This window comes from Petaurus breviceps, unplaced genomic scaffold (assembly GCF_028583685.1).
Source record: "Petaurus breviceps papuanus isolate PSGF00001 unplaced genomic scaffold, PetGlider_PUasm1.0 90865, whole genome shotgun sequence".
In the NCBI taxonomy this organism is placed as follows: Eukaryota; Metazoa; Chordata; class Mammalia; order Diprotodontia; family Petauridae; genus Petaurus; species Petaurus breviceps.
The window spans coordinates 10,345,369-10,489,547 of NW_027187367.1; the positions used below are offsets into that span (position 1 = coordinate 10,345,369).

General features: G+C 38.1%; 2 protein-coding genes across 6 annotated transcripts in view; both read right to left on the minus strand.

The window, feature by feature from the left end:
- Positions 1–7,275: 7,275 nt before the first annotated feature.
- On the minus strand, positions 7,276–88,492 carry SRPK1 (SRSF protein kinase 1). 5 transcript variants are annotated; one of them, XM_069073531.1, is made up of 17 exons: positions 88,342–88,492; positions 87,708–87,768; positions 55,223–55,341; positions 53,566–53,674; positions 51,901–51,988; positions 38,222–38,309; positions 36,038–36,144; positions 33,436–33,601; positions 32,259–32,284; positions 31,638–31,851; positions 30,606–31,037; positions 30,021–30,121; positions 27,495–27,602; positions 16,253–16,322; positions 13,335–13,427; positions 12,901–12,993; positions 7,276–9,959 (listed from the first exon to the last, which is right to left on the minus strand). In XM_069073531.1, exons 1-17 carry the CDS (start codon positions 88,352–88,354, stop codon positions 9,775–9,777), a joined length of 2,073 nt encoding a protein of 690 aa, XP_068929632.1. In that variant the 5' UTR covers positions 88,355–88,492; the 3' UTR covers positions 7,276–9,774. The 5 variants fall into 5 exon arrangements, 4 of the variants coding, with proteins under 4 accessions (XP_068929632.1, XP_068929630.1, XP_068929634.1 ...); XM_069073529.1 differs by having other exon boundaries at positions 30,606–31,040; XM_069073533.1 differs by lacking the exon at positions 13,335–13,427.
- A 31,913-nt stretch (positions 88,493–120,405) lies between these two features.
- The window catches only part of SLC26A8 (solute carrier family 26 member 8), a 157,451-nt gene continuing 133,677 nt past the window's right edge, over positions 120,406–144,179 (minus strand). The window contains exon 20 of the mRNA XM_069073715.1: positions 120,406–121,190. Within this exon, the coding sequence (XP_068929816.1) occupies positions 120,774–121,190 (417 nt within the window). The 3' untranslated portion in view covers positions 120,406–120,773. The remainder of the gene's footprint in view (positions 121,191–144,179) is intronic.

Consider the following 144,179-nt stretch of genomic DNA (forward strand, 5'->3'; position numbering starts at 1 on the left):
CTCCATTTGCCAACCTTGAGAGAGTCAAGCCTTAACAGCTACTCATGTACTACTCAGCAGGTGGCTGTGACAGCTCAGACAGCTGCCTGTCATGACCTCCTCCCAGTGCCTTAGTCTCCCAAAGTGGAAGGTATGTAGCGAGAGTAGGCCTTGGGGCAAGGGAGAACTTTATACTTGAGATAATGAACACTGATGCAAATTGCTGGTAGTTTAGTAGTGCTGAGAAGTAGGGGGCGAGGAAGGAGAAAATTAGCTAATTCTTAGCTATTTTTTTTAAGCTAGTTAACATTTGATTTAGGAAACCCTTCCAAAGTCAGCTAGGTGGTGAAGTGGTTGGTGTTGGACTTAGAAATCAGGAAGACTCAAATTCAAATTCCACCTCAGACACTTCCTATCCAAGTTTGCTCATCTGCCAAATGGGAATCAGAATAGCATCTTTCTCACAGGGTTGTTGTCAGGATCAAATGAGAACATCCATATATCACTGCAAACCTTAGAGCTATTATTATTAAAAGCTGGGTCCCTTGATGTTCGAGGAGCTATGTAATTAGAAATGTAAACAACTTGAGTAACTAGTGTTAAGTTGTGTCCAACTTCCCATGGCCGCATTTGGGGCTTCTTGGCAAAGATCCTGTAGTGGTCTGCCATTTCCTTCTTCAGCTCATTCTATAGATGAAGAAACTGCTGAGGCAAACGGGGTGAACTGACTTGCCCAGGGTCACACAGCTAGTATTTGAGGCCAAATTTGAACTCAGGAAGATGTCTTCTACTGCACCACTTAGCTGTACCAGAGCAAACCTAGTACCCTTTCCTAGGTATCAGGTTTTGATTTTCCCTCTGTATTATTTAGGCTGAAAAGGACACAGAGAGGATATTCTGTCCAGTTCTCTTGCCTTCCATCTCAAACCATTCCAGATGAGAATTAGAATTTTTCAAAATGACCTGTAGAGAGCCAGCCTGGTGGAATGCCGAGTACTGGTATTTAGGAATTATGGGACTGGAACCCCAGAGCCCTGGGTTCCAATCCCTTAAGTTGCTTCATCTTTTGAGACCAATTTACTCCTCTGATGAGACTGGTATAGATGACCTATAAAGGAGTCTTCCACCTTTAAATCCTCTGATTCTGGATCTCTGGACTTCGGGCAAATTGCTTCATCTCAAATGCTCATCTCTAAGCATTTTTTGTACTCCTGTTTCATTTTTTTCCACTGTCCCACAGAGTTTATATCTCTATCATATATAAATTAGAGTGGCTTGCTTTGTCCTCCCCTTTCTGGAAGCCCCATAACTCTAATGGGCTTAATAATTTCCCTAGTATCCATGCATTTTGCCAAGTAAACTTCATGTTCTTTCATAAGTGTAACTGGAAATCTGCTGCTCCTTTTTCAAATCTCTTTAATCTACCCCCCACCCCCACCCCCAAGGCTCTTCCCTCAATTCTATAAGAAAATGACTTTATAAGATGGGTAGAGTATCGAAAAAAACAATGGCCTGGAAGGGAAGAAATCTTTATTACTATTTGCCACCCATGTGACCTGGGCCAAGTAATTTACCCACTTTGGCCTTCAGTTTCTGTTAACTAAGGGGGTTAGATTAAATGACCTATTAAGGTACAAAGGTACATTTTAACCCTGACTCTAAAGCTTTATGGTAAAGTTTTTTTTTCTTTCTTTTCCCTTACAGAGGAAGTTTGAAACAGTCCAACATCAGGGTAAGTAAATTGTTGGCCAATCTACATTTTTAAACGATACTTTTTTTTTTTTTACTAAATCACCAAGAGCAGAACATCACATTTCATTCTACTCCCAAGAGTTTCCACTGCAAAAGATGGAAATGGCTCAAACATAACCACCAATAATCCTAATTTGAGGAAATGATGAACTAGTCTTTAGTTAAGCTTGTATCCCAAATAACCAAGTCTGGAGAAAAAGATAATACTCAAAACCAAAAAAAAAAAAACAAAAACCAGGCATATAATTTGTTGCCTTTGTACCTGTTATATATAGGGTGCTCAGTCTTAAATTACTAATATTCTTGAAATATCCTGTTTGTTATGTTGGGGGAAGGGCATGGAGAATTAAAGGTTTGTGTCTGCCTTGTGGCACAGGAAAGGAGGTGGGTGGCATGTGTGGGGCTGGGACAGAAAGAGGAATCTATATTTCAGCTTCAGCTTCTCCTTTCTCTCCTATTACAGGACACCAGCTTCTTGTAAAGAACCCACACACTTCAATATAAAGTTACAGAATCTGATTCCTCAGACAGAACTTTATGCCTTCCCAACTCCCCCATCCTCTACTTCAGTCTTTAAGTCGTGATGCAACATGAAATTAGAACTTGGGATTTCACCATGGTTGGAGAAGACACAGACCAATGATGGTGCTGCTTTTTCAGGTGCTACAGAAGAACTAAGGAAGGGTGGCCACCAGCTGATGTAAAGAGTACAGGGCTGGGAGTTGGGAAGACTTGGTTCTATCTTGGTTCACCTCCACTACTAATCAGCTGAGTGCCCTGGAAGACGTCATTTCACTTCAATAGATGGTGTTTTCTCACCTGTAAAAGAAGGGGTTGAATTCAATCTCTAAGGTCCCTTTTCAGTTCTTATGGTCCTTGAAAGCCTAAAGGACTAAAGTTTTGAGATTAGAGCTAACTTTTATCTAGGCTTGCTCCAGTGGAGTTTTTAGAAGTGACTATTTCTGGATTATTCAAGGGCTGACTATCAAATTTGTGGGATTTGCGTGACCTTTGACACTCAAACATCTTTACTTTTCCTTCTCTGGCTCATTTTATTGCTTTAGAATGCAGAACTGATATAGGGATATACAAGTAGGCTGAGAAAACTCAAATTAACCTAATATTTGTAGAAATTGTAAAAATCTTAGAGTGTTATAAAAGGTTAATTTTTACTTTTCTTAACTTAAACTTTTTTTGTCTCTCCCCCCCCCCCCCGCCCCTCCAATTAGCAGGAACATTTGAGTTGGCTATTCTTGCTAAACTGGTAGAATTTATATTGTTCTTGTAACAGATAAATCACATGGCATCAATACCCGCTATATTAATGCAACCAGGAGCTGTAATTGGCTACCAGTTCTGGAAATCAGCCACCTTCTAAGTCTGGACAAATTCATTTCCATGTACAAAAATAAAATGCATTCAGAATGGAATGCCTCACGAAAGTCTCCAGGTCAGAATGCAGGTGAAAACTCATTGCTTTGTTTGGTAGTTATTTCTGGGTCTGGGGAAGTGGCTCAGAGTTAATAGTGCTCAAATGATCTGGTTACAAAGAATTCTTTGAGATCAACAATCCTGGTTATTTTCTCCAGCTGTTGTCCAGGTAGCAGGCACTGACTAAACTCTTCCCAACTCTTTTGTTCAAACACTGATCGCTTTGTCCCAATCCTTCAAAACATTTGGGCTCACACACATACAACTGATACGCCCCTACATCCCTCTGTACCCCTTTCTGGCCTAATGAAGTCTAAGAACTTCCCTCTTGCTACAGAATGACCTCATCTCCTGGTCAAGTAAACTGAATGTAATTCCCAATATTTTACATACCAGAAATTTCACTAGTCAATTAACAAGTATTTGTCAGACACCTATTATATGCCAGGTGTGAGTACACAAAGAAAACAAAGTTTCTGCCCCAAAGAATTTCCATTCTATGGGGGAGATGCACATATATACAGGATCGAAGATTATCTTGGGGCAGGGCACTAATAGCTGGGGAGATTAGTAAAGGATTCATGTAGAAGACTGAAAAGGAAGTTGATCTTATAAAAAAACTGAGGATCTTAAGAAAATGGAAATATCCATTCTCTAACATAAAGACTATTAATTTATATTACTATCATATTTTCCTAATTAATTTGTGCTTGTGGCATTCCACCTATTCTTCCCCCATCCCCTACTTGAACAAAACCAAAAAACCTTAAGATGTTATTTCCAGAATTCAACAAATAATCTTAGCAGGGTGATCTTTTCTGGAGCAACCATATTTATTTCCTTTTTCTCATTTTAAGATTCAGGAAATTCTTGGAAATCTTAATTATGGCCTTACTTAAAGAACAATCAGAATATACTATTAAGCAGTTACATAATTTGGGTCACTTTCCCCTCTATGGGCCTCAGTTACAAAATAAAGGCATGGAGTTATGTCAGGGGATTTACCTTTTTTGTATATGGTCCCTTTCTCAGGTTTTTAAATGCCTAAAATACACAGAATCACAAAAGTAACCAAATATATTAAAATACAGTTAGCAAAATACTAAAAATTCACAAACCCCAGGTTCTCTTCCCCAGGCCACTTTTAAGGTCTTTTAGTTCAGATGTTCCAGGATTTTAGCTAGAACAAAGGACTAAATCAATGGTACCAGTTAAACTTTCCACTGACTGCCACCTCGTTTAGACCTTTTCTTCTCTATGGGGCTGGGTCTATAGGACTACAGGTATCATTTGATTAAGAGATGAGGGCATCTGAGATCCAAACCCAACCTTACAGAAACACAGATGTTGGAGGAATTGAATTGGGGCTGTATCAGATACCTGGTCTATCTCCTTCACACTGAACTTGAAAGGAAAACTTACCCAAAATGACATTTTCATAACTTTGCAAAATTTTATCCCTCTCCTGTCCTCTGCAAACCATTAACATACCTTGTCCTACTTCCCAGACCATATCCTTATTTAAATGGGCTTTTAAAAACCATGTCTGGCAGAAAGTAAAATTAAGATTCCAATTCACTTAGCCACTAATTACCTTGCAACTCTCTCTGGGAGCCAGATAGCAACATTCTTTCATAAATCAGATTAGAATTGGGGCTGCTGAGAAGTGGACTAAAATCTGGAGGTCCACAGAATTTGTGTAACACCTCCTCCAGAACAGAAGTTCCTCATGCTCTCTGCTTCTTCGGTAAGCCAATCATACCCCTTATTTAATACAAAAGTAAAAAAATTCTAGTGTTTACTGTGTATTTTCACATGAAAAATCAATTAATTTCGACAGGATAAAAACATTATCAAATATTTCCCATACCTCCTAGATAATCTTTCCACACTCCCTGGGTGGGGTATGTGTAGTGCCAGTTTGAGAATCTCTGCTGTAGAATTAAGATATCAAGGAGCATGACAAAGTTATTCAATACCGTACGTACTTCCCATTAAATTGGCAGACAACTAGAATCCACTTCCTAACCTAAAACCAAATCAGCAAATATAATCCTCAATGTAGCCAAATCAAGTCCTTTCAATTTAAATCATGATAGCACCATTTTTTTTTTTTTTTAAAGCAATAGGGGTTAAGTAACTTGCTCAAGGTTACAGGGCCAGTTATTTCTGGGTGTGGTGCTGAGTATCTGGGCCCAGATTTGATCCAGGTCATCCCGACACTGGAGCTGGTGCTCTTACTCACTGAGCCACCTGGCCGCCCCTAAGCAATTGGGGTTAAGTAACTTGCTCAAGGTTACATGGCCAGGTGTTTCTGGGTGGGTGCTAAGTGTCTGAGCCCGGGATTCGATCTCCAGGTCTTCTCAACACTGGGGCCGGTGCTCTTACTCGCTATGCTACCTGGCCGCCCCTGATAGCACCATTTTAAAAAAGCATATTGATAAAAAAAAAAAATCAAAGCTACATTTTCCACACCTAATAATTCTAGTCTGTCATTCATATTAAGTTATAAGGGGGGGGGGGAAGTTGAATTGGAAATCCTCTCATTAAAGCTTTGATGTAATCACACAGACCAAAAACAAAAAATCAAGTTTATTGAGTGCTAAATAGCTGCAGCTAGGTGGTGCAGTGGACAGAGTGCCAGGCCTGGAGCCAGGAAGACATCTTCCTGAGTTCAAATTTGGCCTCCCATACTTACCAGCTGGGTGACCCTGGGCAAGTCACTTAACGCTGTTTGCCTCAGGATGCTGGAGAAGGAAATGGCAAATCAATCTAGTATCTTTGCCAAGAAAACCCCAAACGGGGTTACAAAGAGTCAGACATAACTGAACAGCAAATGTCTACAACACTTTCTCAACTCTTGCTCCAATGCCAAACCCCTCAAGGTGATGCAAGCTAAAGGCAGAAGCTGGAATGAAATCATTGTCACTATCAGCAGCTTTACCCTGTAGTTTAATATGGCTGCAAATCCCTTCTTGGCGTCCATTTCCTCATTTGTAATATGGGATTCTTTCCTTGTTCTCCTAAGGATGTGAATTTTAATGATGTGATAAATGAACTTGGTTGTGGTATTTTCTGAAAGTAGCAAATATCTACACACCTACAGCACCCATTTTCTCTCCCAGGACCAAAACATTGCCTGAAGGTTCTATGGGTTTATAAACCAGTGTTTTGTCAACAAGGTTAGGAATACTGGTTATCACTCCCCAAGACACCAAATAACAGGGTTTATTTAGTGGGTTCCCCAACACTAACAAAAATGCCATGTTTCCCAACAGGCCAGTATCTGAAGAACAATTCTAAGAATTTTAACTTCCAAGTTTTTTTTTTTTTAAAGAAAGTTAAGTTCTATGGATCAGCTGGAAGACTTTATATTTCCAAGACAGAAGGAAAAGTTCGTTTGCACTCACCAGATTCTGGTGACATTCTAGCCAAGAGCTATAAGAAATTTTGATCCAGGAATTTTTGTTGCTGCTGTATAATGGTATCATCTTTTCCCTGGGAAGCTGGATGGGAGATTAGTGCCGGGATTCTTAACCTTTTTTGTCATGAACATCTGGTAAAACCCATGGACACGTTTGCAGTTTTAGATACACAGGATTACAAAGGAAACAAATATTGAAATAGCTACCAAAATATTTTTAAAAGTTAGTTTGTGAACCCTAGGCTAAAAACCACTGGAAAATAGGGTTCTCAGGCTGAAGAAGAATCAAGATCCTCATGACCAGTCTGAGATTTCAGCACTCAAAACTTAAGTTACAATTTATGTTTCTATCTCAGTGTTTTGGAGACAGATCAGGGGAATGGGTAGATCTTGGCCCAGTGGTACTGAATGAAGCTCATGCTACTGCATGTATCGATCAAATTAATTTCTCCATTTCGACATAACTTTTTTTGGGGTGGGGTGGTGGTGTGGTATCACTGTTTAGACATCACATTCACTATTGTACAGGCCAGGGGCAGGGAATACAAAATACATTATCACCCAAGTCCTGAAGTTTCCTTTAGATTCTTTCACTTCAAAACTGATTCCTCCTACTTTTCCTCCCCATTCCATTATTCAGTAGGAGCAGCTCTTGTAACAAATAAACAAAAGCTTCCTAGAAACATATAGATTATTAAATAATTTGTTTATTGTATTGCATTTACAAAGAAAACAGACAGTGCACCCAAGTAGAAAGAATAAAAATGTATTTTCCTTCAGGGTTGTTGTATTGTTGCTTTTTACTGACAGCGAGTACAAATCCTTTATGAGCATTTTATGGCAATTTCAATGTAGGATGAAAGCTCAAGAGAGCAAGCATGGGGGCACCTGGAAGACTGGATTCTACAGCTGCCTCTTGTCTTCTAATCCATCTGGTTCCCTAAGTGAGTCAGGGAAAAAAGCCCTTATTTGGTAGGGAAACATTTAAAAAATTAAGTTACAGGACTTATCGTATTACCACCATGATAATGAGAAGTTATTCCTTTAGCATCAGAATTATTCTTTTCATATCAGATTATCTGTTGAAAAGGAATGACTATAGTTTTTCTCCCTCGATGCCACCACCAGAAATGCCTTTAACCCTAATATTATGGCTTAATGGCATTTAAAGAAATATAACTCAAGAGTTCTAGTTTATCATCACTAAAAATACAGATAAACCTGGCAACCCAGGGAAAAATTAAATTGCTGAAGGATTTCCCTGCCATTATGAATGCTTGGTGAGCTTTATTATTCTCTTTATTCTTCACAGATATACATGGGTAGCCTGGCCCAGAAACCCCCTAGAGAAATAACACCATCTGATTTCATTAGTATCACCATATCAAGAATCTGATGAATAGGCTAGTCAGACAAGGACATGCAGGAACAGTGCTTACATCTTACACGGATCACATAGTGGCATCACCGGCTTCCTTGCCATTAGATTCCAAACTCAAGGAAAACTGCGTATGTAACAGTCTAACAGTTCTAAAAACATTTTCTCTCAAGTTACACTCGTTTGGCATTCTCTAAATTCCATACTGCTGAAGCAGAATCCATTCTCTATGAGAGCACTGATTGCCAAAGCCCTTTGGTCCATAATAAGGAAGAACTGCTGTGATCCCAATCCTGCTGAACTTCGGCTTTTGGTTATGCCTCGTAATATGAGGGGGAATAATCTGGGAGACCCATCTTTAAACCAGCAAATTCTACGAAGGTTTTAACTTTTCCTTGTAAAAAAAAAATTTTTTTAAAAACCCACCCCACCCCCCCACAAGCCTTAAGTACATCCCAACCTTCCTGAAGTTATTGAAGTTAAAAGCTTACATTATACTCTAATGAGCAACCACCTATATGCTGATACTATAAAATAGCAGCAGAGAATGGCTATCCTTTTTTTAGGGGGAAAGGGGAATAAAGCCACCCCCCCCCTTGTTCTTGTATATTTGGATTATGCCTAGGCATAATGCCAAACTTCTAAAGAAAAAGAAAAAAGCAATGCCAAATGGGGAAATGGACTTCAAGGTCAGAACCTCGGGTAAATTAATATTGATGAAAGACTGAAAATACCTCTAAGGAATTGTTCGCAAAAGAATCAGAAGCTCTGGTGACATCTTTTTATCTTCTCAGAATCAAAGGACCTAAAACCCAGAGCTCTTTCATAGTCATCCTGTATTCTTTAATGATGGGGTGGGGGGTTTTCAACTCAAGCAGAACGAGTAAAGTGCCAGCCAGGGTTTTAAAAAGCGATCAAACCAATACCCCTACCCCGCCCTTAAAAAAACACACCCCAAACTAAAACCCTCTGCGCTCAGGAAAGCAGATGTGTGAGGAAACACTGCTTACTAAAACCACCACCTGTCTGGAGCCAAAGGGCACACCTGCCTTTGCAAAGGATTTCTAGTCAGTTTCGGCTTCCATTTCCACTGTTTCTATTACAGTCATACTGAAGATTCGGGCATAGGAGAGTTTAAAGTTACACCAGTAAATAAGGAAACTGAACAGTGGCAAAACAGTACTAAAACCTGGTCTTAACTGATAGCCCATTTCAAAGACAGAAGCCAAAAAAGTTGCAGGAAAAAATGTGACTGTAAATAACACAAACCATCCAGGAACAAGATGCACTCAATACAGCATGTTCAGTGTCTTTGCTGCACATTAAATTAACACTTTTTTCTCATCCTTCTGCTGGCAATAGAATATGCACTAGAAAATTTGACTCTTAGAGTCAGTGAGTTAAGGATGGGCTCACACATCTTCATTGCGTGCTCTTAAAAAAAGGGATGCTTATAATTTGGAGAAGGATGTTCTAATGGAAGTGAGAAGATGACAGGCAGTTTCACATTCCAGTCCATTAGTCTTTGGCAGAGCCCAACCAAGGCAAAACTCACTCAGGATGCCCAATGGCTGTGGGGATTCCCACAGGGTCACGTAAGCAAACCCAAATGAACATATCAGATTAAAAAATAACAATAATCTAGGAAGCCTTGAAGGAAGAGCTTCACCCTGAAAAGGGAAAGGGACAGGAAGAGGATTAAGGATGTCAAGGAAAGGGAAGGAAGGAGAGAATCTGGAACAGCTGGGTCAGTGTATAATCTCTGCTGCAAACCAGAGTCCAGAGGATTATTGATGTTGCACCAGTGACTTTAGGAGTTAAGCCAGGGGTGCCTGAGACACTCTGCTGCTGTAGCTCGTTTCTCAGGAATCAGCTCCAACATTGGCAATAAGAAATCTGTGAAACCTGCTGCTTCTTCTTGAGACCACTCATACTTCTCCACTAGAACTTCAAAAAGACCCCAAGGCTTCAGTTTAGTGATGTGTTTCAGGTCACCTGCGGGGGGAGGGAGGGAAGGGGAGAGAATAAAGAAAAATGACCAATAAATATGGATAGACTTTCATGTAAATATTTCATGTAAATCCACTTTTCAATCCAGGCAGAGGCTACCAAGAATGCTATAGGCATTAGTACTTTTAAAGAATAGCAAGAATTTAACCTTTCCACAATAGCAAGCATATATCTTTTACAAAACATACATATAACTTTCAATGCTCTTCTGGGAGAACTCATGCTTTTAATGAGCATCCAGAACTCAGTAAGTCTTGTATTCTTTTTTTTTTAAATCTCTTTTAAACATTTTCAACTAGTCAGAGGAATCATATTAGTTTGTGATGAGCATTAATTCTAATTTTACAGTACACCTAACTGGTCCATTAAATTGCCAAGAGCTACTCAACAATCTGTATTTTGGTACAAGTATTAGTTAAGTATCTATGTCAGGCACTGAGAATACAAACACTAAAAATGAAACAGTCCCACTGAAGGTGGGAAGGATGCAAAAATATTTTGTTTTCCTTCTGTTAACCAGAAGATTGCATAACAGCCTTGGGAGGTAGTGCCAACAAAATCTAAAGAGGTTTGCCTTCAAAAGAACCATGGGTTTTCACAAACTGCAGGCTTAATAAGTCAGTGACAGCTAAAAAAGTTAATGGGCTCTATGGCTTGTATTAAGAAATGAGGAGGTACTAGTCCTACTATATTCTCCCCTGCTCAGAAAACACCACAAGGTCCCTGTTCGGTCTTAGGCACTACATTTTAGTAAGGATGTAAATAAGTGGAAAGCATCCAAGATGGTGAAACACCTCAAGTTCATGCCTTATGAGAGCCAGCGGAAGGAAATGGTGTTTTGCTAGAAGCAGAGAAGACTAGGAGAAGAGAGAAAGAAAAGAGGAACATGGTAGCTATGCTATGCATCTGATCTGGTTCTGACAGAACCAGAAACAATAAGCAAAAGTTGCAAAAATTTAGGCTCGAAGTAAGAAAAATCTGCCTAATAATTTGAGCTTTTCTAAGTAAAACGGACGGTTTAGGAAGATGATGGATTCTTTCTTTAGGCAAGGACTAGATGAACACTCAGCAGGCAAGTTCTGAAAAGAGAGGGAAGAAGGCAACAAATCACTGTCATTCTGCACCAACATAGCCCAGTGCCCAGCTTAGGCACTAAGTGCTTTACAAATATCTCAAATGATCTTCACAACAACCCTGGGAGAGAGGTGCTTGATTATTATGCCTGCTTCATAGCTGGGAAAAACTAAGATGGGCAGAGTTGAAGTGACTTGTTCAGGGCCACACAGCTACTTAAGCATCTGGGGTTACATCTGAATTTAGGTCTTCTTGATTCCACATTAGTTTTCAGGTCCATTCCAACTCTGAAATTCTGTGCTGATATTAATATATTGTTCCTTCCCCCGACTCCTTTGCAGAGGTGGAAATGGAGAGGGGAGGTCCAAGAGAGAGAAAATGAAAGGGGTACAGGGGAAATTTTGGTGATGTAAAAACAAAAACTTATTTAAAAAAAATATAGTTCAGTCACATCTGTTCTAATACTCTGGGGCTCAGGATATGTCACATTAATACAAAGCTTCCTTAAAAAAAAGTTTGTATAAAAACGGCTAAATTTTTATAAACAAAATAATAAAATCCTATGAGCTCTATTTGACAAGGTAACATGCTATCCAATTCTGCAAGTTAAGAGAAATGTCAAATCAATCCTCTCTTTAAGACATTTTCCCATGCAATAGTTAATTTTATATTTCTTTGGGGCTTCTTCCTCCAATCTTGTTTCCAATTTTATTGAACTACGATAATAGTATTTACTAATTTGATTTGATGACATCTCTCCTTCCCTGGGTAAGTGGTATTTACTTAACTATTTGCTTGTCATTGTAGAATTTCTCTTTACTATTATTCTTTGCAAGAATCAAGGAAACCCTTTGACAGCCCATTTAACTAAGATCAAAAGAGATCTACATTTCAGAGATGGAACAAGGCTTTCCCTATTTCACCTCAAACATTTTACAGATGAAGAAACTGAAGCCCAGAGAGAGAAGGTGACCAATTCAGGTCCTACAGCTTGTCAATGGCAGAGACATGAAAGAGTTTCAGGTCTCCTAGGTCACTGCTGTTCCTACTCTGCCATGATATCTGAGGGATAGTTATTTGAAGCAATGGCAGCAGCTGTAGGAAGAGATCAGAGGACAGTATGGGTAATTTATATACTCTTCCAGGGACAGATAGGACTTTTTCTTCTTTTGCTTAAAGTAAATTTCTAAACTTTCATACACATATGTAATATATATTCAGTTACAACTATAGCATTCAAAACAAATTTCCAACTTTTTATATCATACATTCTTTTGGCACCTGGCACCGTACCATTTAGTATAAATGAGAGGTGTTCATGAAATACGCATCATCTCCAAGTTACCAGTAACTTATACACAAATTATCTCTCCACTGAGGGGAGAGGAGAAAAATATTTGTTATTGCCTTTATTTTCTGATAAATTAAATTCGCCAAACTTGAAGCTTAAGATTAGAGGTTTGAAGATATGGAGCTCAGAGGGAACTTGGAAACCATGTGGCTCAATGTGCACAATTTTCAGAGAAGGAACCTGAAATCCAGAGAGATTAATTTTTAATTGACCTGTCACAGGTCACATGATACAGGAGGCTCTTAAGTCACATGGCAGAAGTCACAATGAAGGCTCTCTGAATGCCAGCTCAGGGTTTAATAGGTGTGAGGAGATGCTGGGGCACAAGCACGGTCCTCTTTACTGGCATTTTCTCCCAACAGATACAGAGAACAGAGAGGAATTTGACAGAATTGCTCCTCTGACCCCATGGTTTCCTGGTGGGGCTATACTTACCTATTAGATTTTATTAAATCATTTTCCCCTAATGTCAAGGGGTTAAACAATTCACGTATCTTTTACCTTTTTTGGTGAAAAACTCCTTGGAATATTTTCCCGCCACAATGAGCTTGCGAGGCACCTTCCCCAGCAGTTCTATGATCAATGCAATGTGATCTGTGTGTTCCAAACATTTTAAAGAGGAAAGAAAAAGACATCCATAACAGGGCTAAGGCTGACCCGCTTGCTGCCAAGTAGCAGATGCAGCTCTGGAGAATGGTGGAAAGAGCAGCATGCACACCTTTATACTTGGCAGAGCTTCTAATGCCCATTTGCACCTCTCAGTGTAAGGGGAGGACTCGATCCAGGTGATGGGAGAGTCCCGAGAGCCACACTGCCAGGTACCCAAGCAGGGCTCCCTGGCTGGTGGCTAGCATGACACCTGGGTGTGAATGCTCTGCTTCCCACGGCTGTACATCCCTGACGCCTGCATGGAAACTAACACAATTCAATACTACCTCTGTGATTGAAGAAGTCCTGTGAATATTTCCCACTGAGGGCAAAGCGTCTTGGAATTCTGCCTATCAGCTCTATAATATGCGCAATGTGGTCTAAAACAGAAGGGCAAGAAGAACAGCATCAAGGGCAAGCTGAGAATAAACTTTACTCTAGAATCACTTTTTTAAGGGCTGTTGAGAGGTAGCTACAAATTGCATGGTAGGGAGCCAGGACCAGAAGGGGACCAAACACACAAAACCTGGCCAACCAGGACCACTTTTATAGTGCTTATGCATTTCTATCTTGAAATTTCTCTCACTGGCACAGCTGGCTCAACATATCATGAAGGCAAATACTCGGGAATGTCCTATTCTTAGGCAAGGTAGGAACAAAATTAATTTCCCCCCACCCGAGGACGATTTACAAGACTGTATAGGATTCTGTGCAGTGCAAGTATAGAAAAATCATTTCCAGCAAGGAATTTCTGTCTCTTTCCAGGTATATAAAGATTTTTTAGAAAGAGATGTCATGAAAACAAAATGATTTTATGTAAAAATAAAAAGTACTACAGAATGGTAAGAGCTTTTGGGCCAATGTCAGAACCATTGTTTCTCTGCTCCTGAAGAAGTTGTGGGCAAGGTCCTACTGGGACACAACATACTGACTATTTCACTCTTCAGCTGTTCTTTTATGTTTAATTCAAACACTCTTGTTTTCTACAGGACTAACTTTTCCTTTAGGTAAATCTATATCTAGCTACCTATCTTCCAAAAATATATATGGTCTTGTAAATTTGGAAACAAAATATCTCTCAAAGTCCTTTTTTCTCTCCATCTCCAATAAATTCTTCTAAATGTACCCTACAGTGGCAAAATCTCTTCCTATCTGGTTGTGAAAGAGACTATTGTTGTCACTTGATGTGATCTCCTTGGGCGAGGGAAAATCTACTTTTGAATAGCTATAGGATCTTTCATAGCAAAATACCTCATTTTCAAAGACAAGATTATGAAAACATAATCTCAAAAAGTCAAGGTTAGGAGGAAGCAACAAATAGTCAAATATATACTCTCGAGGACTGAGTGATGTCCTGTCTAGCAACGGCTTACTGATACTGCTAAATGAACTGCATTAATTTTTTTTTTTACTTTGTATCATTCATGAAATAGTATATGGTTTAAGTTTGTTGGAGGGGAATATGATGAGCTTTAGAAGCAATGAATTAGAATTTTCTAGTTTTATTGACAAAACGTCTATTATTTTTTCCTTTCTTCATCTAGGGCTTTGGATACATTAGGCATGGATACATTCTTTTTTTTTTAATTTAATTATGGGGTATTATAAAGGTTTATTCAACCCAAGAATTAGCCACCAGGTAAGCTGAAGAGATTCAAATGTACCAGAATTATCAGTGCTTGTTTATAGGAATGACTATGAAATTAAGGGGGCGGGGGGAATCTCCTTCCTGCCAAACACTGGGATAGAAGCATTTTAACAGCACTATGTAAGTGTGTAGTTTCTGAGGAAATATTCAGATGTATCAAATGAAGGATAGGACCAATCCAGAGCGTGATTCTGTAGTGATTCCCCAGGAGAGCTTTTGAAGTGTACTTCTACATAAAGTATGTCCAGCAGGCATCTCTCCCATCTTACTGGAACTAAGAACTTGGCTAAGGCATCAGCTAGAATATTTTTTGGGCCCCAGATGCACAGGTTCAGGTGCAAAGCAAGAGACAGTGGGGGTAGGGGAGGAAGGGCGACCCTCTTTTACATTTGGGGAAATTGTTAATACCCTCTTCTCATGACAAACTGATAATGCTTCATACTGCATAGACTAAAGAACAATATTTGGAGCTAGGAGGGATCTTACTATGTAGCTATTAAAAAGGAAAACCTCATAAACTACGCTCTTACATAAGGAAGTAAATGAAATAAAGCAGATTATAAAATATTAGGGACATACTGATTAAAGTAGAAAAAAAAATGATGTATGTACATTTCCAAATGGAAGTAACAAATAGGTGGTATTCACTCAGATTTTTTTGGTGGAATCAATACTACACAAATTATATACCGATGACTTCAAGGATCTATGATTTCACTCATGTAGATGAGCTGTGAACTAATGTACTTATTCCTAATTAATGAACTAATGCCTTAACAAAGTTTCCATGAGTTGTCACCAAAAGAATTTATCACATGGAATATTTCTAAACGAAACAAGGCTGTGCCTTGGGGCAGGCCAGTATTGTATTGTTCAATTTGGTAGGAACTGCTAGAGCACTGGCTGCATTAGCAAAGCCTTCAAGAATCTAAGGCTACCTCCATGAAACAAGGAGGTCATTAGGATGCTAATGTAGGATAAAAATTGCACATCACAGTCAACATTAAAAAAAAAACAACAAAAAACAACCTCCTGCACACAGAACCTATGCTACCTCAGAATTACATAAGATGCCACTAAAACAGTAATATATGTCAATATGTAAACCTACTAAATAATAGCAAAGATCCAACAGAGCAAAAGACTCAAACTGTGCTGTTCCTAAACTGAAATTCAATTTGGTCAAAAACTTTCTACAAAGAGAGAGGGAAGATACATTAGGGATCCAAATAGAAGCAACCCAATAATTTATAAGCCTCAGCCTAACCCACTTCTCCTTACTCCCCCATAACGTCTATTAAGACCCAAAGGTCTTTTTTTTTTTAAATGAATAATTCTTTTCTGTGTTCTCACCTATTCTGGGATCTATATCAAACATATACCTAAGCCTGGTTATAATTACTGCTCACTTCAACTGTAGGGGGCTTAAAACTTGGCACGTTTTTGATTCTAAAAAAATCTGATCTTTTCATCATCAATGACGTTCACAAATTCAAAAAAATAATCCAAAATCACCAACTACTGTGCTGTTGGGTATGTATCCAAAAACAGACTCACCTTCATCTCGAGTGTACTCTTCTCCTGAATGAGGTTCAAACAGATAGTCTCCCGTGGCTAATTCAAAGGCCTAAGAAAAAAAGGATAGCAGCATATTAAAGCATCAAAGGAAAGAGAGAGAGAGAGAGATCAGGAGGAGGAAATTGTGTTGCTTAATTCTGCCTGAAGCAGTTCTAAGCAGTTGAAAATCCTGCAAATGCCTTTTAAAAAATGCCAATTCCCAAAAAGATCTCCTTCCACAAACCTGTATTTTGGTAAAATAGATGAGGTAAGAGCAAGAATTATGTTAATGCTAACATGTTGTTATTCAATGCAAATACAAGGAGTAAATAATAGCAAAAAGGTTTTTGAACTTCCCTTTTTGGATCAGAATCTTTGGAAAGTGCTGCTGCTCATCTTGGATGCTAAAGTCATTCTAATTTTTGTGAGGCAGGTCGCTGTTTCCCAGAGTTAAGAGTATATTTTTTAACCCAATAATTATTACTAACCACATTCCCTTTAGATATTCAGTGATTAGCACATCACAGTTTTAGTTTCTGAAATGATTTCATTATTTTAGTGCATAATCTCCAGGCAGTAAAACTCTCCATTTCCTAGTTCAAAAGAAAATTACACCCCATACATATTTTTTGTGCCTATGGTTCTGGTTCTAGGCCACCGGTTCAATACTAAGCTAATAACTTTTTTTTTAAAGAGACTTATCAGAAAAAGCAAAGTATTTATCAGTATTAGTTTTTGTAAATAAAGTTTTGTAAGTAATTGTAAACAAACAATTTTAGTGTTGGAAAGAGCTTCAAGATGCCATTCGTGCCCCTGTAACCTCCAAGAGGGCCTACACGGAACCTGGCCAGACAGAGAGCTAATGACTCTTCTTTAAACTCTCTAGTGTCAGAAACTCTGCAATTTTCTATGTTAACATGTTCCACTTTAAAGACATTTGCTATGACTGTTTGCTTTTACTAATCACTACAGAAACAAAATGTACAACAGAAGATTGATTTTCCTGAAGGCAAGGACAAGTTTTAAAATACTGTAAGATATGATGAATGGGGACTGCATTAGTACTGCTGGGTTCAAAGCCTGTCTTACTTTTAGTTTAGTAAAAATATAGATCTTTACTCAGGGTTATCACTTTTAAAAATGAATATACAATTCATGTGAGTGGTAAATCATGTTAGAATATTTTACCCATTCTTTACCCATACCCATGTCAGGGAGGTTAACAGATTTTTACAAATGGGATACCTGGAGCAAAAAGATGATTAATGGGCTTATTCTATATCAGACAAAGCTACAGTGGGAGTCTAGGCCAAGTATAAAATTCAAGACACGTGACTCCTCAAAATCTAGCAATCTAGTCACTATATCCTTCTTCAGTCAATATTTTCTTAAGAAAAACCTGATCCCAATGGCAACATGAAAAATTTTATTTGAAAATTTAAAACCAAATTAACCAAAACATCCAGGACCAGAAAATGACATGCAGAAGCCACATGGGACAGTATACACGTAGAAGAAGGGAAGTCTGATACTGCTTAGGAGGCAACATGAATATGTGGTCAGAAAGTGCCATGCAGTGATTCCCCAAAAGAAAATAATGACTCTCCCACTAACTCCTTTTCTCTAAGATAACATGTCCAACAATTTTATTAGTGGGTTGACTGTCTCACCTGGTAGTCAGGAGGTAGTCTCAGATCTGTGAATCACGGGGTAGAGTCTTTAAGGTTCCACCCTGATGCTTTATCCCTGGAGAGGGCTTCCCAAGCTGTAGATGTGCTCAACATACAAAACTTGAGGGCCCTGATTTTGGTCTTAGATCTGACAATATTTAGGAAGGGCTGAAGTGCTGGACATGTTATGGTTGGAAAAAGGAATTAACAGATGAGTCAAATTTTCCTTTCTTCAACAATCCCTACCAGAGGGAAATAAAATTCCAGAGTAAGGCTGGAGGCTGGAAGGATAAAGTCTGTTTAAAAGAAGGAAAAAAGGAAGTTTAGTTTTCCACTACAAATTCAGAGCACTCTTTTCAAGAGGCATCTGGGGAGAAGAAATAGTTATTACTATTGGGTAAAGCTAACAAAAAGGTCTTGTCCTGTTTACATTAATAATACATTTAGCTCCACTCCAGAAGCTATAAAAAGTGAACACAGAATCTACTTTTAACCACACTAGAATCACTAGGTTTTATTCAAATTTTGTTTAATAAAAGTCTATCAATATAGAATACAGAAAAGACACACCATAATGTTTATTTAAAAACATATCCTATGTATGTTGAAATAATTCAAATGTCTTATGTAAATGACCTGCAAACCATAACCACCTGGAATTATAAAGGCAAGGGTGGTTAACTGGAATCTCCTAACAATTTGGAACTCTGCTGAGACATCAGGGAGACAGATTTCTGGATATTGCAATGGGGCAGCAGGAAGAAGATGAAAAAGCAGTATATCTTTCTAGGTTCAATGAAATGAAAGGGAATAATGGAAAGCTAAGAAGACAAGGAGCTGCTCTTTCCCTCCTACATGCACCCTCTTGTTCTAGAAGTCCTTACCCTACCCTTTTAGATTGGTACAATGGTTCAACTCAATTAAGGGCTGTCTGAACTCAGAAGATGCTAGTAGTAACTAACGCCTTTCCCCACCATGAGTCAAAAATTCCTTAGTTCTGGAGACTGATTTCAAGCTACCAGTGTTCATTATCATAATTATTACAACTGAGGGAATAGGGAGGAAAAATCCACACTGACCAGAGACTTTTTCTGAGAACAGCTGCAAATGAAAAGGGAACACAAAGCCAAAGAGGAGAATGAGGAGTAATTTGAGGAGAGGGGAAGGTTGAGTATTTGACATTTAAATTTATTCAATCCTTGTCTCATGAGGTGAGGGAAGGCTGTTGAGATTATGAAGCAAACTTTCTGTATGTGTCTAAATTACTTGTTAAGAGCTACCTGCGACTGACTAGAGATCTTTCTAAGACAACCATTTCCAAAAGGTGCTAAGAGGCCAGATGGCTTTTCTGACTCCAAGCTATTTTCCCAGCTGGATGCTTCACTCTAAGCCTGCATCCATATCATGATTAATCTCCCTGTCATTCCTCCCCAGTACATCCCGGTAACCACTCTTGGACTCAGGACCCAGGACTAAAACCATTCTTTCACACCTGCCTACTCTTAACCCACGGCATGGGACAGCTTCTTCCATCTCTCTATGGAGAGGTGTGCTAAGCTATTTATTATTATTCAGCTATTCTATTACTCAGCTATTCTCAAAGAGAACCAATTGTACTACTTAACCCTCTTCACCAAAGGCCTGAGAACTGAATCTTCATCAAAAAGACAAACTAGCTAAAAAAAAAAGAAATTTGTAAACTTACCTGGAATGTAGTGGGCTACCTCTAGAGAAGCACAGAAAACTGTACCTCCAAATGGTATTTGGTAAAACTGTATCCTATCATTTGATTACTATTGCTAAGGGTAATATTTAATGAATGTCATTTCTGTAGGACTTTCAGAGAGCAATCACAGAAATGTATTTAGAAGAAACATTCTTTGGGAGAACTTCAGCAACTACAGCAGGATGGTAGAGATTAAAGCTAAATGCAATATATAATGTATTTAATAGGAGTTTCAAGTGTTTTTAGAACTCTTTCTAAAGGAGACAGTCTATAGAAGATACACACCAGTGCCACTCTCCTCTTCCTAAAGAGATTTACTAGGATAGCAACAGTGGGAGAAATAAATATTAGTGGGAAAAAAAAACAGCTTTTGAGTTTGACAGGTCTCTGTGAAGAAAAAAATGATCAGAAGGGATTTCACTATAGAGCCAAATATACTGATACAAGGAAACCCCAGCAAAAGATGCTGACAAGATCTTTATACCCTCTTCCCTAGCCATGACATCATTGATGACTGGTTGAAGAACTTGTTAAGCAAAGTGCTTTCTCCAATCTCCTCTAGTTACTGAGCAGTGCAGTTCTACTGATAAAGACTGACACAAGAGTCAACAATTGAGGTTGTAGATATATTAAAAGGGAAGGAGAGTGGAGTGGTAAGATGAGAAGACCAGCTTAACAGAGAAACTGGATCAGAAGTGAGACAAGCTGGGAATATAAGTAATGCTCCACTTTAAAAAGTTCTCAGGTTTACTTGCAAGTAAAACCTCTTTCTTCTATTCCTATGTGTGCTGACCCTAATATTTTAGTATGATTTATGTGGGTTTCCAATGCTCTTTTCTATTATTTTTTTCAGATGTTCAGAACCCTACTTTTTTCAGATTCAACCTTTAAGTTATATCTGATGGCTTTCCAACTCTCCTTTCCTTTTGCTTCTCGTTAAAAGAGGATTTTTTTTTTGGGGGGGGGGGTAGATGGTGGATAGCTGTAGGAGTCTGTCAGCTAGCTCTGATAACTGCACCCTCAGTTAATTAATTTAGGTTGTTCTCTTAGAACACACTCCTCCCAGTTCCCTAAGATGTATAAGGAAGATTGAAGCAGATGACACAGAAAGAGTACTTAGGTGAGACCTGAGGTGGCTCCGCTAGGCAGTGAGCCAAGCAGCATAGATTAGTGTCAAAACAAATGAACAAGAATTTACTGAAGTTTTTTTTGAAAAAAGACTTCCTGAATCAACTACATGTGTTTTGTAATAAGCACTTAGAATGGTTCCCTAATCTTAAACAACTACTATAGTATAGATGTAAGAAGATATGAGTGATAAAAGGGATATTTTTCTTATTAGAGATGGCCCAGATTTACTTTTTTAATTTGTAATCTTAGGCTAGATGGTTACTTTAAAAATTTATTTTTTTTAGTTTTCAATACTCACTTTTATAAGATTGAGTTCCAAATCTTTTTCTCCCTCTCCCCTCCCAAAGATGGCATGCAATCTGATATAGGCTATGCATGTACAATCATATTACACATATTTTACCATCATTCATGCTGTGAAAGAAGAATCAGAAAAGGGAAAAACCATGAAAAAGAAAAAAACCATGAGGGAAAAAAAAGAAGATAGCATGCTTCAATCTACATTTAGACTCCATAGTTCTTTCTCCAGAAGTAGATAGCATTTTCCATTATGAGTCCCTTAGAACTGTCTTAAATCATTGTATTGCTAAGAAGAGCTAAATCTATCAAAGTTGGTCATCGTACAATGTTGCTGTTACTATGTACAATGTTCTCCTAGTCCAGATTTTACCTTTTTTTAAAACAACAAACTGTACCCAATTTAAAACTCTCATACTTAGCAGCAAAATGATAGCTGGATTTGGGTGCAAAAAGTCACGATGTTACTCATAAGTTAAGCATTCCAAAAATCTGGTGTCTTTTTTTGCTTTTTGGAGGGCAACTGGGGTTAAGTAACTTGCCCAAGGTCACAGGGCTAGTTTGTGTGTGTGTTAAGCGTCTGAGGCCAGATCCAAACTCAGGTCCTCCTGACTCCAGGGCCAGAGCTCTACTCACTGCGCCACCTAGCTGCCCCAGTAAGTCTTTTTGTATTCATGGCCATATAAAGGTTATTTTTTCTTCTGCCTTGGTTCTAAAGCCTAACAAATAGTACAGGAAGTAAAATAGTTTGCTTGAGGCATCGAATTGCTATACTATCAAGAGAAAGTAGTTGTGCTCCAGAAATAGAAAACAAGGCTGTTTTCATGTTCTGACAGGTAAAAGAAACCAGGCAACTGTAAAGAATATTATACTTTTGAACAGTACTCTAGATGCTATCTGAAATGGAAAAACTGATTTAGTGCCCCTCAAGAAAACAGTGGTAACATCATTGATACCTAAGATATTGAGGTATTTGGAGAAAAGGGACAAATCAGTCTAAACTCTCAAAAACAACATCTCACATAAAACTTAAGCAGAAGAGAGATATAAAATTTGGATTAAAACTTCATCCCTGAAATCTAACACCATTTTGTACACCTATCAGGGATAGTCTTGAGATTTCATCCCTAAACTCTGACACCATTTTATGAGCATAAACTTGTATTCCAACTAAGACAGGGTCAACCATAATTAGACTGTGATTCTGGTCCATTTCCATAGAAATTATGTGCCTTATAGCCTTAATTTGTTCAAAGTGTGTGGTGGTCACAGCAAATCAACATGGCTTCAGAAAGCCAATGTTTTAGCTAGAAGATAATTGAGACATGACTCTCAAATGGCTAGCCTATCTCCTTTCTCTACTGTCCCATTTTAGTGATACAACCTAGAATATTAGAAGGGCTGAGGGTGTTTGGCTGATATGACAATAACAACAACAAACAATACTGCCTAAATTGATTTACAGCTTTAGTCTCACATAAAAGTGCTGAGAAGTTACTTCACAGATCTATAAAAATGACAAAATTAATCTGAGAGATATTTGAAAAGTACATTGTAAACCTTAAAGTATTATAAAAATACTAACTAGTTATTACAAAGGAAAAAAAGGTCAAGAATATAAAGTGATATAATGGGAAGTGAAGGGTGCAGTGGGGACACCAGGTCTCAAAGTTTATTACAAAAAAGAATCATTAAACCTGAAAGGCAAAGTCACGGGTAAACACTGAGCTGGTCTTGGATTACAAAGACCTGAGTTCAAGTCCTGCCTTGGAAACATCCTGCACAAATCCTTTAACCTCTTAGGGACCAAGGCAACTCTTAATAATTATCAAAACTATCTGATACGATTTAAAAAACCAAACAAAACAGCAAAGTTCACAGGCTAGGCAGATGAGATACACTAGAAACCTAAACAGCAGCCTAGTTTTTTAGAAATCCAAGAGGACAAACTTCTAGACCAAAGACTATCCTTATTCAACAAAAACTACTAAGAAAATTGCAACTATTCTCATGACAGGTCCAGAATGACACCTTATACCATATACTACAAAAAAGCTCTAAACAATAACAAGGTCTAAATATAAAAAGACACATCATAAAAAAATCAGAAGGTAGAAAATACCATTAGATAACCATCTTTAATGGGAAAATTCTTAAAACAAATAAGGTACAGAGATCGTGATCTTTAAAATTAATAGACATGATTATAAATTATGCATAAACAAAAAAATTCAGTTGAAATTAAAATGGAAACAGCAGAACAGGAAAAATCTCTGCAGCAAATTCCTCTGATAAAGATCCAATAACCAAGATAAAAGTAATTAGTACTAATATATAAGAACAAAAGCCATTCTCAATAGATAACTGGAGAAAAAGACATGAAGCAGTTTTTAAAAGTAGTAATGCAATTAATAATCATATGAAAGATTGCTCCAAATCACACTGTAAAGTAAAATGTAAAATAAAACCACTTGAAGATTCAACTCCTACAAAGCAAATAGGTAAAGATAAAACAAAGGACAAGAATGGCAAATGTTGTTGGGGCTGTGGAAAGACATCCTAATATACTGTGGGTAGAGGTGTGAATTGGTCCAACCATTCTGGAAAGAATTTGGAATTATACCCCAAAAGTCACTCAACTATGCCTATTCTTTGGTTCATTAACACCATTACTAGGCAAGCACACAGACCCCCCCCCCCCCCGCCCCAACAGATCGAAAACAGACGGAAAGGTCCCAATATACACCAAAATATTTATATGGCAGCACTATTTGTGGTGGCAAAAAGCTCTTTTGAGGAAAGCAAAGTGGGTGTTTCACCACTGAATGTGGTGAAAGTTTTATTACTACACTGTAAGAAAGTAAGAGGAACAAGGAGAAAATTTTAGGGAAGAACCACAATGTAAAAGAAAACAACAGAATTGTCACTGATACAACACCTAATTGTGACTTCAGGGGACTGATGTAAAACATACTAATAACCTTCACTTGTCAAAGAGATTGTGGAGTATTTATAAGAATAAGAACTCAATTGTCAGTCATGGCTAGTGTGATTTATTCCATCTGACTATTACAAGGCAGGATTCTATCTAAAGATGGTAGAGAAATCATTAGGAAGTAACAATGATTAAAGAAAAATGAATTGGGAAGAAGCAAATCTCCATTCTGATCTTTAAGTTGAGTGTTCATGTGCATGATAATTTGATTTGCCTTGGAGAGAGAGTTGAGAGAGTATGGAATCTGTCAGAAAACAGTAATAAGATGTTTTAATCCAGGGACCATTTACAGAAGCCTGTCCAGTGCAACTCAGTATGACCATTAGATGGATCACTTGCCAGGTAAGCATAGCAGCAATTTGTGGTACCATAAAATGAACAGATCTCTTAGCTGTGAATGGCAAGAACACGTTTGGATGTTTTGAAGTTCAGGGGTGGGAAACCTGCAGCCTTGAGTGCACACAACCTTATGTGGCCCATAAGGTCCTCAAGTGCATCCCTTTGACTGAATCCAAATCCAGGTTCCCCACCCCTGGCCTAGATCACTTCCTCCTCAAGTCCTCATAAATGTCCTCTCCTTAAATTCCTTCTCTGACATGGGGAAGTAGATGGGCTACCCAGTGGCCTTCTAGGTCCTTGGGTATGGCCTTCTGACTGAATCCAAGTTTTACAGAACAAATCCTTTTATTCTGTGAAGTTTGGATTCAGTCAAAGGACTGCACTTGAGGATCTAGAAGGCCACATGTGGCCTTGAGGGTGGAGGTTCCCTGCCCCTGGTTTAATAAACCAAAGGGCTTGAGTGTCAGAACCTGAACTACACATAGTGCAGCAACTTCCAGTGACATCCATGGGCTCTGAAATGGAATCCTAGCAACACCGACAATGAACATGAGTTATGACAGCTGTCTCCCAGCCACAATTCAGCATTCCCTAGGAAGGGCATTGGGTCAAATTTAATTATGTTTCTCACAGCCTTCTGCCTTTTTGTTGTTGCTACAACTATAGTGTCAAATGACATTTTTGTCACAGCTACCACTTCAATTTCAAGTGACAAAGGGAAAAGAAGATGACACTGGGAAAGGCTTTTAAGGATGTTCTGTTGATCATTTTATCTTTCAGAAAAGACTGAATCTAGGTCTGATTCTGACCAATGAACTGATTGGGGAAAGAAGTGATGGGACTCTTTAAGAGAAAGTGACCACATTTCATAATATTCTAGGAGGAAAACACTAAACAAAATCTGCTATGTATCATCTTCCTAGACACAGTTGCTCATGGTATCTTTGTGGAAAATATGGAAAGGTGTGTACTAGATAACAGTACATATAATTAAGTGTACTGAATTCTGAAGGGGCTGAATAACTGGAACGTGAGAACAGTAATTAATGGACATCAACCTTAAGTGAGATCTTGAAGTGCCCTATTGATCCTGCTTCAGTCCTGTAAAACTAATCAATTACTTTGATGAAGATATATATGGATTGCTTATCCGATTTGAAGATGGCATGTAGATACTACCCTGGATGATCCAAATGTTCATAACCGGTTAGAATAGAACAGACCATGTAATATGAAAAAATTTAATAGGTATAAAGTCCTAACTCCTCTAAACACTATATTTCAAGTAATATATCCTAAAGATTGTGTTAGCTGTTCTGGCTATCCTATCATATTACTTTATTTTCACAAACACAAGTTTTGCAGTACTAATTCAGGCACTAGATTTTAGGAAAGACACTGATAAGCTTGAATAAGTCCAAATGATGGTGATGACAATGTTAAAGAATCTCAAAATCAAGGATTCATTAAAGGAATTAAGAGGTGCTCAGTCTAAAAAAGACAAATATATAACGTGACTGTCTTCAAATATTTAAAACACTCAACTCAAAGGAGCAGAATTATTGTTTGGCCCTTAACAATGAGAGGTATTTTAACTAGGACTCTGAGAAGTAGTGGTCTGCCCATGGTTATACAGCTAGTTATAGAGGGTATGTAGTACTGGCAAGGAAAAGGGTCACATCTTTGTTAGAGATTAGGACAAAGGAGAGAGCAGGAGATATGGGGTTTTGAGACAAAGATAAGGGCAGCAAAGCTCTCATGTTGAATTTTCCTCAGGAAAAGGCAAAAGGTGGAGATGTGGGAGGTTTGAGAAGAGAAGGTCTGAAAACAGCTTTTGTGGGGAGTGAGGTAGGGGAATCAATTAGGGAATAAAAGGATCGACATCGGCCTTGTTATGTATTGAAGACCCAGCTGAAGTTGGATAACACGAATTTATAGTATACCCAATTCAGCATAGTTGTGTGACTTCCTTTATCTCCATTTAGAAGAACAGAAGCAGGTGTGGAAGTGTCAGATAATGGAAGTAATCAGTGCTAACATTTGGCTAGGGATGAACAATGAACAATGAACTATGCAGTCAAGATTAGAGAGGGAGGGAAGTGAAGTCAGAGTGTGAGTACTAATAGCCTGACTGATCAGTTCAAGGCAGGAGTGGTATTCTTTCCCATCTTCTGCAAAGCTCACATGTCCAAAGCTTTATTTCCTCTGTATAGAAGGGAGCAAACTAGAGGAGAGGAGCTTCTTCATAGGGCTACCAAGTGAAGAAACAGAGAAAAGATTCTTTCTGGCTTTTTTTTTTCTGTTCTAGCAGCACAATTCTGAAAGTTCAAAGTTTTCCCAAAATGACCAAAATGGTTTGATGCAAGGCCTCTCACAACTTTGATGAAATAATTCACATTCCCACTAATAACTCAGCAGAATTTGCAAACATTTAAAAATTCTACTATTTACTATTCTTCTTTGTGTCTTCCTACAAAAAGAATTCTCATAGAAATGCTTTGAAAGAATACCTTTCTCTCATCATATCATATACTTAAACCTCCAGTCTGTTAATTACCATTCTTAAAACTCAATGCCTATCTGTGACACTTCAAAAACTGACTAACAATTATAGCCAAGCAATTAAATACTCCTGAGGGTTAACCACATTAGTGCTGTGGCTCTTAAATATACACACCAACGAAACCTTACGAAGAATCCTTACTATATTTTTTGGCAGCCAGTTCAGGAAGGTGGAAGCTGTATTGCAATGGTTTTTAGAACATGGAGTTGGAGGTAGAGAGCACATAACAAAAGCACTTGAACCAAATCTTGCAATCAACCGCCCGCCGCCGCCCCCCCCCCCCAGCAACTGCTTCAGCAGCTGATGCTTATTTGGTTCTTTCAGCTCAATGGGAACTTAGAAGGCAGTGAATGGCACACAACAGATGTTCCTGATATAGCTTTTAGAAGCAAACCTAAATGACTAGCTTCTGCATTTTCAATATGGGCAGCTACATCAAAAACTACCATATCCTTATTTTGATTGATTTGTGTGTCATTCTAGGGCAAAATACATAGTCAAACAGGAATGGTGAAACTTACCATACATGCTGTGCTCCAAATGTCAGCAGGAGTATTATAACCAGATCCAATTAGTACTTCCAGGGATCGATACTGCCTTGTCTGAATATCTTCAGTGAAATGTTTGTGCTGAGGTAAATGAAGCAAATGGGAAATGTGTTAACATTCATTTAATTCTTAGAAAGTGACACATGGATCATATAACAACAGCTTTTAAAACTTTTCAAATAAAATTTTACATAAGCATAAGTTGGGAGAAACTACAAAGTACATCATTTTAAGCATGAGGAATTTGAGCCCCTAAAATGTTAAGTATCTTGCTTAATATCACAGAGATAACAGAAGAGCTAGGATATGAAGCTAGATCCTCTGACTCCAACTGCAGGGTTCTTTCCACTGTATCACGTTTTCTACTCTCATTTATTAAATTAACATGTTGGTTTTATTAGTTCTAAGCAGAATTTTCCTTTAGAAATACAAATTTAGAATAAAAAATGTCAACAATTTGTATACATTCTTCGAATGCATGACACATGAAAACCTGAAATCTCAAAGTATTATTGAAATAAATGGTGAAAACATGCTGATAGATACACAAGTGCCAAAGAAATTAAAATAAAGATTGAATCACTGTGGGTCCAAGAGAGGGAAAGTATTTATGTAGGAAGACAGTCCTGACCATCAAGAAGGACTCATTCCGAAAAGAGAGAGAGAGAGAGAGAGAGAGAGAGAGAGAGAGAGATAGAGGAGAGAGGGAGAGAGAAGGGGGAGGAGGAGAGTGAGAAGATGAAGTAAACCAAATGCCAGGCTGAGGACTTTCAATTTTATCTCACAGGTGATAAAGGGCTATCTCTACTCTTGTTCCATGAAAATGGTGTTATGGGCAAGTTTAATATGGTAACTACGGTATGTTGGCAAGAATGCTAGCCAGAAAGACTTTGCTGTAATACAGGCCAGAGGTATGATGGTAAAGAGTTGAACCAAAGTAGTGATCAAAGAATCATCATCAAATCAAACCTAAGAGACATGAAATTGGTTAGATCTGACAATCTACTGGGTGCAACCTGGTAAATTCCTGAATAGGGGGACAAAGGAGAGAAATTAATCTAAAACAACTCTGAGGCTGCAGGTTATCAGAATTTGTGACCCTAGGAGGTTATAAGAATGGTGGCAATAACTAACAGAATGGTTGGGAATAGCTGGTCTTAGTTGGGTAAATGATCATTTCAGTCTGACACACTGAATCTGAGGTGATAGAACATACAAGAAGAGATACACCAGGTGACGTGGGACTGCAGGTAAGAGTTCAAGATGAAGATTTTGGCATTATAGCCACAAAGATGATTACTAAAGTTATGAATAGTAGATGTGCACTTCAAGTAAGACATTTAAGAGCAGTGGGCTAGGATTAAGTTTTACACCATATTTTTAAAAAAACCAAGCTATCAAGATTTGATAAGCTAGTTTCTAAGCTCTTCCCTAACTGTCTTACTGCCCAGAGGAGGCATTTAAACCTCTTAAATGCCTCTGTACCAAGTTTATTATGTTATACTGCAAGCAACGCAATGAAAATCAATTATCTTGTGACTTACACATCTAATGGAAAGGACATTGCACAAGTGACTAATGCTCCAAAAATTCTGTCTGACAGTCAGGCTCAAAACATCCTCGATTGAATTCCTTAAGAATTTGTTAAGCACAAAGAGTGTGTGCCAGGCCCTGTGTTAGGGGCCAGAGATAAAAAGATAAAACATGGGCCCTGCCTTCAAAGATCCTGTATTCTATAGTGGCAGGAAAGGTTAGGGTATGAACACATAATACAAAGTAAAGTAAATACAAACTATGTACAATAGATAAAAAATAAGTACCAAGTAACTTTTTTTTTTTTTTTGGGGGGGGGGGGAGGTGAAGCATTAACAACTAGAGGAAGAAAAGCCTCGTGTAGGAAGCTGGGAAGTACCTGAGCTGAGCCTTGAAGGGAGCTAGGGATTCTAAGAGAGGGGAACAACGTGGGTGGAGAAAAGGAGACAAAATAGAGAGAAAAAACAGCCAAGATACTCATTTGGCTGGAACTTAAGAGGACGTAAAGGTGATTAATGTTTCTGGAAACACAGACTGTGGAAATAGAATGTGCTGGAGATTGAAAGTGTGAAAGGATTTAATTCTGGAGGCCAAGAGGAAGCCACTGAACATGCCTGATCAGGGAGTGAAGTTGCCAGAACCTGTGCTTAGCAATCACTGTTTGGCAGATGTGTGGACAATGTACCGAAAAGGAGAGAGGCTGGCTACAGAGAAACACAGTGAGAATGCTAGTTCAAATAAGAAGTGATGAGGGCTTACAGAGTGTGGCTGGTGTGCATGGAGAAAAGGGGGATTTACATGAAAGAGTCATCATCTATCAGACTTAGCAGCAGACTGGATATGGAAGTGAATAAGAAGAGCAGGGAAGGAAAAAAAGGAACCTGAGCTCACGAGAGGGCTGGAGTCATCTTCCTAGAGAAGATTAGCGGGCTATTGGGCTATCAGGAGGCAGCATATTTAACTCACCACCCAGCACGCATTGCCGAGATCAGCAATCTTCACTTTGAGTTTTTCTGCATTTTTGGGCTCAAGGGGATTAAGAAGAAAATTCCCAGCAGAAGATTTTCCTGAAGACAATATGTACAAGTTAACAAGAACAATAATTATCAACCAAGAAACAATGTCATCTGTCACATCATTCTCACCGAGATAACAAACAGCTCCTGATTGATAACTAGGATATCTAACACAGGAAGAGCACAGAATTAGAACTCCTCTGATTCCTGAACTCAACACCTTTAAATTGGAAGCAACTACCACACCCACCAAGTATTCAATGGGTTCTATTTTTTCCTGAATGACAGGTGATACATTTCATCATCAATGAAAAAACATTCCCTCTCTGTAGCCCCCTTCAGAAATCATGCTGGTGGAAGGTGAAAACCCCTGAAATTGATAGCTGGCTGCTTACACACTGCAACTGGCTCTGCAACTTCTGTGTTCACCTCTGGGAGACAGCACAGGTGGTTATGCTTCAGCTCCAGCAGGAACAACAAATGTCGTTAAAGGAAAAAAAAGTGCTTTTACACTCTTTTGGGCTATCTTGGGTACCTTTGTTATCCAATGGTCCATTATTTTCGTTTTCATCTTCAGAGGGTATCTCTGCCCGGATGCTCTCTTGCAGCTGGCTGATCTCCTGCTCACTGAATGATTGTTCTACTGAGTGATCATCACCCGAAGATGGCTGATATAGCATGGTTTCTGATACCCCAGAACGTAAAGCTGTACAAGAGTCTGTTATTTCTTGAGGTGTACTACTCTTGCCATTTTGGGAGTTTGGGAAGCTAACTTCTTCCCCTTTCAAAGGTTGGGCATCACAATCATTGGCATTATGATGATCTTCCTTAAGCCTTTCTGACTCTTCATTATTGCATTCGATATAATTAGTTATTTCAATTACTCCATTGCAATTGATTTCTGATGAAATATTCTCAGTATTGCCTTCCATTAAAAGGGTCTGCTCATGGACAATGACACTGTCCTCTTCTAGGAAACAAACCACAAACACAAAAAAGGAAGAATAGAAGAGAAAATCATATTAAGAAACAAGAACGTTAAAAAATCATTTTAAATGCCTATAGCCTGATAAGAAAATGTAAGTGATATTTAAAATTCTCTTCATCAGAGAAAAAGGGTCATCATCATCCATGTCAATTGAGAGCCTAGATGAGGGCTTCTTAAACTTCTCCTACTCACTGGAGACTAACCATTCTCAAAGTATGATCTGGAGATCCCTGAGAATTTTTCAGGGGGTCTACAAAGTCAAAATTATTTTCATAATAATACTAAGATGTTTTAATTTCTAATATAGCAACTACTGATAGATATAACCTACATAAGGCCAAAGCTCTATGGGGGAAGATTTTCCATTTTTAAGAGTGTAAAGGGGCCCCGAAACACAAAAGCTTGAGTACCACTACCCTAGACTTATATAGTCAAAACTATAAATTGCTCAAGTCTTACAGCAAATTTAGCATTAAGTTCTAAAGCAATCTGGAAATTCCCAGAACAACCCAACAATGTATTATAAGAAATTATATTGATGTCTGTTATAATGCTACTTTTGTAAATACTGGATCATACCAAGTTTTTCTTGGGCTTCTTTGCTTGGAGGGTTTTCTGTCAAGGGTCTCTCAACAGGGCTCTCAGTGTCTTCCTGCTTTTCTGGTTGTTTCTGTCCAGGGCTTGACTCTTTTTCCATTTCCTCAATTTCTTGCATTCGTTTCTCCAGTAACTCAGCTTGGCGTTTCTGCTTCTTCTTCAATTTCTTCTTCTTATTCTTGGACATTTTGTCTGCCTGTAGTAAGATTACAGAAAAAAAAATGCTCTAAAGTAATGACTAACCCATTACCAAAGATACAGTTATCTGTTAATTTTCGTATTGATTCTTAATTCTCACTTCACTTTCTCCAACAAGGCATTTCTCAATAAAGCTTCATCATTTACTTTAAAGAATGGTGCCCTGAATATGAGTACAAATCTTGGCCTTTGGAATAGACCAAGCCTTCTGGTTTGTTTGTTTTTTTTGTCTATGACTCATGAAATCAGAGCAACACAAATCACATGTGAAGCAGCAGAAGCAGTCATGCAAGAGAATATTTAGTAAGGACAGAAAATTTTCAATGGTTAGAATACAACCAAACCATTACCCCAGAGAAAAACTTCCATGACCACAGACTAAATATTTAAATACATCATACTCACTGGTTTAGGTTGGGGAGCAGTACTGACTGGAAAAAAAAACAAACAAAAATAAAATCTAAGTATGTACATTGGTATCATGAACAAAAAAAACCCTATGCACTAGAAATGACTATCATGTATTTGTGAAAGAATGGACTGAGTACATGTTTGAAAAAAATCTGTTTAATGTGAATAAAATAAATAGAAACTGCCTATGCATATGTTGCATTTAATTTTTAACTGTATCTAACAATCAAATACTGTATATTACTATTGTTTTTCATGACTTTTCAAAAAAAAAATTTTTTTCCTAGGCTGAGGTAGAGAAAAGAAAGAAATGGAAGGAAGAGAAAGAAAGGAAGAAAGGGAAAAAAGAAAAAAGGAAAAAAACAATAGTCAAGGAAAAATGAAGGTTAGGAAGTCCTCTGACACCATTTATCTGCCAACATAAAATGAGAATAGACAAACACTAAATAAGGCAAACCCTATACTTTAAAAGTACAAAATTCAGGTAGTTTCTCCACTGGACACATTTGTGATCTATGATAAAAGAGTCGCTGATGAAAAGAATTCTAATGATTATTGATCACAAACTACTGGAAAACCCATTGGAGGCAAATGTTCCAAAGAGTATATATATGAACTGGCAGGACTGTACATGTTGCACACATTAGGTGAGTTTAATCAGGAAACAGTATTCTCACTTAGGCAAAAGGTTTGCCAAGTTAAGTCTCCCTTCAATCTAAGGCTAAGAAACAACTTTCAACTTAAATATGAATGAAGTTCGTTGAAATTTATTTATTTTCAACAATCAATAATCATAAACCCCAAGTGCTACACATATTCTCACTAACTTCTTAAGAATGTAAATCATAGTAAGATAAGATGCAAAGCAAGATTTACTGTAACATCAAATCATGAGAATTAAAACATCTTAGAGCAATCATAAGAAATCAGCTTGGGATGAGAACTTTTCAAGGAAATATTTCTACTAAAAATGGCCCCTTGTCCCGTTTCTTTCTTGTAGGGAAAAGTATTTTGGTATAATTTAAATGGGTTTCAGACTGTTCTACATTGTAAAAGGATGGGAAGAAGACTTTTTCCTATACAAAGTAGAATGTTCTATATTGTAAAAGGACAAGAATAAGACTTTGTTATAAACTCTTATTAAAGGCAGATCCAAAAAAGAATTAACCACCTGCAGAGCCAGAAGGTGGAGGGGCTCCAGATCTCTGCCATTCTGTTGCTTCTGCAGCCAGCCTTCGGATATATTGCTCATTTACAGAAAGAAGGATGTTTTCTGGTTTGATGTCAGTGTGGATAATACGGCACTTGGTATGTAAATAATCCAGTCCCTGAAGAACCTGAGATTAAAGAGGAATAGAAGTTTTGTAAATAAAAACATGTGGGTTAAACAGTGGTGCAAGAAATTATTTCCTTGAACATTGTACCATATAATTTTCCAACTACAAAGAATAAAATTAATGGTTTAAAAGAAAAATAAATATTACTGCAGTAATAATGACAAGAACTCTGGAGCAAAGAACTCTTCCATTCTGTTTGGCAATGTATTTCAGGGGTGACAGGGCATATGTGCCAATGTGTGGTAGTTTAAGTTCAAAATCCCACATGTGTTTGTTGCCCTTCATTTCACTTGCACAAATTAGAAGGGTCAACAAATGATACAGATTTAATTCCCACACCTGCCAATGGCTTAAAGTCACAGAATTTTAGACCTTTCATCTTACAAAGGAAGATGAAGTTTGGAGAAGTGAAGGGATTTATTCAAGGTAGCAGAACTAACCAATAACCAAGTCAGGACAAGAACAGGGGTCTTTCTATTTCTTAGTACAACATTCCACAGTAGCCCCTCTTCACAATGCATTCTAATCTTTGGGCATCTTAGTTTTCCATGACTGCAAAAATCTCTATGCAGGATTTTTAAATGGCCAGGATTCTAAACAATTCAACGAATATCCACAATATTCTTTGATCTTCTTAAGAAAGAATGGTACATTCCATCGGTTATAATCCTTCTTTACAACCTGGCTAATGATTAACATGAAGATACTTGTATATCTATATTTGAGCGCATGCTGCCATGATGGGGGGGGGGGAGGATGGTGGTGATTCCTGGCACACTCGGGGAAGAAAATTTGAAACTCAAGGGACTGTGGAACTGAATGATGTAAACTAAAGTAAACAAACAAATTAATTAAAATTTTTTTTAAAAAAGAAATGGTACAAAGTGATTGTTGAAAACTAAAAATAAATAATTTTTTAAAAAAGAATGGTACAGTATACTAAAAAACAATCAAACTCAAAATAACAGCAACAGAAGGTTTTCATCCATTCGTCATTAAAATATGTAACTTTCCTATTAACTGACATACTGTTTTGAGTGAAATGTACTTAGCTTATGTATGTTTTCTGTGTCAAAACAATACATCAGTAAACTTTTTAAAATGTTAGGATGTTTTAGTAATTGTTACAATTATTTAATATACCAACACTTCAGTAAAATATAATGAATATATTCATCATTTTCCATTAAAAAATTAGTATTTTCTGTAAAGGAACACCCTCTAATTTCTAAAAGTAACAACAAAAAAATTTCTTTTTCTCTCATTATTCAAAAGCTATATACATAGGATAAATCTGTAAGGTACCTAATACATTTAGATCTATTTTAAAGTAGACAAATTAGAAACCTGACTCAATAACATGTTTTACAAGTGCTGGCTTTACATGTATAAAGAAAATTAGTTTTGTAATCAAGAGACTTAGGTTCTTCCCTGCTCTGCTGCATACTACCTGCATGCTTTGGGCAAGTAATCTCACATAAAGAAATCATAGCTTCTTAATTTGTAAAAATGTATGGGTATGAATTGGATTAAATCAGGAGTTCTTAGCCCTTTTTTATATCCTAGATTCCCTTCTAAGAATGCTTGTTGCCTACTTTCATAATCGTAAGAAATGCTAAATTCGTGCAAAGTAAGATGTAATTTTTTCATATGCAAGTTCACAGACCAACTGAAATCTCCCTTCCTAGGAGGTCCATGGACCTCAGATGAAGAATCCCTGTTTAGATGATCTTTAAGGTCCTTACCCACTCTGAAATGTTATTATCCTAGAATGTTATAATTAAGTTTTAAAATAAAATTTTGCTATCTTTTGTTTTCTACACCAACCACACTTTCCAATATATCCCTCCCCTATTCCCCTTTGGAAGGTTATTCCTTTTATTAAAGAAGAAAAAAAGTTCAACACAATTAACTAAATTATTAAAAAAAAAATCATAACATTATATGTTGTGCTCCATTCCTATAGTCTCTCACCTTTGCAAATGATATTATCCTAGCATGTTATAATTAAGTTTTAAAATAAAATTTTGCTCTTTTGTTTTCTACATCAACCACACTTTCCAATATATCCCTCCCCTATTCCCCTTTGGAAGGTTATTCCTTTTATTAAAGAAGAAAAAAGTTCAACACAATTAACTAAATTATTAAAAAAATATCATAACATTATATGTTGTGCTCCATTCCTATAGTCTCTTGCCTTTGCAAAGGTAGGTAGGGATGTGCGTGCGTGTGCGTGCGTGTGTGTGTGTGTGTGTGTGTGTTTGGTGGTGGGGGTAGGATGTCTTCTCTTAACTCTTCTTCAATGGTCAACTTTGTATGAGATGATGTAAAATGAACACATTCTCATTACAATATATAAAACTGATCTTGGAAACTGATAGCTCCTTACACCAGAGAAGATGACCATGGCAGAATGACTGAGACCAGAATACATACTTGTTGGATGATTTTTTTGACACATGGAAGTGGAAGTCCCTGATAATTGGACTTGATAATCCACTTGAGCAGGTGATGACCCAAAACTTCAAATACCATACAGATATCTTGTGAGTTGATTAAGGATATAAAAGAGATAGAAAGCATACTAATTACAAAAATGTGGAGGAAAAAATAAAATGCATTTCCATTTAGGCACACAGTACGTGTAATTCAGTAAATGCTTGATTGACTGATACTCTAAAGACTAAATATCAGTCAATGATAAAATTAGTTAGCTAATACTAACGTTATCTAGGCCTCCAAGAAAAATACAATAAACACATGATTAGGCTATTACAGCATACTGTTGATAGGAGTTCAACTCCTCCCTTGACGTCAAACTCAAAATCTAACAGGCTTATGTCTATCTGTGAGCAAACTTTCAAAGGAACTTATGTTCTATATTTACTTTAGCAGCTTATAAAAGAACCTTTAACTTGCTTAATTTAAAATGAAATTATAGTTATAGTTATTTGGAATTCTGAATATTTCTATCATTTTACTTATATCTGCCCTAATTAGTCAAAGAATTCAGCATGATTTTTTTTTAGATGGAGAATTTCCATCTAAAGGCCTTCATAACTCTTCCAAATGCAATTCTCTTGATGCCTCCCTTCCTTACTTACTTAAAAAAAACTACATACAGGGTGACTTCACTATCCAATGAAAGCTTTTTAAGTGAGGTAACTTCTCAAAGAAGCAGTTTTCCCTGGAGGTACTTGATACACTGGGGTATATTTTTCCTCCCATCGTTTCAAACCCCTTCGTTTGTCCATTACCACACTACTCCTCCCATACCCCATTCTCCTACTTTGCCTCAGCTTCTGTCTATCTGTGACTGGGCGCCCTGGGAGAGAAAAGAAAATCACTCCCTCACTGCAGTGAGAGGTGAAAAGAAAACGCTGATATGAGAAACTGAAAAATGGAAAGTTAATAAGATATTCTCTCACTGCAGTAATAGGTGAAAACGCTGATGTGAAATTAAAAAATGGAAAGTTAACAAGATATTTAGTCATCCCTTTTGATCCATTTGTGTCAACTAGTTAGTTGAGTGGAAACGGAAGGGCTTGAATTCAAATCCTTCCTCAGCATTCTTACAAGCTGTGTGATCCTGGGCAAATCACTTAACCTCTATCTGTCTCAATTTCCTCACATATAAAATGGAGATAATAGCACTTGCCTGCCAGGATCATTGTGAGGATCAAATGAAACGATGTTTCATTTATATAAATAATAAACAAAACAACATTTTGCAAACCTTCAAGTGCTATGATCTTAATATTTTGTTGGTGCTTTCAATATCCTCTATATGATGAATAAATATAATTTTACACCTCGGATCCTAACTTTATCCCAAACAATTTCAGTTCTTCATAAATATATATGCTGTAATAATCTTAGTCTTTACTACTCTTTTGCTTAGATGCTGACAGTAGGCAGGAATGTCAATATTAACCTTTAAATACCAATCCTCTCTAAGAACCCTTCCACTTCTAAAATGGTATGATTCTCTGAGCTATAAAACCTAGAGCAATTCAGTTTCTTACTATAAAGGCAAAACTTAATTTGTTTGTAGTAGGGATGCAAACAGCTTACTGTCTTCAGCTAGAATGAAGACATAGAATGTTAAGTGTTCAAATCTAGATGATTGCTCTAACCAAAGCAGAGTTATGGATTCATAGTCAGAAATGATTTACCATCTAGATTCCTTGGAGAGAAGTTTTATACTTGGATATTTGTGCTATAATGTGTAGGTAAAAGAATTACCTAAGTTAAATTTCCTGAAAATGTCTTCCCTCCTGTGTAAATCTTAATGCCTATTTAGCTGAAAGTTTTAACTAAACGATGCAGTTAATGATATGGAAAGATAATGGACAAAAATCCCAAAGACAACAACCTGAAAACCACACCATTTCTCTCCAAACTATACTCTAATACCAAATTCATCACGTGAAAACATAATGTGCAATAGTTTTTTTAATTCACATGCCTTATAAGTGCTCAGAAGTTGATGAAGAGCTTCAGTTTTATTGAAGCTTGGTTTCACAATAAATATGTTGCACCAATACCATTTTTTCTCTGGTCTGAAACTGTTATGATATAGGCAAAATTCATTCCCATAGTAATTTTTTGAAAGGATACGTGTTCCGTTCACTCCTGAAATTTTGAAGTCATCCAAAAGTTGAACAACCATCTCCCTATTTGGATCATTGGGATCTGTATTGCGAACCTGTATGGAGGAAAGATAGTATTTAGTCAAAGGTAGACAAGCAATGCGAGCAATGATTATCTTGATTGATCTACATTTATCTGGCTCCTTTTAAGCACTTAATAATACGATGACAGATATCTAAAGGTATAGGCATAGTTTACCTCTCTGGTATCAGTAATGCTCTGAGCAAGCAGTCAAATTGAGTCCTCAAAGCAGTAGAACTCTTCATAGTTGCACCTATACTAAAAGGTGTTGTCTCATGGTAACATATCAACTAAGTTCAGTCTAAGGGCCATATTAGACTCCCAAGTCTTAAAATAAATAAGAAATTTTACACTCCACACTTAGCATGGGATAATATATTCAATATATACAAGTCTTTCAGACCCATTTTCTTAGATAGGCTTGTTTTATGGGTAAGTATATAGCTTTGACTGGGGAACAGTTAGAAGGGAAGGGAATTCTCACACTAATGTACTTTTCGTAGAGCTGTGAACTGGACCAATCATCCTGGAGAACAATGCCCAAAGAGCTGTAAAACTGTGCATACCCTTTGACCCAGCAATACCACTACTAGGTCTGTACCCAAAGAGATTTTAAAAAGGGAGTGGGGGAAGGCTCTATACGTGCAAAAATACTGACATCAGTTCTTTTTGTGGTGGCAAAAAAATTGAAAATTGAGGGAATACCCATCACTTGGGGAATGGCTGAACAAACTGTGGTATACGATTGTAATGGAATATTATTGTGTTATAAGAAATGACAAGCAGGATGCTTCCACAAAAACCTGGGAAGAGTTACTTGAACTGAACCAAATCTTCGTAGAGAGTAACAGCAATATTATACAATGATCAACTGTAAATGACTTAAGCTATTCTCATTGATACAAATATCCAAGACAATTCTGAAGGACTTATGATGAACAATGCTATCCACCTCCAGAGAAAGAACTAATGGAGCCTGAACATAGATCACAACATACTATGTTTTTTACCTTCTTAATTTTTTCCATTTTTTTTCTTTCACAACATTACTAATATGGAAATATATTTTGCATGACTGCAAATGTATAACCTACATCAAACTGTTTGCCTTCTCAATGGGGAGAGATGAGATGGAAGGGAAGGAGAGAATTTGGTCACTTTTAAAAAACAAATGTTAAAAATTGTTTTTGTGTGTTATCGGCAAACAAAATATTTTTTCCAAAAAAGGAAATTCTATACTTCTTTCCTAAGGATAAGCATGCACATATCATTTCTATATATCCTAAGCATTCTTCATTTTTTCTTTATATAAATAAGTCACTGAAGCCAAACAGTTACCCAATGTGACTCCCATCCACAAGAAACTTTCCAGAGAATACCCTAGATACTATACACTTTGCACTAGTATCACCTTCATAACCAAAAAAGTGGTGAAATACATAACTAAGGAGAGGCTCATTAAATATAAATATAACAGACAGTGGGAAAGACAACATGTTTGAGGTAAAGAAAAATATTTGACTAATCTAGTAGTTTGAGGGAAGAAATGAACATTTGGATGGAGTATAACATATAAATCAAATTTATTTAGAATTTCAAAACATCTTTACAAATACCAACTATTAGAATATTAAATACTAGTGGGTATGCCTTAAAGCTGGAGAAGCTACTTTATGATAAATAAAATTACCCATGTAGTTCATAAGAAGTGAGAAAGCATGAACCCATTTCAAAAAAGGATTAGAGAGATTTATGAAAGACGATTCTATAATGAAGTACTAAGTAAAACTTAGGATTTTTAGGGAAACATAGCTAAATATTTAAGGTCGCCAGATAAAAGCTTAAGTCATATGTAGCACTGGTCTTGTCTGATAATAGCATCTACGTCCTTTATTCTCTTATTTCTCTTTATCTTGTCCTCTTATTCCTTATTAAAATTCTTAAATTTCAAAGTGGATCTCTTGAGATTGTGTTATTTATCAACATAGTATTTCATAAAGTATCTATAGCAAATCTTTTTTGTGGGGACAAAGAAATGGAAACTAACAAAGAAATGGATTCTTGTCAACTGGAAAATGGCTGAATAAATGATAGTATATGAATGGAATAGACTCCTATCATGCTATAGTAAATTAAAGATGGTTTCAAAGAAACATTGGAAGACTTTATATGAACTGATGCAGAGTGAAATAAGGAGAATGATCTATACTATAACAGTAACATTGTAAAAATGCACCTTTTTAAAGACTTCATGATTCCAGAAGACCAATGATAAATAATGCTGCCTACCTCCTGACAGAGAGATGATGGATTAATATTCCAAATGAGAGGCACATTTTTGGACAAGGCCAATGTGGGAATTTATTTTGCACTGGGAGGGAGAAAAAAATGTTCGATAACTGGAAAAAAATTAAATTAAAAATTTCAATATTATAAAAGTCAATCATCAAGTTGAGAGCCAACTGTATAGCACTTTGTTGAATATAAAAAACGTATGACATGGCTCCTCCTCACAAAAGGCTTATAAACTATTGTGAGAGAGAAGATTAACATCCATGAAACAATTATTAAATGATTCAAGACAGCACAAATAGTTGCACAGAAACTTTTCTTTACACTGAGTACTTCCTGTTTAGATAAGACACAAATTCCTGATTTCACAGAACATAATCTAGTAGGGAAATGCTACATATCTACAAATTACTTTAATACAAAAAGAAGTACTATAAGTGTATTAGAGAGGAACAAAGTACTATGTGAGTTTCAAGGTGAAGAAGGGTAGGGATTAGGGAAGGCTTCACATAGACAAAATGGACTTTGAATTCGACTTCAAAGGACTGGTAGGACTTCTATAGATGAGGAGAGAAAGGGAGGAGCTGCCAGGTAAAAATTATAGTGTGTGAAAAAACATAAATGCTTCTGTACAGGGCACATTTGGTGAAAGCAATTATTATGATTTAGATAAATCATACACGAGGCAGTAGGAAATAATATTTTTAGGACAAAGTTGGAGAACTTGAAAAAGTAGAGTAGCTTGAGATTTTAAGGCCCTGAATGAGAAGCTCAACTTAATTTAGGAGGTACTATATGGAAACATTAAAGACTTTTGAATGGAGTAAAATGAGCAGATGGATACATAAGATAAATTTTTGTTGCAGTAGTCAGAGGGATGAATTGTAGGTAGAACTGCCAATGCGGTTATAAAAATTTAAGAGGACCTAGACTAGGAAGGACAGCAGTAGTGGTCAGAGCAAGATGAAGGGTGGCAAAGGAAGTATCAAGGGATAATAACCGACAAGATACAAGGGGTGAGGGAGAATGAGGAGTCAAAGATAACATGAAGGTTTTGCAAATGGAAGACTCTCTGAATGATGGAACCACTAAACAAATAATACTGCCACAAGGAAGAGCAGATTTAGGTATGGAGAGAGCGTGACCAGTTTGGGGCAGGTTTTGGTGAGACTCTCAGTTATAGATGTATAGATGTCCTAGAAATAGTTGAAGATGCATGTCTGGAACTTGAGAGAGAGATCAAGAATGGACCTATATGAAAACTTGGAAGCAAAGTTTCTCATTGACAGAGAAATGAACAGAATGTAATGGAACATTATTGTACCGTAAGAAATTATAAATATAAGGAATTCATAGAAACAAAGAAGACTGATGAAGAGTGAAATAAATAGAATCAGGAAAACAATACAACAAAATGATTACAGTAACCTAAGAAGAAAACAAAGAAGAACATGTTCTTCTGTTCAACTGTAATTATAATGACCAATCTTAGACCCAGAAAAATAGCGAGGAAATGTATTACCTTCCTTTCACTGGAGAGACGGAACACAACAGGCAGGGAATGCTCCATATTGTTAGATTCCACGCTGTGTTGGTATGTTTTAACCTAACTAACTTTTTCTGTTAAAAGGAAAGACTCACTGGAGTTGGAGACAGTTTCTCCAGAAATGACTGTGTAAAAAAACAAAAGGGATCAATAAAACATAATTTAAAATTAAGTAATGGGCAGACACAGAGGTAACCTATTCTCAGGAAAAGAATTATCAAATAAAAGTTATAAAAACCTAGAATAAAGGATAGGAAGAAGAGTTGGGGAAAAAAGGGAAAAAGTTAACAGTGGGAAAAAGGGGGAAAAGGGGCAAGGAAAAAGGAGAGGAAAAGAGAAGAAAGGGGCGGCCAGGTAGCACAGCGAGTAAGAGCACCGGCTCCAGTGTTGAGAAGACCTGGAGATCGAATCCCAGGCTCAGACACTTAGCACCCACCCAGAAACACCTGGCCATGTAACCTTGAGCAAGTTACTTAACCCCGACTGCTTAGGGGCGGCCAGGTGGCTCAGTGAGTAAGAGCACCGGCTCCAGTGTCGGGATGACCTGGATCAAATCCGGGCTCAGATACTCAGCACCACACCCAGAAATGACTGGCCGTGTAACCTTGAGCAAGTTACTTAACCCAGATTGCTTTAAAAAAAAAAAAGAGAGAAGAAGGAAAGGGAGAGAAGGGAAAAAAGGGGGCAAGACTATCATCTCACAATAGCATTGTGAGCATTCTCCTTTATAGTCGTTTCCAGTGAAGAGGTGGATATACTAATTGGCCAGGCCAACCTGTCTGTCTTATCCTTCCTGGTTTCTTCAGCACACTCTCTCTACTATCATATCCTCTGTTTAATTTTCCATCTCTTAACTACAGGTTCCTTTTTCTGCTACTTAACACACCCATGGCACCAACGTGTTTAAAAACAAAAACTGACTAAATCCTGCCATTCCTGATATAATCCTATATACAATGCTCCAAAAGTCTTAGTGCAATTTTAAGCTTTGTTAGCCTACAACTTCATGGAGATTTTTGAGATCTTATCTTCCCTCTCTTTCAAAGCCAATCCTTGAAAAAACCATCAACACAGTATTCCCATTTCCTTTCCTCTCAAGTCTCTTAAACCCTTGAAATTCAGCTTCAAATTTTTTTGTTCAACTGAAACTGCTCCAAGGTTACCACTGATCTCTTAATTGCCAAGTCTAATAGTTCATTCTTGAATCCAGTCTTTTTACCACCTTTACACCATTTCACACTTCTGACCTATTCCCTTTCTCTCTGCTTAGGTTTTTTTCAATACTCTCTGAGATCTCTCCAAACTTGCATTATGTCCAGTGATTGTGGGCATACACAATGTGGGTCTGTCTCTTTTCACTAGGTTCTTACTTGTTTACTTTATCAGCTCCCATGGGTTCAATCACCATCTCTGTAGATGACTGCCAAAGATATGTATCGAGCCAGATACCAGATTACCAGATGCCAGAGATGTGTCTCTTGTCCTGCATTCATACATCTCCCTACTGCTTGGAATGTACTAACTTCTTTTCCACCTCTCAGAATTCCAACCTTCCACACTGAAGTCACATCACACCTCCTCTGTAGCCTTTTATGATTCCTCTAGTTAGTGCACTCTCTCTCTCTTGCACGTGTGCTATCGCTCTCTCTCAAAACTGCCTTGTACTTATTAACCTATGTACTTGCTATATCTACTTGGTAGAAAATATGCTTCATGAATGTAGGTGCTGTCAACTTGTTTCTCCAGAACTAAGGTTGGTGTTTTATCTGTAACAGTCATAAACAGAAAATATTCTTTGAATTTAACCAACTATCAGAGAAACAGAAGGTTGAGTAGTGCTCTCTAAATGTGGACATTAGAGGTATTTGTGGGTACCTAAGGAGAGGAATAAAGGCTGGAATGAGATACAGTACAGTTTGAAACACAGTAATCCAAACTAAACCATAGATCCATTAAAGGTAGGATATGTTTTTTTATATTTGTTGTCAATACCTTTTCCAATAATGCCCACTGAATTACTGGCTTTATATTTTAGAGAAAGGTGATACCAAAGGTGGAAGGCAGAGTAGCTAGGGATTGCTTCATTGAAAGGTAGGACTTGATCTAAGCAGAAATGATGAATAGGATTTGGACAAGCCAAAGGGAGAAAAGTATATCTGTACAGAAACTATAACGTAAGAAAAAGTTGGGAGTGGAGAAGATAATGAAATCCATAACTTAACGGTGAAGAATGATGATAGAGGAAAGAAGACTCAACTAAGGAACCTGGAGACCCTGATCCTAGTTCTGGTTCCAACACTATGTGACTTTGGGGGCTCAATTTTATCATCTATAAAATCGAAGGTTTTATCTGATGATCACCAAATCCTGAGGATACCAAAAAGTTTTCACTGAAAATAGTATTAAACCACATCAAGACAACCAAACCAGTATGAAACTTTTCCCTCTTTGGGTCTAGGCTTTTATAACAGCTACTCAGTTATTTTGGTTTCCAAAATAAGTGCCTATGTATGTAAATAAAGGCATAAGCATGCTAAAAGTGACCCTTCAACTTTTTAAAAATCTTGGGAAGTGGGACCACTTAAATTTTTTCAGCATATTTAAGGTCTGAGTAAATTTTAATTTGTCCCAGGAATATTTTGGGTGCTACCCTGGTAAACGGATTCTTAAAAATCAAAATGTTTACATTACTGAATTCTTAAGTGATCTGCTTGCCTACAGTGAATTTTAGTGGCAGCTGTTTGAGAATCTATTCTCAGGAAAAGAATTATCAAACAAATAAGAGTTATAAAAACCTAGGATAAAGGACAGGAAGAAGAGTTGGGTAATCTAAAATTCATTTAGTTCAAGGAATCAATAGTGTGACATGGAAACCAAACAGGCCAAAATGATCTCAGGTTGCACTGAAAGGCACGGAGTCCAGGATTAGGAAGTTATTATTATGCTGTGCTCTACCTTGGCCAAATCACATCTTGAATACTATGTTCAGTTCTGGGTGCCACATTTTGGGAAGGACACTGGCAATCTGAAGGCCATCCAGGAAGAGGAACCTGGAAAAGTACAGAGACTGGAAAGACCATACCATATAAACAATGAATGAACTGGGGGTGTTCTTAAAGAGATGAGTTGAGGGAAGGGGAAGAACTATAGTATATCAAACTAATGAAAAGGCTGTTACTTCAAAGGTTTATTATACTTGTTTTGTACAGCCCAATGGCATAATTAGAAGCAACAAGTTGATACTGTAAAGAGGTAGATTTTAGCTCAATTTAAGACAAAACTTCCTAATAATTAGAGCAGTACAAAGTAGACCAGGCTGAACAAAGAGGTAGCAGAGTTCCCCATACTTTACAAAGGGTAAATGACCATTTGTCTAAGATGTTGTAGAAGCTTTTCTGTTTGGATTACGGTTAGACCACATGGTCTCAGATATCCTTTTACAACTCAGATTCTGTAAACAAGGATCACAGGCATAATTTCAAGCAATAGGTCAGGAAGTCATGTTAACCAGACACAAAGTTATTCTAATTCTGTTAATTCAATTAATCTTAAATGTAAAAAGTTAATTGGTATTTCTAAGGTTTCAAGACATGCTACATTTATATATATTGCCCACTTCAGTAAAGTTCTCTGAACTCCCTTCTCTCTTACTTGATAGTTACACAAATTCAATAAAGAATAATTTTTAAAAGAGGTGGAGTCTGGGCAGCTAGGTGGCACAGTGAATAGAGCACTGGCCCTGGAGTCAGGAGGACCAGAGTTCAAATCCGGCCTGAGACACTTAACACAAAAAATAGCCGTGTGACCTCGGGCAAGTCACTTAACCCCAACTGCCCTCAAAAAAAAAAAAAAGAAAATTAGGGGTGGGGTTGACAGAAGGAAGGGCAAAGATTGGGTGAGACATTCCTCAGTTGAAAAATGATCAAAGAGTCTAGGCTTTAGGGGGCGGAGCCAAGATGGCAGAGTAGAAGCACGACCTTCCTGCTGCTCTGGCTTCCAACCTCCCTAATCCATGTAAAAAGGGGACTCTAAACAAACTTTGGAGCTGCAGAACCCACAAAATGACACAGAGAAGCTAACCTCCCGCTGAGGACAGCCCGGCAGGCGGGCAGAAATCCAGCACAGCACTCTGGGAGCCGAGCCTACCCCCAGGCTGAGGCTTTAGCCCCAGGGTGGGGCTGACCAGCTGCCATCCAGAGGGACTCCACAGATCAGCAGCACCTGTGGCTGTTTCCAGATTTATCAACACATAGATGCAAAGGACAAAGTGAGAGGTCAGTGTAGTCTGGACTTTGGGACCAGTAAATGGGAGTGCGTGGCTTTTACCCCCAGGGCGAGAAACCGCTGAGACACCTGGCACAGCCAGCCAGCACCATGTGGTAGCTTCAGCTTCTGGCCTGCAGAGTGTAGGGGGACCAAGCACCAGTCTGAGGGGTAATCGCTCTTGCTTTAACCTGCTTGGATCTGGATTGCGGTCTAGGGTGGAGGTCCTGGGGCGTGTGTCCAGCTTGCCAGAGCGTGTGGAGACCTCAGAGAGGGCACCCATCTAATACCTCCGGCAGCTGAGAAAACCCCAGCGTTTGGGACGAAAACTCCCCTGTCTGGTGGCAGAGTCCTACTGTGGCAAAAAGCCCAAAAGTCAAATCATTGAGTGGCAAAATGAGCAGGCAAAGGAAACAAAGCAGACAGAAGATTCCAACATTACACTCCTATTTTGGGGACAAGAAGGAGCAAGGCATGGAACAGGAGGAAATCAGTGAAGTCAGAACTCCCGCACCAAAAGCTTCAAAGGAAAATACGAGCTGGTTACAGGCCATAGAGGACCTTAAGAAGCAGATAAGAGAAGTGGAGGAAAAATTGGGAAGAGAAATGAGAACGATGCAAGAAAATTATGAAATGAGAGTCAACAGCCTGACTGAAGAAAATAATACCTTAAAAAACAGACTGACTCAAATGGCAAAGGAGGCTCAAAAAGGCAATGAGGAGAAGAATGCCTTAAAAAGTCGAATTTGCCAGATGGAAAAAGAATCTCAAAAGCTCACTGAGGAGAATCATTGCTTCAGAATTAGATTGGAGCAAATGGAAGCTAATGACTTTATGAGAAATCAAGATGCTGTTAAACAGATTCAAACAAATGAAAGAATAGAAGGCAATGTGAAATATCTCATGGGAAAAACCACTGACCTGGAAAATAGATCCAGGAGAGATAATTTAAAAATTATTGGACTGCCTGAGAGCCATGACCAAAGTAAGAGCATGGAAAGCATCCTCCAGGAAGTTCTCAAAGAAAACTGCCCTGATGTTTTAGAACGAGAGGGCAAAACAGAGGTTGAAAGAATCCACTGATCACCTCCTGAAAAAGATCCCAAAAAGAAAACTCCTAGGAATATTATAGCCAGGTTCCAGAATTCCCAGATTAAGGGAAGAATATTACAAGCAGCCAGGAAGAAACAATTTGAATATTGTGGAAACACAATCAGGATAACCCAGGATCTGGCAGCTTCTACACTGAGGGATTGAAGGGCTTGGAATGTGATATTCTGGAGGTCAAGGGAGCTGGGATTAAAACCAAGAGTCACCTACCCAGCAAAACTGAGTATCATGTTTCAGGGGAAAATATGGTCATTCAGTGGAATACAGGACTTTCAAGCATTCTTGCTGAAAAAACCAGAGCTGAATAGAAAATTTGACATTCAGATACAAGAAACAAGAGAAGCATGAGAAGGTAAACAGGGAAAAGAAATCATAAGCAACTTATCAAGGTTGAACTATTAACATTCCTACATGGAAAAACAATAATTGTAACTTATGAAACTTTTCTCAGTAGTTGAAGGGATTATATATATGTCTTTATATGAGGGTATGCGGGCATATGAATACATATGTGAATGTGTGTATACACGCTTACAGGTATACATAGATAAAGGGTACGGGACCAATTTAACAGGAAGGGATGATACTTAAAATGTGAAATTAAGAGGTGAGAGGAATATGAGAGGAGATGGGGAGAGACAGATTGGGGCAAACTATCTCGTACAGAAGAGGCAAGGGAAAATGGTTACAATGGAGGGGAAGAATAGGAAGGCAAAAGGGAATGGGTCAACCTTATTCCTATTGAATCTGGCTTGAGGAGGGAGGGAAATACACACTAAATAGGGGATCTTACCCTCCAGGAGAATAGGGGGGGAAGGGGATGAGAGGGGGGATGATGGAAGGGAGGGCAGGCTGTGGGGGGGAGGGAAGTTGGAAGCACCCACTTTTGAAAAGGGACAGGATCAAAGTAGAGAATAGAACAAGTGGGAGGTGGGATAGGAGGAAGGGAAATATAGTCAGTCTTTTACAATATATCTACTATGTTATTGTTTTGTATTAGCCACACATGTACAACCTATACTGAACTGCTTGTCTCCCCAGTGGGGGTGGGTGGCAGGGGGGGGAAGGGAATGAATCTGGAATTGAAAGTTTTAAAATCAAATATTCAAAAATATATATGTGTGTGTGTGTGTATATATATGTACATATATATACATACTATTATTAATACCATCTTACATGTAATTAAGAAATAAGATATACAGGCACTGAGGCATAGAGATCCACTGGAAAAGTAGAAACGGGTATGGGAGAAAATATGGGAGACAGCAGATCAGAGGTGGGGATATCCTGTGGGACTGCTGTTTTGGGGGGATGGGAGGGGGAAAAACGGGGAGAAAATTTGTAATTCAAAATCTGGCGGAAACGAGTGATGTAAATCAGAAGTTAATAAAGCATTTAAAAAAAGAAAAATGATCAAAAAATAGAAAATTTTCAGATGAAATGATCAAAGCTATCTACAGCCATATGAAAAAATGCTCTAACACTACAGATTGGAGAAATGCAAATTAAAACAATTCTGAAGTACCACTTCATAAATATTAGATTGGCTAACAGGACAGAAAAGGAAAATAGCAAATGTTAAAGGGGATGTGGGAAAAATGAGTCTTTAATGCACTGCTGGTGGTGTTGTGAACTGATTCAAACACTCTGTGGAGCCACTTGGAACTATGCCCAAAAGGTCATAAAATCCTGCATACCCTTTGACCTAACAATACCACTACTAGGTCTGTATCCAGAGATTTAAAAAAAAAAAAAAGGAAAAGGACCTATATGTACAAAAATATCGATAGCAACTCTTTTCTTCTTTTCCTTCTGAGACAAAGAATTAGAAATTGAGGAGATGCCCATCAACTGGGAAATGGGTGAACAAATTGTGGTATGTGACTGTGATGGAATAATAGTGTGCTATGAGAAATGATAAGCAGGATGCTTTCAGAAAAAGACATAAGCTAATGCAAAGTAAAATTTACTGTGTACAAAGTAACAGCGATATTGTAAGATGATCAGCTATGAATGACTTAGCTATTCTTAGCAATACAACGATCCAAGACTTACGATGAAAAAATGCTATCCATTCCCAGAGAAAGAACTGATGGTATCTGAATAGAGATTGAAGCATACTTTTTGACTTTACTTTTCTTGAGGTTTTATTTTTGGTCTGTTTTCTTTCACAACATGAATAATAAGGAAATGTTCTACATGACAACACATATTTAACCTATATCAAATTGCTTGCCTTCTCAACAAGTGGGAGTAAGGAGGGAAAAAGGGAGAGAATATGGAACTCAAAGTTTTAAAAATGAATCTTAAAAATTATTTTTATGTGTAACAGGAAAAATAAAATACTAAATGCATTTTTAAAAAAAGAATAATTACAGAAAGTTTACAGATCATAAATTTAGAACCAATACTGAGGCCCGGGGAAGTGATTTTGCTCAAAGTCAAACAGGTAGGTAGAAGAGGTCCTCTGATTCCCAATCCAGACCACTAAGGTTTCAAACACAGAATATATGTAGGTATTCCTTTTCTTACAGGATAGCTGCAGAGCTAAAGGAAATCATAGTATTGCTTAGTAGTATTACAGCATAAGAAGCTAGTGGAGATCACCTTCCATAAAATATCTTCCCCACTGGTTTGTAAAAGTTTCCTAGAATTCCACCCTTAGCATTCCTGCCACTTGTACCCCCACACCCTACCATCTCACTTTTACTTTCTATAAAACGGCACCTGTAATAGCACAAATACATTAGTTTTGTCAGACAAGAGGGAGGGATAATCCATGCGTAGGATTTCTCTTTAGACACACTTCTCCAACTTCACCCTTTACCTAGGACTAGTTCTAAGAAACCAAAATAGAGCTTTAATTCATATTAAGGGTTTATTTCACTTTCTTACAAAAGTTCAATATCTAGTTTTTGCAGGGCTTGGCACTGGAGATACAATGTTAATTAGCAACCAACAGATGCTGCATTAAAAGGTACAGGATACCACTTATATACAAGCAATACTATAGGTTAGAATGTGGTACATGAACAAGAGATGATCGCTGAGTAGGATGAATGATTAGAAGAAGCTGGGGTCCAGACAGAAGAATTTATGCATTTATCAAGCAGGTAACACCTGACTTTGGACTTGAAGACTAAGACTTTAAATAAACACAGATATTAAAAAAAAAATGCTCCACGCATAAGAGATTGTCCGCACAAACACAGTGAAGCTAGAAAGAGACGACATAGTAAGACCAAGAAAAGGGTAGTCATCTGGCTGAAATGTAAAAGAAGATAAATGAACAGAGACCATGTAAGAGAGAATAGGTTTTCTAAGTTAAAATTAGGGTGACATACTCAGAGGTGACTTATGTAAAATGTTAAATTAAAACATTTTCTGTGTAAAAGATTTTAAATTATAAATAAATTTAGAAATAAAATTTTATATCTTTCAAGGTTTTATATTAAATTTATTAGGTGAAGTACCAAATGTTAGCTATCTCTTTAACCATGGTATCCAAGGAAAACATTTGCTGAAGTACTAGAATCTCAATAATATATCAAAGACAAGAAAGGTCCCATACATACCAAAATACATAGTACCACTTTTTGTAGTAGTGAAGAACTATAAACTTCTTCACTCAATTAGGAAATGGTTAAAACAGATTGTAGTACAAGAAAAGTAATCTAATATTACCATTCTGTAAGAAAATATGAACAAAGAATTCAGGAGCATGAGAAGACTTATATGAATTGATATAAAGTAAATTAAGAGCCAGTAAAATATTAAAGATTTCAACAACTTAAGTGAAAATAAAAAGAAATGATGTTGTATAATGGTAATGACTAAGATTAGTTTTGAAGAGGGAAAAAATGTCCCCATTTCTTCCTTCTTTGCAGAAGTAGGGAACTGTCAGACTGGGGTGGTGTGCAGATCAGTTTTCCTGAACCGTTTTTTCCCCTCTTTTTATTCTTTGTTACAAAGAAAGGTTCTTTAGGTAGTGACAAAGGAAGAAATACATTGCTAAGTTATGGTGAAATGAAAGCAAGAAATGTCAATAAAAATTATACTTTAAAAAAAGGTACTATGGGGGGCGGCTAGGTGGCACAGTGAGTAAAGCACCAGCCTTGGAGTTGGGATGATCTGAGTTTGGTTCCGGCCTCAGACAATTAACACACACACACACATACACACAAAACTAGCCATGTAACCTTGGGCAAGTTACTTAACCCCAATTGCCCTCCAAAAGGCAAAAAAAAAAAAAGTAATATGGCAATAGGAAGCCAAGAAGCAAATTATAATATCTTTCATATACTGTATACACTGAACATGCTGATTTATTTGCTTTTACTTGTTTAGCTAGGTTGAGATCTAAACACTGAAAACAGTTCACCTTGGCAAACACATGCACATTAATACTCACTGATTTGAGCAGTCTGATTTCATCCAGGGCTGTTTCAGTGTAATGTTCAGCACTCTTCACTACTTTCATTGCCACAAATTTCTTCCCCCTAGGGAAGAGACAGAGCTAGTTAATCCTAAAATGGGACAACACCATGTTAGAATTGGTAGAAGGAAGTTAAGAGGAGGACTTTATAAAAGATCACTATAAATACAGATCTGGATTTCCCTCTGTAATCAAATACTTTCTATCTGAGGTAACTAATACACACCCTGGGGATACAAGTCAGTTTTTATTTACATCTAGTCCTCATGGCTTTGTTTCTTCATTTAGATTTTCTCCATACACTGACTTCCACATTCCTTATGTCTCCCTTCACCCTGAACACAGCTACTACAATAAAAAGAGGTGGATTGGGGTGGCCAGTTGGTGCAGTGAACAGAGCACTGGCCCTGGAGTCAGGAGGACCTGAGTTCAAATCCAGCCTCAGACACTTAACTAGCTGTGTGACCTTGAGCAAGTCACTTAACCTCAATTGCCCTGCCTTTCCCCCCTCCAAAAAGTGGAAAAAAAAAAGTAGACCCAAAGCAGGCTGTAGTATCAAATGGCAAAACACTATGAGCTCTGATACCTTCCTTACCTATATGTAAACACAATGATAAAGTTGCATCCAGTTACATATAGAAAATATTACCACTGTAACTTTATATCATGACAATCATCATATAACACTTATTTCTATCGTTAAAATTGTGACACCTAGGGTTGGCCAGGTAGCACAGCGAGTAAGAGCACCAGCTCCAGTGTCGGGCTGACCTGGGGATCAATCTGGGCTCAGACACTTAGCATCCACCCAGAAACACCTGGCCGTGTAACCTTGAGCAAGTTACTTAACCCCAATTGCTTAGGGTCGGCTAGCTGGCTCAGCAAGTAAGAGCACCGGCTCCAGTGTCGGGATGACCTGGGGATCAAATCCGGACTCAGATACTTAGCACTGCACCCAGAAAGAACTCAAGCCATGTAACCTTGAGCAAGTTACTTAACCCTGATTGCTTAAAAAAATAAAAACTGTGACACCTAGGGACTATCATTTAATAATTTTTAAAAATTCTAAAAAACTCAAGCCAAACCAAAAGCAAACAAAAAACCACACACACTAAAAATAAATAAAAATAGGGGAACAAGTGTGCTCACTGATAATCTGAATATCTGTATGCCAATTTTTAGAGTCTCACTGTTTAACACCGTCAATACTTTTCAGGAGAAAGTTTAACTTACACAGCCAAGCAACTCTATCCTAGAGAAAAATTGGAAGAGGATATACTAAAACAGAGAATTTTCTTTTCTACTTCTCTTGTTTCGGATTCCTGGTACATTTAAAAAGTAATGAGCCTCAAATTAGGAGTGTTAGAGGGAAAGAATTTTTAAAATTAATTTACATAGCAAATTATACATTTCATGTTTCAAGAGGTCAAAATACATCACGGCTCTTTTTTCAATTACCTCTTGTCTCTGAGGTTACTATAATTCCCATTTTATAGGAAAGAAGCAGTGGTTATTTGCCCAAAGGCATAAATAAAGTTCACCAAAAGCAGATGTTAAGAATGAGAACCCAGTGTTTTGTCCAGAACAAAAAAACAACAAGAAAAATCAAGACAATTGACTAAACTGACTCCTAAAACTTACTGAATGTCCCATGATAACCATACTGTTGAAAAATGTCCCCAACCCAGTTTTCGGATCACATGGTATCTGCCATTGAACAGGTCTCCGATTTTCACAAGATGATAACCTCCTGGAAGAAACGAGGGTGAGGAATGGAGAGGGGAGAAAAGTCAACCTCCTTCCAGTTTATAGATTTTAATTCAAAAAGGATAAAGCTTATTCTCTGCAATACTCAGAAAAAGAAATTTAGACCCATTCCCTTCCCTCCAATTAGTTGTCTACTTTCAGAAGATAAGTTTCATTAGGATGAAATAATAATCTTCTTCAATGTATTTCTATTAACACACACATACACTTAAACAGATGAAATCCTTGACAAGCTAACTGGTAAGCTACAAATGATAATAAAGAAATGTTTTAAAGTTTCAGGAATGCATTTTATGGGAGAATAGGATAGTTGTCCTCAAACTAAAGTCATCCATAAAAGACTGGTTTTATAGATCTAGGATCTATCAAAGGGTAAATATTGATCTCTTAATGCACTGTAAATGGAACTGTGAACTGGCCCAACTGTTCTGAGAAAGCAATTTGGCATGCCACCCAAAAACTATTAAACTGTGAATACCCTACGATCCATGAAGGTACATATTTATAATGGACTTTGAGGTTTTTTGTCTTCTTAATGGGGGAGGGGAGAAGGTGTTTAGGGGTGGGAAGAGAATTCAGAACTGAAAACAAAATAAAACTGAATTTAAAAAAATTTTTAATACTATATCTCAAACACTGATACTTTTCATTAATAACCCCTTATTGAGTTAAACCTAAAGTTCTATTCTGGCATCTAATCTTAGGGAGAGGTGAACATGGTCCCGAAGGTTGTAGCCCAGGAAGACATATGCTTCAACAGTTTCTACCAAGCTGAAAAGACTTTAAAAGTAAGGACATAGTAGATTGTGTCTGTTGTCTAAAGACTAGCCTCAAGTGTAGAAAGACTCATCACAGGAATGACCATCAATGATGATTTCTTTTGGCCACAGCAGTTCATGATACCTATTAAGATGTGAGTACTCACATTGATGAAATTGATCTTTCAAGTACTTAAATATAGATCTATTAGACAAATACATACATACATGTATCTTCTGGCTATAGACAAAAAGAAGCAAGTATTTTAATTTCCTGGTGATGCTATATGGTTCTGAATCACAGAACATCATGACTTTGGAAAAATCAAAATTACAATAAAAGCAAGGGACAGAAGGAAAGATGAGTGGGAAAACAAGTAGGTAGCAAGAGTGTGTGTGAGAGAGAGAGAAAGAGAGACAGAGAGGTAGGTGTGCTGGTCATATACTGAACATGAGAAAATAGATTTATAGCTCATTCCAAGAACCAGAGAAGGTCTGAGTGGTTTGGGTGGATTTTCTATGAAGGATGTATGGAGGAAAGACATGGACAAGAATGTTATAGGTTGAAAAGAACCATAATGGGTTTTGACTTGTATCAGTGGAGGCAATACCTACATCAGTGAAACCACAAAGACAAAAGTTTGAATTAGCAAAACTATTAACAAATTCAGCTTCTTGTGTCTGAGAAATGGAAATAGAAGCAATCTGTTTGAAAAGCATGAAAATTGAATCAAACAGGTACAGTGCCTGCCTCCTTATATAAAAGGTCTTACCTTTACAATAATCATTAGGATCTTCTTGTTCATCATCATCTGACCCTAGGATTTCTTCCTCTTGTTCTGGGAGGTCATTCTCAGAATGGGAGACAGGGCCTCTGTGCTGAGTTTCTGGTCTAACAAAGAACAAACCATTTCCAAGTTCAATTCCATTTGAAGGTAGAAGTAGAAGATTACTATTTATCCAAGAAAACTTTTATCTCCTTTTCTCTAAGTTTTATCAGATAATAAGGCAATAAAGGAAGTACATTCTCTGAAGACTAGTGAAACTCTTAAATAGAGAGCATTTTATTTTCTGCATGAATAGTACCAGTATAATGGTAATCTTTGAAAAATACAAAGAGGGGGGTGGCTAGGTAGTGCAGTGAATAGAGCACCGGCCCTGAAGTCAGGAGGACCTGAGTTCAAATCCGGTCTCAGACACTTAACACTTACTAGCCCTGTGACCTTGGGCAAGTCGCTTAATCCCAATTGCCCGCCAAAAAGAAAAATACAAAGACAGCTACATCCAATTGGAGTAGGTGGTGACCTAACACACGATGCCACCATTTGGATAGGAATAGCATTTTCTTCAGTTATAAAACAAACTCCATTTATAGAATTTCAATGCTATTATTATAATTTTAGTGACCAGACAACAGTACCACACTATAGCCTGTAAAACCTATGCACTATATTTTTACTTCTTTAGGCAGAGGCCAAATTTAGCACTTGATTCAATCTCAGGTTATGAAGATTAATTTCAAGGATATTACTGTCCCAGACCGATTATAATTACCTTAGTAAGAAAGAGCTACTCTATTAGAGATTTCTGATTATATGCAGGAGCGGACAAATCTAAAGTCTAAATATAATACTAAAGAGATAAAAAAGCATACAATCTATAATATTATTTCTATAACATCAGAAACTATTTTATGTAGGGGCAGAAAGTGATAGTGCAGTAATAAAACATTCAATTTGGTTGGCTTTTTGTCTGGTGCTGTGATTTCACTGCTGAAGAAAACTTTCTATCAGCAGCTGCCCTGTAGGAGTTACTTAAGGGCAATAGGAATTTAAATGATTTTCCTACAGTCATACAGCCCCGCAGGAGTCTTGAACACAGGTCTTTACTCTGAGGCCAATTCTTTATCCACTACAGCATAATGACTCTCTCCATTCTAAAGATTTAAAAAAATGTTTGTGTTAAATTAAGTGATTACGATGGTCTCTAAGGGCCCTTTCAACTCTAAATGAGAAGAACTTAATTGTATAAATTAATGTTAAAGGGAGAAGATACTTTCTGTCTTCAAGAAGTAAATAATCTACTTTATTATGTTACATGACAAGAATTCCAAAACACATCAAATAAAAAACGTACATATACAAATTAAATACTGGGGGTGGGGGAAGGAGAGAACAATAAAAAGTCATCAGAAGCATCAATCAATTATAATCAGGAAAGGTTCCTTATAGAAGGAAAATTTCAAGAGGTCAATTCTTTCAAGGGATATGTGGGAGTAAGGTTGAGAGGAATAGGAGGAAATAGGGCATTACCATAAAGAGGGAATGGGATCAAAATAGTTACAGAGTCTAGATTTTCCAAGTTTTATCAGAGAGTTAACAAGTAACCCTGGTTGGATAAATGGAGCTGAACTGAGAATATAGGAGATGAAGTTGGAGAGGTACAAAGTAGTTAAGACTAATTATGAGCTTTGAATACCAGGCGAAGGAGTTAATGTGATAGAAAATATGAGAAAAAAAAAAGCTTTTTTAAAGCAAGGAAATTAGATATCACAAAAGAAGTAGAATAACTTGATAACAAATGATTTTGGTAGAAGCCATTATGGGGACGTCCCCAAAGCCTCATTAAATATATCCCCACAATTTCTTGGCTTCATTTCACTCCAATCCTGTTCTCATCTGCTGTGGTATTCAATTTCTGTATTCCAGCATCCCAGCACCCAGTACCAGAAGTTTCTAATGGACTGCAAAGTGAAGGCATTGAATGGGACAGCAGCACATTCCTTATGATTGTCCCTCAAAACTATTTCACCAAAGAATTAGGAAGAGTGGAGGGAAAGTGACAGTGACCTTGTGGAACATGAGATATTCCCAATTTGGAGTGGGGAGTTGTTAAGGACTTTATCCTAAAACACTGGGTGTAGAACATGACACGGAATCTCAGATCTTTCAGCTACAGCCATAAGCCACCTTTCCCATTTATATTTACCTTCAACTGTCACAAAACCAAGTAGGTTGCTCAAACTTTCCCCTTTTCTCCTTTTACCATATCACAACAAGCAAGAATATGTTAACCAATGTCTTAAAGTATCTGTTTTAAATAAAAGACTTTTTGCTAACAGATACAGTAACTCTTCTAGGTAGAAATGGAAAAGTTTTTTTAAAAAGATCATTTAAATAGTTATTATACAAATAATACGCCTTCTTAAAATTAAGCTTCTGGCCACTGTGGGTGAAATGGTTCCTTTTCATACAATACCTACTATAATCCTGCACAAGATTCCTGCATTTGCCTCTCAAAGAAGTTACCAGAAATATTCAACAAGGCCACACATACAATGCAAACACCTACAATCTTTCCTCTAAATGGAATAAACTTGTTGTGTTATTTATTACATGTCATCTACCAGATCTACTCACGAAACATCAAGAAGTCCAAGGAAGTACAGTAGGTCAAAAAACAACAAAAACGAAAGCAAAAAAATCCCCAAACAAACCAAAACCAATACCCCAGCAAATCAATTCTTTTAGATAGGTTATCAAACAGCTATGACATCTCAGTCATATAAACTACTCAAAAAACAAAACACTGAAGTATAATGTATAATAAATAGCACTGAACTAGTCCCCAAAATAGGAGCGCAAGCTTTCGCTCTTCTGTCACTTACTAGCTGTGTGACCTTTGGCAAGCTTCTTCTTTTCTCTTTGGGTTGTAATTTTCGATTCCTGACTTACCCTCCCTTAATAGGGTAGTAGCAAGAATTAAAATGGTTTAAGGTATGTGAAATGCTTTGTAAACTATAAAGTACGCTAAGAATTTAAGAGATAATTATTATTATAAAGTCATCATACCTGGATATAAAGATTGAACTTGGATATAAGACTGAATTTTCCATAACCTAAGTAGATTCTGGAAAGTACAAATACCTGGCACAAAGTAAAGCATCAGCACCATTTATCAGGCTTCAGCACTGTTAAAAAGTCAGGTCTCCTAAAACAGAAATAAGCACTTGTACAAACAAACACTACCTTCCTCTTTTTACAGATGAAGACTATTTTATGGCAGGAAGACCAAAAAGAAAACAAAGCACTCAGCTGCTTATTTATATTTAATACGCAAATTCTTCGTTAAAAAAAAAATCCCTAAAAACGTATCTACTCTACAAGCTTAGTATATGTGAATTTGGTAACCAAGAGCTTGAATAGCTTGCAAAAAGCACTGCTTTAATATATATATATATATATATGTAAAATCACTAATTTCTTATTTTCAACATCAGTTTCTTTCTCTTGTTAATTACAAGACTTGCACTTGCAGAATGCTTTTGCCACTCCTAAAATCACATTTGCAAGGGAGGCAAACATCTAGACCTACACTTCTGTATGTAAGCCAGAATCAGCTTTTGTGAGCTCTGCACAAGTGCCCCGTTCAGAAAATAATATATTTGCTCTTTAAAAAGGGATCAAATAAGAAAAAAAAATAACCTAACATACCTGCAGGAAGCTCGGATTCCCATTGGTAGAATCAGGTCAAAAGATTGCTGAACAGTTTTAAAAAGAGCCATTAACAATCAAACACCAGCTTGTTTAATCAGCCAACACATACACTGCAGGCAGAGGGCTGTTTTTTCACGCACACAGATCTTGTGAATGAAAAAGTCTTGTCTCCACCACCTAGCTGCAGATGCACAGCACTGCATTGCAGGTGAAGGAACTCACAGTACAACTGAAGGGCTTATCAGTTCCTAGGTCAATTTAGTTATCAAGCTTGAATGAGTTCTCATCTTTTCCTTCTAATTTCTAATTCCTTCTAAATATTCCTAATATTTCTATACATTTTAAAAATTCTACAAATTTCTGTTAATTTTTACTCAAACAGGAGCTTTAACAACACGTTTTGTTTTAAAAAATTCAATAGTCAACACGATTCATTCATTCATTCATTCATTCCCTCCACTGAGATTTTCATAAAAGCCAAATGCTCACTTCTTTTATGAGGGCAATTAAAATTTAATAAAGTCTTCTAAAATTACTGAAACATCAGCTAAAAAATGCAAAAACAAAACAAAACAAAACAAAACCAAACCACGAGTATGCCCAAATGTCAGATTTTGGCACAACACAGGTTTACTTTGAACTCCAACCACGGAAATTTTTTTTTAAACCACAGAATCAGTCATTAATTAGAGAAGTAAGGGGTTTTGTACCCCATCATTGCATCTGATCTCAATTTAAAGACAAAGAAAATGAGGGCTACCCCTCACCAAAACCTGGTTTGGTCTACACCATGGGCTCCCCGCCAAACCAGGTTAGAGAAAATCTACAGAGTACTTTCATCAATCTTGAATCCTTATATTTGAAATTTTATATGGGCAATTTCATATATGCCAACAGACTGGCAATTTAATGACTACCTTGAAAATAACCTCAGGCTATATAAAAAAAACTCGCCCACAAAACATTCTAGGCATATGACCTATTTTTTCTTATAACAAGACTGTATGTTTTTAACTTAGAATTTAAATTCTAGTATGCACTCAATATTCAACTTTTAAATGGTTATTTGGATTTTTAGTTTCTTTCATTAAATTCAGTACAGACTTCAGAGGTCATTTCATTGGTGCAGGGGGATAATAGGAAGCTATAATTTCCATGAGTGAAGATAAACATTTATATTTACAATCTGCATATTATTTGTTCTTCTGTAAACTGCCCTTACCAATTTATACTTTGGATTTTGAATCAGTTCCTCGTAAATTCTCTATTTTATGCTTTTATACAATATTTTATCTTCTATGACTTAGTTGGGCTTTACTGGGTCAACATAGTGGGTGATACATTCTGCTAAAAGCAAGGCTAGTCCTGGGATAGGTATATGAACATACAGCTTGCTACCAGGCCAATACTTGATAATTTATAGAACACCTACCAAAAGGCTGGTATAGCTTTTACTTGCCTGCCACAATGAGGCAGGTTAAGATTTTAACGAAGGCTTTTAAATATTTATCACACCCTAATGAGTTATTTTTCATTTCGTCTTATTTATTGTTATACAAAATATAATCACACTGTTTTCTCATCTGTTAGATGAGGCAGTTTTAACTAGATAATCCGAAGTCCTTTCTAGCTCTAAAACAGGGAATCTATGAAATATACCTACTTTGACCTTTTATAATTTCTTCTATTCGTTAAAAAAGTTTCTTAAAAAATATGCTCTAACATATAACAAGTGCTCTGAATTTTAGAAAGCAGCCTTTAAATTCCAAAGACTCACGACAGAAAAATCTATCTCCAGAGAAAGAACTATGGAGTCTGAATGCAGATCAAAGAATACTATTTTTGTGTGAATATGTTTTGCATGATTGCACATGTACAACCTATATCAAAAATTGCTTTCCATTTCAGGTAGAGAGGAGGGAAGGGAGAGAAAGGATTTGGAACTTAAAATTGAAAAACAAAAACAAACTCATGAATATTAAAAATTATTTTTGCACGTTAACTGGGGAAAAGGCAAAATATATATATATATGTATATATATTTTAAACTCTTTGTATCAGATTGTTTACATTTAGAGGCTGCTAGGTGGCTCAGTGGAACCCAAAGACTTGAATTCAAATGCAACCTCAGAAACTTTTTAGTTGTGTGAAGCCAAGGACAAGTCACTTAACCTGTTAGCCCTAGTTTCCTCATTTGTAAAATGGAGAGGGATTCTAATAGTACCTACTTCCCAGGGTTGCAATAAGAAAAAAATGAGATAATATTTGTAAAATGCTTTGTAAATCTTAAAGTACTATATAAATAAGAAATTTAAACCATGAGGCGGCTAGGTGGCGCAGCGAATAGAGCACCAGCCCTGGAGTCAGGAGGACCTGAGTTCAAATACAGCCTCAGACACTTAACACAAAAACTAGCCATGTGACCTTGGGCAAGTTACTTAATCCAAACTGCACTCCAAAAAAAAAAAAAAAAGGCATAAATAAATAAACCATTTTAAAATGGCAAAATGCAGCCAACCTGATAAAATGTCAAAAACAAAATTGATCCCTCCAGCACTTAAATCATTCTCTACGAGTAAATTAAGCCAATATTTGGTTTTAGCCCCAAGAGCTATAACATATCTGTAGCAGTCATTTACTAAATCAGGCCTTAACACAGAAAAGATACCAACTTCCAATCAAGGGTTTATACAAAGCTTTTCAATTGATACTCTGGTGGCTTTCAAGCACAACCTGAGGGCCTATAAGCCCTTTTAATTATAAGCTCAAATATTACACCTGGTTAATGGTTATTACAAATAGCTGCAGAGGCATATGACTATAACTCTAAATACTAGCTTAAACCCATTCTTTCCAGGGAATGACTCTGGTACTGGGAGGATCTAAATGATTAAAGAACTACAATTTCAGTACAAATTGGGGAAAAAAATAAGAAAAATTCTTTCTGCCTCACCAGAGAGAACTAAGAGGTGTCAAAGGGAGTAAGGTATTTAGGATAAAATTATGCCTAGAACTTCTGAAATTATTTTGTTATCTTTATTTCTAATTAATCTTCAACTACTAATGGTATTTCAAAATATGTGATCACTTTAACACTTCCATTTCCTAATGAAGAGCCTGTAAATACTTGAATCTTTTTGTAATGGAAATATTACAACCTCAAATTTTAGAAAATATTAAAAATAGTTGACATTTATATAGTGCTTTATACAAGAACTGTGTATAAAGGGTAAGTGAAGGAACTCACAGGAAGGGATGTTTATTTAGTAAAGTGCCTTACAAAGCCCTTTACAAACTTTTCTGATTTTCACAACAGCCCTGGGGGCTAAGTACTTATAGAGATGATTATCCTTTTACAGTTGAGAAAACTGAGACTCAGAAAAGTTCAATGACTTGCCAATGGTGAGAATTTTCAGTTATTTAGTATAGAGAACTAAAATCTAACCTCTTTAATGTCCACTTAAAATGGAAAAAGGTAAAGGAAAAAATAGAAATGGTTTCAATTTGTACCTTCAAATACTTAGTACCTATTTCAGGTTGGCAATTTATGTTAATTTTCATACAATAACAGTCTAAAATCAATACACATTTATGAACTACTACGTGTGTTTCAGACACTGTGCTAAGCAATGGAGACACAAAGAAAAAGTACAAACAATCTGCCTTCGAAGGACCTTATGTTCAAATGGGGGAAACAACACATACACATCAGGACATACAAGGTAAATACAGGCAGCAAGGTGGAGTGAAAGATTTGATCTTGGACCAAGAGAGCAAACTAGTAGCAATAGGTGAAAGTTGCTAAGAAGCAAAGTTAGGCTTGAAAAATACTATACTATGGCCCCCTTGTAAAAAGTTTGGAGTCTTACAGAATGGAAAAATGAAATTGGAAGAAACAGATAAATCAGTGAGTGGCGACAATTTTTTCAGAGATGATCAATTCCTTAAGCTTAACATTAAAGAACCTTGAGAATCTGATTCCAATCTAAACTTCCTGTACTGTTCCATATTACTCCTCTTGGTAAGTACGTAAGTCCCAGTGCAGGGTTTCAAGGAGCAAACAGCTGGCAGTGTGTTTAAGAAGTCTGACCATACTAGGAGTGAGAAAAACGGCTAATTTGTCCAAGGAAGGAGGCAGGGTCAAGTATAGACTTGAAGAAACTATGCTATTTGCAGACAGTGTTTGTAAAGAAACCAGTGGACAGGGAATCATAGGATCATAGATTTAGAATGGATATTAAGTCATCAAAAATCCAACCCCTTCATTTTGCACACAAGGAAAGAGAGGTCAGGAAAGGTTGGATGACTTGCCCTGGGACAAAGAGCTGGTCAGTGTCTGAGACAGGCTGCTCCAGACTGAAGATGCTGAAGAGGGAACAAAATGTAAAAGCAGAAGAAATGGGACTGAAAACAGGTGAAGAAGTAAAACTAAGATAGGAAGGAATAACACCTCATCTCAAAGGAGAGGAGCAAATATATACAGATAAGAGAAATTTGAGGTTGATATGACGACAGATAAGGAAGCTCACACTGAATAGGCTCAATTTTCTTAAATACAGAGGAAGAGAGTTCATCTTTGGGTACTGAAAAGGGAAAGGTCTAGTAGCTTGAGAAAAGTCACCAACAGTACACTGGTTAGTGTACCATGGAGTAAACAAGATTTGTTTTAAAAACTATTGCTGAGGAATATTTAAAAAAAGATAAAATTTCTGTTTCAAGAATTATGCTAGAAGAAGCAGAGCACTAAAATACCATTTCTTCAGTTCTCCTTAACTGTTCTGAACATATTTCCAGGCACATGCTATATTAAAACTGAATCTTGCAATGGGATGTAGTGAGGTATAATACTTAAAAAAGGCATTTGGATAGAACTGAGTATTAGGTCCATCTCTACGCTTTATAACTTATGTGACCTCAAATAATATCGGTTATCTCATCTGTAAGAAAGGAATATAAACACACCCTTCTAAAGGGGTCATGAAAGACCGTCAATTGTATATGAGGTATAATTAATAACACAATATTGTTATAGTGACTCAAAATGCTTTACACAATGGATCAAATTTTCTTATGGTCACTCTACTAAAACATATTCTGACTACAACTCTACCTCTTACCTTAGGTTGTAAAAACGACAAGTAAACCTAGGACAACTTTGAATGCTGTGTATCAGTGCATGTAAGAATGGTTAATCTTCCCTTACCTGCTCAACATTTGGGATACTAGTTTTATTACATTATAAAACTGTTCAAGGCATAAACTATGCTCAGAAATGAGTTCTGAAAAAGTGAATGTTCTGCAACAGATCAATTATTTGTTGACTTATCACCACTTACTGCTAGAGTCCACCAGTTTTCCCAATCAATTCTTTTTCTAGCTTTTTTCGAACTCATGTCTCACTGTGAAATGTGAAAGCCTCCCTCCAAGTATGCATAATTCAGTTAAGTGCATCTGATCATAAAAATCCTGTGCTTTTTCAATTACCTTTTGGCCAGGGCCTATACCATTTTATGAACTATTAATTCAGAGAAAGCATGGTATAAACTTTATGCTATATACTTTACACTATATATAATATACTATAAAGGAAAAAGCATGGGACTTAAGAGACAAAGACCTTGTTCTGGTTCTGCTAATAACCAGATCATTAATCTGGGAAAATTTTTGTTTGCTGGGGGGTGGGTGAATGGGTTGTTGTTATATCTGTGATTTCTTCCCCACCTCCTTTGTAAACAGTATTTTATTTTTTCCAATTACATGTAATGACAATTTTTACATTTTTAAAGGAAATTTGAAACTCAAAATTTTCTCCCTCATTCCCTTCCCTCTCTCCTCCATAAGAGGGTAAACAATTTGATATAGGTTAAATATGTGCAATTATATAAAACATTCCCATATTAGTCATGTTGTATAAGAAGAAACAAACTAAAAGGAAAAAACTACCAAAAAAAGTGGAAATAATATGCTTTGATCTGCATTCAGACTCTATCAGTTCTTTCTCTGGATGTGTCATGAGTCTTTTGGAATTGTCTTGTATCATTGTATTGCTAAGAAGAGCTAAGTCTATTAGAGTTGGTCACCACACGATGCTGCAATTACTGTGTACAATGTTCCCCTGCATCTCTTCACTTCACACTGCATCAGTTCAGGTAAATCTTTGCATGTTTTTCTAAAATCTTCCTGCTCATCACTACTTATAGAACAAGAGTATTCTATTACATTTTTATAGCACAACTTGTTCAGCCATTCCCAAATTAGTGGGCATCCCCTCAATTTCCAACTTTCTGCCACAACAAAGAACTGCTATAAATATTTTTGTACATCTAGGTCATTTCCCTTTTTTATGATCTCTTTAAGAAACAGACCTAGTAGTGGTATTGCTGGATCAAAGGGTATGCAGTTTGACTGCCCTTTGGGTATAATTCCAAATTGCTCTCCAGTGCATTAGCATGTCCAATTTTCCCACACCCTCTCAACGTTTATCACTTTTGTTTTTTGTCATACTAGTCAATCTGATGGGTGTGAGGTGGTACCTCAGAGTTGCTTTAATGTGCATTTTTCTAATCAATAGTGATTTAGAGGGGCGGCCAGGTAGCACAGCGAGTAAGAGCACCAGCCCCAGTGTTAGGATGACCTGGGGATCGAATCCGGGCTCAGACACTTAGCACCACACCCAGAAATAACTGGCCATGTAACCTTGAGCAAGTTACTTAACCCCAATTGCTTAAAAAAAAAAATAGTGATTTAGAGATTTTTTTCATGACTATAGATAGCTTTGATTTCTTCTTCTGAAAACTGCCTGTTCTTAATTCTGTGATCATTTATCACAGGTGGTTGTTGTTACTGATGTTTGTCCTTCATTCTTGAAGAGGACCATAACATCAGGAAGGTGATGCCATAACGTACAAGTGAATTGGATTTAAATGAGAGAGGGCTGTGCAAAGTCACCAGACTAACTCTCCTTCAGAGCCATCTGGATCCAGTGGCAAGTTATCAATCAGGGAATCATTTGTATGTTTATAAATCTGACTCAGTTCTCTATATATTTGAGAAATGAGGCATTTATCAGAGACATTTGCTGTAAATATTGTTTCCCAGCTTTCTGCTTTCTTTCTAATCTTGGCTGCATTGGTTTTGTTTGTGTAAAATCTTTTAAATTTTATATAATCAAAATTATCCGTTTTAGTAATGCTCTCTATGTCTTGTTTGATCATAAATTCTTCTGTTCCCCACAGTTCTGAAAGGTAAACTACTCCTTACTTTTCTAATTTGCTTATATCATCACCCTTCATGTCTAAATTATGTACTCATTTTGACCTCATTTTGGTCAAGTTATATGGAGTAAACTGTTAGTCTATACCTAGCTTCTACCAGATTTCTAGGCAGTTTTTGTTAAATAGTTCTTATCCCAGAAGCTAGGGTCTTTGGATTTATTAAATACTACATCACTATGGTTATATACTACTGTGTTTTGTGTACATATTCTATTAATTTTATTCATATTCATTGTATATCTGTCATTTCAACAGTTCCAAGGACTCCTGGTGTGGAAAGTTCTTCTACTAATGTAGAATGACAATTCATCTGTAATTTATAGCCTTGGAAGCTCCTTACAGCACATAGAGGTAAAGTTTCTTGTCCATGGCCACATAGTTTCCTGACTTGACTCCCAGGCCAGATCTTTATCCACACTGCCTTTCATAGAGATTAGAAAAGAAAATTTCAGTAAAAAAAAAAAAATCACTATTAAAATTACTAAGGACCTCTTAAGTGCCAAATCTGGTGGAGTTTTCCCAGTCTTCATCCTTTTTTACCTCTCTTCCATTTGAGAGTATTTGGCTACTTTTTCCTGGTGGATAGTCTCCCCTCTCTGGATCTTCAGGATGGTAGTTCTCATTCTCCAGTCTGTCTGGTCACTCCTTAGTCTCCTTTAGTTGGCTTGTTTCTAGATCACATACCTATGGATGCTGCACAAAGCACTGTACTAGGCCCTACTCTTTCTATGTAATTTTACTGACTTTATCAACTACCATTTTTATTATCTTTTATTATCTTTGCATTTATAATATAAATATAATACCTTGTACAGTCACTTTACATAAATTTGCATCATGCAAATTCTACTTTGTGTAAAGAATTCTGAAGGAAATCTGCATTCTAAAAATACCTATGTTGGCTTTATTGTACAGTACTATGTATTTCTCTGAGCTCAGCGCTCCTTGGCCTCCCATCCAACAACAAAAGCCCTCTAGAAGAATAGATGTGCAGAGATATCATCATGGGGGACTTAGCTTGAGACCTCTGGTGCTGAGAGAGGAGACCCTGCCCCATCCCTCCCACATGTCCAGCCCATGTCTCTCCATGTTTTGGTACTGTGTGTCTGTCCCCAGCTCCTACATGTCTCCTGTCCTCTATGGTCTGTCCCTAGCCCCCACATAGCTGACCTCCAATCCCATTACTGCTTCCACTTAGGATAGGATAGGATAGGACAGGATATTCTAGGAGGCAAGTATATAGGCTTACAACAATGAATAGGTGACACAGTGGACCAAGTGCAGCATTTAAAATCTAGAAAACGTGAGTTCATATCTTGCCCCAGATATGTATTAGCTACGTCACCTACACAAGTCACAATATCTATCTGCCTTACTTTCCTCATTCATAAAATGGGGGAATAACACCTACTTCCCAGGTTGCTGTAAGGAGAAAATGAGATACTATTTGTAAAGCACACTGTAAACCTTAAAGTGCTAAACAAATGCTAGTTATTACTATATTATTGGCCGTGATGGATGACTTTGGGCGAGTCACTTAAACTATTAATGCCTCAGACACAAAAAGTGCAGATCTACATAGTTAGAGAAATTTCATCTCTATCTATAGAGTAGTCCAAGAACACCTACATCAAGGAAATCACAAGCCTGGCCGAAAGAGAAAAATCCCATGGACACTTTAAACACAACATAACCAAAACAGAATTCTTTTTCCTCCGTATCCACTTTTCTTCCCAACTTCCTCATTTCTGTCAAGGGCACCATCATCCTTCCAATCACCCAAGATCACAATCTTGACATTATTATCCTCAACTGAGTTCACACTCCTTACCACACATCCAATCAGTTGCCAAATCCTGCATTTTCTATTTTTACTATTTCCCTCATCCAGTCATATAGACATTACTCTAGTTCAAGTTCTTATCACCTCCTCTGGAACACTGCAATATCTTCATACGTTCTTCAAGTCACTTTCCATGCCATTTCATGCTCCACTGTTGTCAAAGTGATTTTTCCAAAGTTCAAGTTATGACCACATTACTTCCCTACTCAATAAACTCCAGTGGATTCCTATTATCCACTGGAGTTTATTGAGTAGGGAAGTAATGTGGTCAAATGTATTTCAAATGTGATCAAATGTGACTCTTCCATTTCGCACTGGAAGCCCTTACAATCTGATCCCAAGCTAGCTTTGCAGATCAAGTGTCACTTTTCATGTTAAATCATTGCTCATTAATACCCCTCCCCAAACAATCTTTTATCTTATTTTGCATGCATACACATACCCACATGCCATAGTAAAGTTTATGGCACTCTAATCAATTGACTGTTTCATAGCAGTTTGGAATCACAAGAATACAATGAATTTAACCACTACTCTTTTTTCAAAGGCTAGATAAAAAGCTGCAAAAGAAATGTGAAGTTTGCTATTTATTCCTCAAAGGTATTGTCTCAATTTGAATTTTTTAGTTTTTTTCTAATTTTTAAATTTCCCACTAGATTTGAAACTAGGTCAAATTAGTAAGATTTTACTGGGGGGAGAAGCTCAAAGCAATTAAATAAATGCCAATTTCAAAGTAGTATTAAGCAGCCCTGTTTCATCAAAAATATTCCTGAAATATCTTAGAACAGAAGTGTCAAACTCACAAAAGCAGCCCACAAAATTCCCGAGTGAGGTCTGGAAGCAGATTAAAATGTAATTGGGAAATGTTTAATAAAATAAAAAAAAATAAAAAAACAAACTGATATTAATTTATGGTTTTCTAAGTCAATTTGCAGTCTGCAAGGATATTATTTCTATTTTGAGTCTGACACTTTGAGAACTCTGCATCTTTCCTGCTGAAATGTTTTAAACTGGTATAGTTTAATGTATTGAAGTGAAGGAATGAAGGTCCCTGTAACTATAATGCCTCAAAAACAGAGGAAAGGAGAATGATCTTAAGGGTTTATTCCAAGGGTAGTATCACAGAACCTCCTCAGAAACTAGTCTAAATCCCATCTGAACACAAATCCTTTCAAACTTCTTTCTGAGACAAGTGGTAATGAAACCACCATTTTAAGACTGCTAGCAAGGAAAAACCTGTTACATATATCAAAACAGCCCAATTCTACTTCTAGATAACTCTAACTGTTAAGTTTTCTTTTTATCAAGCCCAAATATACCTCTTTTTATATATGCCTTACTTCTTCAATTCCATAAACATCAAACATTCACAGATAGTGATCACAAAGACAAAGACTCCTAATTCTTCCCTCTGAGAGCATGCAGAAATAGAATTTCTCTTCCACATAATAATGCTCTTTCACAGATTTGGGATATGGTGCTCTCCCCCTACCCCCTAGCCTTCTCTTCTCCAGCCAAAATAGCCCTAAAACTGAATCTCACAGAGCACAGTTTCCAGTTCCCTCGTTATTTTGGTTACTCTTCTCTAAATATATTGCAAATTTCTTCCTAAAATGTTCTTAGAATTGAACCTACACTCCATATGTGCTCCAACTAGGAGAGAGCAGACCAGGACATTAATCTTCCTAATTCTGGACACCATGCCCCACACCTCATGTGGTCGAGAATCAATTCAGTTTTTTGAGCTACCATGACTTTGAATCTAGAGTCCACACTAAAATTCCCCATCTTTTTAACAGTAACTACTGTCCTGACATATTTCCCTGTACTTCCTGTGGATGATCTTGTTTGAACCCAAATACAGGACTATGTACATTTATTTCTATTATTACATTCATCCAATTTGTTAGTGCACAATTTTAGCTTGCTGAATTATTTTGATCTCCTATTATGGAACATATGAAAACGTACAGAAGAAACTGGAAGAAGGACAAATAAAAGAGAACAGCTCCAACAGCACTGTTGTAGTGATCTAGTCTAGTCATTGATGAAAATAGAACATTGGCCTCTTTCATGCCTCAGGACCTGAGGTGCTCTATAAATAGAAACAACATTCAAAAAGATAAATGTGGAAAATCTAGAGCCAGACCTGACCAAATACACAGAAGCTATCTGTGCTGACATTTTTAGAGGTATTATGAGATCCATTTTTAAAGATATTTAAAAGATGACAAAATTCTAGAAGACTAGAAAAACACCTAGCCAGTAACACAAGCACCCAAAAGAGGCAATGAAGAAAATATCAACAGTTACTGACCCATACTCAGTAAAGAATGGTTTATATATGTATCAAGAACATAATCAATGAAATATGAGGTCACAAGTTTCACAACTTCACAGATATTATTTCAAATAGGTCACATCATCTTCAATTGACAGAGGTGTAAAGAAAGACAATACCACGGTATATATTGCCCTTGGTTATAAGAAAGTATTTGACTTTAGAGCAAACAAAAAAAAAAGGGTCTTCCATCAAGGGCATCTCCCTTACATATCAAGATCACAGAACATTCCTTAGTGGAGATGCAACCAGAGAGAAAACATGACTATCAAGCAAGAAATAAAAGGGGGAGGTATATGCCCTGTAAAATCTAAAAGGATAAGACTTCTTTATATATGGCTCCAAAATGCTTCTGCTCCATGATACAACTGATAGAACATGGAATCTGGATTCAGGAAGACCCAAGTTTTAAATCTGACCTCACACATTTACTAGCTGTGTGACCCTGGGCAAGTCACTTAACATTTGTCTGCCTCAGTTTCCTCAACTACAAAATGAGAATACCATCACTAATCTTCTAGGGTTGTTATGAGGATCAGACGAGATAGCTAAAATTTGTAAAGCATTTCTGGCCCACAGAAGGTGTTTAATAAATACCTTCCTGTTTCTTTCTTTCCTTCCAATGACCCATACTAATTGCATTACCTGAGATATCAATACTCTTTCCTCAGCTGAGATCCAGCGTCACCCAAATGAGATTTTTCTAGCAATCTACAAATGAAAAATCAAGTCTTGACATGCATTTGGATGGGCATTCATTTGTAGAATGCTAGCCGTTCCCCAAAAGGAATATGGTCAAAGGATATAAATAGGAGGTTTTCAGAGGAAGAAACCTAAGCTAGCAATAGCCATATTAACAAAATGCTCTAAATCACTAATAATTAGAGAAACGGAAATTGAAGCAATTCTGAAGTACTACCTCACGATCACCAGATTAGTCAAGCTGACAAAAAAGGAAAATGATAAATGCTACAGAGTTATTTTAAAAAAACAGGCATTTCAATTCACTGTTGGTGGAGCTGTAAATTGGTCCAGCCATTATGGAAAGCAATTTGGAACTATTCCCCACAAAATAAACAGTAAAGTGTGCGAACACACACACACATGCATGTGCACGCACCCCCTTTGATGTAGTAATACTACTACTAGCATTATGCTCTAAAGAGATCAAAGAAAAAGGAAAAGAACCTACCCAAATGGTGTGAATAATGAATTCCAATGATAATACATATTCCAATTCACACTTTCAAAATCATAATTACTTAAAATATGGTAACTGGTTCCAGCTAGAAATATGAAGTACAGATATGAATAATATGACCACTTCAAGGATTTATTATTCATACTAACCAGGACCTGGCTATTTATTATTCACCTGTTTCAGTAGTGACTGACTCTTCATGACACCATTTGGGGGGGCAAAGATACTGCAGTGGTTTGCCATTTCCTTCTCTAGCTAATTTTTTCAGATGGGGAAATGGAGGCAAACAGGGTTAAGTGACTTGCCCAGGGTCACACAGCTAATAAGTGTCTGAGGTGAGATCTGAATTCAGGAAGATGAGTCTTCCTGACTTCAGTTCTAGCACTCTCTATTCACTGTGCTACCTAGCTGTCTAGTGTTGATTGATATATAACAGGAAGTTATTTCCTATTTGACCTAATAATTATAAGTCTCTCCACATATACCTGAAGTTACAGCCTCACCCAGTTGTTCTGTATAGCAAAATTCTGCCAATTAGAGCATTAAAAAAAAAAAATAGAAGGGGCGGCCAGGTAGCACAGCAAGTAAGAGCACCGGCTCCAGTGTTGAGAACACCTGGAGATCGAATCCCAGGCTCAGACACTTAGCACCCACCCAGAAACACCTGGCTGTGTAACCTTGAGCAAGTTACTTAACCCCAATTGCTTAGGGGCGGCCAGGTGGCTCAGCGAGTAAGAGCATTGGCTCCAGTGTCGGGATGACCTGGATCAAATCCGGGCTCAGATACTCAGCACCACACCCAGAAATAATAACTGGCCGTGTAACCTTGAGCAAGTTACTTAACCCCAATTGCTTTAAAAAAAAAAAAATAGAAGTTAGAAAAAATCCGGAAACAAAACATATGCCAAACAATTTGTGGTCCATGAATGAAATGGAGTAGAACCAGACTAAGGATTAGTGAAATGAAGAATTAAAAGAAAACAGGAGAGAGGTCTGTGAAAAGGGCAGAAAGACCCAAGAATATGTATACTGACACAACAAATAAAATCAACACTAAGAGGTAACAAAACTAGTCAAATGCAACAGTCAATGATAGTGGTCATACTATTAATAATTTTCCAGGAATTTACTTTGTTAATAATTTAGCTGTTGGTAACAAAGGTGTTTTAAAAGACAAAATGGAAAAATAATTTTTAAAAAAATAAACCCTGGGCTGTTTCTCAAGGTATGCTGTCTCAAATCTACCCTTTCCTAGTTCTTCCACTAAAAATGATTGCTTTCCTACTCTTACCAAAATAGGGTAATTTTGTTATTGCTGCTACTGCAAGTATGTTATTCTAACTACTGTAACTATTATCCCTTCTTCCAAACATTTTCTTGTGGCTACACAGTAACTGACAAGAGTTCCACCCCTTCAGCCTCCCAAATCAGAGGTTATCCCTTTCTGTCCACTGGAACAAATGAATGCTACAACAGTATTCTGACTGAAACAGAAGGGTCTAAGAAAAATTAAGTCCCATGGAGTACAAGTAAATGAATCTCTACAAGGCAGGAACATCTTAAGATTATAGATTTGGAGCTGAAAGGGACGGTAATTGATTAGGGGAAATCTGCTGAGGGAACTACAACAGAGAGGTTGAGAGTATTGCCCAAGTTCATACATGAGTCTACAATTTAAGTCCAAACTCCAAATTCAAGCATTCTTCCCACTGTGCTGTGCTCAATGCTCTGCTTATAAGGCTGTTCTGATAACAATTAAAATGCATATATAGTGATCTTTAATATAGAATATACTTAGCATATGGTAGATAAAATAATTGTTATTTTCTTCATTTAACAGTAGGAAATTGAGAGGTGAATTAACTTCAAGGTTAGACAGTTAATAACACTTAAGAGTGGGATTCAAACCCCAGTCCTCCAACTCCAAAGTCTGGTGCTCTAGCAATCCAAAGTGAAGCAGCGCACTCAACAGTACTGACCAAGCTTTTACTATGGAAACCAAGGCTGAACTCACTGGAACCTCAAAAATCCCTCTATCATAATGTGCTTCATACTCTAAAAGTTTCTCAGACTTCTGAAGTTTCAATTGGCTTCCAAGAAAGCCAGCTGATGGCCATGCTTTCTTCAGAGAAAGGGTTTCTGTCAGGCAGCTGCGATCAGGGCTAATTCTGGGAGGTAATGGTAGGATAATCTGAAACTGGAACAAATTTTACTTTGCAGCAGCAATGGCAGAAGAAATGGAAAAAAGGGTCACAAAAGGAGAAGGAAAAGACAGGAAGGACAAAGTGGTAGCAACTGTATCAAGAATAGGAAAGAACGAGGGGCGGCCAGGTAGCACAGCAAGTAAGAGCACCGGCCCCAGTGTCGGGATGACCTGGGGATCGAATCCTGGGATCATACACTTAGCACCCACCCAGAAACACCTGGCCATGTAACCTTGAGCAAGTTACTTAACCCCGATTGCTTAAAAAAAAAAAAAAAGACTAGGAAAGAACTATGATGGAAGGAGGGGCAAGAAGAAGTTACTAAGAAATCTTAAAATTCTATTCAAAATATTACATGATGGATTTCTACATATCAATTCATAGGACATTTTTGAATATTTTGTTTATATTTTTTAAAACTTTCTATAAAGGAAAAGTGTAAATGTTTCAAGTTTAGATATAATAATTACAAATTTTCTGATCATCCTGGTTCTGCTTACTGCTTGTGATACCTGGGATAAGTCATCTAACCTCTTTGGGCCTTAGTTTTCTTATCTGTAAAATGAGGGAGGCTGGGTTAGATTAGATGATCTCTATGGTTCTTTTTACTCTAAATCCTATAATCTGCAGATGTTAATTCTCGCTGAAGTCTAGAATTAGTCTCTTTTCCAGGTATTTGTATTCCTGTCTAAAACTTATTAGAACATACTGTTACCCAGCTTGCCTTTTCAAGAAAACTAATAGTTATTTTACTGGATCATTTATATGCTTTGTTCACTGGGAGAAATGTTAAGATAGATCAATGGAAGAGGTTTAAAAATGGAACTCTGGAAAAGCTATAGGTAATAACCTAGATTTGGGAGCCTGAGATTCACAGACTATTCCAGGCTGACTCTGCTCTTCATCTTTAGTCCTGCCACCCTAAACCCTGTCCCTTTTCTGCAACCTTCCATATCTGAATCTTACAAGCTGAAAATTCTGGCCCTATGTTGAGAAGGAAGGGTGCCTGTCATATTAGAAATGGATAACCAGGGACAGCTAGGTGGTACAGTGAATAGAGCACCAGCCCTGAAGTCAGGAGCACCTGACTGGCCTCAGACACTTGACACTTAACAAAGCTGTGTGACCTTGGGCAAGTTACTTATCTCCAAATGCCTTGCTTTCCCCCCTCAAAAAACAAAACCAAAAAATCCTCTGAAATGGATAACCAATCAGATTGTACTTAAGTAAGAACCCCATCCATCCCTGTAAAAAACCATGGCCCTGGTCAATGGGGGAGCTGTCCTGGGTACATGAAGTGACTGGAGAATGATGAAAACTTGAGGCGACCTGAATATGTCAAATCTGTCAACCAACTCTTGCAGGACAGATGTCTGAAAATCTGAAGATCACCAAGTCAGAGATCTCCCTGGTTGTTTTCCCAATTACCCCAGCTGGTGATGAAAGCCCACTGCTTTTAGCTTAACTGGAAGTTCTAAGTCTGTGATGAAAATCTCCAAAAGGGCAAAACAGCCACACTTCTGCTTTAAAACTATTCACTTCAAGTGAAATTCAGTGTGAGTCAGGCCTGTCTCAGAACAATCCTGCCAACAGGGTTTATTTACCTTCAGTATCATTTTTTTGTATGACAATTTTGGAAAATAATTTGGTGATATGCAATATGATACCACAAAATTCCTTATACCTTTTGATCTGGTAATTCCAAAGATAATACATTACACCCTTAAAAAAAAATCACAAAAGGAAAAAACAAAATATAGAAGTATCATGTATATTCTTAGCTTCAAAAACAAAACAAAAAACTAGAAACACCTTAACTGGAAATGCACTACATAAATTATGTTTTTAAAATAATGTAATGCAATATTAGAGTGTCATAAAAAATAATGTGAAGTATGAGGAAATAAGACATACACAAAGAGAGACCAGAAAAACTAAAACTAGACATACAATAGCTTCAGGTATAACAATAAAAGAAAACAAAGACAAGAGAGTAGAATTCAAGATGCATCTGGAAAGGAATCCAGAGTAAACCTCTTTTTTAGTTTTTTTTATCATCCATTAATTAATTTGGTTCTACTTCATTAAATGCTAAGGAAGGTTATGTATGTTTGCTTATTAATTTTTGTTAACCATTAAAAGTCTAATGAAAAAACCAGTTTTCTTTAAAATATGGCATAAGATTGCTCCTACAGGAGAGCCCTCACAGTTGTCACCTCCAAAAAGGTATACATTGTCCATTTTATGCATACTAAATCTTGTCCATTTACTGATGAGGACACCAACTAATTAAGGTCATTTAAAACTATTGTTAATATACCAGAAAAGAAGATTGTTAACACAAAGATCAAGTTCGTCTTTTTAGCAGTTGGATGGTACAGTGAGCAAGCAGACAATACTGAACTTGGAAGTCAGCAAGACCTGAGTTCAAATTCTCCCTCAGATCTTGGTTACTGGCTGTGTAATCTTGGGCAAAGTCACTTAACCTCTCTCAGTCTCAGTTTCCTCTTCTGCAAAATGAGGATAATAACAGCAACTATCTCACAAGGAAACTCTTGAGCATCAAGTGAGGGGAGCATGTAAAATACTTTAAAAAAAATCTTATGAGATGTGTAAATGTTACTATTATTAAAGATAAAGATTATTAAAAATACCCTATGAGGGTATTGGGCTGGCTAAAATAGCCAGCAGGTTTAGATCCTGCAAACGACAGACAGCTAATTAAGCACTGGTAATAATCAAGGGGGAAGGATAGGGTGGTGGTCCTCATAGAAGGACAGAGGGCACTCATTCCCACTGATTCGAAAGGAGCCTTCTCCCCATGCACTGTTAGCTTTGGGCCATCTTAGTCTCTCACAGGGGCTTACCAGGAGTGCAGCAGCAGGTTTTTTGAATGATGTCAGCATTCCTGAAAGGCCACTTATGGCTAGGGGTGAGGGTCTGGACCATTACTCTAAGGTTTGCTCCCTGCTCAGGTACTTATAAGAGAACTTCAGGAGTTCAAAGCTCTACTCAATCTGACAGTCAGTCAGTCAATAAACCTTTATTAAGTGCCTACTATGGGGTCACAGTGGATAGAGTACAAGGCCTGGAACCAGGAAGACTCCTCTTCCCAAATTCAAATCTGGCATCAGACATTTACCACCTGTATGACCCTGGGTCATACACTTACCCTGGCCAAGTCAAATTAACCCTACATGCCTCAGTTTCCTCATCTGTAAAATGAGCTGGAAAAGAAAAAGGTAAACTACTCCAGTATCTTTGCCAGGAAAATCTCAAATGGTCTCATGAGGAATCAGATGCGACTGAAATGACAGCAACAAGGCTGCCAACACTGTGCTAAGCACTGGGCATGTGAAGAAAAATAAGAAAGTCCTTGATTTCAAAGAGCTCAAAGTCTAACAACTATGTAACCACAAAATAGATCCAGTATAAACTGGAAATAACCAACAGAAGGAAGGTTCTAAAATTAACAAGAATAGAAAAGGCTTTCTGTAGAAGGTGGGATTTTAGCTGGGACTTGAAGGAAGTCAAGGATGTCAGTAGGTTAAAATGAGGAGGGAGAATATTCCAAGCATGGGAGTCAGAGAAAATACGTGGAGTGTCTCGTATGAAGAACAGTAAGAAGGTCAATATAACTAGATTTCAGAGTACATGGCAGAAGGAAAGGTAGAAAGGGGCTGGGCTTTGAATGTCACAAAGTTTTATATTTGAACCTAGAAGTGATGGGGACTTCATTGAGTAGGGGAGTGATATGGTCAGAACTGTACTTTCGGAAATTACTGACATATGAGTAGAGGATGGACTACAGAAGCTTATGCAGGGAAATTAACCAAGTTATTGTAAGGGTACAGGCATGAGGTGATGAGGGTCTGCACAAAGGTGATGGCAGTATCAACTGAGAGAAAGGGGTTAAAACTAAAGATGTTACCAAGGTAAAAATTGACAGGCCTTGGAAACAAGAGTGGATATGGGAGGTCAGAGTAAAGAATCAAAAATGACACTTAGGTTAGCAGCACAGGTGATTGGGAGGTAGGGGCACCTTTAAACAGTAATAAGGAAATTAGGGAAAAGGAGAGTCTTAGGTGGTGAACAGAAAATGAATTCAGTTTTTGGAAATACTGAGTTTAAGGTATCTATGGACACCCAGTTCAAAATAACGGGTAGCTTGAGATGTGAGACTAGAGATCAGCAGGAGAGGTTAGAGCCATCAAACTAGTCCTTACTGGGATAAGAGAAGAATGCTAGATTTGGCAGAATTAATGGTCCTGATGGTTCTGAATGGTCCTAAGTAATTCAGACCAGAATGTAAATCAACACAATTCAAGCTGATACTTCAAACTTAAGACAAACTCTACCTTGCCATCTGAATGGAGTATCTATCTGTAAATGGCCCAAAACATACACTGTATATTTACTTGCATAATGTCTACTACGACCATTTCAGTCTGAAACGGGGGAGGGAAAAAACGATCAAACTTATTGTGTGCAGTGCATTGTATAAGAGTCTGGTATTTTGAGTATCTTGATACAGTTCTACCACAACCTTGGTAACATCTCTAGTTTAGAGCAAAAACAGTCTTTAAACAGGTAATTAGGACAAAGTCCACTTTTATAAAATTCTCAGTTATGTGTACGCCAATATGCGTGAGAAGGAATGTAGTGATCAAAACATATTGTTTATATTTAAAGATTTCCTTTCAAGTCTTAGGACTAGTCTTTGGTTTAGACTCTGGTCTAAATACCAAAGAATTCCTGCATCCCCAGGAGTATTTTGGTCTCTCCCAACAGCATAAGGTACTTTTTTTTGCTGTTAATTCTGCTCAGTGGCAACTACCACAGTTCAGTACTAATCAATCTCAATTCCCACACACAAAAGGCATATCAAAAAAGGAAGGAAGGAGACTTCCGAAACCAATGCTAATTCACTCTTTGCACTACTTCCACAGTGGTAGTCAGGTGCTTTTTATAATTCCTTTTATTTAAACTGTTTGCTCTGATGAGAAAAATACTCTGTTTTCAGTTGTGTGTAGGACTGATGTTACTGATGGTAGCTATGACTAATGCTTAAACGTTGGAGAAAAAAAAAGTTAGGACCACCTAAGTGGGAGAATGTGTTAAGATAAACTTCTTTGGATGTTCTTTCTAAAAGAGAATATGCAATGCAGACACATTTATGTAACAATGCAAAGATAACACTGACTCAAATTTAGGGAATGTTCCTTTTCAAAGCTATTCCATGTTAATGATGTTTAAATATTTTTCTCAATACTTCCTGTTAGAAGATATTTCACTATGTAAAGATAGTTCATAGTGACTTGGGTTAAGAACTTTACAAGTTTTAATACACAAACAGCCTAATGAAACTTTTCTTATTCTTAATGTTTTATACCCATCTGTGAAATTTACCATCATTTCTGATGTTCAGGTTTATCTGCCAGTCCTAAAGAAACTATTCCTTTGTATCCTACAATCAGGATGCACTGCCACCAAACAATACCATGGCTTTGATTTCACGTCCCAAAAAAGCCATGGTTCCCACAGGTAGGACTAATTGGAGAAAAGTAAATTTTCCCACTCAAATGATAAAAAAAAAGAAAAAAGCAACTATTTTAAAAGCTAAGCACCAACATTAACTGCTATTACATGACTAAATTCAAATAGATAATACATAATTCAGACCAGAATGTAAATCAATACAATACAGAGGTGCCTTGAAACAGGCACCTTTTTTCACTAATCTTGAATATCAATAGTATATTGTTAGCAATTATGACACAGCTAACTCTAATTTTCTCCATCAATACCAGGTCTTCTTAAAGCACTGCTTTGAACTCATGACCTCCCCCCTGATCAAAAACAGATCTACTCCAAATTCCTTACTGAGCTTGTTCAAAGTCCTTTACAATATGTCCACAACCTAACATATTTCACTGCATAATCACTGCCACAGTGTAATTGTTGCACCCTGTGTTTAGTCCAAAAAAATTTGGTTTATAACCTTTCATCACATAATCCTCACATGGCATAATTCTGTTCATTGTCATGCCACTTAAAAAGTAAACATAGCAGAAGTATATTGGACACACATCTATCTCTTGAGTATTTTGACCCTAGAATTCTCAGTACATGCGCAATCAGTATTCAATTTTAACACATATTCTTGAGTATTTCATGCATCCTACTTCTGCATCAAAGACAGTTTAGTAAGAAATGATTTTTAAGTAATACTAGCACAAATTTTAAAAGCTTCACATAATGGTTGTACTCTACCTTTTGCAAAACCATAAATGTGTGATGATTATGTGGTGAAATATGGTACTTTACTTTTCTAGTCTTATTCCCCCACTACTCCCCATAATCACTGGCTTCTCCCTGCCCCCTAAACATGATACTTGAGTTTCTGCTACAGTGCCTTTGTTCAAAGCTGTTCTCCTCCACCTGTGAAAATCCTAAACGTATTTCAAAAGCCTCCAATACTACCACCTTCCAACTGGACATCATCTCTTCTTTGTTCTGAGCCCCTAAGGCATGTTGGATCTCTTGAAGCACTTAACCAATTTGCATAATTTTCCTCTGACAGTGGATTTTAACTTTCTGAGATACCGTGTCATTCATCTTTGTATCCCCCACAGAATCCAGTAAAGTTTTCTTACACTTTTTTTTTGGAGGGCAATTGGGGTTAAGTGACTTGCCCAAAGTCACACAGCTAGTAAGTGTGTTAAGTGTCTGAGGCCGGATTTGAACTCAGGTCTTCCTGACTCCAGGGCCGGTGCTCTATTCACTTCGCCACCTAGCCGCCCCCCTACAACCTAATTTCAAAGTGGAATTTCACACAATAATTAAATTTCAAGTAGGTCCTGAAAGCAGTTTGACCAAGAATTCACATTGCAGTGAAAAAAACTTTAGGGTCAAGTGTAAAGTTGATAGAAAACTTCATCTCCTAATCCCTTTATGTCATTCTGTGATTGAACTAGGAAGAGTGGTAGTGAAGATAGCTTATCTAAATTGAAGAAATGCTGTACTTTCCAGAAAACCTCCCAGGTCACACAGCTTTGGGGAAAGTTTTAGCTCCAGCTTTGAATTTTTAAATAAAAATTGTACATGATGATTATATTTCATGTTTTTAACACTCATTTTTTTTTTTTACCTGCAAAGACCCAGTGTGGAACAGATGAGTTTCAGATTTACTATAATTTTATTACAGTTATGGAGCCAATATAAACCCCTTTGGAACTTAAGGGAATGGAAGACTACATAAGATAAGAGCATGGCCTTGTTGAGAAAGTTTTTCATTCACATATTACCACACTTAGAAGCCCAAAGTTACTGTTTGGAAGAGCAAATTAATTCTGAGGAGATTGAGAAGATAAGGTCTGAAGAAAAGAGGGCGTAAAAGAGGGCCAGTTTGGCATTTATCTGTTCTTTCACAGATTTTTTGAAATGACATATTTCTTTAAAAGGGGCAGAAAGTTATAGCATACTAGGAAATACTAGCAAAGAGATGTATATGTATATATACACATACATATATGCATATCTTGTGTGTATACACACAGACTCACATACTTAAGGAGAACCTATAGATTTTGTGCCATTGCTTTCTTTAATGTAAGTGGGTACCGACTATTCAAAACTAATTATAACATATCCTGGAATTCCACAAAATTTTTTATTACTGGTTAGGACCTGTGAGTTTGACAGTTTGGGATTTATACATTTATGGAGTCTTCACCATGGGTACCATTCCACCAATATCTGTCACAACCTCTCTACATCTCCATTCGATTCAGTAGCCAAAAACAGCCAGCCAAGGGCGTCTTCAAATTTTGCTAATTTGGTTCTCAGAGAGAGTACTACCAACTGCTGTACTTACACTCATGACATACCTTCAAGGACACAAGGTTACCCACCTTCACTACACAAGGTCCTGGAGTAGGACTTTTATTGACACCACTTTCTTACTTCCAGTTCTCAAACACTTGAAATTTGTTTTTTCAACCTCATCATTCAATGGGAAATACTGTCTCCAAAGTTATCAACTAGTTTCTGTCACTTCCAATGACCATTTCTCAGTCCCCATACTCTGCATACTCATTCCTCCCGATTTTCTGGATATTGCTCTAACATGGTTTTCTTTCTACAAATCATACTTATACTTTCTGGCCTTTGCAGGTTTATCATACATGACCTATCTGATGTGTTTGGGTATACCATAAGGCTCAATCTCTCTTCTCTTGTTGATCTTATCCCCTCCCTTGGATTCAACTATCATCTCTAAGCAGATGTCTCCCAATTCAAAAATTTAGTTCTCTTATTTCTGAACTCCAGAAAAACATCTTTAACAAACTGCTTAACATCTCCACTTGGATGTCTCAAAGGAGTCTGATACAGAAAACTACCCCTAAGTCTGTCCTTCCTAATGTCTATTTCTGTCAAAACACCATCAGTCTATTAGTCACTTAAGTTTGCAAGCTTAGCATCAACCTTGACTTCAATCTACTTTACTCTCCCTGTCCCCATATTCAATAACTTGCTAAGTCTTGTCAATTACACAGCTTCAACATGGCTCAAATCTGTCGTTCTCTCTATGCACACCCAAACCAACCTAGTCAAGGCATTACTTCACCGGACTTTCCAATAGCTTCCTAATTGGTTTCACTGAATCCAGTTTCTCTCCTCTCCAATTTATTCTCCACACAGCTGCCAAGCACAAGTCAGTCAATCAGTAAGCATTTAATAATTGCCTATTGTTGTCAAGCACTATGTTAGATACAAGAGATACAAGAATGAAACCATCCCTGTTAACTAGGCACTTATATTTTAATGAGACAACCACATATACAAATATATAAAGTGAATAAATACATATATAATGCAGTAAAATACAAGGTAGCTGGGGGAAAATAGTACTAGGAGTTCTAGAGCAAAGGGAATAAGTAAGTTTCAAAGAGAAGATGGTGCTTGAGTCAAATCTTAAAGGAAGAAAGAGACTGCAGCAGAATGGAGGGAGTATATTCCATGCATGTGAACAGGAAGTGCAAGGACACAAAACCAGGAGATGGGGAATCATGTGTGAAGAACAAAGAGAATGCCAGTTTGGTTGAATCACAGAGTGCTGGGTGGTGTCCAGTGAGGCTGGAAAGAGGTAGTGAAGAGTTTTAACAGCTAAATAGGAGCTTATATGTTTCTAGAGGCAGAGGAAACTACCAGAGTAGGAGAGTTAGATGATCAGAGCTATATTCAAGAAAATTCATTTTGGGAGCAGTCTGTAGGATGAATTGGAGGAGAGCATTAAGAGGTTGTTGCAATAATCTAGGTCAGAAGTGATGAAAATCTCAAATGAAATCCTGTGAGTAGAGTGAAGAGGCTGGGAACAAGCGATTGGTGAAGGTAGAAACAGCAAGATATGGCAACTCACTGGATATGGAGGATGGAGTAGAGGAGTCCAGGATAATGCTATGGTGATGACCCTGAGAGAATGTTAGGATGGTGGTACCTTTGATAGAAATAAGGAAGTCTGGAAGAAGAAAAGATTTAGAGGAAAAGATGAGTTCTGTTACAGACATGTCAAGTATAAAATGGCTCTGAAACAGCCAGTTGGAAATATCTAAAAGAACTGTTGATGTAGGAGTGAAACTAAGGAGAGAGACTAGAGTTGGATATATAGATCTGGGAGTCTGATCATGCCACACTCCTCAGTTACTGAAGTTTAAGTACCCTCTCCATAGCCTTTAAGATAAATTTCCAAGGCTTCTGTCTCGCTTGAGTCCATCACAATCTAGCTCTAGTCTCCCTTTATAGCTTATTACATATTACTCTCCTACCCATCCTCTCCAAAGCACACTAAGCCAAAATAGCCTGCTAGCTTCTCCATATATAACATTCTATCTCTGAACAGGTCATCCTGCATGCCTGCAAAGCTCTCCCTCATGGAAGTCCTAATTCCATTTGAGGCTCAACTTAAGAGGTCTCTTTCAAGACAACTTTCAGTTATTACTTCCTCCCTACATTACTAGGTATTTTAAAAAAATATATCCTGTTATCTATTTATCTGCAAACATGTGGTCCCCACTTAGCGCAGACTATAAGCTTCTTAAAGGTAGAGACTGTTGTGACAGCTCCACCATCTACCTCGGATCCATCCCCAAGGCATACCTTATGCGGAGGAATAAGGTTCAGTAACTTCTACATAAGGTAACGATAGTGCTAGTAGTAACAGTAGTATTGGTAAAAGTAGCTAATATTTATATAGTGCTTTAAGGTTACAAATCTCTGTATTATCACACCTACAATCTCATAGTCCTCTCAGCAACTCTTGGGTTGGAAGATATTCTCCCCATTTAACAAATGAGGAAACTGAGCTATAAAGCAGTTAAAAGTGTCTGAAGATTTCAAACCCAGGTCATCTTCCAGGCTCCCAAGTCTAGCCTTCTATCCACTACATTATCCAGTTAATAATGTAGTTCCATTACCCACAAGGGTCCAACTATAGACCATAGCTTCTCTCCAAATATAGTTTCCGCAAAACCTATTATCAATTTTACTTCAAAGTATATGCGCTTTTCCTTTTTGAAAGGGAAAGATCTCAATGTAGGTGTGTTATTTTTCAGACCAACTAGAATTTAGTCTGAAGATTCCCTATTTAATAGTATTCACTTTTTTTTTTTTTTCCTTTCCCTTTTGGAGGGCAATTGGGGTTAAGTAACTTGCCCAAGGTTACACGGCTAGTTTTTGTGTGTGACTGTTAAGTGTCTGAAGCCAGAACCGAAGTCAGGTCCTCCTGACTCCAGGGCCGGTGCTTTACTCTCTGCACCACCTAGCCGCTCCAGTATTCACTTTCAAACAAGTAAAACACATATTTTAAAGCCCAATACATGTGTTGCTGTTATTCAAACTTAAAAATGTTTCTAAGTTATGGTGAATCATATTTACCCTCATTTTACAGACAAGGAAATTAAGATCCCAAGAAGTGAAGTAATTTGCCCAAGGTCACACAAGTAGTATAATACAGATGGAATTATGACTAGGGTCTCCTAATTCCAAATCCAGTTTTCTTTCCATTGTACTATACTGACATACAGTCATTGTCTATACTATCAAGAGTTCTTAGTTTTACAAAAATAATCTCCAAAGGGTTCCTTTAAACGGTTTTTAAAAAAAATTATATGGGATGGGGAGAAAATTTGTAACTCAAAGTCCTGTGGAAATGAATGATGTAAACTAAAAATAAACATAAAATTTAATTAAAAAAAAAGAATTGGAAAAAAATTATATGGGGGAGATAATGAACAGGCAGAAGAGTTAAGGCTTTGAATTGTCAGATTTCCATTAATTCATTTATTTTCTTTTCCTCTGATCCTACCACACCCTTGCATACATGTAGCAGGTAGAATAGAGCTGAAGGGAACCAGGAATGCAGACCAAACATACTATCACTACTTAGAAAAACTGAGAAAATATTTAGACAGGAATATCTAGCAAGTAAAGAGAAAATGCAAATGAAAATGTTTGAAATTTTCTGAAAACTAGTAAGTGATGGCACTTATACATGCCTTTTTATAAAATGAAGTACCATGATTACTGGATTAACTATACTACTTTTTCCTCCAAAGATTTGACTTAACTGACTATTGTTTACTCTTATATGCAGGGAACTATGCTAGGCCTGGAGAAGGTACAAAGATAAGTCAGGGTCTCTGAGTTAAGGGAATTTACAGTCTTGTTTCAAAGGTAAATAATTACTATCGATGTAGAATCAACCCTAGAGTTTGGCTATACCAATATAGACCAATAAGATAACTATATAACAGGATAAAATCAAAATAATAAATATCAGGATGTGGAATATATATTAAATTACATTTCTTTCAGGTTGATATTAAAGTTAGTTTGTAATTCAGGACCACATACCAACTGAGAGAAGTTCAAGGCATAACTGACCTGTATGGAGTTATTTGGGCTTGAATGTATTTAAGGAGTAAGTAAAAAATAAATTGATTTCAAACAAATATTGAAGTTCTACTATACAAATACAGTCTGGGTAGAATGGAGAATAATAATACCAGAACCTTATAACTACTTGTCTTCTAACTTGCAAAAATAATAAAAGCTCCTTGATGGTGGCTGGTTCTATTTTTCCTTGGTATCTCCAGCAGAGGGCTGGCAAATAGTAAGCATTTAATAAATGCTTGGTGATTAATTCATAGGTACAATATTCTCTTTACTTCATAACTCAGAAGTATTTAGGATGGCTATTATCATCCCTACTTAGATTTGGGAGAACTCAAATATGGAAGGGTTAAATGACTTGCCTACTCATACTGCAGTAGCTAGTCAGCAACCTTATTATTCTGTTCAATTTGGTTTAAAAAATTGTTTTTGATAATTCATATATGGATCAAATTTAAACGTGCAGATACAATGTGTTAAAGCACTTTACAAAGAAAAATGAAAGTACTCCTTAAATTGGGTACTGAAAGCAAAGAAAAACAAAGAGACTAAGATTACTGTCATTAAGACCCAGATACACCAAACTAAAAATTGGAAGCTGCTACTTGCTTCAAAAAAAAAGGGGGGGGAGGGGGAGGGCTATTGCTCCTGAAGGTATCTTTCTGGTCCTGTTATGGAAGAAGGCAATTTGACAAGTTTTCTAATGGATTCGCAACACAAACTAGAGTCTACCAAAAAAACAAACCAAACCAAAATAAAACAAAAAACCTCAAACCCCAAAACCACTAATGCAAAGAAACAACAACAAAAACACAAATAAATGAAATCGGGAAGATAAATGCAGAAAATAACAAGGACTACAATTAATATTGAAGAATTTATCTATACCACAATAAAGAGCTAATTTTCTGAATACAAATTATTTAAAATCTGATTTTTATGGACCTTCACAATGAAATTATCAGCACAAGACAATTCATTAATAAACCTCTTCTGCAGAAACTATATCAGACAGTAGCTCTAATATTCTAGAAGCAACAATGCTGTATGTTTTGCATGACAAATTTAAACTAGGATTATCCATTGCAGGGGGAATTATAATCTAAATTGGAATTACAAATTTCTCATTAATACTTTCATATTTGATATTCTTCCTTAACTGACCTATATAGAGTGATTTGGTCTTATTTGTATTTGAGGAATATTTTTAAAAATTCAAATATTGGAGTTCTACTATATATTGCAAGATAATAAGATAAGCCACAAAAAGGGCAGGGGAGGAGCCCAACTAAAGCCAAAGATGGTCCCTGTCCTCAAGAAGCTTACAAGATTTGTACTAAGCAGAAGTGTGCTCAAAAAGGTTCATTTCATATCCTCAACAACTTCATAAACCCTGCAAAGAGATGAATCTGATCTTCCCGCTTACAAGATGAGGAATCCACCCTGAAGATTCACCCTAAAAATATCTTATTGGGCCGCCTACTCTACCAAGGCACTGCGCAAAATGATGGGGAAGTCTAGCTGACCAGGGGAGGCATACTGGGAAGCAGCACGACACACACAGGTTAGCAGAGATTTCAGTGACTTAGAAATGAATGACTAATGATAGACCAGCTCCCGGTGGGAGGTCAAAGTTAGGGAAGAGATCTCCCCTCCCTAACTGCCAACAGAAGACAGAGCCAGCCTGCCCTAGCCCGGGTCCCACAACCCCATTCCTCCTACTGTCCAAATGTGACCAAGCTTAAAATACAAATTGGGGCACAGTAGGGACGGGGTGAAGGATGGGGGCCTTAACGCACGGGAGGGTGTCCCTCGCTGGCTTTCGAGGCTAGGCCATGTGCTGCTGCTTAATGCCCCACCACAAGCGCACAGCAATTAAGGTCGCTGGGGAGAGGGAGAAAGAAGCGGGTGGGGGGCGGGGAGGGGCAGACTGTTTACAGGACTCACTTCCTTTGGGCTTTGTCCTTCTTGGCCTTGGTCCGTTTCTTTCGGGCCTGGAGCGCAAGCACTGCAGGAGAGAGAAGTTCGTGAAAGAGGAGCACGGTGGAAGGGTGGGGACCCAGGTGTGGGGCGCAGTCCCGAGTGGGGAAGGGCGGCCAGGTGAGGACACCGCACCGGCACTGGGATGGGCAGAGTGGCCGCGGCCCCCGCGAGCCAGAAGCGGAGCCCACGGGGAACACGAGGGGGCTCCCCGGGCGAAGGAAGGGTCTTAGGCCGGGGCGGCGAGTGTGGGAGATGCCACACGGGAGAGGCACGGGACCCGGGAGGGCAGGGACCTGGGGCCGGGTTGAGAGGAGAGAGCAGAGTGGAGGGGAGGGGGGAAGTAATGGGGGGACCGGACCCAGCGGTGCGGACTGGGAGGCTGGGGGGGGATGAGGGGTGCCGCCAGCTCAAGGAACCGGGGAAAGGTGGGGGGGGGAGGGTGTGCACGCCCCGAGACAAGGCCTTCGGGGGTCCGATGAAAGCTCGGGGTCTCCGATCTGCCCTCGCCCCACCCTGGGCCGGCGAGGCGGCCGTTACCCTCCCCCCCCACCCCGCTCCCCGCGTGGTCCGGGCCGCCGGAGGCCGCTCCGCAGCTCACCTTTCCGCTCCATGGCGAGACCGGTAACCGCCAAGCGCCTGCGCACTCCACGGGCGACTGGCGACTACTCCTGCTCCCGCCGTAGCCCGAAATCGATGCCGCGCACGCCCCGCCTCCGCGTCTTGCGCCTGCGCGCTGGGCGCGGGCCCTACCACCTGCTCCTTATCTGGGGGGGCGGGGGAAGTAAGGAAAGCATGAGAATGAAGGACTGAAGCCGAAGGGCTGTGAGAGAGGGGTGGTCTTTGCTAGTATACTGGCACCTCCCAGTCCACCAACCTGGAACTGAGCAAACTCCCGAATGTGGGGATGGGGAATGAGTGGCTGGGGTGCAACATAATGCTGAGTCAGGCCTTGAGGCTCTTTTTCTGCCAAAGCTGGCCGTGCCTCAGTTTCCACGTCTGTAACCAGGAAATAATATCTGATCTATTTACCTCGAAGGACCGTGGTGAGGATAAAATGAGAAAACGGACGTCAGGGCATTTTGAAAAAGTAAAGCGTGCTACGTAAAGGCGAACTCATTTTATTAGGAAAGGAGACCAGGAAAGAAAAAGGGAAGAGAGCGCTAGAACCTGACTCAGCATTATGTTGCAACCCAGTTATACATTTCCCTTCCCCACTCTAGAACTAATCAGAATAATAGCAATAACTTGATACATATGTGGTTAGGGTAATCAAAAGCAAAATTAAAAAAAAAATCTGTCCATAACTTCACCTGGCAGCTTTTGTGGCAAAATACTGGCCACACCTGGATGATTTGGTAACCTTTTATACATAGGACTTGAAGCTAGGGTGCTGACCCATACGTTTTCTATTAACTAATTAAGGTTTCAACCATGAAGCTTTTTTAAGGTCAATTTTCCTTTAAGGTAAGGTGGGATTGGAGAGAGGATGTAGCAGGACCAACATTGCCTATTTCACCATTTGGCCCAAGGCTGGGATGGCTGACATGTTTGGTAGACAATGACAACTGAAACTAGGAAAATAGCTCAGCTGATGATGAAAATAGCACCTCCCATCTGTGCAATGTTGCTGTCATGTCCATTATCTGATCTGACCCTCAATACAATTCAGGGAAGCACATTTTCTTCCGACTTTAAAGAGGAAAAAAATGAGGTTTTAAAGAAGGTTGAACACTCTTTTTGGGGGGAGGAGAGGTGTCAGACCTGTCATTTCATTGGTTAAGAAGTTTTCCCGAGAGAAAATTCCCTCTGCTGATACAAATAGCAATGGTTCTTCAATTTTTAATTTTGGAGAATTGACTAGGGCATTGCAGGATTGTAATTTGTCAGGGTCAAATGTATGGTGTATTAGTATGTGGCAGAAGAAGGAGCTGAATCTAAGAAATCCCTATACCACCCCTACTGAATTAATTTAAATATACTTACACACAATAAGAATTTTACAGAAATTTAAACCTCCTTAGTTGTTAAAGTAAGGCAATTGTCCTCCATCTGTAAAATAAGGCTAACAATATTTGTATGATCAAACTCATAGGACCGTTTGTGAGGAAAGTGCTTTGTAAACCTTTAAATACTATATAGTAACTATTACTGTTTTATAGACCAGATTTTGGGTAGCTAGGTGTTGCAGTAGATAGAGTGCTAGGCCTGGAGTCAGGAATACTGGAGGTCAAATCTGGGGTCAGATACTTACTAGCTGTTTAACCCTGGGAAAGTCACTTAACCTCTAACTCAGTTTACTCAAAAGTAAAATGGGGATAATAATAGTACCTGTCTCCCAGAGTTGTTGTGAGGACCGAATGAGATGATAATTGTAAAGTGCTTAGCTCAGTACCTGGCACATAGTAAGCGTTATATAAATGTTAGCTATTATTATTATTTTCAATGAGACTATAATGGAAAGAATACTGGACTTAGACTTAGGAGTAGTGGGTTCAAGTCCCAATTCTGCCATTAAATTGGGGGCCATCACTTAGCTTCTCTAACCTCAGTTTATTCATCTGTAAAATGGGGATAAGCCTGTCTGGTTAGAGTACTGTAAGAAAAAGGCAGTACAAAAAAAAAAAAATAGAGTTCACTTACCCTGCTCCAGAATGGGCTAGCTAAATCCCAAAGTAGTCAGAAGCCTAGCTAGCAATGAGTCTATTAAAATCAAGAAAACAGCACTGCTGAGTACCAGATCACACTGGATCCCTAGTCCAATAGGATCCTAAATTCTACAACTCTTTTGCTAGAGAAAAAATAATAATATCAGCAGATGTCTCTCTCTCCTGGCTTTCTTTAAGTCCCAGTTGTACTTCAATGATTCTGGAAGAGAGTGAGGCAACGGTGCCTCACTCAAGCCCAATTCACATCACCTTGTGATGTCATTGGTTCTCTTGGAAAATAAAGGATGAACAACAAGAACAAGTCCCTACTGAAGTCCCACCTTCTACACAAAGTCTTTCCCAACCCTCTCTTAATTTCAGTGCTTTTCCTCTTTTAATAATTTCCTATTTACCTTGCATATAATTTGCTTTGTATCTATTTGTCTGCATGTTGTCTCCCCCTTTAGATTCTAAGTCCTTGGGACAGGGATTGACTTTTGCCTCTTTTTGTATCCCCAGCACTTATTACAATGCCTGGTATGCAGTAAGTGCTTAATACATGTTTATTTATTGATTGGTTGACATCATGCCTTGTGCCAGTCATCCAGCCAGGACGCCAAGGCCCAGCAAGTCTGGGTATCTTGCCATTTTCTGTGCCACTGCCTACCATTCTCCATCATGACCTGGACCTCTAAAGAACCTCCCCTAGGGGCAGCTAGGTGTCGCAGTGAATAGAGCACTAGCCCTGGAGTCAGGAGGACCTGAGTTGAAATTGGGCCTCAGACACTTAACACACACACAAAAACTAGCCATGTGACCTTGGGCAAGTCACTTAACCGCAATTGCCCCTCCAAAAAATAAAGCAGAGTTTCTGGGGTGGCTAGGTGGCACAGTGAATAGAGCACCAGCCCTGGACTCAGGAGGATCAGAGTTCAAATCTGGCCTCAGACACTTAACACACACACACACACACACACACACACACACACACACACGAACTAGCCGTGTGACCTTGAACAAGTCACTTAACCCCAATTGCCCTCCAAAAAGCAAAAAAAATAAAAAACCATTAAAGATCCTCCCCTTCCCTACCCCAGAGTATTTAATTCAATACATTTGGGGACTGACTCTGGGAAGAGCTACCCTAGATATATCAAGCTGGCCCCAGACCATGTTTCATTCCATTCAGCTCCTTCCCAGGACACTAGAACCTAGTTAGCATGAACATCAAGTTATCTGGCCTGCCTCTGTATGAGAATCCAGCCCCCCTCCCCTATCTTCATCCCCACACAAACCAACAAGCAGCAGTTTTTCACTGTTTGTTCAGGGAACAATAATCAAATCATTATCACCAATGTTGCTAGAAAGAATATGAGAATCTACTGCCATATGGTTCTCCGCATGACTTCCTAGGGTTTAAATTCACTTCTGTGATCACTCCCTCATACAGGTTGTATCCCTCCATAGAATGTAAGTTCTTTGAGGGCAAAGACTGTCTCTCTTTTGTATTGTGTCCCCCTCAATTAGCACAATGGTTCAAACATATTGGGTGCTTAATAAATGCCTGTTGGTTGATCAAGTGTATATGATCCTTTGAGTTGAAATGAATGATATATATTGAAGTGTATGTGATCAGTGAATGTTAAAAAATGTTTCATAATTTGGAACAGTGTGAGCATATATGCAGTGTCCCAAAAGTCTTAGTGCAGCTTTAAGAAGCCTTTGGGATTGATATCTTGTAAAATATATGTGACCTATTGCTATGTGAGGTGATAGCACCTAAAAGGAATGGAGGGCAATCTCCAGAACAGAGAAATGCTTATGGTGATATTCTTTTAAAGCCCAGCTAATTCCTTCCATTGCCACCCTTCTCTCTTTCCCCCTCCCCTAACCCTCATTAGCTATTCAGCACTTTGCTTTCACTTATCTTGTATCTGTATATGTGTCATGTTTCCTTATAGGACTGTAATCATCATGAAGGCAAAACCTGGTCATTTCTTGAGGACCTAGAACTCTGAAATCACAGCTCCGATGGAATGACTGTTGTTTGAATGCAAAATGTACACTTGCCAAAACACTGTTTAAGGAGAACTCACACAGGGCAAGCTCTCACATGGTGATCAGAAGAAGCAATACAAGAATACTCTTAAGGAGTGCCACATCTCACCAGTCAGATTGGCTAAGATGACAAAACAGGAAAATGACAAATGCTGGAGAGGATGTGGGCAAATTGGAACACTAATGCATTGCTGGTGGAGTTGTGAACTGATCCAACCATTTTGGAAAGCAATATGGAATTATGCCCAAAGGGCCATAAATAATTTCATACCCTTTGACCCAGCAATACCACATCTCAGTGCCACCTGTCCCTGGTATTTTTCCAAACATAAGGATACTGAGGAGGCATTGTGGTGCAATGAGGGCTAAAATGAAGGGCTGAACTTGACACCACCAGATCTGAGTTCACACCCTACAAAGGTGACCTTACTGGGCTTCAAATGCCTCATCTATAAAATAAATGGGGGAAAGGGAGCCTGGACTCAGGGACCTCTAAGGTCTGTTCAGCTTCAAATCTCTGATCCTTTGAAGGAGAATTATGTTGTAGTCTATTGTATGGAAAGGTTAAGGGGGTAAAGATCCAGAATTATTCTTTAGATTGCCAGCAAGTATTATGTGACCTTAATAAATTTGGCGAGGCAGTTAGGCCTCTTCCAAGAGGGAGGAGAGAAGGGAGGAGACACAGTACAATCAAGGTAACTGATGAACAAATAGGTGTAACCACTAAGCCCCAAAGGAACTGTACCCACCCCTGAGTCATTGTCAATCAATCATCTATTAACAAACATTTAATAAGCCCTACCTAGGTAGGTAGCACTGGATACACAAAGACAAAGAGGGAATGGTCCTGAATCTCTGAGTTGTATGGGGAGGTTCAGGGTTGGGGGTGATGACACTATGGACACAGATTAAATAAATACAAAATATATCTAAACACAAAGTAATGAGGTGAGGGTGAGGGGCAGGGGGATGAATTTTAGTTGGTAAAATCAGGAAAGACCTCATATAGAGATGGTTCTAATCTGGCCTCAGACACATACTCGCTGTGTGACCCTGGGCAAGTCATTCAACTTCTACTTGCCTTAATCCACCAGAAGAAAATGGTAAACCACTCCAGTATCTTTGCCAAGATAACCCCATGGACAATACGGTCCATAGGGTCATGAGAGATGGACAGGACTGAACAACAACAACCATAACAAGAGTTTCTAAGGGGTGGAGTTGATTAGGGAATGTATTTAGGAATGGAGGTCAGACTATGCAAACAAAAGGATTCCAGAAATGGAATGTCATGTTTGAAAGTAGGCCAGTTTGACTGAAAGACAGAGTGGGTGAAGAATACTCATATATGCAAACTGCCTATTTATCCTAGCATGATGTGTTTGTAAAGAGCCTCAGTTCTCTTTGTTTACTCCTTAGCAGAAAACAATGTGTAACTTAGGGTTCAAGCCTGGACATTTATATAAGACTCTTTATTGGTGGAGAGTGATGCTGTTAAGAACTCATGAGAGGAGACTTCTTTGGGCTTCTTGCTTTGAGAAAGGACAAGCATAGTTTGAGACTCTCTTGACAGAGAGGTAGGTAGCTGAAGGGAGAGAAAGGCTTTGGGAAGAAATTGACATGTTCCACAAGCACAACCCTTTTTCCAGTTTACCTCAGTCTTTAGGGAATTTTAGCTTGTGTTGAGAGATTGGGTCTCTGTCTCTCTGTGTGTGTCTCTGTTGAGCTGAGCTATCTTGTTCTTAATGGAAAGCTCATTCACTCCATGGATTATCTTTTATTTTCTAATATGTATTACTTTTCTGATTTCTGTTTGCTATTAGCTTAGATAAATGAGTTTTTTCCTGATTCAGTATTTGCAATGGTTTTTGAGATCATTGGTAGAAAGGGAGTGAAGCAATAGTCAATAACTATAGTTATCTACTGTTTGATAAACTCAAAGATCCCAGCTTCTGGGATAAGAATGGACTATTTAACAAAAACTGCTGGGAAAACTGGAAAATAGTATGGTAGAAACTAGGCACAGATCAACATCTTACACCATATACCAAGATAAAGTCAAAATGGGTACAAAATTTAGATACAAAAGCTAATATTATAAGCAAACTAGGAGAGCAGATTACCTGTCAGATTTACAGAGAACGGAAGAATTTATGACCAAACTAGAGATTGAGAATGTTATGAAATACAAAGTGGGTCATTTTGATTACATTAAATTGAAAAGCTTTTGCACATACAAAACCAATACAACCAAGATGAGAAGGGAAGCAGAAAGCTTGGAGACGATTTTTATAGCCAGTGTGTCTGATAAAGGTCTCATTTCTGTTTGTTTGTTTATTTTTAGTTTTCAACATTCATTTCCACAGGATTTTTAGTTCCAAAATTTCTCCCCATCTCTCCCCTACCCCACCCAAGATGGCAAGCATACTGATTACCCCTTCCCTCAGTCTGCTCTCTCTTCTGTCCCCCCATGCCTCTTTACCCCCTTGCCCCTTACTTTCTTGTAGGACAAGATGGATTTCTATACCCCATTGTCTATATATCTTATTGCATGTAAAAACAATTTCTTAACATTTATTTTTAAAACTTTGAGTTCCAGATTCTCTCCCTTCTTCCCTCCTCACCCACCCCAATTGAGAAGACAAACAATTCAATATAGTTGATACATGTGTAGTTATGCAAAACATTTCCATAGTAGTCATATCGTGAAAGACTAACTATATTTCCCTCCATCTTATTCCTTCCCCATTTATTCTATTTTCTCCTTTGACCCTGTCTCTTTTCAAAGTGTTTGCTTCTGGCTACCCCCTCCCCCAATCTGCCCTCCCTTCTATCATCCCCCTCCCCCCATCCCTTTTTCACCTCTTTTCCTGTAGGGTAAGATACCCAATTGAGTGTGTATGTTATTCCCTCCTTAAGCCAAATCCAATAAGAGTAAGGTTGATCATTCCCTTTCACCTCCTTGGTCTTCCCCTCCATTGTAACAGCTTTCTCTTGCCTCTTTTATGTGAAATAATTTATCCTATTCTATCTATCCCTTTCTCCTCCCAATATATTCCTCTTTTACCTCTTAATTTTATTTTTTAGATATCATCCCTTCAAATTCAGCTTGCTCTGTGCCCTCTCTATGTACATATACACATGTATACACATACATATATACATACATACATATATACATATGCATATATTCCTTTCAACTATTCTAATACTGAGAAAAGTCTCATGAGTTACAAATATCACCTTTCCATGTAGGAGTGTAAGCAGTTCAACTTTAATAAGTTCTTATGATTTCTCTTTCCTGTTTACCTTTTCATACTTCTCTTGATTCTTATATTTGAAAGTAAAATTTTCTGTTCAGCTCTAGTATTTTCATCAAGAATGCTTGAAAGTGGGGCGGCCAGGTGGCTCAGTGAGTAAGAGCACTGGCCCCAGTGTCGGGATGACCTGGGGATCAAATCCGGGCTCAGATACTTAGCACCACACCCAGAAATAACTGGCCGTGTAACCTTGAGCAAGTTACTTAACCCCGATTGCTTAAACAAAAAAAAAGAATGCTTGAAAGTACTCTAATTCACCAAATGTCCATATTTTCTCCTGAGGTATTATACTCAGCTTTGCTGGGTAGGTGATTCTTGGTTTTAATCCTAGCTCCTTTGGCCTCCAGAATATCATATGCCAAGCCTTTCAGTCCCTTAATATAGAAGCTGCTAGATCTTGTGTTATCCTGATTGTGTTTCCACAATACTTGAATTGTTTCTTCCTGACTGCTTGTAATATTTTCTCCTTGACCTGGGAACGCTGGAATTTGGCTATAATATTCCAGGAGTTTTCTTTTTTGGTATCTTTTTCTTTTCTTTTGCTTTTTGGAGGGGGGGGGGAGAGTAGGGCAATTGGAGCTGAGACTTGCCCAAGGTCACATGGCTAGTTTTTGTGTGTGTGTGTGTGAAGTATCTGAGGCCAGATCCAAACCCAGCTCCTCCTGACTCCAGGGTTGGTGCTCTACTCACTGCACCACCTAGCCGCCCCCTTGGTATCTTTTTCAAGATGCGATTGTTAGATTTTTTTCAATTTCTATTTTACCCTCTGGTTCTAGAATATCAGGGCAGTTTTCCTTGATAATGTCTTGAAAGATGATGTCTAGGTTATTTTTTTGATCGTGGCTTTCAGGTAGTCCAATAATTTTTAAATTATCTCCCCTGGATATATTTTCTAAATCAGTTGCTTTTCCAATGAGACATTTTATATCGTCTTTTATTTTTTCATTCTTTTGGATCTATTTTATAGTATCTTGATTTCTCATAAAGTCATTACCTTCCATTTGTTCCATTCTAATTTTGAAGGAATTATTTTCTTCAGTGAGCTTCTGGACCTCCTTTTCCATTTGGCCAATTTGCTTTTCAAGGCATTCTTCTCCTCATTGGCTTTTTGGACCTCTTTTGCCAGTTGTTAGTCTTTTTTTAAGGTGTTTATTTTCTTCAGTATTTTTTGGGTCTCCTTTAGCAAGCTGTTGACTCATTTTTTGTGATTTTCTTGCATTATTTTCATTTCTCTTCCCAATTTTTCCTCTATTTCTCTTGCTTGGTTTTCAAAATACTTTTTGAGCTCCTCCATGTCCTGCAACCAATTCATATTTTTCTTGGATGTTTTTGATGCAGGAGTTTTCACTTTGTTGTCTTCTCCTGGATCTATGTTTTGATCTTCTTTGTTACCAAAGAAAGATTCTATAGTCTGATTTCTTTTTCTCTGTTTGCTCATTTTCCCAGCTAATTACTTGACTTTTGATCTCTTTGCCATTGCAGAACTCTGCTTCCAGAGTAGAGAGTGCTGTGCCCCAAATTTCTGGGGTTTTGCACAGCTGTTGTCAGAGCTACTTCTAAGCACCTGCCTCAGAACTGTGAGGACTCCCTCTTCATGGCCGCCACAAGCTCTGCCATGCCAGCGCTCTGCCTCATCTCACATCTGTCACCTAAGACTGCGACCCAGATCCCAGCAGGGCAAAGCAAGAGAATCCTGCCTCAGTGCCAGCAAAGAGATTCCTGCTATTGCCCTCTAATTAGCCCTTTGGTCCCCCCACTATCTGTGGGCCTGAAGCTCTAGAAGCAGTGCTGCCATTGAGGACAGGGGCTAGACTGCACTCTTCTTTCACCCAGGTCCAACAGGGTTTCCCCACTGACCTTTTGCTTTCTCTTTGGCGTTTGTGGGTTGGGAAGTCTGGAAATTGCCACAGTTGCCAGTTATTCAGTCCCCTGAGATGTACTCTGGCCCAGTCTGTGCTGCCAATCTGAGCCAACACTTCCCACATGGAACTGCGCTCTGCTTCCAGCCCAATGCCATAGACCCTTCCTTTCAGCTTGCCAGGCTGCCTTCTGCTGAAGATGTATTTCTCTTTGTAATTTCTGGGTTCTGTAGCTCTAAAATTTGTTTAGAGTCATTTTTTTACAGGTATTGGAGGTTATTGGTGGACAAGCTCAAGCAAGTTCCTGCTTTTACTCTGCAATCTTGGTTCCACCCCTCCCTAAAGGCCTCATTTCTAAAATATACAGAGAACTGAGTTAAATTTATAAGAATACAAGTCATTGCTCAATTGATAAATGGTCAAAGATATGAATAGGCAGTTTTCAGATGAAGAAATCAAAGCTATCTATAGTCACATAAAAAAAGCTCTAATCACTATTGACTAGAGAAATGTAAAATAAAACAATTCTGAGGTACCACATCACATCTCTCAGATTGGCTAGCATGACAAAACAGGAAAATGATAAATGTTGGAGATGTGGGAAAATTGGAACACTAATGCATTGTTAGTGGAGTTGTGATCTGATCTAACCATTCTGGAGAGCAATTTGGAACTATGATCAAAGGGCTATAAAGCTATGCATATCCTTTGACCCAGCAATACTACTTTTAGGTCCATATCTCAAAGAGATTATAAAAATGGGAAAAGGACCCACTTGTACAAAAATATTTATAGCAGCTCTTTCTGTGGAGGCCAAGAATTGGAAAGTGAGGGAATACCTATCGATTGAGGAATGGCTGAACCAGTTGTGGTATATGAATGTAATGGTATACTATAGTTCCATAAGAGATGACGAGCAGGTGGACTTCAGAAAAACCTTGAAAAACTTACATTAACTGATGCTGAATGAAGTGAGCAGAACCAGGAGAACATTTTACACAGAAAGAGCAGCATTGTTCGATGACTAACTTTGACAGGCTTACCTCTTCTTAGCAATGCAAGCATCTAACACAACTCAAAAAGACTCATGATGGAAAATGCCATCGACATCCAGAAAAAGACCTATGGAGTCTGAATGCAGATTGAAGCATACTATTTGCTCTCTATCTTTTTTTGTTTGTTTGTTTCTTCTTTCTTGTGGTTCTTCCCATTGGTTGTAATTCTTCTTAACAACATGACTAATGTGAAAATGTTTAATATGAATGTATATGTAGAGCCTATATCAGATTGCATGGGGGGAGGGGAGATCAGGGGAGAAAATTTAGAACTCAAAATCTTATGTGAGTAAATGTTGAAAACTAAAAATAAATTAATTTTTAAATTTTTAAAAAAATTAAAAAAAAAGAAAGGGAGTGAATCTTTCAGATATGGGTTGAGATACTTCTTCCCAGATGAGGGAGAGTGATCAGGAAAGCAATGTGAACCTAAAAAATAATTTCCCCTAGACTATCAATATTTAGGGGGACCAAGAGATATAATTTTACACTAGAAGAACTTGGTAGGCCAGCCAAATAGCTCTAATTTGTTTTCCCTTAAACAAGGAATCACAATCTCCCTTGGAGAGGGATGGGTAGGATTCCAGAGATATTTATTTATGCCTCCCAGCAAACTGTATTTAGACAAGCCTATATGGACATACACATAAACCACATGGGCAAACGCAAACTCTACAGATCTGGAAGGATTAAACAGCTACTGGATAGACAAGGCAACCCCAGTTGCTATGTCATTGACTATGCTTTGTTTTAACATCAATAAATTATAATTAGGCAAATTCTCAGCATGAATTGTGTCTCTCTTTCTTAGATCCATAAATGGATCTTTACAGGCACACAAGAGGAAGAAGGCAAATTGGGGAGGGTTCAGAAGTCCATTTTCTATTAACAAACTCAAAGAGTCAATATAGATAACCGGCTTTAAGAGCAAAGAAAGTGGTCTTCAAACTTTTTTCATCATACACCCTTATTTATAAAACATTTTTGAGCACATGCCAATAATAATTTATATTTTTTGTGTTCAACCATTTCAGTTGTGTCCAACTTTTTGTGACCCCAGTTGGGGTTTTCTTGGCAAAGATACTGGAGTGGTTTGCCATTTCCTTCTCCAGTTCAGTTTACAGATGAGGAAACTGAAGCAGACAGGATTAAGTGACTTGCCTGGGGTCACATAGCTAGTAAGTTTCTGAGACTGGATTTGAACTCATGAAGATGAGTCTTCTTGATTCTAAGCCCAGTGCTCTATCCACTGTGCTACTACATTGCACAATTAGCAACATCTATATTTACTTATTTATAAATTACACATACATTAGACCGCTAGGTGGTGCAGTGAATAGAGTAACGGCCCTGGAATCAGGAGGACCTGCATTCTCAGACACTTAACACTTACTAGCCGTATGACCCTTGGGCAAGTCACTTAACCTCAATTGCCCTGCCTTCCCCCAGCAAAAAAAAAAATTATACATACATTCTATTGTACTAGTAATAAAGCACAACTTACACAAAATAAGGAGTTTTTAAAAGGATATGTTAAATTGAGAAATATTTTATTTTATAGTCAAAAGGGAACCAGAGGAGTTTATTGAGTAGGATAGTGACATGGTCCCACCTGTACTTGAGGAGAATCACTTTGGTAGTTGTAAGGAATGGGTTGTAATGGGGAGAGACTTGAGGAAGGAAAATCATTAAGGAGGCTACTGTAGTGATTCAGCGGAGAGGTGATGAGGTCCTTAGTTGGGGAAGTGGCTGCAATAATGGTTGTGTAGGTAGAAACAAAAAGATTTGACAACTGATTGAATATTGGGATGAGTATGGGTGGGGAACAGAAGATAATTCTACGGTTGTGAACTTTTCTAACTGGAAAGATGATGGTGCCCTCCCTGAGTTGGGGGGAGTTGGGAGGGGAGAAGGATAGTACAAGGAGATAGGTCTTCAGTCTTGAAAATCATCCATACCTGTTCATTATATAAAGAGGAGAATTGGGACTCTTACTCCCAATCACTTAGTCATTTGTCTAGCCCTGAGTAAAGAGCCCATCCTCCATCAGTCTGTGGATATGCTGGAAGGCAGGGATGGGGAATGATTCCCTTGGCACCTCTGTAAAAGCTGCTGACCAGTACCAGACAGTAGAAAAGAGGGAGTGTTCGGGCTAACCCTGGCCCAGGCTTGATCTTCTCCCTTACCTTGGCCAGAGGAGCCTCATGAACTTCAAAGGGTCCAGGGTATTTGGACTTTTTCTTTGGTGTCCTAGCAGTGACCCAGAATAACTGACAGCAGTGTCTGTATTCGGGAGCCAAGGACAGAATGGATGTGATGACAGCAGATTAAAGACTTTATAAAGAACCCAGAACAAAAGGTGACTTTTCTACCAGGGGATGTCTTGAAAGACTGGCAAAAAGACTTCCAGGAGCTGTGAATTTTTCTACCTGTGCTCTATACCTTTGAACGCATTTTCCCCCTGAACTCTAGAAGTACTTTCCTATCTGACTGACTGGGCAAGGATATAAAACTCAGGCATATATGGAGAGACTTATAATTGATTAGGTCAATTAGGAAATAATTTCCTGTTATATATCAACACTGGGCAGCTAGGGAGCAGTGGACAGAGTGCCAGGTCTGGAAGGAATCAGGAAGATTCTTCTTGAGTTCAAATCTGGCCTCAGACACTTACTAGCTGTGTGACCCTGGGCAAGTTATACTTAATCCTGTTTGTCCCATTTCCTCATCTGAAAAATGAGCTGGAAAAGGAAATGGAAAAACCCTCCTATATCTTTGCCCAAAAAACCGAAGAGTTGGACAAATGAACAACAAAATATCGATTTCTAAAAGTTAATTAAGTTTGGGTGTTTAATTGATAGCAATCGACAATTATGGTGGAAGAAGGGATAGTAATACTATGGTAAAGCACACCAGTGGGAGTTTGTGAGATATAGCACTACAAAAGACATTCTACCCCACCCACACCCAACTCCCTAGAACCACAAAGGGAGATATAGTGGTCACCTTCTGGGACCCCAGTCTGTCAGTGGAAGTGAGTCAGGTTCTGAAGGGCTTTGAATGCCAAGTGGAAGACTTAGTATTTGATCCTGGGGGCGATGGGGAGTCATTGCAATTTACTGAGTATGTGTGGGGATGGAGGTGGGGGTCGGGGGTAATGTGGTAAAACCTGGACTCTGGAAGATTTGCTATCTTAGGATTCCATTTCATGGATAAGTGGTGTATTAACTGGAGTGGGGAGAGACTTGAGGCAGAGAGGCCAAACAGCAGGTTATTGTAATGATCTAGGTGTGAGATAATGAGACCCTGGCAATAGTGTCAGATGAGAGAAAGGAAAAGAACATGAGACATCACCAAGGTAAAACCAACAGGTCTTGACATCAGATTATAGATTGTCTTCACTCTCATGCCTACTTTCTGTAATCTCCAATATACTGGCCTCTTCCCTGCTGCCTGCAAACATTCCTATGTCTTCCTTAAAAAAAGAGACCCCCTTAAATGTATATGTAGAGCCTATATCAGATTGCATGCCCTTTTGGGGAGGGAAAAGGGAAGGAAATTTAAAACTTATGGAAGTGAATGTTGAAAACTAAAAATAAATAAATTAGTTAAAAAAAAAAGACACCTTCACTTAGTGGGTCAGTGCCATAGAGCTGGACAGCCCTGGTCCTAACGCAAATGGCCCTGAAAATCCCAGGATCTACAAGCTAGCCAAGATGGCAGCCTCTAAGGGCTTCACATATATTCTGGTGGCCCTCTTTTCAATAGGATCTTTGGCTGCCTTCAGAAGATTTTGGATAAGAGTTGTGGGTTCTATTAAAGGAACTGCCTGAGGTATACCCATCCAAGTGCTGGTAGCCCTTGGAAACAGGGGTCCACAGGCTGAAACATATGGGACTACTTATTAAAGGATGAACTGGACCCAATCTGAACAGTGTAGGTACTGGAGATGGTGGGGATTGATGGTCCCTTCTGTGTGGTACCCATTGCAGAGAAACCCAAATTGTGGCCTTCTGGAGTTAGCCATCACACTGGCCCTGAGCTGCTACATCCCCTTCATGTCCTGCCTACTCCCAGACTTCCCATACTCTTTTTAACCCAAGTCAGAGTATTAGAACCCTGCTGTCCTGTGGGTTGGCCCTGACCTAAGATGTGTGCCAGTCAACATGCTCCGCTAAGTCCACAATATTCCCTTGGCATCCTCCTTGGATCCCCGTGCTTTCCCCCTCCTGGCATCACCCTTCAGCCCCCTGGTTCTCATCTACTTGGAAAAGTACTTCTCAGCAAAAACCTTGTTCTAGGTGCTACCTGGACTTCTTTTTTTTTTTTTTTGAAATTGGTATTTTTTTTTTCATTTTTAAAAATAAATTTGTTTCCTTTTAGTTTACAGGATTCAATTCCACAATTCCTTGAATTTCACATTTTGTCCCCCTCCCCCCATGGTGGCATATAGTCAAGTACAAGATCTGTAAATACTTTCACATTATGCATTAATCAGGTTATAAAGACTGATTGTATCAGATGGAAGGAAAAATGGTAAAGAGGACATAAAACCAAACAAGAAAAGGAAAAAGATCAGGTATTTTGCTTCCATCTGGATATAAACTCAGTTCTTTCTAATTCTTTCTCTGGATGCACATATTTCTCTCCATCATGAGTCTTTTGGGATTGACTTATATCACTGCATTGCTGAGAAGAGTCCAGTCTATCAAAGTTGGTCATCACACATACATTGTGTCTGTAATTGTGTACAAATTTCTCCTGGTTCTACTCTTCTCACTCAGCATCAGTTTGTATAAGCCTCTCCAGGTAAATATGAAGACCATCTGCTCCTTGTTTCTTATAGCACAATAGTATTCTATAACATGCATATACCACAACTTGTTCAGCCATTCCACAATTGATGGGCACCACCTTAATTTCCAATTATTTGCCACCACAAAAAGAGCTGCTATAAACATTTTTGTACATATGGGTCTTTCTCCCATTTCTATGATCTCTTTGGGATATAACCCTAGGAGTGCTACCTGGACTTCTTGCCACTTCAGTGGCAGGTTTCCAGGGTTTTGCTGCCATCAGTAACCTCTAAAATTACCCTGGGAGTGAACTACAGGGTCAGGCAGCCACTGCAGAGGGAGAGAGATCACCACTTCAGGAGCCAGGAGAGGAAATCAGGAAGGCCAGAGAGAAGAGAAACAGTCCACTATAGCTGTGCTTGACCAGTGGAGCCTGCCTGCTGGAGTTTTGGGGGAGGGGAGGCATGAATTCCCTGATCAATAGGGTACTCCCTGCCATGCAGAATTACTCTTGCCTACCCTATGGGTACCATGTTGACCACTTGGTTATTGTGCTGGGGAATTCTGCCAGTGTGCTGACCTGTTTCCTGGCCCTGGGCATCCTCTGTAGGTCATTGCCTGGTCTAGGTGATTTCTTACTGCTGGGCACCTATATAATGGTCCTGGCAGCCTTGAGCATCTATCCTTGGCTAGTAGGCACCTTAGCATTTAGAGTTCTTATGGTGCCATCATGAGTTTTGTGCTTAAGCACCTTTTCCCATGTGAAAGTGGCAATAAGGTCTGGGGTGTCCTTCTGGCTATAGGTATCACCATCTATGCAGGTTATCTCATGGAAGCTTTTGCCATATTATTCCCAGCAAGTGTCTATCAGGTCTTTTTCCAGGGCCAAGACTGCACGGACATGTACAGTCCCTGATGGGCCCATAGGGGTTTTGTTTTGTTCTGTTTTTTAGTGGAACTATTCTTCCTTTTCCCACCCTGACTCTCCTAGGAATAAAATAAATCCCTCCCTCCTGAAGCAACAACATCCCTTTGGTGGACCAAGCTTTGTCCCACACAATTTCCAACTCTAGGGGACAGACCAGGGGCTAGTACCAGACACAGAGATCCCACCCTTACCTTCAAGGACCCTTCTTTCCCAACCAAAAAAACCAAACAAACCTTGAGAGTAAAGACTGAGGACTGAAAAAGGTTTCTAATGCTATCTCTCTTGGGGAAAGGTTTCCCCCTTGGCCCTCCTGGAGTCAGTCATTTTCCTTGGTCCAGGTTTTTGTGACACTACTTTGTCCTAATTACCCTCCAACAGATCCTTCTCAGCTTCCTTTGGTACATACTCATCTATGTCATGACAACTAAATATAAGAGAACCCCAAGGTTCTAGTCAGGCTCTTCCTCTCTTCTCTCTCTATACTATCTCAACAAGTGATCTTATCAGCTCCCATGAGTTCAATTATTGTCTCTCTGCAGATGATTCCCAGATCTATATATATCTAACCCTTGTCTCTCCCCTTAACTACAGTCATTAATCTCTGACTGTCTCTTGGACAGATGCCTGTAGGCATTTAAAACTCAACATGTCCAAGATAGAATACATTATCTTTGTCTTCAAACCCTTTGCATTTCCAAATTTCCCTATTAATGGCAAGGGCACCACCTTCGTCTCCTTTACCCAGGAGTATAGTTCTGGTGTCATCTTTGATTCTGTGGTCAGATCTTGTCATTTCTACCTTCACAACATTTCTCATATATGTCCCTTATTCCTACTCATACAACCACAATCCTGTTTCAGACCCTCATCACCTCTCACCAGGACTATTGTAATAACCTTCTAATCCATCTTACCTCAGGTCTCCTCTCATTCCAATCTTTTTTTTTTTCCATTCAGCTGCCAAGGTGATTTTTCTAAAGTATAGTAGCAATCACATCACTTCCTTGATCAAGGATTTTTAGTGAATCCTTATTACCTCCAGAATCAAATAGAAAATCCTCTGGCTTTTAAAATTCTTTATAACCTGGCCCCATTTCAGGCTCCTTATATCCTTCCATACATTTCAGTGGCACTGGTCTCTTTATAGTTCCTTAAATGTGACATTCCATCCCCCATCTCATCTCCATATTTTTTTTACTTGCTGCCAAGAATACTGTCTCCTCCCCTCCACCTTTCAGTTTCTCTGGCATCACTCAAGTCTCAGCCAAAGTCCCACTTTATGCCAGAAGCCTGACTCAGTCCCCTTTAATGCTAGTGCCTTCCCTCTGAGATTATCTCCAGGTTGCTTTGTACATATCCTGTTTGTATGTAATGTTTGCATTTAGTCTCCCCATTGAACTATAAGTTTCTTGAGAACAGGGTCTGATTTTTTTTTGCCTTTCTTTGTATCTCTAGCACTTGGCATAGTGCCTGGTACATAGGGAACACTTCATAAATGCTTATCGACCAACTGACTGATTGCTGTAGGTGCCCAGGACTTGGTTAGTTTACAGTTGTTCTTAGGGACCTACATCTGGCTCAGAAAAGGGAAGATCAGAAGCTTGCACAGAGCAGAGAGGTGGCAGTGCAGAAGAATGTTGGTTGACAAGGGGAGATGTGGGTGAATTGGAGAAAAATGTCACAGGGAAGATAAATCTTCTAATTGGTTGATTACACACCCATCGGGATCAGTCCCACCACTCTGGACATTGCTGAACTGGAAAAAACAATCACTGAGGTGAAGAAAAAAAAGGGGGCAGAGATAGGGTATGTAGTTTAATAATGTCAAGTAACCTTGAGATTGAATGTTAAAATTTACATAGTGCTTTACATATGTCCTTTAATTTGGGCCTCATGCCAGCCATGTGAGGTAAGTACTATAGGTATTATTCCCACTTTACAGTAGAGGAAACTGAGTTCCAATTCCAGACTATATGACTTGCCCACAGTCATACAGTCCTCTGTCTACTAAAATATTTTGCTTCCCTAGTATGAAGATTTGGAGTCAAGAGACCTGGGCTCAAATATTGGCTCTGACTCTTGCTTTCCAGCTGGTTGATCTCTGGTAAACCACTTAACCTTTTGGAGCCTCTGCTTCCTCAGCCATAAGATGGGGATAATAATACTTCCACTACCTATCTTATTTTTAAAAAATTAAATCATAATTTATTTTCAAATGAAGATTCAAATTTTCCCCCTCCCATCTCCTATTTGCCCCCCTTCCACCACTGAGAAAGTGAGAAAAACCCCTTTTACAAACATATATAATTGAAGATGGCAGAATAGTAGAAAGAAATACAAGTACCATATCACCCTCTCTCCACCAAGACTCCTCCAAATAGATCTAGAAAACCCACCAGACCAAATCCTGATGGGGAAATCTGAGAAAAAAAATTACAGTGAGTCACTTCTCCAGCCCAGGTTGACATAGAGAGACAGACAAAGAGGTAGTTGGACACCATGGAAGGGGTCTGGTCAGAAGAAGTCCAGTACAAAGGAGAGGTTGTTCACCAGGGCGAGAGGAAATCTTATACCTACAGGGAGGCATTGCACAGGAAACAAGTGCTAATTGGCAGCTTTGTTTGCCACGACCCACTTCTGGGTGATAAATTTAGGGTGGACTGAGGAGAGGACCTGGGCCTAAAGTTCCAGGGTAAGGAGTGGTCCTAGGCTCTACATAGGGGAAATCCTGAGAGAGGAGCAAGTTGAGAAGCAAATAGTAGTAGTGGGCCTCTGACTATTGGATCAGAGTTGGGTTTTAGCTCCAGCTTCTAGCCCAGTCTGATACCTGCAGAGGAAAAACCAGGGAAGGAATCTCAGACCAAAGTGAGGCCTGCAATTCTGTCATTTCCAAGTTTCTGATAGTACAGCAGTTCACAGAAACTCTAAAAGGAATAAGCCTGCAGACCTCTTATTCAGATCTAAACCCAGATCAGGAAATTATAGAGCTCAGATCAAGGGGGTAGCAATCAGTCTTTGTCCTGGATCAGACTTTTAGAGTACTGAAAGCCTGCAGGTCCCCAGCCTAACCTGTCCTTGAGATCCATAATTCCCCAAGAAAATAGTGACACAACTAGCCTGAACCTTCCCTATAGAAGTGTGCTAAGCCTGGTCCTAATTTCTAGTCTGAAGTCAAGAAGTAGCCTGGAATAATGAACAAACAAAAAGAGAATCCCATCTCAAAAAAAAAATTATGGTGACAGGAACACTCAAGACACAAACCCAGAAGCATGCACCTTGAGGTATCTGTTTGACTGGACTAGTGACCATTTAAGTCTAATTGCCTGTGTCTCTTTTGTAGCAGGTAAACGAATGAAAAACACACTTAGCATTTACTGTTCTATGCATCATATAAGTACTCAGGATACAAGGAAAAAAAGACAGATAGCCCCACCTCTCAAGGAGCTCTCATTCTAATGAGTGGTACAACACATATAATAATTTTCTGCTGTAAATCAGATAGAAAGGTCCAGTATTCCTCAGGGTGTAAAAGCAAGCTGATAGTAATGCATCTTCCTTAATATCATTTCCATTTTAGGGGCGGCCAGGTGGTTCAGCGAGTAAGAGCACCAGCCCCAGTGTCGGGATGACCTGGGGATCAAATCCGGGCTCAGATACTTAGCATCACACCCAGAAATAACTGGCTGTGTAACCTTGAGCAAGTTACTTAACCCCAATTGCTTAAAAAAAAATACATATATATATATATATATATATATATATATATAATTTCCATTTGTACAATCCTATCAATTTCTGATGTTGAATCACATGATAGTTGATATTGAACCATGGGCTCTGGCACAGAGAAATTTCTTTCTCATGTCTTAAATGTGGCTTCTGAGGGGCTATAGAAGTGACTGAGGATGCATCTTCCCTAGGGCTGCTTCATTGGGAGATGGCAGTGAGGGGCAAGCAAGAAGAAAAAAGATCAGAAAGAAGGGGCAGAGGGAGACACAACACTACTCTCTCAAGGGATTTTAGGCTTCTCTATCCTTTCATGGCAGTTGGTCTGCAGTTGGTATTTAGCTGGTGGTGTGGGTATTAAGCCCTTTTTCTACAGGGATTGCTGCCCTGGATGTCAATTGTGGTGGCCAGACTGGAAGCATACCCAATCTTGTGGGTAGAAGTAGGGATGCTTCTTTTCCTGGTGGATGAAATTAAATTAAAATGGGGTCCTTTTAGGAACTGGGTTCTCATAGGCATGGGATAGTAAAGGAGGCAAAATATCATGGCTGGGAATGGAGGTCTTACCTTCTGGCCTCAGAGTCTCAACATGTTTGTGAGGGGTGCTTAACATGTGAGGGGACTAGAAGAGCATAATATTTAATCTACTACATTCATTTGACTAGAAGCCCACTGTGTCCTACTCAGTTTTTTTTCTTTTTGGAGGGTAATTGGGGTTAAGTGACTTGCCCAAGGTCACATGGCTAATTTTTTTTGCTAAGCGTCTGAGGACGGATTTGAACTCAGGTCCTCCTGACTCCAGGGCCAGTGCTCTATTCACTGCACCACCTAGCCACCCCTGTCCTACTCATTTTATTAGAGGAATCCTTTCATATTATTCAACTTGTAAAAATAAAAAAGGCAACTCTGGTTAAAGGGTGGTGGTATTACAAAAGGCAAACATCTGTTGAGTAGCATTTGGGGACCAGTATAAGGGGGACAATTGCTTTTCTAATAGTAGAGCAAGTAGCATTGACGTTTCAGGGAGCATGAGGCCCTAGAAGCCTAATAGTGGTTTGGTCTGGTCGTCCTTAGATGCTTGTCAAAGGTTCAGTTGGGTACTTATTGACTGAGACCTCTTAAAATATGGATACCAATAGGACATACTGGCCTGAGAGGCTGCTCCAGAGCCTGTTGTCTTCCAAGGCTGTATGTAGCCTCTTCTGGGATCCACTTGAAAGAGGAAGACTTATAGGTTCCTCAGTAAATAGAGGACATTGGGATGTCTAGGTGGGGAATGTGGGTTTTCTAAAAAACAGTCCAATAAATCTCTGGACTTTTTTTAAACTGTAGGGAAGCAAGTGTTAGTAGCTTGTTCAGAACTATCTGGAATTATCTATGTTCTTCCTATCACTGTATTTCTTTTTAAATAAAAAAAATTATTTATTTTTAGTATTAAATTTTTAAAAAGAAATTTTAAAAAGGATTCTTCAATTTATCAGTTTTTTCTCTAGAGATAGACAGCGTTTTTCATCATAGGTCCTTTGGAATTCTCTTGGATCATTGCCTTGATCAGAGTAGCTAAGACTTCCATAGTCAATTATCCTTACAATGTTGCTATTATTGTGTACAATGTTCTCCTGGTTCTGCTCACTTCACTTTGCATCAGTTCATATAATGTTTCCCACCTTTTTCTGAAATAATACTGCTTGTCATTTCTTTGCTTTTTTATTTTTTTGGAGGGGGGAAGGTATAGCAATTGGGGCTAAGTGACTTGCCCAAGGTCACACAGCTAGTTTTGTGCGTGTGTGTGTTAAGTGTCTGAGGCCGGATCTGAACTCAGGTACTCCTGACTCCAGGGCTGGTGCTCTATTCACTGCGCCACCTAGCTGCCCCTGCTTGTCATTTCTTATAGCACAATAGTATTCCATCACAATCATGTACCATAACTTGTATTCTAAATACATGACCAAGTGGTCTGGTCCCTAGATGTTCTTAGGCTTCGTCTTTTATTCCCTTGTCCCTCATATGTGCCATCATATGAACTACGCTCTCTAACACTGTGGCCTGGCCTGATACTATTTCATCAGTGTAATGGGGCACATGAACATTTTCAGCATATGGGGTCTCTTTCAGATCTCTGCCTACCAGGTAGACTGGCCATGTGAGGGAGGAATTCAGGTTGTCCTAGAGAAGGCTGGTGGGATGGCACAGAGGAAGACCTGAGGTTTTGGGGTTTTTTTATTTTTGAAGGGGGGAGGGCAGGGCAAATGGGGTTGTGACTAGCCCAAGGTCACACAGCTAGTAAGTGTTGTATCTGAGGCCACATTTGAACTCAGGTCCTCCTGACTCTAGGGCTGGTGCTCTGTTCACTGTACCACCTAGCCTCCCCAAGACCTGAGGTCTAATATGGCCTCATATATTTACTAGCTATGTGACTTTGGACAAGTCACTTAACAATTGCTGCTTCACTTTCTTCATCTGTAAAATGGGGAAAATAATAACACCTATCTCAGAGTTCTTATGAGGATAAAATGAGATGATATTTGTAAAACATTTCAAAAATGTTAAGGCATTATATAAATGCTATATTGAACTCCTTTCCCAGTGAAAATTAGTCTCAGGCACAGGAATAGAGAATAGAGAAAAAAGCATTAGAGGTAGATGACTCCATACTGCTCGAGTCTAGGCATGCTTGGTCTCAACAGTTAACATGACCACTTTGTTCAGTTCCCTCTTGCAAGTCCCCAGGTGCCACCTGCCTTTTACTGACTTCTTGGTGCCGTGGTCCTCTTTGAGAATGAGGGACAAACAACAATAAGTCCTATAGGGCAGTCGTAAGGGGAGTAAAGTACACTCGCCTCTTCATCTCTTTCACAAGGGAGGAAACAGTTTTCACCCCTCTGAGACCAAGAACTGTTTGTTGCTAAGGGGAAGGGAATTAAGCATTTTGTATAGTATCTATCTTATGCCAGAATAAAGGTTTATTTTTACCATTGTTGTTTGTCCTTCTTTCTTGAAGAGGACCATGACATCAGGAAAGTGATGCTATGACTTGCCAGTGAATTGGATTTAAGTGAGAGAGGGCTGTGCAAATCACCAGTCTCACTTTCTCCTCCAGAACCATCTGGGAGCAGTAGCTAAATATATAAAGATGACTGGAGATGGCCCCAGATGCAGTGGGAGACTTTGGCCTTTCTAAGCTAAGGTCTGTCCCATGTCTCAGACTGACTGAGGCAAGGCCCATTCAGTGATTAAGGCTAGGTAAGAAATGAGGCAAAGAATATACTCTTTTACTTAGTCAAAGAAAAAGAAAGCAATCTGGGAGAGGAAGACCCTCAGAGTTTCTGGCCAAAACAGAAAGTTACTTTTTACATTTACTCTGAGCTTTCAGGGCCTAAACAATATCCAGGTGGGGTTTGGGCTGGGAGCTATTGTTGGCCAATCAAAGAGCCAGAGTGATTTGGGTTCAAGGAATGGTCCTTAAGAAATCTAGCCAGGAAACCCTAAGATATGTTGCAAAGTTTCAGGGATGAAAATTTACATTAATTTTGGCAGAGAACCAGCAGGTAATGGTATTATGCCCTTTGTGGATAGAGGAAGGAAGAGAGGGGAGGGGAGGAGAGAAGGCTTTTACAGTTAACTCACTTGAGATGCAGAACAGCCCTGTGAGGTAGGTGTTATTATTCCTATTTTCAAGTTGAGGAAACTGAGGCAAACAGCAGTCAAGTGACTTTCCCAGGCTGGATTTGAGCTCAGATCTCCCTGACTCCAGGAATATTGCTCTATCCACTGCACCACCAGCTGCTTTAAGTAGTGCTAACTACATGGGTTGCCTCAGACAACTCCAAGGGTATCTATTTGGCCTTAACCTAGAATAAATGGCATAGGGTTCTCCACAAGAGCTCAGGATATCCCTTCCCTGAGGGAGATGGCTCTGCCTTACAAAGCCCCTTATGAAACTAGGGTGTCTTGACCCATTGGGGACCCTTCTCCCAATATCTATGTGGGGTTTAGGCTTGGGTGGGCTGAAAGGCTCTTATTGCCCTGGTGCAAAATGTAATATAGTTTTACTAGCACTCTCTTAGGCTGGTGATCAGTTTCCTATCAACTCCATGTTTCAGAAGCCATACCTTAAGCTCCCTACAGGAGAGAGTGTTGTTACCTTCTGTTCACCCAGAAGATCAGTGAGTATAAGTCTTTCTCTTGCTATTCCCACAACACTCATTTGCTTTAGGAGTCATCTAGTTGCCCCCAATAAAGGCTGGTCATAGAGCATGGTGGACCATGGGGGAAGGCTTAGATCCAGTCAACCGAATCTCTTTTAGGAGTTCACTAGTGAACTGGCTTTAAACAAGAGTTCATCTTTATGGGGACATATGTGTGCAACTCCACATAAAAGGAACAAAAGACAGTCCCCAACTGTGAACTCATTGATTTAACTGACTTTGCAAAGGTAAGTCCTCTGTAAGATCTCCCAGTGCAATGGAACTCTGTTGTAGAGAGGATTTTTGAATTATCTCTATCAGACCATATTCTCCACAACCATTATCTTACCATGCTTCTCTGAATTCATATTAATCATTGTACAAGAATATTTGTTAAATTTATATATCACATTTTGTTTAGCTATTCCCCAATTAATGGTCATCTTATTTACAGCTGTCTGTTGTTTTTCTAATATAATAAGTGCTTTGAATATTTGATGTATATGGGATCCTTCTTCCTGTTTTTGATTTCCTTGGGATATGTATATGCCTAGCAGAGGGATCTCTAAACTTTCTTTTCCTCCATACATTTCCACCTCCAAAGTCCTGCTCTAGGTAAGTCCCAGATGCCACACAATCTGGTCTTGGCACTGACAGTCAAATGCAGTCTGACTTGCAGCTGACTTAATTGGCCACATGCAAGGTGTGACCTAAAAAGCACCAGAAAGGCACCAGCTGTCTCCAAATGTCTTCCCCACCAGTTTGCCCTCCCCTCTCCCAAGATTAAAACTTTTCACCATCAAAATCAGTTTTCTGAATTGGTTAAGGTGAGGGCATTATCTCCAGAAAGTCTGTTAAAATGTTGGGAGAGGAAGAAATATACCCCAAGGTGGAGTCAGGGAGTTTCTTATCCTCTTAAACTGGTACAGATTTCTGTATGTTATACTATCTAGTTGACACATAAGAAGACAGAGCCTAAAGATACACCACCTTTTATGGAAATAACTTTTACATCCATTTTCTTATTTTATCCTGACAATTTTGTGATGTAGGCAGGGCAGGTATTGCATATTCCCATACAGGTGAAGAAACAGGCTTAGAACAATGGCCTGCCCCAAATCATGGAAACATTAAGTGGCAGAACCAGGACTCAAATACAGTTCTTCTGAGTATAAAACCAGTAGCCCATCTATGAAACCAAGCTTCTATTGTATAGAATGAGGAGATCAAGAATCTGGAAGTTTCTGCAGGAGGATCATGGTAACAAAAAGGACCATGGGAGCATGAGAGTATTAAGACAGAGAATATGCATAGAAGAGGGGGGGAAATGAGGGTGAGGGGAGGGTTGGGACAACTAGAGGTGAAAGGGGAAGAAAAGGTCTGAAAAACTTTACTTACTTCACAAATTTATCTGGGCCTGGAGAGGGCCTTAGGAGAGTTTAGTGGGGAGAGCAAGGTGGTGGGGGAGATATTTGGAGGCAGCTGTGTTTCCAAGTGCTTCTTAAGTTACACCATAATTCCTGAATTTTTTGCAACCCTTGCTCCCCCCCCCCCATATCTAATTGCTCACTGATTGTTCCTCTTGCTTATTGCTTGAGAGATGAAAACATGAAATAAACCAAATTGCTTCCCTGTGGTCCTGGAGCCCTGAGGAATCTGGGTCAACATTTGGCCACCAGAGGGCCCCTGGAACCTAGATCTGGGCCTAGATATTTGTCAATAGATGGCTGCTGTTGTCAATAGTTTGAGAATTATTCAGGCCAATGTGTTCCAGCCTAACTCCTCACACACCTTCAGAATAACGAATGTACTTTTGGACCAGGTTGAAAACAAACAAACATTAGCAAAGAACTCCCCAGTTTGTAAGATTTAGAAGTAAACTATGTCATGATTTTAGAAAACTTAATTCTACCTACTTTTAGAAAACTCACCTTCACTTTCTCCAGTCAATCACTTTACCCACTCTCTTCCCATTTATCAATTCATGCATATTCTCAGATACTGACCTATGATTTTGGGTGTTTTATGCTTCTATTTGTATATACATTTGCATAGTCATAGAATCTGAGAGTTGGAAGTGACCTTTCTTGATAGGAACCAGGAACTGAGACTTCTAAGTAGCTCAGATCAGAGATCACAGCATCAGGTGAGTAATCTGTAAATAATCACAGTCCTCCTTTTCTCTTCCTCCCACCACTGTAGCAGGGCCACAGACACTCACCTTTGGATTTCCTTCAAAGTAGTGACTCTTAAGTATGAGATCTTGGTGGGACTGTTTTCTTGAGGATCACTGTGCTCATAGCACCTGCTGGTTGGACAATCCTTTCCTTCCTGTCATATGTCCTATTCTTAGGAAACTAGAAACTGGTGTAGTTTAGGCATATTGTCCCTAGGAGAGTGGGATTCCTCTGTGAAGAGGTCTTTTATAATAAATAAATCTTTTATGGGTCTAAAGCAATGCAAAAGCTAATCTTCAACTAGAAAAAGGACTGGAGGTTGGATAAGAATTATTTTTAAGCTACCTTTCATCTAACCTAAAGTGTGAGCCATAAACTTTTGAGACCCTATTCATATTTTTCTATCTACTGCTGAAAGAAGGGGGCAGTCCAGGGGAATCAGTCCAATGAAGAAATACATTCCATAAAAAGTCTCTAGAAAAATAAAAAACCCACAGGACTTTTGGGCATAAACTGCTGTCAAATTAGGACTCTCTCATCCTGTATTTGTTTACTTGATAAGCATTCCTCCATTTGAGTTGTTGATAAAAAGGAGGAAAAATGAAATCAAAATCATTAAATAAGAAGTTATTTGAAATTAAATAAAATAGGAAATTAAATTGAAAAAAGGAAATCCCAAGGATAGAACCCTGTGGCATTTATGGAAAGCTTCTATATTAATGTCTACATGTATGAATATCAGTTTGTATATACTTATGTATTTTATAGCATTTTGTAAGCCTTCAAGTGCTATAAAATGTGAGTCATTGTTATTTACATATACCTATGTATATCTAGGGTTGTTTTAATTTGAATTTTCCTGATTATTATTGATCTTGCTAAAATTTTCAGGTAGCTAATGATAGTTTGTATTTTCCTACCAACAAAACACAGTAGGAAGAGATAAATTCCATTTGAAATAACTACAGAGTTGGGAGTCTACCTGTCAAGTCACACAGAAACTATAATGAACACAACTGTAAAACGTTCTTCACACAGAGATGGATCCAAATAATTGGAGAAATATTAATTGTTCATGGAGAAGCAGAGCCATTATAATAAAAATGACAGTACTACTTAAATTTACTTAATTCAGTGCTATAAAAATGAAACTCTCCAATAATTATTTATAGGATTAGAAAAAAATAAAAAAATTCATTTGGAGGACAGTTTGTATTTTCCTTTTGAAAACTATTCTTAGCCTTTGACCAGTTGTCCAGTATGGGTCCTAATCTTATATATTTGTGTTGGGTCCTAATCTTATATATTTGTGTTAATTCCATGTGGATATCAGACATCAGACTTTTGTTAGAGATGATCAATACAAATATTTTCCTGGATTAGTTATTTTTTCTTCTGATCCTAGATGCATAGATTTTATTGGTACAAAGGCTTTTTAATTTTACATAATCCAGATCTATTTTTTCTTTTATTGATCACTTCTATCTTGTCTCATTATCATTTTTTCCTATTCATAATTGTGAAAGATTTCAGATATGAGCTTCCATTCTCACTTGTTTTGTGATACAATTTTTTTATATTTAGATTGTTTCCCCCTTTGGAATTTACTATTTTAAAAGTATAAGATGGTCCTGCATGAAGTGCTCCTACCACTTTTCTGCCTGTGATCATATAATCTTGCAGCTTAGACAGTCAACAAGCATTCATTATTTACTTACGTTGCCTGTAAGACCCCAGAGATTTTTCTGGGCATTCCCCTCCTACTGCAAAATTAGTGACTTGATTTTTAATGTCCTTTGATGTGGAACATAGAAAAAAACTTTTGCAAGTCTACATATTATCCTTTAGTTTGCTCTTGTCTAAAGGTATAATCATCATTCCAAAAACTTAAGTTTAGTAAGGATGATTATTCAACCATTTAGCAAGTACTAATTACTATACTATTTCAGTTTGGTATGGCATAGTTTGGAGTCCCAGTTCAATCCCCAGCTTTCATTAGTTCCTGTCCTTACCTTGGAGTTCACAAAACAGGGTTTGTGGATAATCATTTCTATTTTTCTACAGGGCTTCTTCTGACAGGCAGCCATGTGGTAGTGCAGAAGTGTCAAACACAAGGCCCACAACACTCTCAAGTGTGTTGGAACCAGATTGAAATGTAATTGAAAAATATTTAACAAAATAAAAATACAGCAAAATGTTGTTTGGTCGTTTCAGTTGTCTGACTCTTTGTGACTCCATTTTGGGGTTTCTTGGCAAAGATTCTGGAGTGGTTTGCCATTTCCTTCTCCAGCTCATTTTACACGAGGAGCCTTAGTTCAGGATTATTGCCGACGGTCACATAGTAAGTGTTTGTGGTCACATTTGAACTCATGAAGATAAGCCTTCCTGTTTCCAAGCCCAGTGCTCTAGCCACTGCGCCACCTAGCTGCCTTCAATAAAACATAAATAACATTTTAAAATTAAGTCAATATGTGTAGCAGGGATCCTTATGTATAGATAAGTGGTTCCTGTTTCTGAGTTTGATACCACTGTGGAGAGGGTAGAGGGCTGGCCTCAGAACCAGGAAATCCTGGGTTTGAGCTCTGCCTCTGACACATACAGGCTATGTGGCCCCCAAATTAGTTGCTTAACTTCTCTGTGCTCTAGGCAACTCTAAGACTAGAATATGCAGAGGAGGTGCCAAACTGCACTAGTAGGAGGTGTTTCCTTAACTGGGATTATTTATATGAATGAAATTATATGTCTAGTTATGTTTCCATATAGGCATAAGATGCTGACCTAGACCTACTTTGCTAAACTACTTTTTGGTTTTCTCAGCGATTCTTGTTGAATAAAGGATCTCTTTTCCCAGGAGTTTGTTTTCTTGAGTTTATCAATATTGGAATACCATGAACATTTATTTCTATAGTTTTGAGGTCTAGTATAATCAAACTTCTTTTATTATATCTCTTGATATTCTTGATCTCTTTATTCCTCCAAATAAATTGTATCATTTTGTCTAATTCTATAAAGCATCTCTTTTGCTAATATTAGTGTAGTATGAAATCTGAGTAATAATTTAACAAGTATCATTTTAAAAAACTAAATTGATGGTATGCAGCTGTGAATACTAGATTTTTATTTATGTAAATTTTTATTTGTGTAAAAATTGTTTTGTAATGACTTGAGTTCTGGCAATTTGCCAGATGTTTAATGTATCTTCTTGTTATATTAAATGAAGTTTCTCTTATCTCTTCCTCCTGGATTTTGCTAGAATTCAGAGAAGCTGAAAGTTTTTCATGTATTTTACATCTTAATGCTTTACTAAAACTATTAATATGTGTGTCAATATTTATTTATTAGTACTTTTAGGTTTGACTACTATATGTATCTCTGCATACATACTTTTTGTGCTTACCAACATTTTCTTTGATGTAGTATTTGTATATAGCTGGGTATATGCATTTGGGTACATGTGGACATATCCATATCTTTGTGTAAGCATTTGAATGTCTTTGTATAAATATTTTAAGTATGTAAGCACATTGGCATTTGTCTGGGGGTAGGTATGTGTCTAGCTACATGACAGAGAATAATGAAAAGGTATAGGCATGTGGTGAGGTGTATAAATGTATGTTCCCTGCTTAAACAGTTTTTAAGTTGACTTTTCTGGTTACCTGTAGCCTTTTCTGGTTACACTTATTTTTATATGTCATTTTAAAAATTTATGTTTAGGCGGGGAAGGGAATCAATTGGCTTACAAAACCCTCTACTCAATGATTAAGGGGCCTGCATTCATTGGTTCAGAAACAATTTCTGAACTAATTCAATTGTCAATAAGAGATTATGCTAGAGATCAATGTGCTACAGGTGGGGAAGTTATAAGAACATGGGTTTTAGATAATTTCTAAACTTCATAACTTCTGGCTCTAACATTTTATGATTTTTGTGATTATTAACTTCTTTGGGTCATGCAAGTGTTCTTGTTCAAGGTCAGGGATTAAGAGTTCACCAAGGGTGTAACAGAGTTGAGCCCTTAGGGGTTTGTTTGTTGAAATCACTCGGGCTAAACTGAATAAAAGCTGTCTGGTACTACCTTCAAACAGCCTTCTCCCCAAATCCCCAGACTTTGTAGTGTTAATGATACTACTTAGTTCTTCCTACACAAAGATGATGCTACTGTATGACCCTGCCTTCAGTAAACTACATGTACTTTGAGGAGTATTTCCTCCCTGCTAATGCAGAACGGTTTGTGATGATCCATCCACACTCTCTTATCCAGTCCCTTTGTTGATCAATCAATCAACAAGCATTTATTAAACACTTACTATGTGCCAGGCACTGTGCTAGGTGCTGGGGATACAAATACAAAAGTGAGACAGTCCTTGCCCACAAGGAGCTTACATTCTGCTGTGATCAATGATACAAAATTCTGAAGGCAGGGGTGCAGTGTGCCACACTGTTTCCAATCACCTGAGGATTAAACCTACAACCTTACTCTTAATAGTATCTTGCTGTAACCAGTTGAATTAACTAGCCCAGACAGCACCACTTGAAACTATTTGATGTGGTTTAGCAATTCAGGGTTTGTTTTTTTTTTAAACAACTTGTAACCTTCTGTTATCAATTGTAATCAATTTGTAGACCTTTTAATTATCATCTCACAGAGCCCTTTCTTATTTTAGTTTTATTGTGTCTATTCATCATCATTATTTTTTTATTGGTGTAGCTTCCCCCTCCCTACCCTTTCCCCCCTTTTTTTGGTTACTATGGCTAGGGCTGTGGATGTTTTAGTGGATTGTTGCGATCCAAGAGCAATCCAAGCAGCCTCTCAAAGGCACAAGTGCAAAAATTATCAGAGGCAAGTATGTGTAGAGTGTGCACCCAGCCCATTCTGTTAAGAGTGCCCAGGACAACTCTTCATAGGTTTGCCCTTTATTGTTGTTCTTATTTAGACAAATTCTGTACTTTAGGACCTAGTGTTTCTAAATTCTAAACTCACTTACATTGGTAACAGTTCCATTATAAGGTTTGGATTTTAGTTCTTTTCTCATATTATAATTTTATTATCATGCTTGTATGGTTTATCTCCTCAACTAGATTATAAGCTGCTAGGGGGTAAGGAGCATGTCATTTTGGGGGTAACTCCCTTAGGCACAATGCTGTGCACACAGCAGATGAACAATAAATACTTGTTAATTAATGGATGTAGTCTCTGAGGAATCAGAGATCTAAGTTCTAACAAAGATCAGTAAACTAAGGTACAGAGAAAAGTTGGGCTCATTTGCTAAGTGACACTGTTGAGACTAGAACTCAGAGTTGCATGCATCAACTCCTTTTGGCTGGGCTCAGCATCAGAAGTTTTTTAAAAGGGGAAATTTTTTGATCCTGCTTGGGCAGAAATGATTGTATTCAGTTTTTTTTCAATTCTTAAGAAGTCACACATTTCAACAAAGCCAGATCTATCACAAGTCACACATTGCAACATGTTCCAAAGAAAATTATTAGGCTTCCCAAACCTTCAGTTAATGTGACAGAAGTAGAACTGGAAAGGAACTGTGGAAGTTCCATTCTGATTGCATCTCACTAGTCTGCAATTCTTCCCTTTCCCTGATAGCATTTAGCCTCAGACTTTTAGGACCTAATAAGTTTAAAAATTCTTTCAACTGAACTAATATTTGCGAACCTTCTCTTCCACCAATCTCTACATCCTGGCAAAATATCACCTACCTGCCTGCCCTCCAGTTTCCTGCTCCTTCCTATGATAATCGCTGTAAAGAAGCTTTGCCTAAGTAAAACAGCTGCCAGATTTCCCTTTCCCCTGCCAGCAGTTCCTTCCCATGAACACATATTATGTCTGGATTCTCTCCTTCATATCCTCTTATGGCCTCAAAGTGCATAGGAGGAAGAAGAAGCTGCAAGAATACAAAGAACTAGAGCTGCGTATTTTATTTGAACCTCAGTGTTTATGTGTAGAGGCTGATGTTATTTATTAGCAATGGTCAGCCAGAATCTCCAGGAACTTTGGTGGGACTTAAGGACCCATAAAGAGGGAAACATCTGCTATGAATACTGCAGCTTGACAAATGATTAGAGATCCAGTGCTATTTCTTGCATGTTAGTGATGTGGTCTAGGAGTCCCATCCCCATCCTTACATGGGTCCATGTCTAATGGAAGTACATGGATGAGCTACAAGGTCAGTGTTGGTTTAGTTATCAATCAACAGGTCAAGGTCCCCATGACTAAGCAATTCCTATTTGGGTGGGGGAGAACGTCCCATGGGACATTATAGTAGAATGTTAGGATTTGTTCATGTATTTCCAGTCCTGGTTCCAGACATCATGGCTTTCCCTACTTTGGGTACCCCTGTCATCCCACTGGTACAGTCTTTGATATGACACTTCATATGGCTGATCATAAGTGTTGCGCTCTGTTTCTGACTCTGTTTCTATCTCTATTTCTGTTCCTATAGCATGTCGTGTCTCAATCTCAACCTCAGTCTCAGTCTCAGTTTCTGGCTCTAGATCAAACTCAAGTTCTGGCCCCAGATCCAGTTCAGCCTCGAAGTTCAGGTCCATCACCGTCTCTAGCTCCACTCTTTCATGCAGATCTTTAATATCTGGCTCTATAGCTGGCTGATAGAGGTGTCTGGGAGTTTTCTCTTTCTTTGGCGATGGCAAGCTTTCTCCACTCTGTTCAGAATGGCTTGACTTCCCCTATAAGTTTTCAGGGTGAAATGCAAACAATTACTTGGGTTATAGTTTTCAAATACATTTAACTTTTTAGATGAAATAATATACTTTTAAAAAAATACACAATAATTTGTTTTTCTGGATATTCCCTATAAGAGTAGAACAGCGAATTTTTTGCAAAGGACAGTGCATCTTGCCTTAGCTAGTTCTTTACTCTTACTGCTAGTTACAGAGATCTAGTTGATGGATCATCCTAGCTACTAGTCTACAAATAGCCTCACTTACCTCTCTATCCAGTTTAGACTCCATGATTGTCCACATTACCAATAATGCTCTTGCTGGTTTTCTAGAACCCATCTAACTCTTGTCCTTAACCAATCCCAAACTGAGTAATCCTCACTTTCTGTTTTCTCTACTCTAGCTCTCAAGTGGTCAAATATTGCTGGGGGAAAAAACCATGAATCCATGCTGATTGGGTTACACAATTTGGTAACTGGTAATTCATGCTTCCTAATAACATCTGGGCCCTCACTGCTTCTCAGAAACACTTTATCCATCACTTGTTTACTCTCTACCACATTCCATACAGCTTGTTCCAAACCTTTTTCACTCCTGTCAAGTTGCCAATCCCACAGTGGCTTCTTTGCTTTTGGCATATAGCTTCACCTTCTATTTTACTGAGAAAATGGAAGCCATCTCACATGAGCTCCTTCAGTTTTCTTCTGTTTATATTTCAAAATTGTCCTGTTATTTTCATCCACCCTCTCCTATCTTTTGCCTCAGAAATATCTCTCCTTTCCAAGAATTCTACCTGTGTTCCTGATCCTAGTCTCTTCTTTAAATTGTTCCATTGATTATGTATCCTCTTCTGCATCTTCAATCTCTCACTTTCCACTGATTGCTTCTCCTTTGCCTACAAACATGGTCAGATCCTCTCTATACATTGTCTCAAACTAGCTACTATACTGAGCCACCATTTTATCTCCAAACCTCCTTTCATAGCCAAACTCCTCAGAGTCATCTACACTTAAAATCTGTACTTCCTTCTTCATTACCTTTTACTCATTTTTTAACCTCTTGTGACCCGGTTTCTGCTCTCACAACTCTGATGAAACTGTTCCCTTTGAGGTTAGCAATAACTACCTGAGAAATTCAATGACCTTTTCTAACTTCTCATTCTCCTTGACCACTTTACAACATTTGACTTTGCTGACTAACCTCTCCTTGTAATTCTCCCTTGGTTTCCATGTGGCTTCACAGTTTTCTTTCTTTGACTATCTCTTTGTCTATTCATCTGTCTCCTTCACTTCTTCCTACTAACCCTAAGGTTTTGATCTTAGCCCTTACCTCTTTTGTCCCAGCTCTTTCTCACTAACCCTCAAAGTTTCAATTATTACCTCTGTGCAGATGACTCTTCAGTTTATTTCTCTAGTCCTGAGTACTCTCCTAAGTTCTAGTGCATTTCTGATGGTCTGCTAGATATCCCAGCACTAGATATCCCTGCTGTTTCTCTAAGTACTTCAAATTAAACATTTTTAAAACTGAATACACTATTTTTCTTCACCATATCTACTTCTCCTGTTGCCTGTGATGTCACTGCCAGAATATTTTCCCAGTCATTCAGGCTCAAAACTTTGGAAGTCATTTTTTATTCAATTAATTTCAAGGAATTTTTATTGGTACCTTCTATACTTAGAACTGAAATTTTGTTTAGGTGCTAGGTTAGATAGAAAGTTTGGATAAAACATGGTCCCTGACATCACAGAGCTTATAGTCTAGTAGGGGATGTGATTGATGGCTTCTGTGACATATTCACAAATAACAACAGAAAAAGATACTATGTAATAAATATACAAAATATACAAGCTATTATGTTAATTCAATGTGGTAAGAGGTTATTACCAATTGTGAAAACAAAGAAAGGCTTCCCAGAGGAGTTGGCATTCAAACTGGACTTTAAAAGGATGAGTAATAAAGAAAAAAGGTGGGTAAGAATTCTTTGGACAAAAATGGTACTCCTCCCTTCTTCCTTGACCACTCCCCATCCTCCATCTAATTAATGGCTAAATCCTGTTGATGCTACTTTTACAATATCTCTTGTGTTTATCTTTATTGGCAATGTTCTACTTCAGGTCCTCATTATGTCTGACTAGCACTATTGCAATATCTCCTCCTAAAATGAAGTCCCTGCCTATGACATGATCTCTTTCCAATCCAGTTTATTATATGCAGTATAGCCAGAAGAGTTTTCCTAAAGCACTGGCCTGATTCTAATTCTTTGCCCCAAATCTTCAGTAACTACTATAGGTAAACTTTTTTTTTTAGTTTAATATTCAAACCTCCTCATGACTCAGCCTACCTAAATTTCCAGCATTATCTACCACTACTCTTCTACATGAATTCTACCCTCCAAATTATGTCTTGCCATTCTTTGGATCTGTCCTATGCTTTCTTGTCTTTGTACTTTTGCCCATATCATTCACTATGCATAGAATACACTCTCCCTATCTCTGCCTACAGAAATCCCACTATACAGGTTTCTGATGAGCCAAGATTTTAAAAATATTATGTGTTTTTAAAGATAGAAAGAGGACAATACAAACAATGATGAATATAAAAGTCTGACAAGAACCCTGTCCGAATGAACTGAGGATTTTAAAAAGTGACAAGAACAACAGAAAAGGGCTTAGAACTTTTAAAGCCCTTTTAGAGAGAAAAGAAAGTCCAAGAAGTGTATCAGTCTACCCCTTGGGGGAAAAAGTATAAAGTGAGTGAAGAGAAGGCACAGATCATAGATTTAAAGTTGAAAGGGACTTCATAAGGTCAGGTCACACAAACAATAGCAGAAGTAGAATTCGAACCCAAGCCTTCCCCTTTCCAAGTCTACATCACACTGCCTCTTAAGAGAAAACAAAAGTACTCAACTCTGATTTTATTTCCCTCTTATCCCATCAAGGAAAACAATCTTAAAATTTGAAAGGGGAACCAAATACGTTTAAGAGTGAAATGAAATCCTAAATAATGGGAGGGTTTTGCAGCCTTGCATAAAGCTACCTATAGTTATGTTTCTTGCTATTTTAAAGAGATTCAGCTGATGAATCATAAGCAGGGTCTATTTCTAACTGGGTATTTCTCTGGAAAGTGAGCAGAGGGGACAAGTGAGGTTCTCTTAAAGAAGTCTTATTAGATTGTGAGCTCCTTGAGGGCAGGGACTATCTTCTGCCTTTCTTTGTGTCCCCAGTGCTTAGCACAGTACTGTCGCAGAGTAGGCACATAGTGTTTATTGACTCTGACTGAGATCTAGGAAACAGGTATAGGAACTGGAGTCAAGGAATAAGGACATGGTTACTGTAGCATCAGAATCAGAGACTGAGGGACAGTCTCTGATAAGGGAGATCCCAGGAACAAGGACCAGTGCCAAGAAATCAAAACATAACAGTCAGAAGGGATTGGGGTGTAGGCTGCAGCATTCCTGGTGGCTGAATTTGCTTGCCTAGCATGTTTAAGCATCAAAACTGACTACTGGCTCTTTCTACCAGTCTTCCACACCTGAGCCAATTATTGGGTCTAGATACTACCCCCTCTTTCAGGGAGCCTCCCTGGGCGTTAGGGTTGGAATTGTGGGGAAGATGGAAGCGGAAGGCATGAATAGTTTGGGAGTATGTTCCTGGTGTATTCTCACTTACTCCTACCTTTATCAATCAAAGAGGTATTAGATTTGCCTTCTTCAATGCCAGTAGTGTTTCCTAGACCATAAACTCCATTTAGCCACTAATTACTACTGAGAGGGGTTGTGAGAAGTAAGAATGAAGACCAGCGTCTTTGTGACCTTTAAGAAACTCTAACTGGTAGAAAACAGGGAGCTCTAGCTGGAAGGTCACTTGACTCATGGCATGTATTGTTGAGAAAAACCAGATGTCCCACTTCTCCAGTTTCTGGAAAGGTTGGCTGGTATGGAGTTTCGTGATTCAGAGGCAAATCTGGTCATCAAACTGTAGGGGATCACCAGAGGATCAGTTGTGGTCCAGGGTGTGTTTATATATAATATTCTCAGCAACCTCTAGGGTTTATGAAACCACCTTGGCAGCTTCTATTCTTTTATATAGCACATGCATGCTAAGATGGTAGTATGAGTTGCAAAGAATGGGAAGAAATGAGGGTAGAAGCTATAGTTCAAAAACAATGACATGAAAAACAAACTGAGTGCAAGCAGAAGTGGAATTATTAAAACAGAATTTATCACCAGCAAGTAAGGTGCCCAGTTAACTTGAAGTTAATTCACGAAGCATTGGAGCTATAGCTCATATGTGACTTAGTCACAATCTGGGGAATGATACAGAGCAGAAAGATCAATTAAGTAAGCAAGCAAGCATTTGCTGAGTGTTTCTATGCGCCAGGCAGTATGCTAAACACAAGTGACACAAAGGCAAAAAATAAAACAGTTTTGTCCTCAAGGAATTTACATTATATCAGAGAAAACACAACCTGAGCATCTGTTACCTACCTATCATCCTATATTTCTCCCTCCTCTTCTCAGTTAAGATCCTTAAGAAAAATGTCTCTACTAGATATTACCACCCCTTCTCCTTTCCCTTCTAAAATCTCTGAAGTCTGACTTGTAACCTCATTTTTCAACTGATATCTTCCTTTCCAAAGCTACCAGACATCTCTTATTTGCCAAATCTAACAGCCTTTCTCAGTTCTCATCCTTGATCATTTCCCTGTAACACCTGCCACAGATAATCACCCTCTCCTCCTGGATATTATCTCCTCTCTCTTTTTATGATGCTGTTCTCTCCTACTTCTTTTCCAATTTTTCTGTCTGATCCTTCTCAGTATTCTTTGTTGGATCTTCATCCAGGTTACAAGGTTTTGTCCTGGGCCTACTTTTCTTCTTCCTATTTTACTATTTAGCTTGGTGATCTCATCAGCTCCCATGAGTTCAATTATCTTCTTTATGCTGATGATTCATGTATATATGAATCTATGAATATATGAAATGCATGAATCATCAGTATAAAGAATACACATGCACACACACTCATGAACACACAGCATGCACACATATATGCTATGTAGGGCAGCTAGGTGGATCAGTGAATAGAGTGTTAGATCTGGAGTTAGGAAGATCTGAGTTCAAATCCAGCTTCAGGCACTTACTAGCTTGTGTGATCCTGGGCAAGTTACTAAATCTGTGTTTGCCTTAATCCACTGGAGAAGGAAATGGCAAACTGCTCCAATATCTTTACCAAGAAAACCCCATGGACAGTATTGGCATGCTATGGTCCATGGGGCCACAAAGAAAGAGTCAGATAACTATACAACAGAACTATATTCATCCATTCATCCATCCATCCATCCATCCATCCATCCATCCATCCATCCATCCATCCATCTACCTCCAGCTCTACCCTCTCTCCTGAGCTCCAGTTTCACATTATCAAATGCTTTTTGAAGGTCTTGAATTCGATGTTCCATAGGGATCCCAAAGTTAACATGTTCAAAATTGAACTCAGCATCTTTTCCCCATATTTCTTTGAAAGGTGCTACCATTCTCCCAGTCACTCAGCCTCACAACCTCAGCATCATCCTCAATTCCTCACTTGTATTCACCTCAGGTATAAAATTGGCTATCGGACCTCATTGTTTCAACTTTCACAATCTCTCCGGTACATCTCTTTGTTTCAGCTTACACAGATGCTGCCCTGGTGCGGGCCCTCATTGTTTCAAAATGTCTACTGTGACAGTGACAATGGACTATTGCAATAGCCTTCTTGCCTCAAGTCTCTCCCCACTCCAAGTCCATCCTCTAATTCAGCTGTCAAATTAATCTTCTTAACGTGCAGGTCTAATCATGTTACTCCACCTCTCCCCTCTTCAGTAACCTCCAGGGACTCCCTATACTTTCATACTCAAATATGAATGTCTCTGTTGGATATTTAAAGCCCTTTAACACCTGGTCCCTTCTTACTTTTCCAGTCTTTCTTATACTTTCCTTTATTCCATGCACTCTATGATCCAGATTCATTCCCTGACTTACTTAAGTCCCTTGCATACAACACTCCATTCTCTTGTCTTTTCATTGGCTATCTCCCAAACCTGGAATGCTCTCCATCCTCACTTCTACCTCTTGGCCTCCCTGCCTTCCTTCAAAGACTCAGTTCAAAACCTTCCATCTCTAGGAAGTTTTTCTTGGTCTTCTCTAGTACTAGTGCCTCCCCTCTGAGATTAACTTCTATTTATTAATATTATTACTATTAACTGAATAGTTCTGATCTACACATAATTATTTATATGTTATTTCCCCTATAAGAATGTGAGTTCCTTCATTTGTTTTCTTATCTCCAGTCAGTGTTTGGCACATAATAAGCTTATTGAGCCATTTTCCATAAACCAAGTATATTTAGAATATATGTCAAATAAATTCAAGGTAATTTTGGAAGGGAAACTTGGGAACACTAAGAATCAGGGAAGGCTTTATGAAGAAGGTGGTGCCTAAGCTGTATCATGAAAGAAATAGGATTCTGAGAAGCAGAGGTGACATGATGAATGCATTTCAGGCATATTAGGGACAGCTAATATGAAAGCCCAGAGAAAGGACACGGAGTTTTATGTGTGAGAAAACAGCAAGAAGACCAATTTAGCTGAATTGTAGAGTGCAGGAAGGGGAGTAACATAGAATATAATAAGTCTAGAAAGGTAGGTTGGGACCGGATTATGAAGGGCTTTATAAGTCAAATAGAGGAGCTTATATATTTGTTTGTAGAGGCAACAGGGAACTATTGGAATTTATTGGGCATAGGAATGAGTTGATCCAACCTGTACTTCAGGAAAATCACATTGTTAGCAGTGGAGAATGAATCATAGGAAGCAGAGATACTAATCAGAAGTCTTTTACAATGATCCAGGTGAGAGGTGATGAAGGCTTGAACTAAGGTTGTATAAATGGGAAGAAGGGTTTTGATGATACAGTGCAGGCAAAAATGACAAGATTTGGAAACTGAATACGTATGCTGAGCGAGTGTGAATGAGGAATCAAGGATATTGTCCAAGTTTTGAATCTGAGAATCTAGAAGGATAATGGTGCCTTTGACAGAAATAGGAAGTTTGGAAGAGGGATAGATTTGAAGGGAAAGATTATAAGTTCTTTTTTGGGTGCTTTGAGTTCTAAATATCTATGGGACATCCAATTTGAAATGCTAAACTGATAATTAGTGATGCATGATTGAAATTATAGGGAGAGCTCCAACATGTATATTTCTAAGCTACATATCCAAAGGCTAGATATTTACACCCAGAAGTTATCTGAATAGAGATGATAATTAAACCCAAGAGATCTGATGAGGTCACCACAATTTGAGGGGCCTGAAGATAAAGAAGTTAACCAACCTTCTGCCAAAGAGGTAATGGAATTGCAGAATGAGACATATTTTTTGGATATGGCAAAGTGGGAATTTGTTTTGCTGGACTACACATATTTGTTTTAAAGATGAAGATTTTCTTTTGGGGGGAGTGATATTAATGCTTGTAATAGATACATTTAAAATTTTAAACTGTTGATATCTCCCAAGGCTCTGTCCTGTCTTCTCTTAACTCTTTATACTTTCTCACTTAGTGATCTCTCCCTCATACTTGAAAGGGAGAGCTGACCAGTAGTGGCCCCTGTCCACAGTATAGGCTTCACTGTTCATTGTCTGTTACCTGACAAGCCTATTTTGTTGATCTTGTAGAACTTGACCCTAACTAGTTTCCTGGGCTTTCCAGACCTTGCCACTACCACCATGGGTGGGACTATGAACTAGGACGTAGTGGGTGAAGTACCAAATCCAGGCCTCAGGTAGATACTGTAGTTAAAATCAGAATAGCTAGAGGAAGGGTCAGTTCCTCTCATGAAAATTTATATTTGGTCACTTCTGGGTCATGTTATGAACAAGACAGAGGATTAAATACTTTCTTTAATCCTTCTGACCTTTCAGACTTTGCCAAAATAAGAATTACAAACATGAGGTAAAACAATTACAGTTACCTTTACAGGTTAATACACTGATATCCCTAATAAGGTAACAATTTGGTGAATTAACATCAGAGAAGACGAATCCCTAATTGCTCAAATTTCACTCATTACCTCCTCCTCCACCAGCCCCCCATGTTCTGGTAGGGCTATACAATAGGATCCATAGGATTGTGTTCTGCAGGCTATTGAGTAATTCCTTCCCTGCTTCTGCTGTCTCAGCTAACACACTCCCTGCCCATGCTCTCACATCACTGTTCTGTGGCAACAAGCAACAGACCTCAATTTCCTGTCCACTTCCTCCCTTTGCAATACTTCCCCCCTGCCATCTCTCCATTGTGGGGGAGATATAGGAAAGTAGAAGCGTGTTCAGCCTGGGGTGGCAGTGCTCTGAGCCCATCCAGAGAACTAAGGAACAGAGGTAAATGAGATAGGGTGCCAGCATTTGGGCTCCACTAGGTTTGAAGAAAAGGTGACTGGCATCTGACTATCCCTCCAGAAGTTACTTAGGACAGAGACCAAGGCTGGTAAAAAGAATTCCTCAACCTGGTAAGAGACTGAGCTTTGAGATCTAGCCCCTGTGAAAATCACCATCAATAGAAAAGCAGTCAGAAAGTGAGTGATAGGGGAATATAAAGAAAAAAGATTGAAATTACTAAAGATCTCAAGAGGAAGAAAACTCAGTTAAATACCTTGAGCACATGTAGATAAACCAAAAGGGAAGCCATCAATAACAGAATGGGATGTGCTTCTAAATGATCTAAATGAGTTCGAACATCTTTGAAAAAAAATATTGCAAGACAAAGGAAAAAGAATTAACAGCTAATGATGCAAAGGACCCTGTGGATGAAAGAAAGAATGTTCCTGAATGGTTTGAGAGATAAATAAGAAAAGCAAAAGCAGATTTTATATCTTACATAGCAAAAATAATTGTCAGCACAGAAAAAAGAAAACAATTGATTTGGAATGCAAATATAAAAAAGTGAAAGACAATCTGGAAGAAAAGAAGCAAAAAAAAAAACAGTAACATTAAAAGAAGACACAATCTCTATACATGCAAAATATATTGACTTCAAAGACAGGATGTATAGAAACAATTAAAGGACCTTAGGTCTCTCAGAAGGACGTGACAAGTCAAAAACAACAACAACAATGGGAATCAGAGTTTCTAATGACAACTGGCATCCAGAAGGTTGGGAGAACATGGACCCAGAGATAGAAAATGAGAAAAAATAGTCATGGAGAATTCAGGGTGTAGTGATGAAGTACATATTAATGAGGAACACAGGAAAATTCCTACCACAGAATACTACTATTTCTATCTTTTGCATGAATTAGTATTTATAAAACTGAGGCATAACAGAAAAAAAAGGAGGGGTGTTGGAAAGATCTATAACACAATAATATAGAAACTTTTTAGAAAAGGCAACTTGGGGGTGGCTAGATGGTGCAGTGAATAGAGCACTGCCTGGAGTCAGGAGGACCTAAGTTAAAATCTGACCTCAGATGCGTGACACATACTTACTAGCTGTGTGACCTTAGGCAAGTCACTTAATCCCAATTGCCCTGCCCTCTCCCCTCCAAAAAGCAAAAAACCAAAAAAAATTCTTTAAGGGGCGGCTAGGTGGCGCAGTAAGTAAAGTGCTGGCCCTGGAGTCGGGAGGACATGAGTTTGGTTCCGACCTCAGACACTTAACAGCCACACAAAAAAACTAGCCGTGTAACCTTGGGCAAGTTACTTAACCCCAATTGCCCTCCAAAAGGCAAAAAAAAAAGGGGGGGGGGGACTTGGAAATAGGAACCTCAGAAGCTTAAATTTCATAAAGTACAGACATTAAAGAAGGAATAAAGAGGTATAAGGACCATGAATCAAGGGATAAAAGTCTAAAAGAGGCAGAAAAAAGAAAATGAGAAGATAAAATTCTTTTTAGAAAAAGGGGCAGAATATGAAAAAGAAACTAACAGAAGAAATTGAAGAAGAGAAAACTTTAAGAGGGAAAAAAAGGAAGCATTATATAGCTAGATGAAAGCAAAAAAGAAAAGGGAACAAATAAATTAAACAAAACTCCAAAACTAGGGAAAAGAGTGACAAATGGTGGTGGGGAGGGAGCTTCTGGGTGAGGAAAGAGAGTTTATGGGGCATGGGGCTTAAAGTAGATTAAAGAAAATAACTGAAGAGACAAAGTATTGTTTTTATGCCATAAGAAAAACAATCCTAGTTCAGGAAAAAAAACAAATGGAAGATATAAACCGAATTGTCATAACTTTAAATGTAAATGAATTTTAAAATGCAATGAGAATGGCAAATTGGATTAAAAAAAAAAACCCTTTTTTGTTGTTGCAAGAAACAGCTAAAAGCAAAAACATAGGAGACAAGACAAGATAGTGGAACAGAGGCAGCAACCCAAGTAAAGTTTCCTAACATTTCCCTCCAAACAAATTTTTAAAAAGTAAAATCAAATTCTGGAGAGGCATAGTAGCACCTGGAGCATTCAGACCAGAGAGAGTAAGGGTGCTAGACAAGTGGTCAGAAAGAGATTATAGGGAACCCCTTGCTGGGACTGGGTGCAGCCAGTGCTGATTGGCAACTCTATTGCCCATAAGCAGTTTTCTGGGGTGCAGTTACAGGGTAGAGAGGAGCACTTGTGGTTGGCCATAAGGGAATAGGGGCCCTGGTCCCAGTTCTAGGGGGAGAGGAATGACTGTGATTCTTTGTGACTACAGGGGAACAGGGGACCTGGTTGCAGTTCCAGGGAGGAAAGGAGTGACCATGGTTGCTCACAAGGGAGAAAAAACCCTGGTCATAGTTCCAGGGTTCTGAGGAGTCTTAGTGTTTGCAGAATAGCAGGAACCCTTCTTGGGTAAAGAACAGAGCAGACTAGGAAAGCAGTAACCACATCTTTCCCCAGATCACACCTCCTTGTAATCACCAAAAACTTGTAGACCCACCAAAACTAGGTCCGAAAACAGCAGTACAAAAAAGCCTGAAGCTTGGGACAGTGCATCTCTCTTCCTAGGTAAGAAGAGCCCATCTTTAATATGAAGTTCAAAGTCAAGAAATAGGCTGGAAAAATGAGCAAAAAAGAAAATAAATAAATGAACTTGACCACAAAAAACTACTATGATGACAAGGAAGAAAACACATAAGACAACAATGTGAGCACTGGTATAAACCAGGCATAAATCAACATCTCACACTTTATACTGAGATAAGGTCAAAACAGACACATAATGTAAACATAAAAGGTGATATCATCAGCAAATTAGGAGACCAAGGAACATTTTATCTGTCAGATCTATTGATAAGGGAAGAATTTAGGATCAAATGAAATATAGAGAGCATTACAAAATGCAAAATGGATAATCTTGGTTATATTATATTAAAAAGATTATGCACAAACAAAACCAATGTTACTAAAATTGGAAGGAAAGTAGGAAACTGGGAAATTATTTTTACAGAAAGTTTCTCTGATAAAGGCCTCATTTCTCAACTATATGGGGAACTGACTCAAATTTATGAAAATAAAAGAGTCATTCAGTTTTCAGAGGAAGAAATTAAAGCTATCTACAATCATATGAAAAAAATGCTCTAAATCACTATTGATTAGAGAAATTCAAATCAAAACAATTCTGAGGTACCACATCAACCCTATCAGATTGGCTAAGATAACAAAACAGGAAAATGATAAATGTTGGAAAAGATATGGGAAAATTGAAACACTAATTCATTGTTGGTAGAGTTATGAACTGATCCAACCATTCTGGAGAACAATTTGGAACTATGCCCAAAGGGCTATAAAACTGTGTATACCCTTGGACCCAGCAATACCACTTCTAGGTCTGTATCCCAAAGAGATCATAAAAATAGGAAGAAGACCCACATGTATAAAAATATTTATAGCAGCTCTTTTTGTGATGGCCAAGAATTGGAAATTGAGGGGATGCCCATCAGTTGGGGAATGGCTGGACAAATTATGGTGTATGAATGTAATGGAATACTATTGTGCTATAAGAAATAATGAACAGGCAGACTTCAGAAAAACCTATAGAAAGAATACGAACTTATGCTGAATGAAGTATGCAGAACCAAGAGAATGATGCACATAGTAATCGCCACAATATATGATGACTGACTTTGATATACTTAGCCCTACTCAGCAATGCAAGGACCTAAAATGATTCCAAAGGACTCATGATAGAAAATGCCATCCACATCCAGGGAAAGAACTATGGAGTCTTAATGCAGAGTGAAGCAAACTATTTTATTTTATTTTTTGTTTTTTCTTTCTCATGGTTTCTCCCATTTGTTCTAATTCTTCTTTACAACATGACTAATGTGAAAATATTTTTAATAGGAATGTATATATAGAGTCTATAACAGATTGCATGCTGTATTGGGGAAGGAGAGGGAGGGAGGTGGAGAAAATTTAAAACTTACGGAAGTGAATATTTGAAAACTAAAAATAAATAAATTAACTTAAAAAAATAAATCAAATGCAGAAATAAATTCAGTGAGGGACCAGAGTTAAAACTATTGGGGTTAGATAAGTACTACAAATCCTCATTCAAATAAAAAGTCTAACATTAAAAAAAAGAAAGAAAGAAGGAAAGAGCCATTACCCAATTGACAGATGATCAAAGGATATGAATAGGCAGTTTTCAGAAGAGATCAAAGCTATCTATAGTCACATGAACCAATGCTCTAAATCACTATTGATTAGAGAAATACAAATTAAAATAACTCTGAGGTACCACCTCACACCTCACATTGGAGGGGATGAGGAAAAGCAGGAGCTCTAATGCACTATTAGTGGAGTTGTGAACTGGATCAACCATTGTGGAGAATAATTTGGAACCATGCCCAAAGGAGTATGAAACCATGCATACCCTTTGATCCAGCAATACCACTACTAAGTCTGTTTCCCAAAGCAATCTAAAGAACCCATATGTACAATGATATTTATGACAGTTTTTTTTTTGTGTGTGTGGCAGCAAAGAATTGGATATTTAAGGGATGCCTATCAACTGGGGAATGACTGAACAAGTGTGGTATATGGTTGTGATGGAATACTATTGTGATATAAGAAATGATAAGTAGGATGATTTCAGAAAAATCTCGGAAGATCTATATGAATTGATGCAAAGTGAAGTGAGAAGAACCAAGAGATCATTTTACACAGTAACAAGATTGTAACTATGATCAACTGTGAAAGACTTAACTACTCTGATCAACACAATTATCTTTCCATATCAACAGTTCCAAAGGACTCATGATGAAAAATGCTATCTACCTCCAGAGAGATAACTGAAATTGAAGTATATTTTTTTTTCACTTTTGTTTTACTTTTTACAACATGGCTAATATAGAACTATATCTTGCATGATTTAACATATATAACTGATATATTGCATGACTTCTCAATGAGTGTAGGGGGGGTAGGAGGGAAGGAGAGAATTTGGAACTGAAAATTTTAAAAGTTAAAAACAAATAAATAATATTTTTTAAAAGTAAAAGTGTACACAGAACAAAAATAAGGGACCTGAACAAAATTGTATTATGAATCAGCTGAATAAAAAAAAAGCAGGAAAGGTTGTCTAGTTGGCACAGTGAATAGAGCACCGGCCCTGGAGTCAGGAGGACCAGGGTTCAAATCCGGCCTCGGACACTTAACATACACAAAAAAACTAGCCATGTGACCTTGGGCAAGTCACTTAACCCCAACTGCCCTCCAAAAAAGCAAAAAAAAAAAAAATCAGGAAAAGCAATCATATTATCAAAGCAAAAAAAATTCACAATGTAGACATGAACAAGGAAGTGAAATTATGCTGGAAGAAATCAGACCACAAATCAATGTCACTATTAATTTTATATGGTCAAAATACCTTAAAATCTAAATTCATAAAGAATTACTGAATTACAAAAAGACATAAAGAGTAATGTAATAGCAGTAGGAGAATTTAATGTCCCTCTCTCACATTTGGAAAAATCCAATAGTAAACAAAAAATAAAAAAAGCATCCGAAGACCTTTTTTTAATATCATAAAGATTATCCATATAAAACCCAAAGTAAGTATCATGTGCCATGGGGATACCCAAGAAGCTTTCCTAATAAACATAGTAGAAGAGTATGGATGCCCACTTTCCCCACTATTATTTTATATAGTTCTGGAAATGCTAGCAACAGCAATAAGACAAGAGAAAGAAATTAAAGGTGTAAAGAGAGACAAATTAAAAGATAAAGAGATGAAATTATCCCTATTTGCTGATGACACAATTGTTTACTTAGAAAATCCTTAGGAATCCACAGATACTGATGAAATAATAGCTTCAGGCAAAGCTATAGGCTATAAAATAAACCTACAAAAAACCAACAGCAATTCTATATAATAATGACATAATTCAAAAGGCAATCGTAGGAAATCACACTCCAAATAATTACCAAATTATATTTGGGGATCATTCTATGGAAACAGACAAAATACACATACAGGTTCAATTACAAAGGGCTTCTTAAAGAAACTTTAAAAAAATTTAAATAGTTGGAGGAATATTCAGTTCTAATGACTGGCCCATTTCAATATAATAAAAATGACAGTTACCAAAATTAATTTACAGTTTTAATGCTGTGCCAATCAAACTATGAAAGGGATGCTTTACAGAACTCAAAATAATAAAATTCCCTTAGAAAAAAGATCTAGAATATAATAGAATGCAATAGCACTTCAAGACTTCAAACTATATCATAAAGCATCAGTCATCAAAACCATTTGATATTGGTTAAAAAAACAGAGTAGTAGATCAGTGGAACAAACTAGACTAGGGAGAAAAAAAAACAAAAGAACTCAATAACTCAATATTTAATAAACCAGAACAAAAAATAAATTATTAAATTACTACTTGATAAAAACTACGGGGAAAACTGGAAAACATTCTGGCATATCAGACTTAAACTAAAACCTTACATCATATTCCATAATACATCCAAAATGGATATGTGACCTAAATATTAATAATAATACCATTAAAAAAGTACTTAGGAGAGAAGCAGATCATGTACCTTTCATAGCCAAGTGTAGTATACACACACATACATACATACATATATACCACATATATATGTGTGTAAATATATGTATGTGTTTTACAAATAAGAGATAGAATTATAAGAGAAAAATATGTAACTTTGAGTGGATGTAACAGAACTGCAAAAATAAGACTAATGCATGTACTATGAGAAGGAAAATGGTTGAATGGGGAAAAAAATCTTTGTATTGAATTTCTCAGACAGGGTTTCATATCTAAAATACATAAATAACTAATACATATGTATTATTAAACACATACGTATATGTGAGTTATATAGTTTATATATATATATATCATTATACATATATAAAATCAAAAGTCATTCCCTAGTAGATAAGTGGTTAAAGATATGAACAAACAGTTCTCAAAAGGACTGCAAACATTAACAAGTATATGAAAGAATGCTCCAAGTTACTAATTACACACAGCAAATTGGGAGAGATGATAAAAGATTGGAATAGATAATGGTGGCTGGGTTGTGGGAAGATAGGCACACTAATGAATTGTTGGAAGAGCTGTGAATCAGAATGGCCATGCAAGAAAGCAATTTGGAATTATGCACATAAGGTAATTAAAATGTTTATGCTTTTGATTGAGAGGTTCCATTACCAGGCATTCATCCCTAGAAATCACGGATAAGAAGAAAGTCCCCATAATACAGCAAATAATTATAGTTGTACTTTTTGTGGTAGTAAAGAATTGGAACTATAGTAGATGCCTATACAATGGAGAATGGCTAAACCAATTATGGTATATGAACATAATGAAATATTACTAGGCTATAAGAAGTGACAAATGTCATGAATATAGAGAAGCATGGGAAAGATTTACATGATCTGATTCAAAGTGAAGTAAGCAGAGCCAAGAAAACAATATACACAATGACTACAAACAATGTGAATGGAAAGATCAACTACAAAACAATTAAAAATAAATGTTATGGATTTATGTACTAAGTGCACAAGATGAATGACCAGACATTTTTTCTGATCCCCATGACCTCCCATATTTCTCTTAAACAGACATTATGGGCCAAAAACAAAGCAAATTCAACTGTCTTCATGGTCTAGAACAGCTGGAATCCAAAAGAAGGTACAAAAAACAACTCATGAACTGATGCCTCCCCTGAACACACTCAGTGCTTCCTCCCCAACTGCTTGCTATGCTCTTGACAGTGAGGCTGCCCCAGTCAAATAAGGACTTTTTTTAAAAAAAACAGGAAATTTAGACAATTGACTTTATTCTATTAGTAGTCAGAAAAATATTGACTGATACAAAATAAAATATAGTCAGCTGGAAAAGAATGAGAAGTTCCCAGTGGGACTTTGGCCACTGACAATGAGAATGGATGACTCCCCTAGCAGATGAAGGGGAGTCACCCTGTAGGAGTAGGAAATAAACAGTGGTTAAACCAACATGGTACAACTTGAGTTAAAAAAAAATCGCTCCAATTTCTTCACCATTTCATTGCTTTGGGGTAGAACCAAGTTTCCATTTGCTGAGCTCAGCTCCTGGAACACGGTTGGACTCTGGGGTATGTTGTGCAGAAAATAAACTGTTAATGGTTGTCTCACACTGGAAAAACTGACAAAAGGGGATTTCAAATGTTTTTCCTTCTGACTTTATGTTCAAGACCCACAGACTTGCAACAAAATACAACCCTCAATCAATGGTCCCCTCTTCCCTCTTTCCAGTGCTGTGGAGATCTGCTCCAGGCTACAGATTACTTGGGCAACAACAGACAGACTTATGTGCTGCAAAAAATCTCTATGGGAGAATGGAGGAACAGAGGGAAAGGGGCAGGACACTTGGCTAGGTTTGAAATAGAACTCAATCACTCTGCCCCCAAGCTTTGGAGACCCAAACTACAGAAATCAATCCCATAGCACTAGCACGACAATTCAATGAATTGGCAGTGCTGGACTAGAGAACTGAGGAACAAAAGGAGCAGGATATGATACCATGGTGGTGGTGATGGGGCATTTCACTAAGTCTGAGAACAAGAGCCTAGCATTTAGCGGGGACAGTTCTGTCTCCCAAGAGGCAGTTGGGGCAGATATATAATCTGGCAAATCAAGAATTGCCCATCATAGGAGGAGGCTGAGACACTTTGAGATCTAGGTCTCAGGGGAATCACCACCAGAGGGGAAAGAATCAGAAAGTGAGCAATAAGGGTGGAGGGAAGACTGAAATTACCAAAAGAACCAAAAAGAAGAAAACTCAAAGACCTTGAATATAAGCAGACAAATCAACAGGGAAAACATCACAGAGGAAAGAAATATGGCCTCCAGATCTAGTAAACAAGTTCAAACACCTATAAATAAAATATGCATTAAAAAACAAACAAAAGGAAAGCTTCTATGAAATTTAAGGAGAACATGCAACCACAACATGCTATTCCTGAGAGATTTAAAAGAGAAACAAGAATAACGAACAGAATCTATGGCCTATACACAAAAATTATGGGCAGATGTAATAGTAATGGAATTTAAAGATCCCCCTGTTTTGGCTTGGTTTTTGGATTGATTGTGTTAAAACCCAGAGCTTGTGAATCCCACTTGTGGGATGGACTTGTTGATGTGAAAAGACAGTGCTGAACTGGGAGGAGCTAGTGACTATAAATTTAGAGAGACACAAGCAAAGAGAGAGGTAGAAGAACTTTTTGGAAGCAGGATCTTGGAGGCAGAGAGAGACAGAGAGGATTGCTGAGGGCCAGTTTGAATTGCCCAGGATTTTTGATAGCTGCCACCCGGAGCTGCCAAGGACTGAGGAGACATGGCTGTTATGCTGGTACTTTGTCTGTCTGTTTTGATGTTGTTTTGCCAGATTTGTCCACTGGTGAAAGACAGTGCTGTTGTTGCAGAGGTTCTGGAACCTGGCTGTTGGTTCAGAGCTCCTAAGACTGTTCTGCAGACAGAGAGTGAATTGCGCCCACTGGTGAAGGCCAATGCTGTTGTTGCAGAGGTTCTAGAACCTTGCTGTTGGTTCAGAAGCCCTGAAGAAGGATTTTCTTGTTGTATGTTTACAGAAATCCTGGAAGAGGGTTTTGCTAATGTTTTCAGGGGTCCTAGGACTGTTCTGCAGACAGAGAATGAATTAATGAAGACACTGGCAATGTATCTTGTGGCCTTGCTAAGCTTTGTCTCCCCAGGAACAAAGATTGCTGAGAACTTGCCTCAGGTCAAGATGAAGAAAAGACCTCTCTTTGGGTATTAAATGCTGTGCTTAAGCTTGTTATAACTCTGGGATAGATTCAGTTGTGATCCAAGGGTGGGGAACTTTTGACTTTTTTGTGCTCTGTGATTGAACAAATGAATGTACTTTACTAATGATTGGAAACTAATCTCCATTTGAGAAGAGGGGCTTTGTGGTGGACTAAATGAATGTACTGCCTAGGAGTGGAGTAATATTTAGAAGAGGGACTTTGTGATTGATTAAATGAATGTAATGTCCAGGGGTGGAGTAGTACTTGATTGAATTACACTTGGTGAATGCTGTATTTTGAATTATGCTATATTTTGATTTTCTCTGTTCTTAATTTGTCACTGAATAAAATGGAGAGCAGCTATGCTGGTATTTTGAACCTTGGGAAGTTGACTTTGCTTGGCATTACAGCAGAATAGAAAAGCTAGAATCTTCAGCAGCAAGTTTCACCAAAGAAACAAAAAAGATAACAATAGATTGGGGATGCAAATGAACAGAAATGAAGGATAATCTAGAAGAAGAGAACAAAAAAAACATTAAAAGAAAATATGCTCACTATACAAGCAAAAAATATTAATCTCAAAGAGAATATATGTAGAGACAAAAGATCATAGTTCTCCAAGAAGAACACAATAGGACAAACAATTAACACAATAATGCATGGAATAATAAAACTGCGCAGAATTTCTGAACATAGAAAAAATGAAATACCAATGGAAAGAATTCACAGATTGCTTCCAGAAGAAACCCAAGGTTGCAAACTCTGAAACACATAGTGGTTAAATTCATCAGTTCAATTCAGAAAAAAAAGTTCTACAAGTCATCAGGAGAAACCTCAAAAACAAAGGAAAGGAAATTCAAATAACAATATATTATTCTTCACCCATCAGAAAATGTAGGAGGGAATTGAATAATGTGTTCTGAAGAACAATGGAGCAATGGGGTAATCTACCTTGTAAATCTGAGCTTAATCATAAATTTTTTTTAAAGGTAGACATTCAATACTAAAGAGATATTCGAAAAAATTCTTATAAAGAAAGTCAGATCAGAAGAGATCTGAATATTTGCTTCTTGAATATCTCAAACAAAAGAAATTCAGGAGGGGTGAATGAATATGACAGCCAAGGACAGCAACATTCAAGAGAGTGACAACAGAGACCAGCAAGAGACTTATTTCCAAATGGATATTATGAGAAGAAGTGGAAATCAGGTGATGGTAACAGTAATAAAAGATAGACCTGAAGTATTATGGAAAAAAACCTGGCAACATCCTATTTATAGGTGAATCAGTACTTTTTTTTTCTGGGACTACATTAGAAAATGGAAGGGTGCATGACAGTGGAAGGATAGAAGCAGGGGAATAGAAAAGAGTGTATAATGTGCTTGGCAATATTGAGAGCTAGTAAAGGGGGGAAGATGATTCCCTCCCTCCATCCCTGCCCCGCCATGGTCCCTCTGGAAGAGAAGATCTTTTAGGGGAGTAGGAGGGAAGGAGGACTGAAAAGTAGGGAGGGAGGAAGGAGCCTTTGCTTTGGTGGTGTGAAAGAGTTCCATTGATGAATGTTCCTATGGGTGAAAGAGATGTTTTATGAAAGAATATGGGGACCCAAATCTAGGGGATTTGGTACTTGAAAAGATCCCTTCTCCTACCTCAAGATGGGGGAGTTGGAACTCATGGAGATAACTGGCACTTGCGAGAATCAGAGGACATGGACCAAGGGAGAAAATTTTGAGGCAAAAGGGGGAAAGAAGGCAACCAGGGAGAAGGTATAGATCAGTAGTGGACTGCATAATCAGAGACTTGTGGTGGGGTGGTGGAAGGGCACTGGGAAGAGGGTGGGAAGATAGATCCTACTGTGGGGTACTGTCCTCTCTGTCACTTGCAGGAGTTTTAATATTCTGGGAATGAGGAACAATGGAAAAGGGAAATCCAAGGGACAAACTTTACAAGGTAATGGTAGATAATGCCAAGATGGGAAAGCCCAGAATGGATACCTTGGAAGATTTTTTCCATAAGGAATACAGAGAATAGAGAGAGACTAAATAGTTATCATGAAGCAGAGAATGAGAATCTAAAGCAAAAAAATAGAGTATGGATAATCAAATCTTTTCTGGAAAGGGACACAAAATATTGAAGATTAACGGATATGACTTGTTAAACAGGAAGGAGAAAAAGGGGATACCTACTTGACTAACTGAGAGGAAAAAAAAGGTGGGGGAAGAATTAAATAACCAAGTTAAAACATGAAAAGAAAAAGGAACAAAAGCAAAACTCCAAAGGGAAAGGGGTAATAAATAGGAGGGGGAATCAGGGGCTTTGAAAAAAAATGCAATACTTTTATGTTAAAAACTCTACAAAGAATAGACTTAAAGCAATCTTTTTAAATCTCATAAAAAAGTTTCTATCTAAAAAAGAAAGTAAGCATCATATGAAATGGGGACATACTAGAACTTTTTCTATTAACTATGGTAGTGAGGCAAGGATACCTACTTTAGCTACTATATATAATTTGATATAATTCTGGAAATGCTAGCAACAGTAATAAAAGAAGAGAAAGAAATTAAAGTCATAAAGATAGATAAAGAAGAGATAAAAGTATTACTATTTCCTGATAATATGATGATATACTTGGAAAACCCCAGAGAATCAGCAAAGATACTGAGAAAATAACTTCAGCAAAGTTGCAGGCAAACAAATCCTCAAAAAATTTTAAAAAAATTTCTATATAATAATAACAAAACATAAAGCAAAAATAGGAAAATCTCGTTCCAAATGACTGCGAAGTGCAAAAAATATCTGAGGACTGATATACTAAAATACACAAAACACTTGTATAGATTCAAATACAAAGTTCTTGTTAAAGAAATAATGACTTCTAGACCATCATGATGAAGTGAAAATTCAATAAAGTGCATCATACAAATTTTGTGGTTTCCCAATACATTTAAAAGTCATGTTTGTACTATACTGTAGTCTATTAAGTATAGAATAGCATTATGTCTAAAAAAATGTATACACCTTAGTTAAAAATATTTTATTGCTAAAAAAATGCTAACTTGGTAATCTTTTTTGTAGAGGGTCTTGCCTCTCTGTTGATGGCTGCTGATTGATCAGGTGGTTGCTGAAGCTGGGGTGCCTATGGCAATTTCTTAAAATAAGACAAACGAACATAAAGACAAAAATGAAGTTTGCCTTTCATTTGAACACTTAGAGGCCACTGCAGGGTTATTATTTGGCCTAATTTCCCTGTTGTGTCTCAGGGAATTGGAAGGCCTAGGAGAGGCAGAGAAAAAGGGAATAGCTGATTGGTGGAGCAGTCAGAACACCACAACATTTATTAATTAAATTTGCTGCCTTATATGATCATGGTTTGTGTGCCCCAAAACAATTACAATAGCAACATCAAAGATCACTCATCACAGATCACCATAATAGATAAAATAATAGTGAAAACATTTGAAATATTTGACAATTGCCAAAATGTGACACAGAGACATAATGTAACCATATGCTTTTAGGAAAATGGCACCAAAAGACTTGCTTGATGTAGGGTCACTACAAACCTTCAGTTTGTAAAAAAGTGATTTATGAAATGCAATAAAGTAAAGCATTATAAAACAAAGTATGCCTATACATACAATATGTATACATATATGTATCTGTGTATACATGTATATATACAAACACACACATACATAGACACATATAACACTAATAAATATTCCCCAATAGATAAGTGGTCAAAGGAGAGGAGCAAACCCATTTTCAAACGAATTGCAAACTATTCACAACCATATGGCAAAATGCTCCAAATTACTAATAATTAGAGAAATGCAAATCAAAACAACTCTGAGCTTTTACCTTACATCCTGCAAATTGCCAAAAATGTTGAAAATGGCAATAGCAAATATTAGGGTGGTTGTGGAATGTTAAGTATAACATTGTTGGCAGAGTTGTGAGATGGTACAACCATTTTGGCAAGCCATTTGGAATTACACAAATAAAGTGACTAAGAAGTCCATACCATTGAACCAGACACTTCATTACTAGATTTATACTCCAAGGAAGTCATCAATAAGAAGAAATTCTCTGTATACACCAAAATATTTATAGCAGCACTTTCTGTGATATCTAAGAACTAGAAATAAAGTAGATGTCCAGTGTCTGGGGAATGGTTAAACAAATTAGGGTAATTTGTTTTAAAGGAATATATAGATTATATTATACAGAGGAGCATGATGCTCTACCTGGATCAATGTAGTGTGAAATAAACAGCGCCAAGAGAACAACGTACACAATAACTACAACATAAATGTATCAAAATTATAAAGATCAAGTATTACTCAAATGAAGAGCTACAAGAAGCCATTCCCAACCCACCCTTTCATGGATGTGGGAAGTCCACAGGTGCTATATGTTGCATATGTTTTTGGACTTTTTCAATGTATTGATCAGCAGTGCTTATTTTTTTTTCCTCCTTAAAAAACATTATTTATTATAGAGGATAGCCCCTGGGAAGGAAGACTGGGGATAACTATGATAACTAAAAAACAGAAGACATCAATATAAACTTTTTTTTTTGCTTTTTGGAGGGGGGAAGGTAGGGCAATTGGGGTTAAGTGACTTGCCCAAGGTCACATGGCTGCTAAGTGTTAAATGTCTGAGGCTGGATTTGAACTAAGGTCCTCCTGACTCCAGGACCTGCGCTCT

Coding starts and splice junctions, on each gene's coding strand:
- SRPK1 (XM_069073529.1), bottom strand. Junction 16,323..27,494: donor TTTGGAGCACAGCATGTATG/GTAAGTTTCACC, acceptor TTTTTTTCTTAG/GCCTTTGAATTAGCCACGGG. Junction 9,960..12,900: donor GGAGTTTTTCACCAAAAAAG/GTAAAAGATACG, acceptor CTCCCCCCGCAG/GTGACCTGAAACACATCACT.